At 37.8% G+C, this 124305-nt stretch overlaps 1 protein-coding gene and 1 pseudogene across 4 annotated transcripts; one reads left to right on the top strand and one right to left on the bottom strand.

The window, feature by feature from the left end:
• Positions 1 to 15755: 15755 nt before the first annotated feature.
• RBM46 (RNA binding motif protein 46) lies at positions 15756 to 67393 on the top strand. Of its 4 annotated transcripts, XM_043487041.1 has the most exons (7): positions 16415 to 16429; positions 19113 to 19291; positions 28466 to 28627; positions 29528 to 29995; positions 30491 to 31273; positions 54370 to 54429; positions 66435 to 66570. In XM_043487041.1, the coding sequence occupies exons 2-6, from the start codon at positions 19258 to 19260 to the stop codon at positions 54423 to 54425; spliced, it is 1503 nt and encodes a 500-aa protein (XP_043342976.1). In that variant the 5' UTR covers positions 16415 to 16429; positions 19113 to 19257; the 3' UTR covers positions 54426 to 54429; positions 66435 to 66570. The 4 variants fall into 4 exon arrangements, with proteins under 4 accessions (XP_043342905.1, XP_043342847.1, XP_043342976.1 ...); XM_043486838.1 differs by lacking the exon at positions 54370 to 54429 and having other exon boundaries at positions 66435 to 67393; XM_043486970.1 differs by lacking the exons at positions 16415 to 16429; positions 19113 to 19291; positions 54370 to 54429 and adding an exon at positions 15756 to 15891 and having other exon boundaries at positions 66435 to 67393.
• Positions 67394 to 96845: 29452 nt separating this feature from the next.
• LOC122452917 lies at positions 96846 to 98635 on the bottom strand (annotated as a pseudogene).
• Positions 98636 to 124305: the final 25670 nt, after the last annotated feature.

Raw genomic sequence — 124305 nt, 5'->3', positions numbered from 1 at the left:
CATTGAAAGATCATCTGCGTGTGGAGCGACTTCTACAGAACAACTTCTGAAAGCTGGTGGAGGACCTGAGATACCCAGAAACGCAAACCAATCTCTTCAAAATGAGGGCGGACAAAAGATAAAGACTAAAAGAGAGACAAAGGATTTCAGGTCAGAGACCCATCCTGGGGAGGGAGTCGTGAAGGAGGAAAAGTTTCCACACAATAGGAAACCCTCTCACAGGTGGGGTCAGTGGGGAGCTTTGGAATCTCAGAGGGCAGCATAACTGAAAAAAAAAAAAATTCACCACAGAATAGGTGCTGAATGGCAATTACCAAGGAGAAGCAGCTCATGTGCTTGTGTTTGCCTGCAGTGAGCAGGGGCTGGGTGTGTAGGCACGGGCTGTGTTGTAAATCTCTAGGGTAACGTCTAGGGCTAAATGCCCTGAGGACGCTCTGAGGGGACTAATGTGACATAGCAACCCAAGCCTTGGGAATGCCAGAGAGACAGAGAAAAACACAGGACCTTTCCTGCAAGAATGTTCTAACGCCGCACTGGTACCCCTGTGGTGTGTGTGCTACCCTGGCGAATACCAAAGGAAAGCAAGCCAGCTGCAGTCTAGAGCCTCCCTCCTTGGAGGTAGAGAGGCAGGTGTGTGACAGCCAGAGTCAGAAGGCAAGGGCCGCTTCAGTCTCTGCCCCAGAGACCTGCACCTTCCACCGAGCTCTGAGCAGGCGGCCAGCTGCTAACCACGTCTTCCTGGGATCTTGGGCGGTTCACATCTGCCAGGGGTGTCACAGCTTAAGTTCAGCCCCCTAGGGGAGGCACACGGCACGCCTGGGACTGTGACCTCGTTGCACACACAGGAAGCTGAGTGGCCGGGACCAGGGACGGACGTGAACACATGGCCACCTGGACCGTGAGCTTGGAAAGCACAGGTCACCAAGGGGCTTGACCTGAGAAAGGCGCAGAGTGCACAGCCATCGGGGTCTGTGCCCTCACAGAGCACCTGAGCGTCTTACACCTGGGGAGTGCAGGAAACACAGGGTCCACATGGAAGAGTGCCCTTGCAGAGGACCCTGGACATGAGCAGTGTGGGTCCGGGGAGTACAGGCCACCGTGGGCTGTGGCAAACCCAGTGCCATCCATCTGCTGTGAGCACTGCCCTCACATGCCAGGGGTATTTGCAGCGTCCCTCCCTCCCCACAGCACAACTGAACAAGTCAGCCTAAGTAAGTGGCCACCTTCGCCCCCTTGTGCCAGACAGGAGATTAGACATGGAAGGTGCTTGCAAACCAGGGAAGCCACAATAAACAAAGAAGAGACAACTGCTCTGGAAGTGACAGCTGCAACGGATTAAAACCCCGAGGTGAAGGCAGAGACTGTGCATTTGAGGGGCAACTATAGACCTTTAGGACAACTACAAGCTGGAACAAGGGACTACCTGGCACTGAATTGACCCAACACTGCCCACAAAAGCTCCAGAGAAGGTCCTAGATATATTTTTACTATTATCACTTTTAAGTTTTAAAAATATTTTATTTTTTATTACTCCTTTAACTTTCATTTTTATAGCCTACTATAACTTTCAAAAAAACTCATATTTTTAAAAAGAAATTCCATATATATATATATATTTTAAATTTTTGTGATCAATTTTGTTCTGCATTTTTTATTGTATTTTTGAGAGCTTAACCTCTTTTCTAGGTTTTTAATCTTTGCTTTTTGCCATCAATTTTGTACCTTTAAGAATCTAATCTTCAGTATCCATTTTCACTTAGGGATTTGATTATCGTCATGGTTAGTCTCCCCCTTTTGACTCTCCCTTTTTACCTCCAGGTCACCTCTGTCTCCTTCCTCCCTCTTCTCTTCCCTTCTCTATGTAACTCTGTGAGTCTCTCCAGGTGTTCTGGGCTGTGGAGAGCACTTAGGGATGTGATTACTGTCATGGTTATTCTCCTCCTTTTTACCTCCAGGTCACCTCTGTCTCCTTCCTCCCTCTTCTCTTCTCTTCTCTATGTAACTCTGTGAGTCTCTCCAGGTGTTCTGGGCTGTGGAGAGCACTTAGGGATGTGATTACTGTCTTGACTGCTCTCTCCCCTCCTCTCCTCTCCCCTCCCCCTTGCCCTCCCCTCCCCTCCCCCTCCCCCTTGCCCTCCCCTCCCCTCCCCCTCCCCTTTGCCCTCCCCTCCCCTCTTTTCTTCTCTTCCCTTCTCTATGTAACTCTGTGAGTCTCTCCAGGTGTTCTGGGCTGTGGAGAGCACTTAGGGATGCGATTACTGTCTTGACTGCTCTCTCCCCTTCTTACTCTCCCTTTTGTCCTCCTGGTCACATCTATTTTCCTCCTCCCCCTTCTCTTCCCTATATGACTCTGTGAATCTCTTTGGTGTTCCTGGCTGCAGAGAATTGTTTCACCATTAATGTAGGGATTTTATCATCTATGCTGTATGGATGGAGAAGTCTTGAGACTACTGTAAGAGAAGGACTGAAACCCAGAGGCAGGAGGCATAACTCCAGAACTTTAGAACATCAGAGAGCTCCTGACTCCAAGGAACATTAATAGACAAGAGCTCAATACCAAATCTCCATATCTACATAGAAACCAAGCTCACTCAACAGCCAACAAGTTCCAGTGCAAGACAAACCATGCTAATTCTCCAGAAAAATAGTAACACAAACCTGAGCATTAAAAGACAGGCTGTCAAAGCCATGCCAAACCCATAGACATTGCCAAACTCACTGCTGGACACTTCACTGCACATTAGAGAGAAGAGATCCAGCTCCACCCACCAAAACACAGGCACAAGTTCCTCCAACCAGGCAACCTTGACAAGCCACTGCCCCAACCCCACCCACAGGGAGCAGACTCCACAATTAAAGGAACCATGACCTTCCAGCCTGAAGAAAGGGGCATCCAAAACACAGCAACCGAAAAAAAATGAAAAGGCAGAGAAATACTCGGCAGGAGAAGGAACATGATAAAAACCCACCAAATCAAACAAAAGAGGAGATAGGGAGGCTTCCTGAAAAAGAATTCAGAATAATGATAGTAAATATGATCCAAAATCTTGAAAACAATTTTAGTATATGTGCTGCCAAAGCGAGCACCAAAATCTTGAAAACAAAATGGAGTAACTGATAAATGGACTAGAGACAAGGACTGAGAAGATACAAGAAATGTTGGACTAGGAGAAATAAAGAAGAGCCAATCAATAATGACAATGCAATGACGGAGACTAAAAGCACTCAGGAGGGAACCAACAGTAGAATAACTGGGGCAGAAAAGAGGAAAAGTGAGTGGAAGATACACTGGTGGAAATAAATGAAACAGAGCAAAAAAAAAAAAAAAAGGAAATGAGGAAAACCTCAGAGACCTCTGCAACAATGTTAAGCACCTCAACATTTGAGCCATAGGTGTCCCATAAGAAGAAGACAAAAGGAAAGGGTATGAGAAAATATGTGAGGAGATAATATGCAAAAACTTCCCTAAGAAGGGGAAGGAAATAGCCACCCAAGTCCAAGAAACCCAGAGATCCAAAACAGGATAAACCCAAGGCTAAATACCCCAAGACCCATATTAATCAAACTAACAAAAATTAAACACAAAGAGAAAATATTAAAAGCAGCAAGGTTAAAGCAACAAATAACACACAAGGGGATCCCCATAAGGATAACAGCTGATCTTTCAATAGAAACTCTCCAGCCCAGAAGGGCAGGATATACTTACAATGATGAAAGAGAAAAACCAACAACCAAGTTTACTCTACCCAGCAAGGATTTCATTCAGACTCAAAGGAGAAATCGAGAGCTTTACAGACAAGCAAAACCTCATGGAATTTAGCACCACCAAACCAGCTCTTCAACAAATGCTAACGGATCTTCTCTAGACAAGAGACACAGAAATGGTTTATTAAATAGTAACAGGATCATACTTATCAATGATTACCTTAAATGTAAATGGGTTAAATGCTCCAACCAAAAGACAAAGACTGGATAAATGGATACAAAAACAAGACCCCTGTACATGTTGTCTACAAGAGATCCACCTCAAGCCTAGGGACACATAGAGACTGAAGTTGAGGAGCTGGAAAAAGACATTTCATACAAACAGAGACCAAAAGACAGCAGGAGTAGCAATACTCATATCAGATAAAATAGAGTTTGAAATAAAGACTGTGATAAAAGACAAAGAAAGACACTGCATAATGATCAAAGGATCAATCCAAGAAGAAGATATAAAAATTAAAAAAATATATATGCACCCAACATAGAAGCACCTCAATACGTAAGGCAAATGCTAACAAGTATGAAAGGGAGAACTGACATAACACAATAGTGGGGGACTTTAAGAAACCACTCACACATATGATAGATCAATTGTACAGAAAATTAAAAAGGAAACACAAGCTTTAAATGATACAGTGCACCAGTTAAACCTAATTGCTATCTACAGGGCATTTCACCCCAAAACAATGATTTCTCCTTTTTCTCAAGTGCACATGGAACATTCTACAGGATATATCACATCGTGAGCCATAAATTTAGCCTTGGTACATTTTTAAAAATGGAAATCATTTCAAGCATCTTTTCTGATCACAATGTGGTAAGATTAGATGTCAACTTCAGGGAAAAAAAACTATTAAAAATACAAACATATGGAGGCTAAATGACATGTTTCTGCATAACCAACAGATCATGGAAGAAATCCAAAGGGAAATCAAAACACACATAGAAACAAATGAAAATGAAAACACAACAACCTCAAACCTATGGGATTCAGTAAATGCAGCGCTAAGAGGGAGGTTCACAGAAATACAAGCCTACCTCAATAAACGAGGGAAACATCAAATTAACAACCTAACTTTAAACCTAAAGCAAGTAAAAAAGAAGAACAGAAGAACCCTAAAGTTAGTTGAAGGAAAGAAATCATAGAAATCAGAGAAGAAATAAATGAAAAAGAAATGGAGATTATAGCAAAGATCAACAAATCCAAACACTTGTTCTTTGAGAAGATAAATAACATAGACAAACAGCTAGACTCATCAAGAAAAAAAAAGGGAGAATAATCAAATCAATAAAATTAGAAATGAAAATCCAGAAATCACAACAGACAACACAGAAATACAAAAGATTATGAGCCTACTATGAGCAATTATATGACAATAAAATGGACAACTTGGAAGAAATGGACAAATTCTTAGAAAAGTATAACCTTTCAAAACTGAACCAGAAAGAAATAGAAAATCTTAACAGATCTATCACAAGCATGGAAACTGAAACTATAATAATAAAATCTTCCAACAAACAAAAGCCCAGGACCAGATGGCTTCACCAGTGAATGCTACCAAAGCTTTAGACAAGAGTTAACACCTATCCTTCTCAAACTCTTCCAAAAAACTGCAGAGGAAGATAAACTGCCAAACTCATTCTATGAGGCCACCATCACCCTATTACCAAAACCAGACAAAGATGCCACAAGAAAAGAAAACTACAGGACAATATCACTGATGAACATAGACGCAAAATCCTCAGTGAAATGCTAGCAAACAGAATCCAGCGACATATTAAAAAGATCATACATCATGACCAAGTGGGCTTTATCTCAGGGATGCAAGGATTCTTCAATACTCACAAATCAATCAATGTGATACACCATATTAACAAATGGAAAGATAAAACCATATTATTACCTCAATAGATGCAGAGAAAGCCTTTGACAAAATTCAACTCCCATTTATGATAAAAACTCTCCAGAAAGCAGGCATAGAAGTAACATACCTCAATATAATAAAAGCCATATATGACAAACCCACAATGAACATTATCCTTAATGGTGAAAAATTGAAAGCATTTCCTCTAAAATCAGGAACAACACAAGGGTGCCCATTCTCACCAATACTACTCAACATAGTTTTGGAAGTACTAGCTACAGAAATCAAAGAAGAAAAATAAATAAAAGGAATCCAGATTGGAAAAGAAGTAAAATTCTCACTGTATGCAGATGACATGTTCCACAACATACAAAACTATAAAAATACTACCAGAAAATTACTAGAGCTAATCAATAAATATAATAAATTTGCAGGATATAAAATTAATACACAGGAATCCCTTGCATTCCTAACAATTGCACTAACAATGAAAAAAACAAAGACAATTTAAGGAAACAATCTCATTAACCATCGCAATGTAAAAAATAAACTACCTAGGAATAAATTTACCTAAAGAAAAAAAAGACGTATATATAGAAAACTATAAGACACTGATGAAAGAAGTCAAAGATGACATAAATAGATGGAGAAATATACCATGTTCATGGATTGGAAGAATCAATACAGTGAAAATGAATATACTATCCCAAGCAATCTATAGTTTTAATGTAATCCCTATCAAGCTACCATGGGTATTTTTCACAGAAGTGGAACAAATAATTTCACAATTTGTAAGAAAACACAAAAAAACCCTCTAATAGCCAAAGCAATCATGAGAAAAATGAATGGAACTGAAGGGATCAAACTTCCTGATTTCAGACTATATTACAAAGCTACAGTCATCAAGATAGTATGTGCTGGCACAAAGACAGAAATATAGATCAATGGAACAAAATAGAAATCCCAGAGAGAAATCCATGCACCTACAGATACCTTATTTTTGACAAATGAGGCAAAAATATACAATGGAGAAAAGACAATCTCTTTAACAAGTGGTGCTGGGAAAACTGGTCAACTACAAGTAAAAGAATGAAACTAGAACACTTTCTAACACCATACACAAAAATAAACTTAAAATGGATTAAAGATCTAAATGTAAGACCAGAAACTATAAAACTCTTAGAGGAAAATATAGGCAGAACACTCCCTGTCATAAATCATAGCAAGATCCTCTATGACCCACCTCTCAGAATAATAGAAATAAAAACAAAAATAAACAAATGGGACCTAATTAAACTTAAAAGCTTTTGCACAACGAAGGAAAATATAAGCAAGGTGAAAAGGCAGCCTTCAGAATGGGAGAAAATAATAGCAAACAAAATAACTGACAAAGAATTAACCTCCACAATATATAAGCAGTTCATGCAGCTCAATACCAGAAAAACAAACAACCCAATCAAAAAATGGGCCAAAGAACTAAAGAGACATTTCTCCAAAGAAGACATACAGATGGCTAATAAACACATGAAAAGATGCTCAACATCACTCATTATTAGAGAAATGCAAATTAATACCATAATGAGGTATCATCTCACACCAGTCAGAATGGTCACCATCAAAAAGTCTACAAACAGTAAATACTGGAGAGGGTGTGGAGAAAAGGGAACCCTCTTACACTGCTGGTGGGAATGTAAACTGATACATCCACTATGGAAAATAGGGTGAAGATTCCTTAAAAAACTGGAAATAGAACTGCCATATGACCCAGCAATTCCACTGCTGGGCATACACATTGAGGACACCAGAACTGAAAGAGACACGTGCACCCCAATGTTCATCGCAGCACTGTTTACAATAGCCAGGACATGGAAGCAACCTAGATGCCCATCAGCAGACAAATGGATAAGAAAGCTGTGGTACATACACACAATGGAATATTACTCAGCTATAAAAAAGTACACATTTGAGTCAGTTATAATGAGGTGGATGAAACTGGAGCCTATTACACAAAGTGAAGTAAGCCAGAAAGAAAAACACCAATACAGTATATTACTGCATATATATGGACTATAGAAGACAGGGATGACAATCCTATATGCAAGGCAGCAAAAGAGACAAATGTAAAGAATAGACTTTTGGACTCTGTGGGAGAAGGTGAGGTTGGGATGATTTGAGAGAATAGTATTGAAACATGTACATAACCATATGCAAAACCAATCACCAGTGCAACTTCGATGCATGAAGCAGGGCACTCAAAACCAGTGCTCTGGGACAACCATGAGGCATGAGGTGGGGACAGAGGTGGGAGGTGGGTTCAGCGTTGGGGGACACATGTGCACCCATGCTGATTCAAGTTGATGTATGGCAAAAGCCACCACAACATTGTAAAATAATTATCCTCCAATTAAAATAAATAAATTAATTAAAAAAATTACTACCAAAAGGTAGGGAAAAAAACACTGATGAAAGAAATCAAAGGTGACACAAACAGATGGAGAAATATACCATGTTCTTGGTTTGGAAGACTCAATATAGTGAAAATAAATATACTTACCCAAAGCAATCTATAGATTCAATGCAATCCCTATTGATCTCCCAATGGTATTTTTCACAGAACTATAACAAATAATTTCACAATTTATATGGAACCATAAAAGACCCCAAATACCCAAAGCAATTTTGAGAAAGAATGAAATTGGAGGAGTCAACCTTCCTGATTTCAGATTATACTACAAATCTACAGTCATCAAGACAGTATAGCACTGGCACAAAGACAGAAATATAGAACAATGGAACAAAACAGAAAGTCCGGAGATAAATCCATGCACCTAGAGACACTTTATCTTTAACAAATGAGGCAAAAATATACAATGGAGAAAATAACAGTCTTTTCAACAAATGGTGCTGCAAAAACTGGTCAACTACATGTAAAAGAAAGAAACTAGAACACTTCCTAACACAATACACAAAAGTAAAATCAAAATGGATTAAATATCTAAATGTAAGATCAGAAACTATAAAACTCCTAGAGGAAAACATAGGCAGAACATTCTCCAACATACATCATAGTAAGATCCTTTATGACCCACCTCCCAGAGTAATGGAAATAAAAATAAACAAATGGGACCTAATTAAACTTAAAAGCTTTTGCACAATGAAGGAAACTATAAGGAAGGTGAAAAGACAGTCCACAGAATGGGAGAAAATAATAGCAAATGAAACAAATGACAAAGAATTAATCTCCAAAATATATAAGCAGCTCATTCAGCTCAATACCAGAAAAACAAAAAACTCAATCAAAAAGTGGGCAAAAGAACTAAATAGACATCTCTCCAAAAAACAGGCAGATGACAATAAGGCACATGAAAATATGCTCTAGATCAGTAATTATTAGAGAATTGGAAATCAAAACTACGAGGCATAACCTAATGTCAGTCAATATGGCCATCATTAAAAAGTCTAAATATATGCTGGAGAGGCTCTGGTGAAAAGGGAACCCTACGGCACTGTTGGTGGGAATGTAAATTGGTACAGCCCCTATGGAGAACAGCATGAAGATTTCTTAAAAAACCAAAAATAGATCTACCATATGATCTAGCAATCCCATTCCTGGGCATATATCCAGAGAAAATTCTAACTCAAAAAGATGTTAAGATGGTGTGGAAAACATGAAGGAATTTTTGGCCAACCAAATACATGCACCCCAGTGTGTGTGTGTGTGTGTGTGTGAATATTACTCAGCCATAAGAAATAACAAAATAGTGCCATATGCGGCAACATAGATGGGTCTAGAGGTTTTCATGTTAAGGAAAGTCAGTCAGACAGGGCTTCTCAGGTGGCACTAGTGGTAAAGAACCCACATGCCAATGCAGGAAACATTAAGAGACATGGGTTCGATCCCTGGGTTAGGAGGATTCCCTGGGGGAATGCCTGGCAACTCACTCCGATATTCTTGCTTGGAGAATCCCATGGACAGAGGAGACTGACGAGCTACAGTCCATGGGGTTGCAAAGAGTTCGACATGACTGAAGTGACTCAGCACACACACATGAGTCAGAGATATGATATCACTTAAATGTGGAATCTAAAGAATGATACAGTCAACTTATAAAAGAGAAGTAGACTCACAGACATAGAAAACAAATTTATGGTTACCAAAAGGGAAAAAGAGGAAGGAATAAATGAGGAGTTCAAGATTAACATACACACACTACTATAAATAAAATGGATTACCAACAAGGACCTATTGTATAGAACATGGAAGTATTTTCAATATCTTGTAATAACCTATAATGGAAAAGAATCTGAAAAAGAATATACATGCAAACATATGCATTTTTTGTATAAGTGAATCACTTTGTTGTATACCTGAAACTAATACAACATTGTAAATTAACTTACTTCAATTTAAAAAAAACAATAAAGAACCCCCCCCTCAAAAAAAAAAAAAAACCCAAAATATGCAGACTGCATTGTGGATTATAAAGGCATTTTAAACATTTTCCCCTTAGAGTTCCATGGGCTTTGTGGTCCCTGCATATGAGAAAATGCAACCTGTTCTTGGTCCAAAGAACAAGTATCCTTCCGCTTCCTCTGCCGTGACAAATGACAGTTGGACAGTCAGAGCTGGAGTCATCAAGAGAGGGCACCACCCTGGATGGAGCAATAAAAGAGCCCATCGAAACATGTATATTATCTAGGGTGAAACAGATCACCAGCCCAGGCTGGATGCATGAGACAAGTGCTCAGGCCTGGTGCACTGGGAAGACCCAGAGGAATCGGGAGGTGGGAGGGGGGATCGGGATGGGGAATACTTGTAAATCCATGGCTGATTCATGTCAATGTATGACAAAAACCACTACAATATTGTAAAGTAATTAGCCTCCAACTAATAAAAATAAATGGAAAAAAAAAAAAAAAGAGAGAGAGAGAAGTCACACCTGAGGTACTGCTTTGCCTCAGGCAGCCTTCATGCCCAGGGGTACTAATGTCTCTGAACCAAAGCTGACTTCAGCCAAAGTCATTTTCTTCATTGAATATATTTATGATGGCACTTTAAAAAGAATCTGTAAAAGTTCAAAGTCCAATTTAAAAGTTTCTGTGAGAGCCAGCACATAAGACTGCAAGTCAGAGGTGAGCAGCTGGGGATCCAGTACTGCCACTGACTGGCTCTGGGACGTGGGGCCAGCGCTCCGGCCGCTTCCTACTGGCCTGATGACTCTTAAGGTGTCTGTAAGCTCCAGTACCACTGTACCTCATTATTCAACCACACGAGTGAGTTAACACGAGAGTTTATCATGCTCTTTCCCCAACCAAGTGCTCACATTTCTAAACTTCTCCATCAGAAAAATATTTTTCCATATGTCAGTTTCATCATGTCATGAGTTAAGTCAGAGGGGGAAAATGGTTTTTTTCTGTATTGCCTAATACTATTTCTAATATTGTAGTTGATTAAAAAATTAATTGGATAACTAGATTTTTTTTAACTGAAAATGGGAAACCAAGGGTCAGATGATCAGCATAGCACTATTGTTATTGACAGATGATGTTACAGAAAGACAAGTTATTAGCATTGCATAGTCTGATGTTTATTACAGTTTTTCTATACTAGGAAGGTTACATCAAATTAATTTGGTGACTCTGGCATAATATTTCCTCCATTCTTTTTTTAAATTATTTTAATTTTTAAAATTGAGGTACAATTGACATAACACTATGCTAGTTTCAAGTGTACAACATAATGACTCAATATTTGCATATAATGCAACATGATCACCACAATATGTCTAATTAATATCTACCACTATTTATAGTTACAACTTTTTCTTTGTGATGAGCACTTTTACTATCTGCTTATAGCAACTTTTAAATATTCGATACAGTATTATTGACTAGGTGTCATGTTGTACATTACATAATACACTTGCTTGAATTCATTATTTTATAATTGGAAGTTTGTACCTTTTGACCTCCTTTACCCTTTGGCCCTCATTTCACTTTCTGCCTCTGGGAACCACTAATCTGTTCTCTGTATCTGTGAGCTTCTTTTCCTTTCTTTCTCTCATTTCTTCTTTCTTCCATTTCCCATCCCTACATTCCTCTCTCCCTCTCTTTCTTCTTTCTTTCCATATATAAGTGAGATCATCAGATATTTGCCCTTTATGCTTGACTTACTCAGCCTAATGCCCTAAGATTCCAACCATGTTGTCACAAATGGGAATATTTCATTCTTTTCTTATGCTCGAGTAATATTCCATTGTATGAATGCATGTGCATTTATGTATGTATGTATATATTTGCCACATTTTCTTTATCCATTCATCCACTGATGTGTGTGTCTCCAGGCCTTAGCTATGGGTTTATTCTCCATGTAGAGCATTAATCTATGTAGGAAGATCCAAAAGATCTGCTGCCTTGAAAAGACAAGTTGTTAATCATGGGAGGTACACTGACTGGATTTAAAGATGGTGTGGTATAACCTATCACCCAAACTAAAGAACACACTATTCTACTTTATAATCGTCCTGGTACTGACATTCACATCCCAGAGTCATGAAAAATTCAAATTAAACTGTCAGGCACAAAGGAGCAAATCTGGGTGAGAAAGTAAGGGTCAGAGAATTGAATGAAACGCATTTACTCTAAGTATTGGAAAAGCTCCTATACTTCTGAAAGGGTTTTGAGAGATCATATAGATTGGAGGGTCACCAAATTAAAGGAGGTTCTCTAGCTCCCATGCTGTGTTCATTAATTCCATAAATATGCAAGTAGTTGCCTTTTTTTTGGTGGATCTGTGCCATCACTGCCAGGTATGGTTAAAGGAGGCTCCAACAAACGGAAAACAAAGCAGACCACTGCCCAATGCTCTTTCATATACAACTGTTCACTTCTTTCCTTCTTTTCCTTCTTTATTAGGACCAAGTTGGATTTTAAACATTTATAAGGACTTCTCATGCCTTTTTCTTTCCCTTTTGAGGTTTTGTATTTTATAGAAGGTATATGAAGATAATTTAATCCAAAAAGCTTGCATTTAATATGGGGAAAAACACATTTACATAGTAATCCAGATCACTTTATCTAATTGTATTTTGTATACCCCTTCCAATTTTTTATTCTAACTTTTCCTTTGCATCTTCCACAATATTATTTATCTTTTTGGCATTTACTGAGCTCCCTTTCTACTTTCTCCCTCACCAATAAGTATCTTTCAACTTCGGCTTCTTTTCACTCAAAAACACCTATACACAGTTTATCTTCCTATTTATTTGGATCACATTTCCCATAAATTTGCAAATAAACTTCTAACAAAGCCTAACTTGGGATCTATTTCTGAAAAATAATTCAAGTTGGCGTAAGTGTTTTAGATTCTCTTTTCTAGGAGCCTTGAGAAACAAAGCTAAAGGCCATTCCTTCAATTTTACTTGAAGAGAATACAGTTTTAATAGCTTTTGATAAATATATAGGCTATGGGTAATAAAAGATTTGGGCTTCCCCAATGGTTCAGCACATCCCCTGGAGAAGGAAATGTCAACCCACTCCAGTATTCTTGACTGAGAAATCTCACAGACAGAGGAGCCTGGCAGGCTACAGTCCACAGGGTCTCAAGAGTCTGACATGACTTAGAGACTACACCACCACCACCACCACTGATAACTCAGCAGATGAAGAATCTGCCTGCAAGGCAGGAGTTGCAGGAGACATGGGTTCAGTGCCTGGGTTGGGAAGATCCCCTGGAAGAGGGCATGGCAACCCACTCCAGTATTCTTGCTGAGAAAATCCCATGGACAGAAGGGTCTGGCCTCATGGGGTTGTGAAGAGTCGGACATGAACTGAAGTGATTGAGTACACTGAGCAATAAAAGATTCAGAAGAAATCTGACCAAAAGGACATGTAATGTTAGCATCAGAGGGGTCTTAAAATAACACTGTCTTATCTAAAGCAAGCATCTTTGGCCTGACTCTAATGCCTATTGAGGAACTTTTCCTTATTTGGTTTCCTTTATATTTGTAGGAAAAAAAAAGGAAAAAAGAAAACTGGAAATGTAAAACAATTCTTCAGTCTACTTCCAAGAATGTCTTGTGCAGCTCACAAGATAACATCTCCACTTTAGTGACAGTGAAGGATCCTTCAGCAACTCCTTTAAAAATGATTAAACTTGTCAGACTAATATGTCTAACACAATTTTAGTTTAACTTTGAAAATATGTATTTAGAATGTGTATTACAATGAATTGCTTGGGATTGAGGAGGCACCAACATGAAAATTAAGAATGTGAGTAATCTTTTTTTCAGAGAGATAAATGAGTAGCTACAAATAGTAATCAATATAAGAGAATAATTATCATCCTTGTGGTTCCCAAAGTAGAGAAATGCATTAGAAAAAAAAAACCTTAAGTATCAATAGGAATGGTCTATCAGTCTAGGTTTTCTGTACTTTGAATGCATGCAGCCTTCATAAATGAGACTGGTGTTCACTGCCTGAAGGGTAGGGAGTTTAGGGAAGAGTATTTGTTGAGCATCTAGTATGCACTGGGTATTATGGCACTTGTTTCTGCACACATTTTGAGACAGTAAAACATACTGGCTTTGTCTGCAGGTTTCAAACTGGGGCCACTTACTTGCTAAACGACCGTAAACTACTTAAGCTCTGTGTGTCTCATTTTCTCCATCTGAAACAGAGGGCTGCAGGGAGCTAGCATGTTTGCCAAAGTTACTTGGAGAAATAAATGAACTAACATATGAAAATCCCTTAAAGTTGTTTCTGGCACACAGTAAGTGCTCATTATTTGTTAACATAATCATTTAGACACCCTATCCCATTTTAAACTGGGGCTCAGAGAAGTTACTCATCCAAGGTATCATAATCATAAAATGATGACACAGGGAGTTGAGCCCGAATCTGTATGATTCTAAAGTTCTTGCTCATTCTTTACTGTTGGAATATGTTAATACATATATTAAATGTACATATCTGTTTACATATACATATGCACACACTTAACAACTAAGAAAACTTAAGACATTCGTTAGGCCTCCAACATATGGAGATGATAAACAAACTGAAATCACTAGTTAGTGTAGAAGAAGCATCATGTGTTTGGAAATTAGGGGGCTGTGTTACTGTGTAACTCAGTAGATTATTCTGGGCACCAGTTTTCCTTTGTTAAAGGATAAACTACACGATCTAGGATCTTTCTGGTTCTAATATTCTTTGAATCTCTTTGGGAGTTGGTTCCTAAAGCCATCTTTTTCTTTTTTTGTCTGCCATATAAACCCAAGCTCTATCTTTAAAGGAGGCAAAATTCAGTATAATGTGTGCAGAACGCCACACAACTGTATCCGTGAAAAGCTGGTTTTACACAAGCATACAACCTGGCGCATCAGCTCGGCCACCGTCAAATCACTTTCCAAACTGATCAGCGGTAGGTTACTAGGTCTCCGATTCAGCCCATTTTCTTGTGCACTTAAACCATTCAAACTTTGTGAGTCTATTGCAAATCTGCCTTATATTTCCCCAACCCGTCCCCAAGTCCTTATTTAAAGAGGTCCATGGACAGAGGTTCCTCGTGGGTCACAAAGAGTCCGACACGACTGAAGTGACTTAGTGCGTACGTTCACATACACAACACACACACACACACACACTATATATATATATATATATATATATATATATATATATATATATATATATATACACGTGTTGGGTCAGACTAGCAGCTAAAGACTTGAAAACTCATAAAACTTTTCCAATACATCCACATTCTTCCCAAGTGAAAGTTGTAAGGACGTTCAGGTCACAGCCCTTGCTTTATAAACATCTCAACAAAACACGCACTACTTTTTTTTTTTTTTTGGTATCAATCTCTGCCCACCTGCCGGGATGGCTGGCTCTTCTCGCTCTAATTGGCTAAAGGGTCAGTCACTCCAAGCATTACCCTCCCCCCCCCCCCCTCCGGCCCGAGAACTTCCTTCCGAGGACCTTAAACCTCGGTCCAGGAACCCCGCCCTCCTTCCCGGGGCTGGTCGCTGATTGGTCGAGACGTCCCTCCACGTGCGCTGCCTAGGCCACCGCGCAGCGCCCGTCGGGAGCCCAGTTTGGGCTCGAGGACCGCGCGAGCTGCTCCTCGTGGACTGCCCTCCCACTTGCGGCGAGCCCCGCCCTCCACCCTCGCTCCGACCCACTGGTCCCCGAAACGGTGGCGGCGGTTTGTGGTCGTTGGTTCCACGGATTTAGGACCAATATTTGAAGACTTGAAGGGGTGAGGAGAGGATGGGGGCCGCGGGGTCACTGCCAAACCGCCTGTAACGGCCGGAGACCGTGCCTCCTGGCCGCAGAAAGCCCCGTCCAGCTCCCCGTCTCGGCAGCCGCGCCGCTGGGACCCGCGCTCGGCTGCAGGCGGCGTCTGCGGGCTGCGCCGTCCCCCGTCCCCGTCTCGTGGAGCGGCAGGGACGGGGAGCGGCAGGAGGACAGGTGCCCTCGGCCGGGCTCCCAGCCCCAGGGCGTCTTCTGCGCTGCTGCATCCGCGGTTGCCGCCGGCGCCCACTGCCCGTCGGGGCGTCGGCGCCCCTCGGCGGCGCCTTCCGCCCGCGGCGCCCGGCCCTCTCCCCGCCTTATTTCCGCTCTATGCCGCCCCCTTCCGGCCGTCCCCACCTGCTGCCCTCCATGTTCTCCTAACACTCTCTTTCCGTCGACCGCCGCGGGTCCACGCCGCCTGCCGCGTCCGTGCGGCCGTTGTCGGGCCCGCGCGTCCCCTCTGGAGGCTCTGGGACAGCGCCCCGGGTGTCCGACTCTGCTGGGTGAGATTTGGCAATGACGTCGTCCTTCACTTCGTTGAAACGGGGATGAGCCTCGAGCTCTCCCTCTGCCCTGGGCTCCCTTCCCGTACCTGCCCGAGGGCTCGCGTGTGTCGGGTGTTGACAGCGGAGGGCTGTGGGTGGAGGGGACCGTAATTGACCCCTCTCCCCGAGACTCGCAGTGTGCGGCCATGGACGGAGTGCGGGCGGGAGTACACGCAGGGTACCATCTTGTTTCCTGATGCCAAATGGTTTTCCTTACTAAGTTTAAAAATAGTTTCTTTGGGGTACTGAAAAGACCTCTGAATCTGGAGTCGGGAGAATTTAGATTTCATCCCGGCATTGATATTGAGTCTGAAATCCTTGTGAAACTGCTTTGTTTATCTGGACACTCTTGCCTCATATGTGAATTTAGTTTATCTAATGTTGACGTTTCTTTAAGCTCTCTCTTTACACTCTAAAGCTTTTATCGTGTATGGCGATTCTAACACGGGCCAATATCAGACGGGACATCAGCAGGTGCTTTTCAAAAGACGTGGTTTCTTTTACGGATCTGCCGCTTTGTGTTTGAGGATTGCTGTAGAACCAGGAAGCAGCATACATTGCGTGTATAGGTGGGCTAACGTAAATAGCATTCGCATGTTGATAGAATTTTGTTTCTTTAAGGATGTAATTTTCTTTCAAGAATCTTCAGGAGTTGGACAGACTTCCATTTAGAGCCTCTCAGGATTAAACTTCACCATGGGCTCTAATGATAGACTTCTTTCCAGAGTACACATTTAAAACATTGTTTGAAAATTAGCTTGTTTGCAATTACGTACCATTATAGACATAAAGGGACTAAGCTGGTGCCTCAGACAGTAAAGAATCCGCCTGCCGTGCGGGAGACCTGGGTTCGATCCTTGGGTTGGGAAGATCCCCTGGAGAAGGGAAAGGTTACCCACTCCAGTATTCTGGCCTGGAGAATTCCATGGACTGGATAGTGTACGAGGTCAGGAAGCGTCGGACAGGACTGAACGACTTTCACTTGCATAGACATAAAGATTACTACTGGTGCTGTAATTATTAAATGTAAGCAGTGCTGTAATTAGCACTGTTTTGATTGCTAATTTTGACTTAAGATTGAGTATTCAACTTGAACATTATTGTCTAAGATTATAATACTTGAAATATGAATGTGAAATGTGAAGTATGAGTTTTATTGAAATATAAGATGTAGCCTTACTGAATATATGATGAGGTAAAAATTGTCAGGCATACAAGCGTATGCCCAATTTGTGGACCGAAATTAAGGTTTATATTTTTAGTGGTGTCATGTTTGTTGTTAGGAAACTTAGACATGCTGATTTAAGGAGGATTTGGTGTAAAATCTGACCAGATATGCATATTAATGCCGTGGTTTTTATTTTGTTTTATTACCTCATGGTTGGTGAGGAAAGATGACCAAAATCTGTTCAAATTATGACAGGTTTCACATGACATTGATTATAGAAGACCTTATATAAGTAATGGTAATGCATAATTTTGTAGCAGCACACAAGAATTTTGGTTCTATTGTAGATAGCTTTATCCTGAGTTCAAAGAGCATATAACACTTCCTATTCAAAGCACTATTTTAGACATTTATTATTATTAGTTCCAGTTATTTTTAAAGTAGTTCATTTAAAAAAAAAGTAGTTCAATTTTTAAGTGTTTTCTGAATTTAAATCTGCAGTCCACAGTATTACTAGAAGTTGTGAAACACCTAGTACTAAAACTTTTTATACATAGATATATTTAAGTTAGGAGTAAAATGTAGGAATAAAAATACAGAAATAAAAATGTGCTCTCATCTTTAAAAAAAGTGATTTAAAGTGGAAGGTAATGGGTCCATAACACACTTTTATTTCGAAATAACCTTAGACTTACACATCCATACATTTTCGATTATCCTTCTCATTTTTCCAACCTTATTGCTGTAGTGCAGTCTGTCGCTAAAATGAGTTGTCACTAAAAAATCTGTTGACCTGCTAGCCATGTACCACAGTCAATAACAACTGAACTAACAAGTCAGAAATTTAATGTCATGTAATTTAAGGGATACCTTAAAGCGCTAATATGCTTTTTATAAGTTCATTTTGATACTTTTAAAATTAATATTTTTTCACTGTTAAATTTAGGTTTTAAAAATCAAAATAAAATTTATAAAATGTTCATTTTCACAACTTCATAAATTTCTACGTAATTGATAAGTTGAAGTTTCAATTTAAGTATAGCTTGAACACAACTGACCTTCTTTTAGATGATTTTCACTTATATTTTGTTAAAATAGTGCTTCTTATTTTTCATTAATATATTTTCTATTTTGAAAGTAGGAGTTTGAAACTTGAAATTTTTGTCATTAAGATGCTTAACACTAATGAAGATATAGTTAACCGTTTCAGACTAAAGACTTGATTCAGATTGCTGCTTGAATATCTATCCTGTGATTGGCTAACTATCTTGGTCCTTCTACTATAGTGGATTTTTTTTTCCTTTTTTTCTTCTTTTACTTTAAAATAGAGATGGAGAGAAATCTTTGAAAGTCCAAAATTTGGGAAAGAAGACTTATCTATGCCAGCTAGAGTCCACATAGGGTGCAACAGCTTTTAATCTGCCCTTCCCACTTTTCATTTTTATAAACACTGTGTTCCATTCTCCTGTTCAGGACCCTCTTCCTTTCCTCGATTATCTGGGTCAACAGGGGAAGGAGAACCCTTGTGAAATACGTAGCACTGTGGATCCACAGCTGAGAGTGCCAGAGGACTGACTGAGTCTTGGAAGCTTCAATTGATAAAATCAGCTTTGTCATAATGTATAGGACTGCTGTGCCTCTTTGGAGTTTTGGTAATTCTCAGATTCTGGAACATTTTGAAATGAGTATAAAAATACTGTATGCCTGCTTTAGATTTGATTTATGATTCCCTGGTTGAGGGTCTTGAATTCTGGCTCTTTTGTAAACATATTTTGGCTAAATAAAGTATGGTCTTCATGTTAGATATTTTTCAGCTTTCTTAAATGTGAATTAGATATATGCGTATGTTACTTTTGTTTGGGAGACTTTAAGAAAACATACTCTTTTTTAAAAAAGAATGGGATTGGTGACTCTCCAGTATATCTTATACTTCTGCAATTTCAAGTTTTTGTATTTTGATTGCGATTCCTTAAAATGTACCAAATATAGCATACATTTTTACTATCTCTTTAGAAAAAACATCTTTAATGTGGGGTCTGGCCTATTATTTAAGCATGGGACTCTAGATAATATCTTTAAAAATACAGCTTCAGTGACATGGGCTAACTCAAGATATATATCTATAAAGTAATTGGGAGGGTAGCGTGGGTTGCAGAAGTCAGTCATTTGGAGCAGGCTGTGCATTACAGTTAAAAAAAAAAAGTCCAGAACTGTTTTGGATAAAATGGAAGCAGAATCTATATTTATCTGTTGTGCTTGTAGGCAGTAAATTTCATGTGTAAGGTAACGTATTAAACTAGAGTCTCTCTTTCCTCATCCTTTTTCTTGCAGCATGTTTAAAACATGGAAATCTCACACTTTCCTTTTCTCTACATTGTGTCAACATGATGTCATTAGTGTAGTGGGCCAGTATGATGTCTTGTGGAATGTTTAGTCTGTTAAGGCCCCTCAAGAATAAATGATGGGCTTCCCTGGTGGCTCTGACGGTAAAGCACCCCCCTGCAATGTGGGAGACCTGGGTTCAATCCCTGGGTTGGGAAGATCCCCTGGATGAAGGCATGGAGAACCAACCAATTCTCTGGTATTCTTGATTGGAGAATTCCATGGACAGAGGAGCCTGGCAGGCTGTAGTCCATGGGGTCGCAAAGAGTCAGACAGGACTGAGCAACTAAGTACAGAGAATAAATGATGGAAGAGAGCCAGAGTTTGTTAATCTCTTAGCGTTTGAGGGTTTGGGTCCCAGGACTTTTTAGTTCTAGTTTTATGATCTTAAGCAAGTTTCTTCACCTTATTTACTCTTAATTTTCCAGTGTGTAAAATTTGAGGGATTTAAGGTCCACTTGCAATTCTGATATTTTCTTACTGCAAAGTCTGCAGTGATGGTATAATGGCAAAACCTAGAATAAAAGTCTTAAATGGAGAAATGTAGCTATATCATTTAAAATGCTCTTAATTTTAAAGGAATGATAGTAGAAAAAATTGTGTTTATTCAAAGACAAAAGGCTAGTTAGCAAATCTTTAATGATTCTGATTGTCAAAGAGTAGCATCTCTTTTCTAAGAATCTGTTAATAATAGTTTATTGGATTTTATATCACATTAATAAAATATATTCCTAAAGTATAGTGTAAGATACACAGCTGGATGTACAGACTTAAGACTTTTCCTTGGATAAGGCTTTTTTTCTAATTCTGCCAGTTAATATATGAGGCCAGTAAATTAGAAGAATCTGAAAATCATATAAAGAGAAATGAGACATTACCAGCCATGGTGAAATGAACATGGAAGGAGGAATTGAAGAAAAGCTGAACAGCTTTTTACCTTTTCTGGAAATGGGCCTTTGCATAGTGGCTGTATTATTTAAAACAAGAATTTTTTAGGCTATCAATTATACCTGTTCTTCAAGTGTAAATACATTTTTAAAATGAATTGTCAGTACCTAAATAATATTAATGAGTAGATACTCTATTTTATTATAAAGATGACAAAATGTTTTATTCTGAATCAAAGATGAACAAGGATGACTACTTAAACCAGTATTGAATTCTGTTACTATCACTAGTCAGACTTGGGCAGATTTAAGTTGTTTTTTGATTATATTTGGAAAGATAACTGTTAATTAAACTTGAAAATATGTGAAAGTTGTGTCCTGGAAGAGGAGAATAAGTTAAGTCATTTCATGGATGGGGCACAAGTTGATAAAAGGTTAGAGAGGAGGGTTGGAGGAACTGGTGAGTTGAACCTAAGAAGACGAAATTCATCATGAGTCTAAAATTGGTTACTTGTTAGAGGCTAAAGCAGATGTAAGTTTTTTGTTTTTTTGGCAGTTTGCTTAATTTGAACTGTCAGTATTATGCAGTTGTGTCAGACACTGATGTCTTTCTTTGTACTGGTGGCCTTTTCAGTTTCAAAGGAAAGAGGTTAGTGAGGAAGCATGAAACTATCATAGAAGAAGCAGTTCATACACTCATTTTCCAAATGGCTCTATAGAAAGCTGATTACCAAGGAAAGTTAGGATATCATATTGAAATGTTTGGGAAACACAGAGTTAAAGCAGAAAGATTTGTTTTTAATTAAAATTTTCTTGGCCTTAAATATGCTGCTGTTCATTGTGATGCTCCTAAGAGGGAGTTATAGTGATTCCCAGGTGTATTTAGGCATAAAACACATTTTTGAGGCCTGGAATGATCATTTTAGGAATATCATTTTAGAAAATGTTGGATTAAAGAAACTGAATCCGCCTGTGATGTAGAAGACGCGGGTTCAATCCCTGGGTCGGGAAGATCCCTTGGAGAAGGGCATGGTAACCCACTTCAGCATGTCTGGAGAAGTCCATGGACAGAGGAGCCTGGTGGGCTATAGTCCATGGGGTCACAAAGAGTAGGACATGACTGAAGCAGTTTAGCATGCATGCACAATGATGTTTAGCCTGGAGAAGGAGAGAATCGTTTTTCAAATGCAGTTATATGAAAGGGGCATGTTCAGTTTGGCCAGAAGGATAAAGTCAGAACCTGTAGCTGAAAGTTACAAGGAAAAAGATAATGATTCATTAAAAAGACCTTTATTAAAGAATTAGCCTAAGTTATGTTGTTGTAAGGATTCAAAAATAAGTTGGGTGACTGCTTTGCAGCAAAATTGGTTGAATTAAATTATTTTAAGATCTCTAATTAAAGTTTGAAGTTATTTTATTAGGAGTTTTCCAAAAAGTTTCCATTGATGGATTTTTTCCCCCTCTAAGTTTATATAGTATTTTTTAAAAATCATGCTGTAGTTTTAATTGATTTGTTATTGTAAACATTTAAAAAAAAACTGTTATTGTGAAAAAAAAGTCTGGATTCAGGTTATATGATCTCAGGTAAATTATGTTACTTTCTGTACATCTCAGATTTTTAAGTAAGTAAAATGAGGGTAATATAAACTACGGGTTTAGGAGTCTCATATTTAGGCAGACAGGTCTCTAATTTGCATATCTACCCTACCAGGCACTATCAATTTAAAGGCACTATGACTTGTACCTCTCTTATTCTCAGCCTATTTATTTTTAAAATGGAAAATAATATCTTAGAGGGTAAGTACTAAATGAGATAATGTGTGTAACATGCCTGTCGTCATGCAGAATATAAATGTGCTAAATAAATGAATGCAGAAATAAGTGTACAGTGGAATTTCAGAAATTAGTAAAGGTAAAAGTGTAAAGTGATCTGTCAAAGATCTGTTGACTGAGAACTAGAACCTTCGCCCCTTATGTTTACTTAAACCACAGTGTATCTTCCTTCCTGTCTCTTCCTTTGAGCAGCAAGCTAGTGAATGTGCCAGGGAATGTACACTGTGGTGGGGATTTGGGAATAAAAGACCAGACCCTGCTTAAGATCTGTCAGGGGTTGGGGGATGAGGGGGCAGCAGGGACTGACAGTCCAGCACTGGGAGATGGTAGCAGTACAAAAGGATACAGTATCTAATTTAGCATTGGGAAAGGAGGGTAGAAGATGGTTTGTTTGTGTTTGTTTGTTTGGAAAATATTAAGCATGGGAAAGACAGAGAAAGCAAGGGGGACTGTGGAGCAGCCTATGCAAAGGCCCGTGTATGAGAACATGGTACATTTACGAAATTGCAACTGGATAAATTTTGTTGTTGACATACAAGAAGTGAAGTTTGAGAGAGAGGCTGGGCAGGTTAGGAAAGGACCTTTATGACTCTTTTAAAAGAGAGTTTAGATTTTATCTTTAAAGAACAGTGGAAAATCCCTGAAATGACCTTTTGCTTTTAGTAAAAGTAGCATATGCTCTTGATAGTCATAGAAAAGTGACAAGTTAAGGTCCCTTAACTCTTAGTTCCTACTTACCAATGATAACTACTGTTAAAGTTCCTTGTAAATTTTTCCAAATTGTATGTCTTTAATTTTTGTATTCACAAGCATCTGTGAGTGTATACATATATATCTTTAAACAAAACACGTGGTTGATACATAGTCAATGCGTTGTTTTCCAGCTTATTCTCATGTGATATTTCTTGAATATTTTGCCATATCAGCACACACAAATCTTAAGAAATTCTTTAATAGCTGCTTAACATTCCTTTATGTAGTTATACCATAATTTTAAAATCAGTCCTCTATTGGTAGACAACTAAATATTTTTTAGACTTTTTATTTTGAACACAGTGTTTCAGTGAACATGCTTGTGTGTATATCTTTATACACTTGTACAACTATATCTGTAGGTTAATTTCTTAGTAATTACTGAGTATATATACATTTTAGAATTTAATAAGATTACCATATTTTCCTAAAAAAATCATTCTAATTTAATGCCAGAGTATATGAAGTCATGTTAAGGATTTTTTTTTTTTTACTTTTCTGTTAGCATCTTCATCCAACAAATAATTACTAAGTACCTACTGTGTACCAAGCACTGTGTTGGATAATAGGGAAAGTGTTCAAGGCAGATAGGAATGTCTGCTTTTATGCATCTCAGAGTTTAAGCCACAGATTATCTGCAGGTATTTTGTTTGGTTTCTATAGTTTTTGTTATTATTTTTATAATTGAATTAATTTCCAGGGTTTTCTTTTCTTTTTTTATTTTTGACCCTGCAGCATTTTGTTTTCAAGGAACCATGAACCTCTTGTAGAGATAATGATCTCCAAAATGCAGACTTAAAACATAGAAGGAAGCTGACTGCATGATGATGCTATTACTCTTTCCTGGATTGTAGGTCCTTTTAAAAAGGCAGAGTCTATGCTTGAACTCCCTTTGTATTAAATTTTGGAAGGATTATGAAAAGTCACCTAGTCCCGCAATGCCCCCTTTGGTTGAATCTCCAGCATGTCCAGCCTGTGTTTGAATACTTGAGTTAGGCAGGAAGACACCTTCTGGTCAGCCCTTTCTCACTGTGCAGTTCTCTCTGCTCGGCAGAAAGTCACACTGAGTTACTCTGTCTTCTGCTGTCCACCTGAGTGGTGGTCCTGCCCCTCAGGGTCATCCACATGACTAAAAATCCAGAAAAATGACTTAGTCATAGAAAACATTCAGTAAATGTGTAGAAACTTGAACTGAATTGTGGGAGTTTGACTCATTAATTTTTTGAGTTGGAATTTGGATAACATATACCCTAGATTAAGTTTGAACATAATATTCTACCAGATTACATTTTCATCATGCCATTCTTATGCTGTATTTGTACATGTAAATGGATGACATTTATGTAGTTTTTATAGTTTTAATATAATAATGCAGCTCCTTGACTCAAATTTTAAGAATTCAGAGATTTTACATATGAAATCTGCATATTTCTGGCTTCTCCTGAAACCTTGGAAAATTTAGTGTAACTGGGCAAACTGGGGATTTCCTCACAGTAACAGTTTGCTGGAATTGAGTATCCACTGCCTTTTTCCAGTATCTTCCTTGTTAAACACAGTCCATGGCACTTGCCAGAATCCTGTGGTTTTGCCTTTTGTTTTCACTCATATAACATTCCTTGCCATGGCCTTATGGGCATTTAAGTTGGTCATTTAGTGGATATTCAAACTTAACAGGCCCAGAACTGAACTCTGCTCTTACCCCTAAGTATAAGTTCTAAGTTCTATCTCAGCCTTCTTTACTTCCTTGCTTCTTGTTGCTCAGGTCAAAACTTTGGTGTTATCCTTGACATCTCTGTTTATCTCATTCATATCCGATCTGTCAGAAAACTATTGGATGTACTTTCAAATTATATCTCACATCGGAGACTCCCCTCCACCTCTACCTTTCTGGTCCATGGCACCATCATCTCTCACCTGAATTTTAGTCTTGGTGTTTGTTGGTCTCGTTGCTTCCACCTTTGCCCTTCTACAGACTTCACAATATAACAGGCAAATAATCCTTTTAAAATGAAGGATCGTATTACCCTTGTGCTCAGAATCTCCAGTGGCTCCACCGCTGAGGACCTTTAGCACCTGACTTAGAAGATTGGTGTGATGTGGCAGCTTGTTACCTTGCTGACTTCATCTCCTGCTGTTCTCTTCTTGGCTTTACCATACTGGTCCCCTTGCTGACCTCATATGTGCCATGCACACTTCTCTTCTTGGGCTTCTGTCCTCATTTTTCCTTTTGTGGTGTTCTTCCCAACACGGCCAGGTTCCCCAGTTCTTTGCTCAAATGTTATCTTCTCAGAAAACTCTGAATACTAGTTATCTGATTAAAATTGTACACTGTCTTCTGCACACCTCTTCCCCATCCATGTACCCTGTACCCATTCATTTTCCTCCTCCTGTTATCTTTTAACATATATTATTACATATTACTTGTATTATCATTTGTTTTTCTTCTTGGAGTATAAGCTGTGCAAGGGAGCAGTTTTGGTTTTTACCTTACTGATGTATCCCAGACTTAATGAATAGTGTCTGGCAAACAGTTTGTCCTTAATAAACATTCATTGAATAAATGAATGAGTGAATTCATGTTTGCAGTCCCTGGTCAGCAGTTTTTTTTTTTTTTTTTTTAGCAGTTTTTTTTTGTTGTTTTATTAATTTATTATATGATAATATTATTTTCCTAAAAGTTAACATTAAGTATATATATTATTGTATTAATTAGATAGTAAATTTATAGTGCTTATATGCAAAATACTATTTTAAGCCCTTTATGCTTATTCCTGACAGCAACCTTATGAAATAGAAAGTGTTATTTTCTACTTTTAGAGACAAACTGAGGTCAAACTTGTCCAAAGTCATAGCTAAAAAGGGGAGGAACCAGACTTCACATTTAAGCCGTCGTTTAGGTACCTGAGTTTGCTCTTTAATATGATACCATGCTGCTCTTTCTGTTTTAAGAAAATTAGGTTTTTATTATGTTGTGTTGCAGACCATTTCCCCCCGTTTGTAATTTTCTGCCTTCAAAATAGTTAATACTTATTTAGTAAAAATGAAGTGAAAGTTGCTTAGTCGTGCGATCCCATGGACTCTCCAGGCCAGAATTCTGGATGGGTAGCCTTTCCCTTCTCCAGGAGATCTTCCCAACCCAGGGTTCAAACGCAGGTCTCCCACATTGCAGGCGGATTCTTTACTGTTGGAACCACCAGGGTAGTAAAAGTAATTTAGTACTATTTTTCTTTGAGGGTTTTTTATTTCTTAGAAGAGCCTTCTTGATTCTAAGATAAAGTAAATTCACTCATTTCCCCCTTAATTTTGATTTGTAGAAGCTTAAAGTAGTCAGGTACATATTTTTATATCATCTTGACAGCACTGAGATTTTGTCTGAAAGGGACAAAAATCTCTAGAACAATGGTTAGGAACCTAGCATAGTCATTTCTCTCAATCCATGGTTCCACAACTGCAAATTCAACCAACCTTTGATCAAAAATATTTGAAAAATAGTTCCAGAAAGTTCCTCAGACTTGAATTTGCCACCCATACTGGCATATATAGCATTTGCATTGTATTTCCAACTCTTTACATTGTGTTTATATTTTATTATAAGTAATCTATAGAGATGGTTTAAGTATATAGGAAGATATGCATAAGTTATAGGGAAACGACTATGCTATTTTATGTGAGGTTTGAGCGTAAGTGGTTTTGGTGTCCTTAGGAGTTCTAGAACCAACCCCTGTGGATCCTGAGTGATGAAAAATGACTATGCTGATTCAAGTAAGATATAATTGAGAATAGGCTGTGGGGATATACAGGAAAAGATTGATTTCAAGAAATATTTGGAAGGGAAAATATGCAGGTTTTTGTGGTTGATTAGCTGTGAGTCAGAGGAAGGCCTCAAGATTAAGTCCCGGAGTTTCTGATTGTGACGGTTTGGAAAAGGAGTAATAAATAATCCTTGTGGTGCCATTGTCAGTTGGCCAGATGAATTTGATGGAGATAAGGTAAAATAGGAAGGAACAGGTTTGGAGGATAAAATGACATTCAGTTTTAAATCTGTTGAATTCAAGATGCCAGTTAAAAATCTCATTCTTAGTGTTTGCTAGGCAAACTCAGTAGGCAGTTTGATAATGACTGGTAGCTTAATGAAGAGCCTTAGACTGCTACATTTAGCTGTGTGGGTGCATGGGCTACTTCCCTGCTCTGTTGTCTTCAGAAATGTATCATTGATGCAACTGGGTAGCTTGGGAGGAACTGTAAAAAGACTTTGTGCGTGTGGTGTATATGATAATGGATGTTCGCAGCTATATTTCTCATCACTCAGAAGAAAACTCAGATATTTTAGAACTCAGAAGGACTTTCTCAGGTCACCTAATATTAGCTATATCATTTTAGCATTTCTGAATACTTTGTCACTACTTCCACTGGCTGTTTTCTCCTCTAACTCCCTTTCACTTACTCTTGTTTTCCCACTTTGCTTTTGTTGTTCCTTTGTCTTTTTCACTTTTGCATCCCTTTCTTTGTAGCTTATGCCTTATAAAGGTGCTGCTTAACTGATTAGAGACATTAAAAGGTTTCCAGTTCCCTTGTAGGGAAGAACTTTGGGCTGAGGCTTCAGTGATCTCTGAATAGAGCAGCACAACTATTCTTGGGGGGCCAATGCTTCAGTGATCTCTGAATAGAGCAGCCACAACTATTGTTGGGGGGCCAAGGCTTCAGTGATCTCTGAATAGAGCAGCACAACTATTGTTGGGGGGCCAAGGCTTCAGTGATCTCTGAATAGAGCAGCACAACTATTCTTGGGGGGCCAAGGCTTCAGTGATCTCTGAATAGAGCAGCACAACTATTCTTGGGGGGCCAAGGCTTCAGTGATCTCTGAATAGAGCAGCCACAACAACTATTCTTGGTTTTTGCACTCAGTGAAATGCTTCATAGGTTCCTCCTGGAGCTCCATGTCATAAACACTTCTCTTAAATTTTGCTTTAGGAACTGCAGCCATGAATGAAGAAACTATAGATGGAACAAATGGATGCAACAAAGTGCGGACTGGTACTCAGAATGAAGCAGCATTACTTGCTTTGATGGAAAAGACTGGATACAACATGGTTCAAGAAAATGGGCAAAGGAAGTTTGGTGGCCCACCTCCAGGTGTGGATTTCTTTATGTTCAAAAAATTGCATGTTTAATGCTGTCATTTACATTAGATATATATCTCCACAAGTATCCCAAACAAATAACTCTTTCCTTGAAACCACTTTAAGACCTCAGCAGTCATTTTTACTGTTGTGAAGGAAAAGAGGTAGATTACATTTGTCATGCGTGTCTTTCCCTAAACATTCTACTGTTGGTTTAAGTAGCAGTTAAGAAACAAGTCAGGATTAGGTCAGTGGGGAAAGTGGACTCTAGCTGTGAAAGGGGAGGGCATTTGGGGAAGAATCAGAAAGAGGAACAAGTAAAGGAGTGATGTTTATACTAGACGCAAGCAGATTATTAGATACCATGTTTTGCCTTTCTACCAGTAGCCAGTACAGTTTCCTTGCTCAAAACCCTCCAGTTAACTTTCTGTGAAACCCAAACGAGAGCCATGGCCTCTCACTGCAGTGACGGCTGCTTTGCCTGTCATTTACTCCTCTCCCAAGTATGCGTTTCCCGTACAGACCTGCTTGCTGTGTGTTGTTCTAAGATGACTAATATAAAAAACACTTGTTTTTTTCTTTTTTCTGATACATTCCCAAGGCTGAGTCCTTCATTTCAGTCAGGTCTCTGCTTAAACCTCATGTGCTTAGAAAAGATGTACCTGATTACCAAAAATATCAACCTTTCTGTGGCTTTATTTTTCTTCATAGCACTCGCTATTCATTGTCTTCTTTTTCTATTGAATATAAGCTTCATGAGGGAAGGCGGCTTCTAGTTTGTTCATTGTTGTATCCCTAATATGTATAATAGTGCATGGCATATAGAAGGCTCACAGTAAATCTGTGGAATGAATTATTGAATAGGAAACATAAATACCTTATTAGAATTTGTCTATTTATTTTTGTTTTTCAGGTTGGGAAGGTCCACCCCCACCTCGAGGCTGTGAAGTTTTTGTAGGAAAAATACCTCGTGATATGTATGAAGATGAGTTAGTTCCTGTATTTGAAAGAGCTGGGAAAATATATGAATTTCGACTTATGATGGAATTTAGTGGTGAAAATCGAGGTTATGCTTTTGTGATGTATACTACAAAAGAAGAAGCCCAGTTAGCCATTAGAATTCTTAATAATTATGAAATTCGACCAGGGAAATTTATTGGCGTGTGTGTAAGCTTGGATAATTGCAGATTATTTATTGGAGCTATTCCGAAAGAAAAGAAGAAAGAAGAAATCTTGGATGAAATGAAGAAAGTTACAGAAGGAGTTGTAGATGTCATTGTCTACCCAAGTGCAACTGATAAGACCAAAAATCGTGGTTTTGCATTTGTGGAATATGAATCTCACAGAGCTGCTGCTATGGCTAGGAGAAAACTAATTCCAGGTAAATTTATCCTTTTTCAAAGGTTATTTTTCTGTTAACCTTACCATACATTTGAAAAAACAGTAGTACCTCATAGATCAATTTATGAAAATATGTAGTGCCCTTGAAGAGGAATAGAAATTAAGAAAGTAAAACAAATGATTCTAAAAGAATATGATCCTATAAAATGAGTCATTATTTATAACAGTTTACTGATTTACTGAATGTATTCAGTTTTATTTAGCTGTTAGTTGTTTGATAAAAATAAAAAGGACAGTACCTAATCCTTCTAATAAAGGTCTGTTTTGAAGTGTATTTGTTTTTTTGACTCTCAAAATTAATTTCACTGTTAAGTCCTGTCTGGGTTCACCTTAGTAAAAACTTGTGTGAATAGGAAATTAATACTTTTACCAAATATATTATATGTATTTGAGTTTCTTCTTTGGAGAAACAGTTTTACTTATTTTTGACTTTGATTTATTTTAATTGTCTTCAAATTAATTTATTTTTTTATAGGAACCTTCCAACTGTGGGGCCATACCATTCAGGTAGATTGGGCTGACCCAGAGAAAGAGGTTGATGAGGAAACCATGCAGAGAGTTAAAGTTCTCTATGTACGAAATTTAATGATCTCAACTACTGAGGAAACAATTAAATCAGAATTCAATAAATTCAAACCTGGTACAGTTGAGCGAGTAAAGAAACTTAGAGATTATGCTTTTGTTCACTTTTTCAACCGAGAAGATGCAGTGGCTGCCATGTCCGTAATGAATGGAAAATGCATTGATGGAGCAAGTATTGAGGTAACACTGGCAAAACCTGTGAATAAAGAAAACACTTGGAGACAGCATCTTAATGGTCAGATTAGCCCCAATTCTGAAAACCTGATTGTGTTTGCTAACAAAGAAGAGAGTCACCCCAAAATTCTAGGCAAACCGCCAACTCTTCCAGCTCGTCTTAATGGCCAGCATAGCCCAAGTCCCCCTGAAATTGAAAGATGCACTTACCCTTTTTTTCCTGGAACAAAGCTTACTCCAATTAGTATGTATTCTTTAAAATCCAATCATTTCAATTCTGCAGTAATGCATTTGGATTATTACTGCAACAAAAATAATTGGGCACCACCAGAATATTATTTATATTCAACAACAAGTCAAGATGGGAAAGTACTCTTGGTATATAAAATCGTTATTCCTGCTATTGCAAATGGATCCCAGAGTTATTTCATGCCAGACAAACTCTGTACTACATTAGAAGATGCAAAGGAGCTGGCAGCCCAGTTTACATTACTTCATTTGGGTAAGTTTATAAGTACTTTAAACAATATAGTAGAATATGAAATTAGAAAGTATTATTATAGAGTATTTATAAATTTATTTTGTTTGAACTCAGTGGTGAGTATTTAACATAAATTTTACCTCAGTTTCGTGAACTTATGCTAAATTGTGTTGATACTTCTGTTTGATCTTCCTGTATTTAGCTTTTTATTTATTACTTACTAAGGCGGGGAGGACATTTGGTTTTGATTTACTGAGAGTTCATTATCTTGTTTTATCAATTTACTGTTTTCGTAGTGATTAATCCTCATGTGAAATAATTTCTATATAAGTTGCATTATTTATTACTTAAACCAGTTTATAAGAGTGTTTCTACATCCTTGGTGAAGTCTACACGATAATCTTTTTTTGAGGGCAGGCTTAGGCTTAAAATCAGAAGCATTTCAGATGGGTCATGTGTAGAGACACCTTATGCTCACCAATCTGGAAATCTGTCATTATTACTCATGAAAAACAAGAAGCATCATTAAGAGATGTTTATTACCATTCTCTTTATTTTCATGCTTTTAAAAAAGTTTCTCTGAAGCATTTGAGTGATAATTAAAACACACTTTGGGCCATATGCTAACTAAATATTTGGCATTGTGAAGAAAGAGATGTAACATCACTCTGGTATTTTCCTTCTGCTGTTTTTTACTGTTCTGGGTTAGTGTCTTGCCCTTGTACTAGTTTGTTTCATTTTTTAATGCAGCTGTAGATTTCAGTTGGTTATTACTTTGTGTTTAAAATAATATTTATTAGAAAATACTGGCTTATTGAAAGTTACAATAGAATGGAAAGGTCTCCTACTAAGGATTATAATTGTTCTTGATTATAATTGTTAGTCATAGCTTAAAATTTATTTGTTATATAGTTGCAGTATCATATTACTGAAGATTGCATCTATTTAAAGTTGATATTCTCAAATTTGTTAAGGAAAGGAAATCAAAAAGGAAAATCATTGTCAAAGGGAGAGTAATTTTTGTACCTCATTATAGACTTGCTTATTTATCATGGCCACTCTCATGCTATTATGAATATTTTTAGGAGATTCTGATTTGGAGGTGGAGTCAGAATTTTAGGGCTGAAGGGAGGTTCCCTACAAGAAACTTTAGAGCAGTGTTCTCAATTATTAGTTTAGAATTTGGAAATTTTACAATCATCTAAGTTAATAAAGTCTTAGATGTGATTTCTGTTAATGTGCAAAATATTGGGTTGGTCAGAAAGTTTGAGTTTTTCTGTATGATGATACATACATGCATGCTAAAGTCACTTCAGTCATGTCTGACTCTTTGCAACCCCATGGACTGTAGCGCGCAAGGCTCCTCTGTCCATGGGATTCTCCAGGCAAGAGTACTAGAGTGGGTTGCCATGTCCTCCTCCAGGGGATCTTCTCAACCCAGGGATTGAATCTGTGTCTCTTATATTTCCTGCATTGGCAGGCGGGTTCTTTTACCACTAGTGCCACCTGGGAAGCCTGTATGATGATAGAGAATAACTGAAACGAACTTTTTGGCCAACTCAATAGAATCCTTCAGTTTTTCTTTTAATAAAGACAGTCTGAGTTTATAAGATAATATTAGGTGGATAGCAAATGACTAACAGTGTTCTTAGAGAAAATGGATCAAATTATTCTTTCAAGGTGGAATGTTTGGCATTCAGTTGCTTAGCAAGGTACTTGTGCTTGAAACATTTTATTTCTATATGCGTTCATTTCCTTTACAAATTTAAATTTGCAAGATTCTTAAAACATTTTTTTTTAGTTTGTCAGATTTTCTGTTTAGACATAGTTTACCCATTTACTTTTAAATTCCATTATTAAGATGTTTTTCACTTGAGTCCTAGGGCCATAGTTAATGCCTATTCACCTGTAGTTCCCAAAGACAACCCCTGTTCATTTATAGTATTTCCAACTTGATTATGTTCATTAGGGATACAGTTAGTTTCAAGGAATGAAGTTCTTAGAGGGCACAGACAGTTTGTTTTAGTCTTCTATTACAGATTTTATCAATGTATATCAAAACTGCTTATAAAAAGTTGAACAGTTTCATTTTATTTTTTTTTCAGTTTCAGTTCATCATCAGAGACAAAAGCCAAGATCCAAATACAAGCCAAAATTTGAATTTCATCCACAAGGCCAGAGCCCTTGTCTATAGATAGTAGCGCACAAACTGTGATTGACTAGAAATACGAGTGAAGGCTGAGTTAAGAGGCAGCTAAGCAGGAAAAGAGAAATCAAAGAAGTTGAAGAATCAGAAATCAGAAGTCTAGAAATCTTTAATAAGAAAACAAATATCAGACCTTCAGAGGTCTCTAACGTAGGCAGCCGGAAAGCGACATATTGCCACAGGGCAGGCTAGGGGTAAATTGAATACTGTTGGCAGTGCTCTGGCGTGCTTGTTCCTTCTGTTAGCATTGGATCCTTTGGGCTGTAATGAACTGTGCCTTTTTATGTACGGTTTCCTTTAAATAAAGATTGCAGAGTTTCACTGGGTGACTCAGGGTTGAGATCAGTTGGTGATAGTGGTGTGTTTTTAGAGGGGGAGAGGTGCTGTGTTATTGATGTTCTGCACGTTTCAAGCATTGGATTGTTCTGAGATCTTGAGAGGTTGCTACTGGTTCCTGGAATTCCTCAAATGTGAGTGAAAGTTGCTCAGTCATGTCAGACTCTGTGACTCCATGGACTATACAGTCCATGGAATTCTCTAGGCCAGACTACTGTAGTGGGTAGCCTTTCCCTTCTATAGGGGATCTTTCCAACCCAGGGATTGAACCCAGGTCTCCCGCATTGCAGGCAGATTCTTCACCAGCTGAACTATCAGGGAAGCCCCCTCAAATGTTCATTAAGTATGAAATCATATTTTGGTTCTATTTTCTTGAAGAATTTGAATCTAATTTCCTAGATAGTAAATTTAACTGCTATTAATATTTTAAGATGTTTTCTTTAGGTGTTGCATTTTGTTTGCTTTGACACTCTTCTCTTTCAGTTTTGATGCTATTTTGATGCTATTAAATCTTACCTTAATGATCTTTGGCTGTCCTATCCTATATAAACAGTCATTTGCCTTTTTGTCTCAGAGCTCTTTAAGAATGTGCTTTCACTATCCACATTTGTTTTAGCTTCACTATGCCTGTTTTTCAAGTCTGAAAATAAAAAAGAAAAAAGAGATTTAATTTAGTTAAATGATGATTATTGGTGTTGAGGGACATAGAAGTTATTTCAAGGGAGAGCAGGCATCTTATATAAGTACCAAAATCAGAGTACTTCTGGCGACCATTTAGTGCTCTTACTAGAGTCCAAAATATTCTTGTTGCATAGTAACGTAAAATGAATTTTTAAAATATATTGGGTTTTTTGTTTCCATTTATAGTAAGCTTTATTTTAAGCAAAATAATTTAAGAAAAGCTGGAAGCTGGGGTTCTTGCCAAAATTGAACCCTTATTATTATTATTTTTTACTTCAAAGATAGAGACCATCTTCATCTTCCAAATGTCATAGAGCAACCTCCCTGGAAACTCAGTACCCAACCAACAAGATAAGAAATTACCTATCACTTGGTTATTCAGTGTTAGGAAGCTGTAATAAATGGGATACTCAGTAGGTTTAACGGCTTCCCTGGTGGCTCAGCAGTAAGGAGTCTGCCTGCAGTGCAGATGTGGGTTCCGTCCCTAGGTTGGGAAGATCCCCTGGGGAAGGAAATGGCAACCCACTCCAGTATTTTTGCCTGGAAAATCCCAGGGACAGAAGAGCCTGGCAGGCTACAGCCCATTGGGTTGCAAAGAATTGTGCATGACTTAGCAACTAGACCACCACACCACCATCAGTAGGTTTAATGGGTAGAATACAGACTTGGGGGATAGGAGATAGGCTCTATACTAAATATTTGGTGTATGGAAACATCTCGGGTCATTCCGTATCACATCTTTTTACGTAAGCCTTTTCTATCTCATAATTTTTATCTGTTTAATAATTGATCAGACTATCAGTGTGAATAATCCTGCTTTTCCTAAAACTTTCTTTGCCTCTGTCTTGAATCTGGGCCTTCCAGTATTGCCATGGCTTTCTTCAGGAGGAGTCTTCACTATTTAGGAAACAGATATCAAGGTGATAAAGGAAAGTCCTAGTTTTGTAAGTAGAAAAGTCCTGGAGAATACTTACTGAAAGGAGGGAGGTAGTCTTAGTGTGTGATGATAATTGATTCTGTTAAATAATTTAACAAATAACTGTAGGCAAGACATTTCTCATTTCTATGTTTGTTCATTCCTGATGCAAATGGTAGTTTTTTTTACTTGAATGACCACCTAAAACACTTTAAAAACAGGAGTGAAGAACAAGCTGGTTTGTGACATTGATTTAATTTCGTCTGAAATCTTGCACTATTGCTATGACTGATGAGATTTAATTAAAGAACAAATCTTTTTTGAATGCCTCTTTTGTGTGAATTGTACTTTACTAAGCAGTCTGGACCTAAAGGTAAATAAAACATTGTTTTGGCTCTTAAGGAGTCATATCTGCTGAAGAAGGCAGAGGTGTGAACTCTTTGCATAGTTACTTTGGGAACACAGAGATGTGCTTTGGTGATTTCAGTCAGATATTTAGAATTAGAAATAGAAAATATGTGGACTTTAGTTAATCACAATTTCATCGGTTCTACTTTTTGAAACTTTGTGGATATTTTCTTTCTTTTTTAGTACAGCTGTGTTGACTATGCTTGATTTTTCTCTGTGCAAGTAATGTTTTTCTTAGATGAATCCGTTTTGATTTGTGTGGACCAGTTTATGTGTGAATATTCATCTTTTTTACATGTTCTGTACTTTTTTCAGCATTTTTTGGTTGACCTGCATGTTGCTTCTCATATTTGACTTTGTAATGACATACATCATCAGAATCTTTTTTTTTTTTCTGGTCATTGAGTGCTAAAATATTAAATATATATATTCTAAGCACATGACCGTTATGTTTGCTATCCCTTTAATATCATTAAAAGATTAGAGGATTAGGTTTTTCTGTTGTCACTTGTAACTTGGTTGAAAGTTATGAAATAGAAGACACAGTAAGATGAAGAAATACTATTCTGAGAAGTTTTCATCTGAAAAATAATTGGTGCTGTTTTCTTATCATTATTTGCTATCATTATTGCTATTATCATTATATTGCTATTGCTATATTGCTATTATCATTATTGCTATCATATTTCCAGATTGATGGGCAGAAATTAAAAAAATTTTAAGTTTAAAAATTTGCCAATAAATTGCTTTGAAACAAAGAGAAACTTGTCTAGTTCCTTATATTTAAGAAATTTTAGGAGACACTTAAGCTAAATATAATGGTTATAGTGAAATTTTAAATTGTAAATAATTAGAAAAATTAACACTTTTAGAAAGTTAATCTTTTCTTTCCAGTTTTAATTATGAATCTAACTTTTATACTATTTTAAGCTTATATTTTAAAGAAAAAAAGTAATTTTCTTAATTTGCTTTAAAATTCACCTAGTTAAGTGGGATGAGCACCAACATTTTATACATTAATTTGTTTTCATATGACCAAGTGGTGAGGTGAAAATTCCATTAACTCAACTATGTGTCTTTGGACCTCTGAGAGGGCCCCGTGTTTGTGAAAATGTGTTTTTATTCCTCTTGAAACTTACAGTTTTTTTTTTTCCCAGAAGATCATCGTTTGGTATTACTCATAATTTTTATCTTACTAACACTTGTTTTAACGGACCATAATTTTTATGAAGTTGTTGCTGTCAGAGAAGCTTAATAAAGAGTACTCAAGTAAAAGAAGCTGTAGTCTCAGCTGCCAACAGAATGTGGCCGTGAGATGGGCCACCTCTGTGGGCCATGGCGCCGCCATCTCTGAAACACCAGGGTTTTACTTGGTGACTGCTAAGGAGGTCACTTCCCCCAAATCTATGGTTTTGTTTAAAGTATGATAAAAACTCTGTAAAGAACCAAAAAACAACACTTGAGTTTTTCTTATGCATGCTGAGATAGAATTCAGATAGTTTAAATCAAGAGCTGCTTTTGTCAGAATTAACCCTTTTCTCAGTTTAATGCTCCTTCTTTCATATAATTCAAAACTTGTTTGTCTGCTTCACAGCAAAAACAACTAGATTAAGAAAATGAGTTAGCCTATTTCATTTTCATGATAACAAGTAATTATTTTTTCTTTCCATGCATTTGTCAATTGGTTACAATCAAAACCAAGATTTTATAAAGCAACCTAATTACTTAGCAATTTGGAAATTAGTTTTTGTACCAGAGAATCTAGGAAATTAATGATGTATATTAAAACATATATGACCAGTATTTATTCCAGTTATAGTATTAGCTGACAAATGTGATCAGTGATTTCATTTACTTTATACATTCATTTAGTCATCCTTAATCTTCCATCCTACAGTTTCTTAGTATCTTTGGTTAATACATTTCTAAAATTCTTTTTCTAATACACTAGTTTTAATAGTAGCTACTGATTTTTAATTTATAAACAATGTATGATATTTAATATTTAAAAAACCCATGCTTTGTAAATTTTCCTCTAGTGTAATAGGCCACAGTAAATTTTGCATATGTGCATTCTTAGATATCAGGAGCAACTCAAAATTTTGCCGCATGGTATCCCCTAAATATATTTTTCAATGTGGCTTTAAAAGGAATTTCAGTATTGATTTTTTTCTCTCCTCTAAAGCTTACTTATTTTGGAGGGTTTAGAATAGTGAAAATCTGTAGAAGCTGCACTATTATGCCTTTATTTCTGCTTCCTACTTAATATTTAGTAGACAGTAATTGCTGATGCTGTAAAATGAATGGACTAGTGAATGGGGATGGAAGCTGTTTGGAAAAATGATTTTACTGTGATGAATTTATTCAAGTGATCATTTGTGCTTTTAACCACTTTAAAATTACTCAATGTCAGTTGCTTCCAAGCCTTTTGGTGAGGATTAAATGTAGTACCTGATCTTATTAGTTAATTTCAGATATAGTATCTGTATTAGAGCAAGTCATGCTCTGTCATAGAGTGATACATATTCTATCCAAGACCTGATAGTGCATTACCTCTAAGAAGAGTGTACTTGCCTCTGGAGAGTCAAAAAAAATAAAAAAAAACTCTAGTTTCCCCAGGTTATTAGAATCTCTCAATCGCCAAAATATTAATAACAACTTGGATTTTCTTGCCCTTAAGTTTGGAATATTTGGTTAAAGGTCATTAGTTATATGTGGGCCTTTGCTTACCACAAGTGACATGTGAGTTATAAAATTTATTTACAATAATTCATATTTTAAGAGAATCATTTATTTGGCTAAATGTATATCTTTCTGCATTGCCTTTAGCAAATACAGTCTTACACACCACTGTTAATGATTTCTACTATAAATGTACTTATAACTTCCAGTTAAGAAGCGTATCAGAGTGCAATCATTAGAAAACATCAGTCTGTTCAATTGTTTTGCCTGACAATTTGATAAGTGTACTCTAAACTTCCTCGAATTCTTTTTTTAACTTACCACTTTGCATGCAAACTGAAAAGTATGCCCAGTTCTTGACTGAAAGCTTTGAGAATTACCACAGAGGGAGCACCTCAGTGTAACCACTGCTGTGTGCTCAGCGGTTTCAGCCGTGTCCGACTCTGCAGCGCCATGGGCTGTAGCCTCCCAGGCTTCTCTGTCCATGGGATTTTCCAGGCAAGAGTACTGAAGTGTGTTGCCATTTTCTCCTCCAGGGGCTCAACTTGTGTCTCTTAAGTCTCCTGCTGGCCAGCAGGTTTTTTACCACTAGTGCCACCAAGGAAGCTGTAATCACTAGGGGAAGACCAAATATCAATACCCTAGAATGGTACTGTACTCCTACTCAGATATCTCTGTTCCCAAAGGAAACTCATCTTCCGACTACTTCTGTTTTAGAAATTTGTACAGAATTTTGTATATTTTTGTCTGGCTTATTTTGACATTATGTTTATGAAATTGGCCTGCATTGTTATATGTACTGTCATCTGTGTAAGGATTCCATCAAAATCATACAGTTTGCTATTTCTGTTAGAAATTTGAGTGCTTCATATTTGAGCTGTTTGAATAACGATGCTATGAATATTCTTGTACATGGTGGGTTTTTCTGGTGTACATTTGAATGTGTTTCTGTTGAATACACAGGCATAAAAGTGGTAGGTACTATTTTTAAAACTTGAGTGCATATGTGCTCAGTCACTTCGGTCATATCCTATTCTGTGTGACACTATAGACTGTAGCCTGCCAGGCTTCTCTATCCATGGAATTCTCCAGGCGAGAATGCTGGAGTAGGTTGCCATGCCCTCCTCCAGGGGATCTTCTGCACCCAGGGATTGAACCTGAGTCTCTTAGGTCTCCTGCCTTGGCAGGCAGGTTCCCTACCACTAGTGCCACCTGGGGAGCCTTTAAAAGTTGAGCAGATAAGGCCAAACAGTTTTCCAAAGTGATTATATCAATTTATACTTTACTAGCAGTACATGGGTTTCAGTTGTTCCATATCCCTGCCACCACTTTGAATATTATTATTAGTCTCTTGATATTGAATATTCTGGCTAGATATATATTGCTGTCTCACTGGGATTATAACTTTTGTATCACTGTTGAGTAATGGATAGTGAGCATCTTTTAATAAGATTATAGGGCATTAAGATGATCCCTTTGATGAAATGTCTCCTTTTAAATCTTTTGTCTCTTTCTTATATTGGGTTTTTTTTTTTTTTTTTAAAGGTACAAGCCCGTTGTTGGATATATACTTTACAAATACCTTCTTCCACTAGTGGCTTACCTTTCTACTCTCTACATGATATACTTTGAAAAGGACAGAAGTTCTTAATTTTAGTGTGGTTTACTTTATCAGTCTTTAAAAGTTAGTACTGTTTGTGCCCTGCTTAAGAAATCTTTGCTTACCTCAAGGTGATAAAATATTCTCCCGTATTATCTTTTAGAAACTTTTATCTTTCAAATTTAGTGAGGTTGTGAAGTATGTATTGTATGTATATGTATGTATACATTTACATATATATTGGTATAAGTCTTACTCTAGATTCTGTATTTTCTTCCATTGATCGATTTTATTACAGCATCTTAATTATGAAAATCTTGATATTTAGTAGAGAATTATCTTCCCATACTTTTTTCGTTTCTTCACAATTACCTTGACTCATCTTAGCCTTTATAGTTCCATATAAATTTTAGAATCAATTGTAAATTTTCACCAAAAAATATCCTACTAGGGATTTGGTTGGAATCTGTAGCTCCATTTGTGATGAAATGACATTTTTATACTATTGGGCTTTCTGATCCATGAAACTTATAGATCTATACATTTATTTAGACTTTCTTTAATTTTTGTAAACACTCAATAGTTTATAAATGTTTTTATTAGATTTATTCCTGAGTCTTAGTAGTTTTTCACTGCCATTGTAAATGCTGCCTTTTATTTCTATTTCTAATTGTTTCTGTTTGTATAAATGCAATTTACATATTATGTATTGTGTAATACTATTTATTTGAGTATAATGGTTTGACTCTATATTATTTAAAAATTTCCTACTTACACAGTCATATCACCACCAAAAAGTGGGATTTTTTTCCTCCTTTTCTGTCCTTTCACTTTTCTTTTTTTCTCTTGCTTTATTGCACTGGCTAGAACCACTTATCCAGCCTTGAATACAAATAATCATAGAAGGCATTCTTAAATCCTTTCAGTATTTCTCGGTTAAGCTATGGTGTTTACTGTGGTTCTTATAGAAGCTCTTTATCATGGCCCTTCTATTCATAGTTTGCTCAGAGGTTTTATCACAAATGGGTGATGAAGTTTTTCTGCATCTTTATGGATAATTATATAATTTTATCTATTATTCTTTTAATGTTAACTGCATTGATTGATATTTGAATGTGACACTAGTCTTGCATTTCTGAAATAAACCCAGTTGGTTCATGATATATATTATTCTTTTTAATGTATTATTAAATTTCATTTTTATATTTTCTTTAGGATTCTTATATCTGTGTTCATTAATGGGATTGGCCTATACTTTTCCTCATAAAAACATTTACTAAATTTTTTCTCTTTTAATGTTCTATGGAAGAGTTTGGTTTGCGTTATATGTATATTTTTGGATATGTGGAATATCATTTAAGAAGTCATCTTAGAGTTTTCAGCCTTTCTTTTATTACACTGTACATTTCAAGGCTACAAATTGCCCTTTTAAGTGTGGTTGTAGCTTTGTCACATATGTCTTGATGTTGTTGATTTTTATCTTTATTTATTTGAAAATACTTCATTTTGAAGTATTTCACATGAGTATAAATTTTAAACATATGAAGATTTCCATAGTTATATTTTTGTTTTTTATTTTGCTGTGATCAAAATGTATATTATGGATCATTTCTGTACTTTGTCTTTTGTTTTTTAATGATTAATTAGATTAAATAATTCATGCCTGATTAAAAAGAATGTATTTCCAGTTGTTAATTGCAGTGTATTTAGTTTGCTAGGGTTGCTGTGGCAAAGTATAGCATTCTGTTTGACTTGAGCAACAGAAATTTATTTTTCCATAGTTTTGGAGTCTAGAAATAAAAAATCAAGGTGTTTGGTTCCCTCTAAAGTTGGTAGGGGAGAGTCTCCTTGCACCTGTTAGCGTCAAGTATTTGCCAGCAGCCCTTTGGTTCGTTGGCTTCTAGGCATGACTGCAGCCTCTGCCTCTGCTGAGTGAGGGTGTCTTCTCCCTGCATCTTTCTGTGTCTTCATGAGGCATCTTCTCTGTGCCTCTCTGTTTCTGTCAGGGTGTCCAGCATGCTAGATTAAGAGTCCCTGCTGTGGGCTTCCCCAATGGCTCAGCAGGCAAAGGGTCTGCCTGCAGTGCAGGAGACACAGGGGATGCAGGTTTGGTCCCTGGCTTGGGAAGGCCCCCTGGAGGGGGAAAATGGCAATGCACTCCAGTATTCTTGCCTGGAGAATTCCATGGACAGAGGAACCTGGCAGACTATAGTCCATGGGGTCACCAAGAGTTGGACACTGTTGACCAACTGAGCACATACTACTCCAGGGTGACCTCATCTTAACTAATCACATTTGTAATTAACCTGTTTCCAGTTGAGGTCACATTACGAGGTGCTAGGGATTAGAACTTCAGCATACCATTTTTGGGCACATGATTCAACTCATAAATTAGACTAGGTTTACTAATCATATGTAAAATCCTTTATCTTTCATGTGTTTTGGGTGCTTATTCTATTACTGTGAGAGGGTTGTGAAAATTACCCATTGTGACTACAAATTTGGCTTTTCCTCCTTTTGGTTCTGTCAGTTTTTGCTTTATATAATTTTAGGTTGTATATTATTAGGTGCATAGTAATCTAGAATTGCTATGTTTTTCTGGTGAAGCATACATTTTATTATTATACTGTCATTCTATCTCTATTATGCATTGTTGTTGTTTTGTTCAGTGGCTAAATTGTGTATGACTCTGCAACCCCGTAGACTGCAGCACACCAGACTTCCCTGTCCTTCACTATCTCCTGAAGTTTGCTCAAACTCAGGTCCATTGAGTTGGTGATGCCATCCAATCGTCTCATCCTCTTTTGCCCCCTTCTCCTCCTGCCCTTATCTTTCCCATCATCAGGGTATTTTCCAATGAGTTGGCTCTTCTCATCAGGTATTGGAGCTTCACCTTCAGCATCAATCCTTCTAATGAGTAGTCAGGGTTGATTTTCTTTAGGATGGACTGGTTTAATCTCCTTGTAGTCCAAAGGACTCTCAGGAGTCTTCCCTGGCACCACAATAAAGAAGCATCAATTTCAGCCTTCTTGATGGTCTAACTCTCACATCTGTACATGACTACTGGAAAAACCATAGCTTTAACTATACGGATGAAAAGTGATGTCTCTGCTTTTTAATACACTATTTAGGTTTGTCGTAGCTTTTCTTACAAGGGGCAAGTGTCTTTTAATTTTGTGGCTGCAGTCACCTTCTGCAGTGATTTTGAAGTTAAGAAAATAAATTCTGCTGCGGTTTCTACTTTTTCCCCATCTATTTGCCATGGAATGATGGGACTGGATGCCATGATCTTAGTTTTTTGAAGTTGACTTTTAAGCCAGCTTTTTCACTCTCCTCTTTCACCCTCATCAGGAGGCTCTTTAGTTCTTCATTTTGTGACGTGAGAGTGGTATCATCTGTATATCTGAGGTTATTGATATTTCTCTTGACAATCTTGACTCCTGTCATTCTTTCCTGCCTTAAAGAATACTTTTGATATTAACATAGGTTACCAGGCTTTCTTTTGATTAGGGTTTCACACATGTGTTTTATTCCATTTTTGAGCTTTTACTTTCCCTGCATTTTAGTTTTAAGATGACCCCAATGTAGAGTTCGTGTTGTTTGTGTTGCTGATACTTGGTTTTGTTGAAAGTCTGTGTTTTAACTGTTGGATCAGCTTGCATTTAATATACTTGCACGAATGTTAAGAATTAAGTTTCTTGTCTTGCCCTGTGCCTTCGATTCCTTGTTCTGAGTCCTTGTGTACTCACCCCCTTTCTCCTTTCTTGCTTTCCTTTAATGGATTGTTCAGTTGTTTTTTTCTGTCTTCCTCTTTTAGCTATGTTAGTCCTAGAGTCTTTATTACACTAGTTTTAACCTTGCAGCCTCCAGTATGTATGCTTTTTGGGGGGTTGCACTGCCTGGCGTACAGGATCTTCATTCCCTGACCTGGGATTGAACTCTCAGTCCCTGTGGTAGAAGTTCAGAGTCTTAACCATTGAACTACCAGGGGAGCCTCCAACATGTATTCTTAAGTTACTGAAATGTAATATTAATTAGTGCTTTTATTCCATTTCAGACAATGCAAGGACCTTAATACACTCTTAACTTATTAAATGTTCTCTTCCAATTTTTTGTAATGTCTTGATACCTCTGTATGTCTTAGGACTGTTTTAACACCCAAATACCTAATTATAGTAGTTTTTAGTTAACATAGATTTGCACTGTTTATATATCATTTCCTTTCCTCTTTATTTTCTGATGTTGCCAAGCATCAACTATGATTAATGACCCCTTCTTTATTCTGCTCAAAGAATATTCATTTGTGTTTTCTTTGGTATGAATATGCCAGTGACAGGTTATGTCCGTTTGTTTGCCTGACTATGTCTTTAATGCATCTGCCTTTTGAAAGGGTATTTTTACTGTACCAACTGTTACTTTCCATTAATTCCTTGAGGTTATTAATTCCATTCAGTCTTCAGGCTTCTGTTGTTTCTGTTGAGAAGTCAGATGAAATTTGCTTATTACTCCTTTTTTTATTAATTTATTTAATTGGAGGCTCATTACTTTACAGTATTGTGGTGGTTTTTGCCATACATTGCCATGAATCAGCAATGGTTATACATATGTCCCCCTGTCCCCAACCCCTCCTCCCACCTCCCTCCCCATCCCCTCCCATCCCCCTGGGTTGTCCCAGAGCACCGGCTTTGAGAACCCTGTCTCATGCATTGAACTTGGACTGGTCCTCCATTTCACATGTGGTAACATACATGTTTCAGTGCTATTCTCTCACATCATCCCACCCTCGCCTTCTCCCACAGAGTCCAGAAGTCTGTTCTTTACATCTGTGTCTCTTTTGCTGTCTCACATACAGGGTCATCATTGCCATCTTTCTAAATTCTATATATATGCAATAATACACTGTATTGGTGTTTTTCTTTCTGACTGACTTCACTCTGTATAATGAATAGGCTCTAGTTTCATCTACCTCATGAGAACTGATTCGAATGTGTTCTTTTTAATAGCTGAGTAATATTCCATGGTGTATATGTACCACAGTTTTCTTATCCGTTTGTCTGCCAGTGGACATCTAGTTTGCTTCCATGTCCTGGCTATTGTAAACAGTGCTGCGATGAACATTGGGGTACACATGTCTCTTTCAGATCTGGTTTCCTGAGTGTGTATGCCCAGAAGTGGGATTGCTGGGTCATATGGCGGTTCTGTTTTCAGTTTTTTAAGGAATCTCCCCATGTTCTCCATAGCGGCTGTACTAGTTTGTGTTCCCACCAACAGTGTAAGAGGGTTCCCTTTTCTCCACACCCTCTCCAGCATTTATTGTGTGTAGACTTTTTGATAGCAGCCATTCTGTTGTGAGATAGTACCTCATATGTTGAGCATCTTTTCATGTATTTGCTAGCCATCTGTATGTCGTCTTTGGAGAAATGTCTATTTAGTTCTTTGGCCCATTTTTTGATTAGGTCATTTATTTTTCTGGTATTGAGCTGCATGAGCTGTTTGTATATTTTTGAGATTAATTCTTTGTCAGTTGCTTCACTTGTTATTACTTTCTCCTGCTCTGAAGGCTGCCTTTTCACCTTGCTTATAGTTTCCTTAGTTGTGCAAAAGCTTTTAAGTTCACTTAGGTCCCATTTGTTTATTTTTGCTTTTATTTCCATTACTCTAGGAGGTGGGTCATAGAGGATCTTGCTGTGATTTATGTCAGAGTGTGTTATGCCTGTGTTTTCCACTAGGAGTTTTATAGTTTCTGGTCTTACATTTAGATTTTTAATCCATTTGAGTTTATTTTTATGTATGGTGTTAGAAAGTGTTCCAGTTTCATTCTTTTACACGTAGTTAACCAGTTTTCCCAGCACCACTTACTTGTTAAAGAGATTGTCTTTTCTCCATTGTATATTTTTGCCTCCTTTGTCAAAGATAAGGTGTCCATAGGTGTGTGGATTTATCTCTGGGCTATTTTGTTCCATTGATCTATATATCTGTCTTTGTGCCAGTATCATACTGCCTTGATGACTGTAGCTTTGTAGTATAGTCAGAAATCAGGAAGGTTGATTCCTCCAGTTACATTCTTCTCTCTAAAGATTGCTTTGGCTATTTAAGGTTTTTTATATTTCCATTCAAATTATGAAATTATTTGTTCTAGTTCTCTGAAAAGTGCTATTTGCAGCTTCATAGAGATTGAATTGAATCTATAGATTACTTTGGGTAGTATACTCATTTTTACTATATTGACTCTTCTGATCCATGAACATGGTATATTTCTTTATTTATGTCATCTTTGATGTCTTCCATCCATATTTTATAGTTTTATATATATACATTTTTTGTTTATTTAGGTAGATGTATTCCTAACTATTTTCTTCTTTTCATTACAATGGTGAATGGGATGGTTTCCTTAATTTCTCTTTCAGTTTTCTCATTGTTAGTGTATAGGAATGCAATGGATTTCTGTGTATTAATTTTATATCCTTCAACTTTCCCATATTTATTGATTAGCTCTAGTAATTTTTTGGTGGTGTCTCTAGGGTTTTCTATGTAGAGGATCATGTCATCTGCAAACAGTGAGAGTGTGACTTCTTCTTTTCCAATCTGGATTCCTTTTATTTCTTTTTCTTCTCTGATTGCTGTGGCTAAAACTTCCAAAATTGTGTTGAATAGTAGTGGTGACTACTTGTCTTATTCCTGACTTTAGGGGAAATGCTTTCAATTTTTCACCATTGTGGATAATGTTTGCTGTGTAATAAACATATATGGCTTTTATTATGTTGAGGTATGTTCTTTCTATGCCTGCTTTCTGGAGAGTTTTTTTTTTTATCATAAATGGGTGTTGAATTTTGTCAAAGGCTTTCTCTGCATCTATTGAAATAATCATATGGTTTTTATCCTTCAATTTTTTAATGTGTATTACATTGACTTGGAGAAGGAAATGGCAACCCACTCCAGTGTTCTTGCCTGGAGAATCCCAGGGACGGGGGAGCTTGGTGGGCTGCCATCTCTGGGGTCGCACATAGTCGGACACGACTGAGGCGACTTAACAGCATTACATTGATTGACTTATGAATATTGAATAATCCTTGAATCCCTGGGATAAAGCCCACTTGGTCATGATGTGTGATCTTTTTAATATGTTGTTGGACTTTTTGCTAGCATTATGGTGAGGATTTTTGCATCTGTTCATCAGTGATATTGGCCTGTAGTTTTCTTTTTTTGTGGTGTCTTTCTCTGGTTTTGGCATTAGTGTGATGGTAGCCTTAGAGAATGACTTTGGGAGTTTACCTTCCTCTGCAATTTTCTGGAAGAGTTTGAGTAGGATAGGTGTTAGCTCTTCTCTAAATTTTTGGTAGAATTCACCAGTGAAGCCATCTGGTCCTGGGCTTTTGTTTGTTGGAAGATTTTTGATTACAGTTTCTATTTCCATGCTTGTGATGGGTCTGTTAAGATTTTTAGCTTCTTCCTGGTTCAAATTTTGGTTTATACTTTTCTAAGAATTTGTCTGTTTCTTCCAAGTCATCCATTTTATTGGCATATAGTTACTGATAGTAGTCTCTTATGGTCCTTTGTATGTCTGTGTTGTCTTGTGATTTCTCCATTTTCATCTGTAGTTTTGTTAATTTGAGTCTCCCTTTTTTTCTTGATAAGTCTGGCTAATGGTTTGTCTATTTTATCTTCACAAAGAACCAGCATTTTTGCTGTAGCCTCCTTTGTTTCTTTTTCATTTATTTCTGCCCTAATTTTTGTGATTTCTTTCCTTCTACTAACCCTGGGGTTCTTCATTCATCTTTTTCTAGTTGCTTTAGGTGTAAAGTTAAGTTATTTAATTGACTTTTCGCTTGTTTCTTGAGGTAAGCTTGTAATGATATGAACCTTCTCAGCACTGCTTTCACTGAATCCGATAGGTTTTGGGTTGTCGTGTTTTCATTTGTTTCTATGTATATGTTGAATTCCTTTTTGATTTCTTCCATGATTAGTTGGTTACTCAGAAGCATGTTACTTAGCCTCCATGTGTTTGTATTTTCAATAGTTTTTTTTCCCTGTAGTTGACATCTAATCTTACCATATTGTGGTCAGAAAAGATGCTTGAAATGTTTTCAGTATTTTTGAGTTTACTAAGGCTAGATTTATGGCCCAGGATGTGATCGGTCCTAGAGAATGTTCTGTGTGCACTTGAGAAAAAGATGAAATTCATTTTTTTAGGGTGAAATGTCCTATAGATATCAATTAAGTCTGACTGGTCCATTATACTATTTAAAGTTTGTGTTTCCTTGCTAATTTTCTCTTGGATTGATCTATCCATAGTTGTGAGTGGGGTATTAAAGTCTCCCACTATTATTGTGTTACTGTTAATTTCCCCTTTCGTATTTGTTAGCATTTGTCTTACATATTGCGGTGCTCCTATGTTGGGTGCATATATATTTATAATTGTTATATCTTCTTCCTGGATTGATCCTTTGATCATTATGTAGTGGCCTTCTTTGTCTCTCTTCACTGCCTTTATTTTAAAGTCTATTTTATCTGATACGAGTATTGCTACTCCTGCTTTCTTTTGGTCTCTATTGCGTGAGTTATTTTTTTCCGGCCCTTCATTTTCAGTCTGTATGTGTCCCTTGTTTTGAGGTGGGTCTCTTGTAGACAGCATATATAGGTGTCTTGTTTTTGTATCCATTCAGCCAGTCTTTGTCTTTTGGTTGGGGCCTTCAACACATTTACATTAAGGTAGTTATTGATACGTATGGTCCCGTAGCCATTTGCTTTGGTTGTTTTGGGTTCGCGTTTATACACCCTTTCTGTGTTTCCTGTTTCCTGTCTAGAGAAGATCCTTTAGCATTTGTTGAAGAGCTGGTTTGGTGGTGCTGAATTCTCTCAGCTTTTGCTTGTCTGTAAAGCTTTTGAATTCTCCTTCATATCTGAATGAGATCCTTGCTGGGTACATTAATCTGGGTTGTAGGTTTTTCTCTTTCATTACTTTAAGTATGTCCTGCCATTCCCTTCTGGCCTGAAGAGTTTCTGTTGAAAGATCAGCTGTTATCCTTATGGGAATCCCCTTGTGTGTTATATGTTGCTTTTCCCTTGCTGCTTTTAATATTTGCTCTTTGTGTTTGATCTTTGTTAGTTTGATTAATATGCGTCTTAGGGTGTTTCGCCTTGGGTTCATACTATTTGGGACTCTCTGGGTTTCTTGGATTTGGGTGATTATTTCCTTCCCCATTTTAGGGAAGTTTTCAGCTATTATCTCCTCGAGTATTTTCTCATGCCCTTTATTTTTGTCTTCTTCTTCTGGGACACCTACGATTCAAATGTTGATGGGTTTAACATTGTCCCAGAGATCTCTGAGGTTGTCCTCATTTCTTTTTATTCTTTTTTCCTCTCTGCTTCATTTATTTCCACCATCCTGTCTTTCACCTCACTTGTCCTGTCTTCTGCCTCAGTTATTCTACTGTTGGTTCCCTCCAGAGTGCTTTTGATCTCAATTATTGCATTATTCATTATTGATTGACTCTTCTTTATTTCTTCTAGATCCTTGTTAAACATTTCTTGTGTCTTCTCAAGCCTTGTCTCTCATCTATTTATCTGTAATTTCATTTTGTTTTCAAGATTTTGAATCATCTTTACTATCATTATTCTGAATTCTTTTTCTGGTAGACTCCCTATCTCCTCCTCTTTTGTTTGGTTTGGTGGGCATTTATTGTGTTCCTCACCTGCTGAATATTTCTCTGCCTTTTCATTTTGTTTAGATTGCTGTGCTTAGGGTTCCCTTTCTGTAGGTTGTAAGTTTTTGGTTCCTCTGTATTGTGGAGGTTCCTCCTTGTGGGTGGGTTTGGACGAGTGGCTTGTCAAGGTTTCCTGGTTAGGGGAGCTTGGATCTGTGTTCTGGTGGGTGGAGCTGGATCTCTTCTCTCTGGAGTGCAGTGAAGTGTCCAGTAGTGAGTTTTGGGGTGTCAGTGGGTTTGGTATGGGTTTGGGCAGCCTGTCTTTTAGTGCTCATGGCTGTGTTCCTGCTTTGCTGGAGAATTAGCTTGGTATGTCTTGCTCTGGTACTTGCTGGCTCTTAGATGGAGTTTGGTTTCAGTGTAGGTATGGAGGCTTTTGGATGAGCTGTCTACTAGTGTTCCCTGGAATCAGGAGTTCTCTGATGTTCTCAAGTTTTGGAGTTAAGCCTCCTGCCTCTGGCTTTCAGTCTTATTCTTACAGTAGCCTCAAGACTTCTCCATCCATACAGCACAGATGATAAAACATCTAGGTTAATGATGAAAAGTTTCTCCACAGTGAGGGACACCCAGAGAGGTACACACAGTTACATGGAGAAGAGAAGAGGGAAGAGGGAGATAGAGGTGACCAGGAGGAGAAGAGGGAGAATCAAAAGGGGAGAGAGCTAGCTAGCCAGTAATCAATTCCATATGTGCTTTCCACAGTCTGAAACACCCAGAGATTCACAGAGTTACATAGAGAAGAGAAGAGGGAGGAGGGAGATAGAGGTGACCAGGAGGAGAAGAGGGGGAGTCAAAAGGGAAGAGACCCATCTAGCCAGAAATCAGTTCCCTAAGTGTTCTCGATACTCCAGAACACCCAGAGATTCACAGAGTTATGTAGAGAAGAGAAGAGAAGGGGGAGGGAGGAGATAGAGGTGACCTGGGGGAGAAAAGGGAAACTCAAAAGGGGAGAGAGCAATCAAGCCAGTAGTCACACCCCTGCGTGGAAATGGATACTGAAGATTAGATTCTTAAAGGTACAAAATTGGTAACAAATACTCAAAAGCAAAGATCAAAAATCTAGAGTAGAGGTTAGACGCTCAAAAATACAATATTAAAAATACGAAACAAAATCAATCACAAAAATGAAAAAAATATGTATATATGAAATTTGCTTTAAAAATGGGGTCTTTTTTGCAAGGTTATATGAAAATTAAAGGAGTAATAAAGAACTAATTTTTTTAAAAAAATTAAAAAGTGATAATAGTAAAAATATATCTAGGAATTTCTCTGGAGCTGTTGTGGGCAGTGTAGGGTCAGTTCAGTTTTAGATAGTTCCTTGTTCCAGCTTGTACTTGTTCTCAAGGTCTATAGGTACCCTCTAATGCTTAGTCAGTGTTAACTACAGGATTTTAATATATTGCACCTGTCACTTCCAGAGCAGTTCTCTCTTATTTGTTCATTTTGCCTTTCTCTGTTTGCAAGTCTCTTCTCATTTCTGCCCTGACACAAGGGGGCAAATTGGTCACTTATTGAGGCTGACTTGCTCAGTTCTGTTGTGGGGAGGGAGAAACACTGCAGACAAATATTGCTGGCATGTGTGGGGGGTGCCCGCAGGGTATGGACCACACTGGATTTGCCCCCGCTCACAGAGGCGTGTGCTTTCTGGGTCTACACTGCTCAGGCTCCAGTGTGCCCTGCAGGGCACTATCCAAAGCAGGCCCTGCCTCTCGTGCACTTCCCAGGGCCAAGCCACTCAGGTTCTCGGGAAGTCCACAAGGGCACAGACTTGATTGGGTATCCGTTTTGTGCCCTTCAGGTCTGAGCAGGTCAGGCGACCAGGTGCTTGGCTAGCGCGCTGTCACAGGTGGGCTGTGCATCCTGTCACCTCCCTGGTCCAGCCGCTCGGGTTCCCTGCTGTGCCACAGGAGCGCCATCTCAGCTGTGCATCTCCTCTGGGGAGTGATCTCAGGCTGCGACCTCCTGGCAGGTGTCAGCCGTGCAGGATCCCAGGTAGACGTGGTGAGCAGCTGGGGGCCTGCTCGCGGGCTGGTGGAGGGTGCCGTCTCTGGGGCCGAGATTGGAGCAGCCCCCAACCTTCTGGCTGTGGCTCTCGCATGCCTGTCTCTCTGCCCTGGCGGGGGAGCGGCAGGGGTGGGGAGGGCTGTATGCAGCTGGCTCTCTCCTTTGGTATTCTCAGTCCTTTGTTGTGTGAGCGGGCCAGGCTGCGTGTTAGAGCCTTCCATGGGAAAGTTCTCTCTCTTTTTTACTATTCCTCTCTAGAGATCCCACAGTTTGGGTTGCTGTCTCACATTAGCTTCCTCAGATTGTCCTCAGGGCATTCAGGTCTGGTCCTTACCCTAAGGACCGATGATGCTGCCCCGGCCTCCCTGTCCAGCCCCCCCACTTGCTAGTGGTAGATACGAGCGTCTGGGCTGCTTCTCCGTTGGCAGTTGCGGTTAGGCACCTATTCTGTGCGGGTTTTTTTTTTTACGCCGTCTGGGTTATGTTGCCCTCTGAGATTCCAAAACTCCCCACAGACCCGCCTGTGAGAGGGTTTTCTACTGCTTGGAAACTTCTCCTTCACGACTCCCTCTCCAGGTCGGGTCTCCGTCCCTAACTCTTTTGTCTCTTTTTATCTTTTATATTTTGTCCTACCTCCTTTCAAAGAGAATGGGCTGCCTTTCTGAGTGCCTGGTGTCCTCCACCAGCGTTCAGAAGTTGTTTTGTGGAAGTTGCTCAGCATTCAAATGATCTTTTGATGAATTTGTAGGAAAGACAGTGGTCTTCCCGTCCTATTCTTTGGCCATCTTGCGACTGCCTCCATTACTCCTTTATTATAAACTCCTCTGGCTGCTTTTAATATTTTCTGTTTCTCCTGTGATTTTCAGAAGTAGTACTATGGTAGATTTAGGTGTAATTTTCTCAGTTTTTGTCTTAATTGGAATTTTCACCACTTCTAATCTGGATCAATGTTTTTCACTTGTTTTAGAAAGTTTTAAGTTATTCTGTTTTCTTATACTACTTTTGTCCCATTTTCTCTATTTTTCTATATGGTACTTCAGTTATGAATTGTTGGACCATTTTACTGTATCCCATTTATCTACTGTATTCTTTCTATACTTTTTCATTCTTTTGTATACTAATTTCCTATATATTTTCTTCAGGCTTGTCTTTTGGCTCATGAATTCCTTTTTCATCTATGTCTAACATGATAAAGTAATTATTTGAATTTCTAAGTTCTGAAATTTCATTTGATGTTTTGTTGTGATTTATATTTTTCTTCCAAAATTTTCAGTCTTGTTTTTTATTTCCTTGAGGATAGCAGTCATAATTATTCTGATGTCTATTTCTGAAAAGTTTGTCTACATTTCCTATAGCTCTGTTACTGTTGACTTCTGTTTCTTGTGATTTTAGGTCACATTATTTTATCTTTTTATATGATTGGTTCTTTTAAATTGAATGCCAGGTGTTATATATGAAAAACATGGTGGTGATCTGAAAGGTAATATGCTTGTTTTAAAAAGGTGACCATAGGACTGGCAACCCCAGATTGTCTTAATCTTGTCAGCTATTGAGGAAATTTTAATTTAGTCATCTAAATTAAGTTAAAATTGGTCTACTTCTAGTTCAGTTTTATTCAGGGTTTTAGACGTGCTCCTCAATTCCAGTTTCTGCCCTCATATCCTCAGAAACTTGTCTGTATCTTGCCATCTTCCTTTGTCTTTCAGATCCCTCTTTAGAACCTGCCAGTCTTTGTAGGCAAAAGACACCTCTGGAAGATGTGTATACCACTTTGAGTTTCTTCTTGTCTAAAATCACAGTCCCACAGTTCTTCAGTCTTGACCATTCTCAGTGCTTTCAGATAGTTAGCTTTTCTTTTAATAAATGTCTGGGTATTTAGTTCTCACTGGGAAGGGTTGACTAAATACCTAATTTATTACATAAAAATCAGAAAATATGGTGAATTTTTCTGCTGAGTTATGTGTAAGATCAATATTTAAAAGTCTATAGTTTTATGTGGATCAAACAGTTTTTACTTGTTCATACTTAAATATGGAGATGCACCAAAAGGGATGGACATTCAAAGTTATACTGTATATAGCTAAGTTAGGCTTCAAGTAGATCAAGTTTAGCTGTTAATAAGTCAAATATTTTTTAAGGTTAGTATTATTTTGGCTACTTATTTCTTTTTAACACAGAGGGAAAGGATATTGATATTTTTCAAATTCACTTCGGTTCTTTGGCTATCCACTTATCAAAAATCGGGCAGTCTCATTTGTTTTTAAAATATTTTTCTTATTTTATTGGTAGAGTAGTACTTCTTGGAAAAACCAGCTGATAAGGTCTTAATTTGTATAGAAAGATATGTTAATTCTGTTAATGTATTAAATCACAATTTTCATTCCAAAAGCAAAATACTGCTCTTTGTTCATCTTTGCAGAACTTCAGAAATAACTATCACTTGTTTCTTTTCCTCTAAATTTATTTTCATATTTACTGATCAGATAATTTTAACTGAAGTTATCAAGGATTCTATCACTTCCAAGATAGGGATAACATCAATCTAAAGACTCAATTCTTTTCTGTCTTCACTGCTTACAGACAGGGAACACAGTCTCTTCAGCCTGGACCTATGTAGAAGAATTTGGAGAAAATAAGCAGGTAAGAAAAAGCCTCTTAGGAATATTAAGTGATATATTTAGTTTTCAGAAAGCTAGTTATAAATTATTCTTCTTACAGTTTTAAGAAGAATTATTTAAAACTGTCCAGTGAAACCTTGTGACAATTTTTGATGATTATAGCTTTGTTGATTATAGACACATTACAGAAAGTTTTAAAAAGTTGACCTGGTTTCCATATTTTAGGACTTCTCAACACTTTAAACAGGCTAGTGTGTACATTGTAAAGCACTAAGATGACAAACAGTATTTTAACGTAGATGTAGTTGAAACAAGCATATCATAAGTAGATTACCCCAGATTTCTCAAACTAACTTGACAATGGAAGTCTGATTTTTTCAGATTTATTAAACCAAAATTATTATTGATACAGTTTAGAATAAAAGTTATATTTATTAGGATTCACTTAGTTTTTTTCAGTGTGGTACTGAGGAGGATAAGTTTAGTTGGAAATTAAAGGTAGTTTAGAGTTTGAGTAAAGATTGTTAGTATCTAAATTCATTTTTACATATAGAGGCAAAAAAAATGTTGTAGTTCACTGGGAAGTAATCCATATGTTCTTGAGTAAGTTTTTTACCTTTCTGTACCTCAATTTCCTCCATGTTAAAGAGAAAATTAGTAGTACTTACCTTGTAAGGCTACTGTAAGGATTAAATACTGCTGATCTTGTGTAGTTACTTTTGTACTTAGTAAATGCTCAATAAACATTAACTATAACTCATACTTCAGCTACTGTTCATGGGGTTCTTGCGGCAAGAATACTGGAGTGGTATGCCGTCTGTTCCCCTACTAGACTGCATTTTGCAGAATTCTTCACTATGATCCAATCAACTGGAGTGGCCCTGCATGGCATGGCTCATAGCTTCATTAAGTTATACAAGCTCCTTTGCCATGACAAGGCCATGATCCATGAAAGAATCACACTTTTGCATTGGAATGCAAAAGTAGGAAGTCAAGCAATACCTGGAATAGCAAGGCAAATTTAGCCTTGGAGTACAAAATGAAGCAGGGCAAAGGCTTGACAGTTTTGACCAGATGGTCAATACCAAAGTCAAATTGATTATATTCTTTGCAGCTGAAAATGGAGATGCACTATACAGTCAGCAAAAACAAGATCTGGAGCTGACTGTGGCTCAGATCATGAGTTCCTTATTGCAAAATAACAGACGTAAATTGAAGAAAGTAGGGAAAACCACTAAATCATTCAGGTATGACTTAAGTCATATCCATTATGATTAATACAGTGGAAGTGACAAAAAGAGTCAAGGGATTAGATCTGGTAGACCGAGTGCCTGAAGAACTATGGACGGAAGTTTAAAACATTGTACAGGAGGCGGTTACCAAAGTCATCTCAGAAAAAAAGAAATGCAAGAAGGCAAAGTGATTGAGGAGGCTTTACAAATAGCTGAAGAAAGAAGAGAAGCAAAAGGCAAGGGAGAACGGGAAAGATATACCCAATTTTAATATAGAGTTCCAGAAAACAGGAAGGATAGATAAAAAGGCCTTCTTAAATGACCAATGCAAAGAGATAGAGGAAAACAATAGAAAAATCTCTTTAAGAAAATTGGAAGTATTAAGGGAACATTTTATGCAAGGATGGCCACGATAAAGGAAAGAAAAAGTAAGGACCTGATAGAAGCAGAAAAGATTCAGAATAGGTATCAAGAATATACAGACAAACTATACAAGAAAGGTCTTAATGACCCAGAAACCGTGATACTATAGTCATTCACCCAGAGCCAGACATCCTGGAGTGTGAATTCAAGTGGGCTTTATGAAGCATTACTATGAGCAAAGCTAGTGGAGATGATGGAATTCCAGATGAGCTATTTCAAATCCTAAAAGATGATGTTGTTAAAGTACTGCACTTAATATGCCAGCAAATTTGGAAAACTTAGCAGTGGCCACAGAAGTGGAAAAGATCAGTTTTCATTCCAATCCCAAAGAAGGACAATGCCAAAGAATGTTCAGACTACCATATGATTGCACTCATTTCACATACTAGCAAGATAATGCTCAAAATTCTTCAGGCTAGACTTCAGTAGTATGTGAATTGAAAACTTCTAGATGTACAGACCAGATGTGCAACTTCCAGATGCCATTTAGAAAAGGCAGAGGAACCAGAGATTTAATTGCCAGCATTCATTGTATTGTAGAAAAAGCAAAGGAGTTCCAGAAAAACATGTGCTTCTGCTTCATTGACTATGTCTAAAGCTTTTCACTGTATGGATCACAACAAACTGAAAGGTTCTTCAGGAGATGGGAATACCAGACCACTTCACCTGTCTCCTGAGAAATGAGAAGCCTGTGTGCAGGTCATGAAATAACAGTTAGACCCAAATGTGGTACAACTGACTGGTTCAAAATTGGAAAAGGAGTATGGGAGTGCTGTATATTGTCACCTTGCTTATTTAACTTTTATGCAGAGTATGCCATGTGAAATTCCAGGCTGGATGAATCACAAGCTGGAATCAAGATTGCCAGGAGAAATATTAAGAACCTCAGATATTTGAATGATACCACTTTCATGACAGAAAGTGAAGAGAATCTAAAGAGCCTCTTGATAAGGATGATAGAGGAGAATGAAAAAGCCGGCTTAACTCAACATTAAAAAAACTAAGGTCACAACATCTGATCCCATCACTTCATGGGAAATAGTTGGTGAAAAAGTGGAAGCAGTTGCAGATTTTCTTTTCTTGGGCTCCAAAATTATCTGTGGACAGTGACTGCAGCCTTGAAGTTAAAAGATGCTTGCTCCTTGGGAGGAAAGCTATGAGAAACCTAAGTGAAGGTGAAAGCTGCTCAATCATGTCCAACTCCTTGTGACCCCATAGACTGTGCACATCCACGACATTCTCCAGTCCAGAATATTGGAGTCAGTAGTGTTTCCCTTATCCAGAGGATCTTCTGACCCAGGGAAGATCCCAGGTCTCCCTCAAGCAAGTGAATTCGTTACTAGCTGAACCACAAGGGAAGCCCAAGAACACTGGATTGGGTAGCCTGCCCCTTCTCTAGCAGATCTTCCCAACCCAGGAATCGAACTGGGGTCTCTTGCATTGCAGGCGGATTCTTTACCAACTGAGCTATCAGGGAAGCCTCTAGACGGTGTATTAAAAAGAAGACATCACTTTGCCAACAAGGTCTGTATGGTCAGAGCTACTGTTTCTCCAGTAGTCACCTATGGATATGAGAGTTGGACTGTAAAGAAGGTTGCGCGCTAAGAATTGATGCTTTTGAATTATGATGCAGGAGAAGACTCTTGAGAGTCCCTTGGACAGCAAGGAGATCCAACCAGTCCATCCTAAAATCAACCCTGATCATTCAGTGGAAGGACTGATGCTAGTGCTAAAGCTGTAATACTTTGACCCCCTGGTGCAAAGATCTGACTCACTGGAAAAGAGCTTGATTCTGGGAAAGATTGAAGGCAGAAGGAGAAGGGGGAAAAAGGAGAAGGGTGCAGCAGAGGATGAGATATTTAGATAGGCTCACCGACTAAATAGACATGAGTTTGAGCAAACTCTGAGAGAAAGTGAAGGACAGAGGAACCCAGTGTGCTACAGTCCATGGGGGTAGGGCATGATTTAGCAACTGAATAGAACAACATACTTCAGATACAAGCAATATATTTAAGTTTGAAACTTAAAACTTTTATTTGTACAGATCTTAATCTTAGTTAAAATTTCTAAATATGAGATGCTGTTCTCAGAACTGCCTTCCCTACAATTTTTTTTGTTCAAATTTTAAATTATAAGGACTAAATTTACTGATGGAAATGAAACTTGAGAAGAGTTGCTGTCTTTCCTAGAGCTGTATCTTTACCTTGGCTCAGACGGTTTTTGTAGCCAGCTACAAATTTTAAGCTACACTGAAGCCTAGTTTTGTATGTGTGGTGTCGCTTCAGTCATGTCTGACTCTGTGACCTTATGGACTGTAGCCTGCCAGGCTCCTCTGGACCTTGGATTCAGACAGGAATACTGGGGTGTTACCCTGCCCTCCTCCAGGGGGTCTTCCTGACCTAGGGATCAAACTCTTGTCTTAAGTCTTCTGCATTGACAAGTGAGTTCTTTACCACTAGCGCCACCTAGGAACCCTGTTTGCTATTACTCAAATCATAATTTTCCCTTTCATAGGCTGCTCTTTTATTCTTTTTCCAAGTGGTGTATAAACTAGCATTAAAAGGAATTTGACATAATTAAATCTCTTAATACAAAGGTAGCATACTAGAAGTTCTAGAAAGAATTTGTTTGGTCTCTTCAGTTTTTTGACGGGAAAGCAGCTAGGTTTCACTTGAGTACAAATAGCTGGACACCTCTTACTTTACATTTGGTCCTTTTTGAGCTCTTTTGTTTGTTACATCTTGGCCTCTGAAGACATTTGAGTTTATAATAGCTGTATTTAACATATTTTAAGAATTTTTCTGATTTGTTTTTAATGTTTTCCCATTATATAGTAATCTTATTAAAGGTTCTTCCTATACTGATTTGCACAGTTGTTCAGTGAAAAAGCTGTTTCTGTGGTCAAGTTTGGGAAGAACCATGAACTATATATATTCCCCTTGGAAGTTGTAATGCGTTGCAATTAGCATCCTGAATAACTACAGTACAATTTGTTTAGCTGTTAGATCCATCTTTCCTAAAATTTTCCTAAGATGTTTTCTGGCCTAAGGGATTCTTGTTTCAACAAGAATTGTGTGGGATGTAGTTTGGGAAACTTTTAAACTAACCCAGAGAAATGTTTGGGATTTCTTTATAACTTTTTTGAGGTATAATTAAAATACAATAAAATGCTCATATTTAAAGTGTACGCTTTGGTCAGTTTTGCTTTATAAATCTGTGAAATCAAGAAAATGAAGATTTCCGTCACCTTTGCTATAATTCATTTCTTCTTCTGGGTCCTCTTTCCCAGGCAGGTACTGAAACTGATTGCTTTCACTGTAGTGATATTAGTTTGCATTTTTGAGGATTTCAAACCTTTGTTTTGGGGTTTTGATTTAGAATGAAACAGCTGTGATTTCTTAATGATAATACAGATAATTGACAAAATGTTTATGATATATGATATCAGAGTTTTTAGACTAAGGATTTTAAACCCAAATCTTCAAAATTATATGGGAATTACAATAATTTTAAAAAATAATTAAAAACAGCAGTAAATAATTTTCCCTCAAAATTGCATCTGAGAAATGTAATCATCTAGTAAAATCAGAGAACTAATTAACTAGAAGCTTATAAGGAAACAGTTATAGACAGTAACTTTCTTACCCAGCCACCTGTTTCTAAGACTATCATCTTCAAACCCTCCTATAAACCATGTTAAAACAGAAATACTGACCTCAGTTACCCTGTGGGCCTAGTCTTAGAGAAACACACTGGTCATTGCATGTATACTCTTCACCTGATAGGAAAAATTAAGTAGGAAGTAAAAATACTTTTAAAGAATTTACTTGAAGTAGGGAAAGTAAATGAGGTAAAAATACCAGTAAATTTGATACTCCTAATGTAGTCCAGTCAAAAACATCACATAAAAATTTAGTTAATGAGTTTTAAGTATTTCATAGGTTATAGTTGCTTAATAATTACCAATTCTGGAAATGCTCTCCTCTGCTCTACAGTTAGCTGTTGGTCTTCTGTACTAGGATAGAAATACAGCGTAATGAATGATAAGTGTTAATGGTTTTCTAACATACGTGATTTTAATGTCTATGTTTGAACCCAGCCTTTTAAAAATATTCTAGATATGTATAGTATTGTTACAAAAAACTATTTTAAAGATGAAATTCAGTGGTTCAGTAAAAGAAAGTTATTGATTTACTATAGTTATGGCTATTAGAATATTAGAAATTGAAATAAAAATGGTAAAATGAAATTTTTTCAAAATTTTGACAGAGATCTCATAGAAATCTGAAGAAATGCTTGAAATACATGTTAAAGGTGGAAATGTTTTTCATAGGTCAAAACATTGGGTGCTTCACATTGCTGTTGGGAGTGTTAAAATGGTATATAGTTTCTTGGAAATCATTGGCAATACCTCAGAAAGTTAAACATAGAGTTTACCATATGACCCAGTAATTCCATTCTTAGTTATTCACTCTAGAGAATTGAAGACATATGTTCACACAAAATTTTGTGCACTTATTCTTTAACAGCATTATTCCTAACAACCAAAAGGTGAATGTCCATTGATAAACAAATTGATAAACAATTTGGATAAACAAAATGCATTATCTCTATACAATGGCTATAAAAAGTTCTGATACATACTACATGGATGAACCTTAAAATCATGCTAAGTCAGTTAAGAAAGACCACCTTAATTATGTAATTTCATTTATATGAAAAATCTATAATAGGCAAATCTGTAGAAACAGAAAAGTGAGTGGTTGCTGGGGCTGGAGGAGATGGAATGGGGAGTGACTGTTAATAGGTACATACAGAGTTTCTGTTGAGGGTCTTGAAAATGTTCTGGATAGTGGTGTTTGGTTGCATAACTTTGTGCATGTACAAAAAATCACTGAATCATACACTTTAAAAAGGTACATCAAAAAGAGGAGGTGGATATCAAGGTAGAATTCACAGAGCTAACAAGGAGAAGGAAAAAAACCATTTATGAGGAATTTACTTTCTAATGGAAAATTAATTTAAAGGGTGTCTGGTTAGAAACTAAAAGAAAAAGATTAATATGAGAGGATACGTTCTTGGAACTCACTTTAAAGTCTCTATTAAGGCTTTCTCCTTTGTATGAAACAAAACCAGCTAGCGTTCTGTGATGTTCCGTCAGGACGTGTAAGAGAGTTAGAAAAGCAAGACACAAATAGAATAAACCAGTATACCTATGTCTCAGTTTTCACTGAGAAACGCATTGGTGGCATTTGTCTCTCATGCTGGACAGAGAAAGGTAGGAGACCACATTATGCTCACTGCAGAGGTGGGCCTGGCAAGCAGGCTCTGCACTCGCTCCCTGGCCACATGTGGCACTGTGGCTATTACCATCCTGCCCACTCCAGACACAGCCTCAGAATCTTCTGGAATTAAGAGCCCACTTAAAGTTAAGCCTATAAGTCACATTTATTCTGTAAAAATGTTTTCATTCAGCATATAAATATGGAATTTTAGAGGATTTGATTAAAATGGTATCTCTAATAAAGCATTATATTAGAGCAAGTTACTCACACATTTTTTTGTACAAAAGGGCCTTTTCCTTAAATATTGCATAAAAGTTTAGCATTTAAAGCAAGGGAATGCAGAGCTGTGTGTTGAAGTACAAAATGAGGGTGGGGGTAGGTGCAAGCAGAAGCCAGGTAGCTTAGTGTTAGCCACTCAGTCATGTCTGACTCTTTGTGACCCCATGCCTATAGTCCACTAGGTTCCTCTGGTCAGTGAAATTCTCCATGCAAGAATACTGGAGTCGGTGGCCATTCGCTCCATGAGGGAATCTTCTCACCTCACCCAGGATCAAACCTGGGTCCTGCCACATTGCGGGCAGATTCTACCACATGAGCCACCAGGGGAGCTTCAGCACTCCCTTTCTCTCACCCTGCCCCCAACCCCCTTTTGAAACACTTTCTCTCAACCCAGTTTTGAGGAAATTGTCGGAGTAAAAGAGCTTGATCAGGTGGAAATAGTACTTTCCTAGGAGTTAGAAGCCCTGACTTTTAACTTGTCTTTTCTCTGTTTAACTGGGTGGAATATGAAAAAGTCACTCAAATCAACCATCTTTTGTAATATTCTTCAGTGAAAGAGGTGGTTTAAAGTAGAGACTTCTGAGGACTGAAGCTATTCCTATTTAATATTTTGATTTAGAGAATTTAATTAGTAAAAAAAACTTTATTAATATCAACAGTAAGAAGAAAGAACCAGTAAGTGACCATTTTAGTAAAATATCTAGTTCAAGCATTTGGGTTCATTTTTATTGCAAGTCACTGGGGTCAGAACCAAGACCTATCCAGGACCCTCATAAATCATAACAAAGAATCTTTTCAGATGCTACATGCCATGAAATATGCCTGTAGCCAGCCTTTGCATCTCAGGAGCTCTTTGCAACTTGACTTTTGCAATTTAAACAGCTTGGTTGTGTTCCACCAGTCTCTTGGATGCCATAACAAGTAGGAATGTAGCCCCCATTCAGCAGGCTGTGAGGTTTTCTGTAACCCTGATTATCTGGAGATCTGTAAATTTTATGATGAAATTTTGTGAAAGTAAAATGTTAGTCTCTCAGTCGTGTGTGACTCTTTGCGACCCCGTGGACTATAACACACCAGGCTCCTCTGTCCATGGGGATTCTCCAGGCAAGAAGACTAGAGCGGGTTGCCATTTTGTTCTTCAGGGGATCTTCCCAACCCAGGGATCAAACCTGGGTCTCCTGAATTGCAGGCAGATTCTTTACCATCTGAGCCACCTTATTAGACATAAGGGAAATACAAATTAAAACCAAAATGAGATATCACTTCACATCACTGGAATAGCGGTGATTAAAAGCTCTGGCAAATAACATGTTAGGTGTGGAGCAACTGGAGCTCTCATATTTTATTGATGTGAGTGTACTGTTGTAAATGCACTATTTAGCAGTGTCTGTCTCTACCCTATCACCTAGCAATTCTACTCTTATTTACCCCAAAGAAATGAAAATATGTATTCACAAAAGAACTTGTATAAGAATGTATATAACAGCTTAATCATAATAGTCAAAGTTAGAAACAACTCAAATTTTTATCAAATGGATAAAGAAATTGTGGTGTATTCATACAGTGGAACACTACTCAACAATAAGAATGAACAAACTACTGATATAACATGAATGTATCTAGACATAAAAAGTACCTTAAGAATTCATTTTATATAAAGTTCAAGAACAGGCAAAACTAAGCTAATAATGCTAGAAATCAGGAAGTGGTTGCCTCCAATAGAAGGGCTCTGAAATGGATAATGGGATCTTCTAGATTGAAGGATATGTTTTATATCTTGCTTTAAGTGTTGTTTACATAGGTTTTTATAGTTAGCAATACTCATTGTAATGAACACATAAGATGTATACATTTTATTATATGTAAATTGTGAAAGTGAAAGTCACTCAGTCGTGTCCGACTGCTTTGTGACCGCATGGACTAAACAGTCCATGGAATTCTCCAGGCCAGAATACTGGAGTGGTTAGCCTTTACCTTCTCCAGGGGATCTTCCCAACCCAGGATCGAACCAAGGTCTCCCGCATTGCAGGTGGATTCTTTACCAGCTGAGCTATCAGAGAAGCCTGATGTAAATTGTACCTGAATTTAAATGTAAAACGTATATTGTACTTCAATTTAAAAAGTGTTAAGACAGTTGAATAATCCTCAATGTAAAACAGATTCTGAAATTGGTTCTATATCATTCCCTTAAGAAGAAGGGGAGAGGGGAGTCCATATCCCAGTCTGAGGGAGAAACAGTGGGATTGAAGAACTAAGGATGTTCATTGGGAAGAAAAAGCAGGGGTGGGAAAGTAAATATATGTTAGGAATTTTAATTCATTTGTTAATTTGTTGTTTCCTAGAAATCAGTGATGTTTCTGAGTTCTGTTGTCTGTGATACATAAATTATATGTTAGAGGAAATACAGTTCATCTATATTTATCTCACAGGTATTATCTCAAGTTTGGTATGTATTATATTTTCTAGACACCCAGATGTTTTCTGAATATATCTAGAGTTTTAGATTGCAAAATAATTTTTTTGAAATGCTTGTAAACATCTGAAGCTTTTTATTTCCAAATCTTTGTAATATTAGGGAGAAATTTTTTTCCTTTATTTATCCTCTATGAATAAAGCCGTCAAAGTGCCCTTTTAATTTTTTATTTTAGTCTCCTTCAGAGTGTAAGACTACAGTGGTCATTAGTGTGTTTTTAAATTGAAAGTTTACAGTAGAGGTATATAAAAAATGCAGTTTTTCAGACCTAATGAACACTCTTGTTAGTAGCCAGTTGTCTTTGTGAAATCTTCTGAAAATCTCTCTTAGCCATATTCCATGAACAGGCTGCAACCCAAACTGAAAGTGATTTCTCTGCAAACTGTGTTTCCCCACATACAAAGTATAACTATTTAAAGATCTGTTCTTTTAAATCATGTTGTCTATGATGACATTGTTAAAATTTGAAAGCATGAACTATATGTGCATGGCTAATAAGGAATTGGCCACCTCATGTGAAGAGTTGACTCATTGGAAAAGACCCTGATGCTGGGAGGGATTAGGGGCAGGAGGAGAAGGGGACGACAGAGGATGAGATGGCTGGATGGCATCACCGACTCGATGGGCATGGGTTTGGGTAGACTCTGGGAGCTGGTGATGGACAGGGAGGCCTGGTGTGCTGCGATTCATGGGGTTGCAAAGAGTCGGACACGACTGAGTGACCAAACTGAACTGAACTGAATAAGGAATTGATTGTATTTGTGTGATAATCTTTAGAATGAGAGAAGAGAATCAGAACTTTTTAAAAAACAATCAGAATTATCAGAAACACTAAGGTTTCTATTTATACTCAATATTGTAACGCTTCAGGCAAAGAGGATCCTTTAAAAGAAGAAAAAAAATTTCTATAATACCTGGATTTATGCTAGTTTATTCTATAATACCTAGATATTAGGAAAGCAAATGGTATCAAAGTAATTCCTTATCCAGTTTCAAAATAGTGAAAATATTTTTAACTGGATGCTTGGTATTTGTCTTTTTTAAATTTTTTCTTATTTTATTCTTTTTCATTTATTTTTATTAGTTGGAGGCTAAACTTTACAATATTGTAGTGGTTTTTGCCATACATTGACATGTAGCAAACTGCTTTCATTGATCTTATGGTACCATTAAAAGTTTATAAAAATTATTCTAACTAGAGTTTTTACAGTGTTAGAAAATAAACTTATATTTAACTGATTTTTATTTTTTCCATTTTTTTCTTAACTAGGTTCTTTCTGATGTTTCTTGAGCTTATTCCCCTGCAGTTGATCTCATTCCTGTTGGCTTACTATTAAGTTCCATGACAATACTAGGTTAATGTTCATTTTTAGGCCTCATTTATAGTACCAGGAAAATGTAGAAAAAACTTGACCTATGTATTAGATGACCTAATTTCTTCCATCCCTAGAAGTACCATACCTTTTATAAATCATTTTATAGTCATTTTCACACTCTTTGACTTACTCTACACTAAAGAACATAGTTGAGTTTTTGGAAAGTACAGGATTTACAGATTTGGTCTTTAATGGTCACACACATCTCTAAACATTATAATTAATGAAGCAGGAAATCACAGCTACATAAGATGAATGTTTATTTTGGAACAGCAATATTTCAAATACTGGTTTTCAAAAAATAATTTGGTTTAATTTTTGGATTTCTCAATACTGTAAGTTGATAATGGTTTCTTGATGTTTATTTTATGAAGATGATTCATTTTACTGTTTGATGGTACTGGTAGGATTCTGATACTAAGTTGGTTTGTTGAGTTGTATAATTGTTTATATTAATATTTAAGTGATGAAATATTAGATAATTTTTGCAATCCAGCGGTAAATGTTTCTGCTGGTTTGATACCTAACACAATTTTAAAAAAGAAGCAAATAATGAATTCAGTGTTTCATATCTTTTCTTCATGGATGACCGACCCGTTAGTGTCAGTATCAGATTTAAAAGGAGCTTCATTGTGAATAGAGTAAGAGAAATCAGAGGTTCTCTTTTTCATTGATCATAAAGACACAAAACAATTAATAGATATCCAAGAATGCATTCTAGTAAGATCTCTGAAGCATTGTGTCAGTGAAAGTTTACATAATACTGACTGATGAAACTGTCAGGATTTGCAATGCAGTGAATGCTGAAATAGTCTTTACCAGCAATATAAGATTATCAGGATTTTGAAAGTTTCAGAACATTATGTTAAACTGTGATTATAGTTATAATGCTTTGTCTCTTTGAGTTAAATTTGTAACCATTAAGATTTGCAGCATAATTGTTATGTATTTGTTTACAGACTACAGTTTCCGTCGCAGCTCGATAAATAGTCTTTCCCCTGTTAGTGCTACCCTCTCTTCTGGGACTCCCAGCGTGCTTCCTTATACTTCAAGGCCTTACTCTTATCCAAGCTATTCCTTGTCACCAACGATACCTCTTGCTAATGCCAGCCATGTTGGACAGCGACTATATATCTCCAATCAGGCCTCATTCTTCTGAAGAAAATACTGTAAACAGGAGTATGAAGTTTCTTTGTAAAGCATGCACATTAAAATACTGTTTTATTTTAGAATCGGGTTTGTACATTTGGTTTTAAAATGAAAATTATATATTCAACATAGTAAACATCAGTCATAGTAAACATCAATAACCTACAGTTGTAAAACTTGTAAAAATGCTATGGTTAAAAAGTTACTCAGTGATTTCTCTTGATAAAGGTATAACAAACTACTGTTCGTTTTAAACTTTTGGGATTTTAAATAACTTCTGATTCTTGAGTGGTCAATAGAACCTGGAAGTTTACATTAAATTTTTTCATTGTAACTTTACTAAATAGAGTTTCACACGTATTAAAGCACTTGCAGACAATGGTTACACTAGATTTGATTACCAAGGATCACTATGTGTATCAGAGATTAGAACAATTATATAACCAGAAGCATCTAACTATTATGTAAAAAGAAATGAAGGGCAAAAAGATTAAGATGCAAATTTTATGCAGTATGAAAGAAAAAGCAGTCTACCATTGTGGTCCTTGAAAATAACTATAAATATTTTAGTTAATAATTATTTGTTGTAGAAATAAATTATAACTTTGCTGTTAATGTATTCAAGGTTTTTATAGTTATACTTCTGTTTTTTTGATATTCAATGTATAGTTGAGTAAGAAGTGTTAGTTTTTTAACGTTGAAATCATGTGTTGTTTAATTTTTGTACTTGAATTCAAATTCTTTGACATTAAATATACAGTGTTTCTAATATGTGTGTGTCTCACTTGTTTATTAAGTATGTGGAAAAAGTTTAGTTCTCGTGATTGTCTTGACCTGACCTCCTAGAAGCCAGTTTCCCTGCTTGGTATGCATAGGCTCACTGTCTTCACTGGGATCAAAGCAAAGGGTTATGCAGGCAGAAAATACTAACAAAGTCTTTCTTAGGGGCTGGTAGAAATATTTTGTTGATTAACCCAGTGATGTTTTCCCCTCTTTCTTATGAATAATTAACAAACTCAGGTCATTTGGGCTGTTTAATAGTTTAGTAGCATACATCTGTAATCAGTTTCTAATGATGGTTTCCATAGGAGGCAAAAATCTTTGCACTGTTTAGATCCCAGATAGTAGCTTTGGTAATCATCTCATTGTATGGAACATAGGGTTTTGATAAGTAGAATATTAAATAGCTGCGTATGTCTTCTACTGAAGTTTTTCTTTAGCAGAAGTTATTGGAGATAATAAATTTGCCTTGTTTTCATCCTCTAAAGAAGGTTCATTCCATCAGACCATACTTAATACTTTCTCTAGGTTGTTGCCTTAGATTTTCTAATTTAAATGAGCATAGACATTATCCTTAAGTAGTGTTAATTTTTTTCTGACATCTGATTTTACAATTTAACTTCTGTGATTCACAGCTTCATAATCACTCCTTCAGCAAACATACAGTGAGCATTTTGTCAGCTGCTATGGAAATGCCCTTGAGATACAAAGGTGACTCTGATTCAAACCAGAAGATAGACAAATTAGTTCAGTTTTTCATAGAAATGTTTGGAATGGCCCAAATATAATTATAAGTTCCCACATAACTTTTTCACTTAAAATATTATACAGTTGACCCTTGAACAGTAAAATGCGTGTGTTTACTTATATGTGAATTTTTTCCAATAAATATGTACTGCTATAGTACATCATCTGTGGTTGGCTGAATCTGCCAGTATGGAACCATGGATACTGGAACATGGATACTACTAACCCCCTGTGTTCTTGAAGGATCAACTGTACATCACAATTCAGAGTTTACCAATCACACAGTGCATTTGGAGATCCATAGTTATATGGTGGGAAAACGTACAAACTTTGGCCTTTGATTACCAGTTCTGCCATAGCTGCCATACCCGTATGGCAGGTATGTACAAGCCTCAGGTTTGATTACCAGTTCTGCCACAGCCAAGTAATGACTCTGAGCTTGTACATGATTTTTAATCTCTCGAAGCTATAATTTCAAATCTGTATAATCTTGATAAGTTGACAACGTTAAAGGTAAAGCACTTCCAAGGAGAAAGCACTCAAGCAGGAGCCTGTATTGTTTAGGTGTAATTATATAATATATAGTAGTCATTTAATGTACTGGTTTCTCCTTCTCTCTGTTCCCTTTAACCAGAAACATATAAATCATGCATTCTTACCAAGCACTGTCTCTGTGATGTAATGTTTGGGCTTGTAGTGATTGATGTAATGGTCAATTTTGTCCATACTGCATATGAAATTTCACTTGTGAACGCAGCTACTGATTACTTGCTGCTTTGATTCTTATAGTACAGGCTCTATAATAAGCTATTAACCACAAGCCATTATTAATTGGAAACTTTCTTAGCTATGTCATGCAGCTCATTGGACAGGGAAACACTTCTAAAGACAGCTATTTATCAAATTCTTTGTGCAACTTTGTGCAAGGAGCTATGGCTGAAATATGAAGTACTAAGTAGCTATGATCCTTGGTTTGCATAAAAACCCTGGTAAGAAGAAAGATTGGAAAAGTTATGCAGAGTAACCTTACCTCTCTTCTCTGGTTTTCCTTTTACAATATTAGAGTGGGGAAGTTTTCAGTAGCTATGACTCACAATCTAAAGGCCATTATAGAAGAAGGTGAAAGTCCAATTTAAAAAGAAAAGCCTGTGTGGCAAGAAAATGCCAAAATATGTCAAAAGACAAATGATAAAACTTGAAAAGTAATTGTGAATTGATTCACAAAGTGCTAATCTCTAATATTTATAAATATCAGTGAAAAGAACTTCCACTCAAGAGGAAAATGGGCAAAATGTATGAAGACAGAAGATTGTTGATCCTGAAACATATGAGAAAGTGCTTTTCCTCATAAGAAAAAAATGCAATCTGAAAAGTTAGATTTATAGGAATTCAAAAGGTTGATAAACCTTTGGAAGCATTGAATAAAATGAGCATTCTCATACATTGCAGGTGAGATTATAAGTTAGTGTAATTCATGTAGAGAGCAATTATTTAGCTATCATCCAAAATTACAAATACTTAACTCTTTTGATCTAGAAGTCCTATTTCTGGAATATACTTGCACATGTGTGTGAAATAGTATGTGTAAAACTATTCATTGAAACATTTTGTAACTGAAATACCCATCACTAGGGAAAGTTGCTCAGTCCTGTCTGACTCTTTGTGACCCCATGGACTCTATAGTCCATGGAATTCTTCAGGCCAGAATACTGGAGTGCATAGCTTTTCCCTTCTCCAGGGGATCTTCCCAACCCATAGGTTGAACCCAGGTCTCCCACATTGCAGGTGGATCTTTACCAGCTGAGTCACTAGGAAAGCCCAAGAATACTTGAGTGGGTAGCCTATCCCTTCTCTAGCAAATCTTCCCGGCCCGGGAACTGAACCGGGGTCTCCTGCACTGCAGGCGGATTCTTTACCGACTGAGTTAACGAAGCCGTCATTAGGGAACTGATTAAATAATACCTTTATTGGTGCATAGTATGAGTTGGACTATAAAGAGGGCTGAGTGTGGAAGAATTGATGCTTTTGAACTGTGGTGTTGGAGAAGACTCTTGAGAGTCCCTTGGACTGCAAGGAGATCCAACCAGTCCATCCTAAGGGAAGTTGGTCCTGGGTGTTCATTGGAAGGACTGATGTTGAAGCTGAAACTGCATATTTTGGCTACCTGATGTGAAGAGCTGACTCATTTGAAAAGACACTGATGTTGGGAAAGATTGAAGGCAGGAGAAGAAAGGGACAACAGAAGATGAGATGGTTAGATGGCATCACTGACTCGATGGACATGAGTTTGGGTAAACTCCAAGAGTTGGTGATGGACAGGGAGGCCTGGTATGCTGCAGTTCATGGGGTTGCAAAGAGTCGGACATGACTGAGTGAGTGAACTGAACTGAACTGAAAAGTTATACAAAATAATATTTATTCCTAATATAGAAGGCAATGTGAAGAAGTAAGGTTTAGAAATACTGTGTATAAGATACTATGATGTACTTTGGGTAAAGAGGGAGAAAACATTTGTATGTGTTTATATTAGACTGTGAAAGGATTACAAAATAAATGATTATGAGGAAAGCATAGTTCCCTTCACGCCAGATACAGTACAATGATAAATTGGGTCTATCTGTCTCTTCTATATTTTATCTAAATTTCTTTTAAGTAAAAAGATATATTACTTCTAAGAAACAAAATGAAGATCTTTAGTGAACCATAATCCAAACAAACACGTTAGGAAAAACTGCACTGGTGTATTTACTCTGTGATCAGAAGTTAATGGGTCTTGAATAGGGAACTCAGGCAAAATAAACAGCATGGTAAAAGCAGCAATGTAATCAGTTATGCACTTCACCAATTTTGACTCAGTGGGTCCAGTGTACTTGAAATGTGTCTATCTCTGATAGGGAAAACAGTGAAAAAAGACCTCCAAGATTTGAAACAAAGTTGCATTTTCTTAGGCAAATAAGTCTCTTCCTGAAAAACAGCTCTTAGCTTGTGATTAGGTTTAATAGAGATTCAGTTCAGTTCAGTTCAGTTCAGTTCAGTTGCTCAGTAGTGTCTGACTCTTTGCTACCCCATGAACATGGAGCATGTCAGGCCTGCCTGTCCATCACCAACTCCTGGAGTCCACCCAAACCCATATCCATTGAGTCAGTGATGCCATCCAACCATCTCATCCTCTGTCGTCCCCTTCTCCTCCTGCCCTCAATCTTTCCCGGCATCAGGGTCTTTTCAAATGAGTCAGCTCTTCGCATGAGGTGGCCAAAGTATTGGAGTTTCAGCTTCAGCAGCAGTCCTTCCAATGAACACCCAGGACTGATCTCCTTTAGGATGGACTGGTTGGATCTCCTTGCAGTCCAAGGGACTCTCAAGAGTCTTCTCCAACACCACAGTTCAAAAGCATCAATTCTTCTGTGCTCAGCTTTCTTTATAGTCCAACTCTCACATCCATACATGACCACTGGAAAAACCATAGTCTTGAGTAGACAGACCTTTGTTGACAAAGTAATGTCTCTGCTTTTTAATATGCTGTCTAGGTTGGTCATAACTTTCCTTCCAAAGAGTAAATTTTAATTTCATGGCTGCAATCACCATCCACAGTGATTTTGGAGCCCAGAAAAATAAAGTCATCCACTATTTCCCCATCTATTTGCAATGAAGTGATGGGATGGGATGCCATGATCTTAGTTTTCGAATGCTGAGTTTTAAGCCAACTTTTTTACTCTCCTCTTTCACCTTCTTCAAGAGGCTTTTTAGTTCCTCTTCACTTTCTGCCATAACGGTGGTGTCATCTGCATATCTGAGGTTATTGATATTTCTCCCAGCAATCTTGATTCCAGTTTGTGCTTCCTCCAGCCCAGCATTTCTCATGATGTACTCTGCATAGAAGTTAAATAAGCAGGGTGACAGTATACAGCCTTGATGTACTCCTTTTCCTATTTGGAACCAATCTGTTGTTCCACGTCCAGTTCTAACTGTTGCTTCCTGACCTGCGTACAGGTTTCTCAGGAGGCAGGTCAGGTGGCCTGCTCAGGATTTCCCACAGTTCGTTGTGATGTACACTGTCACAGGCTTTGATAGAGACTGACCCTCATGAATTGGGTGTTGCTTTGTCACCAGGTGTGTGCCCGGCAGCCCTGCTCTCAGCTGGAAGTGACATGTCATAGTCTAAAGGACTGTTGTTGCTATACTCCCATCCTTTGCTCAGTCTCCTGTGTTATGGGGTTGACTAAAGTCAGTTGACTAAGGGGAAAAAAAATTGGAATCTGGTGTCCTAAAGATAGTGGAATGCACCAAAACCCGGAGCTCTTTTACACATTTTCTGGAAACTATATGGAATAATCTAAAGCAAGGCCATGGATGATCCATACCTTTAGCACAACTAGAGAACACTACAATGTGCAAACTACCTGTAAGTAAAAATAAATACGGATGACAAATGCAGAAGAGTTTTCATTATTATTGAGATGTATTTCACATATAACACTATACTATTTTCAGGTATATAACAGTGATTCAGTATTTGTATATATAAATAAATCTTAACACCCATCACCACACATAAGTAGACATTTTTTTTTCTGATTACAATGAGAACTTTTAAGATCTATTTTTTAGTGATTTTCAAATGTACAGTATTACTATAGCCACCATGCTTTACATTATATCCCATTACTAATTTCTTTTATAGCTAGAAGTTTGTATTTTTTTACCCCCTTTACCTATTTTGCCAACTCCCAGACCCTTGAATCTGAACTCTGTACCTGTGAGTTCAGTTTTTTTTTTTTTTTTTGTTGCTTTTAGATCCGCATATGAGATCATACAGTATTCGTCTCTCTCTGTGTAACTTACTCCACTTTGGTATAATGCCTTCGAATTCCATCTGTGGTGTTGCAAATGGCAAAGTTTCCTTCTTTATGGCTGAATAATTTTCCATCATATATACATACACATTTTCTTATTGATTCATCCATCATTGTATACTTAGTATATTTTCCTGTCCTGGCTTTTGAGCTAATGCTACAGTGAACATGGGGTGCAGATATCTTTTTCAGATAGTCAGATATCTTTTTCAGATATCTTTTTCAAATAGTCATTTTTTTTTCTTTCAGATAAATATCCAGAAGAATTGCTGCATCATGTGGTAGTTATTATATTTTGAACTTTTTGAGAAACACTCATACTATTTTGCATAGTGGCTGCATCAATCTACACTCCCACCAACACTGCACAAATGTGTCCTTTTCTCCACATCCTTACCAATACTTATTTCTTGTCTTTTTGATGATAACCACTTTTAACAGGATTGAGGTGATACTTCATTGTGGTTTTGATTTGGTCTTCCCTGATGATTTGCTATGTTGAACATCTTTTCATGTGCTTATTGACCTTATGTATGTGTTCTTTAGGAAAAATGAGTATTTTCCCCATTTATAATTGGAATTTTTCCAATTGAGTTATGTGAATTCTTTATTGGATACTAACCCCTTATCATATATATGATCTGCAAATATTTTCTCCCATTTTGTAGGTTGCTTTTTCATTTTGTTAATGATTTCCTTTTCTGTGCAGAAACTTTTTAGTTTGATGTAACCCTGCTGTTTGTTTGTGCCTTTTTTGCCTTTGGCTTTGGTGTCAAATATAAAAAATTCATCACCAAGATTGATATCAAGGAGCTTACTACCTATAATTCCTTTTAGGGTTTTAGAGTATCAGACCTTACATTAATGTCTTTAATTCATTTTGATTTAATTTTTGCGTATGGTGTAAGTTGGGTCCAGTTTCCTTCTTTTTCATGTAGCTATTCAGTTCCCCAACAACACTTATTGAAGACTCTGTGTTTTTCCCACTGTATATTCTAGGCTCCTTTGTTGTAAATTGATTGTCCATATATGTGTGTGTTTATTTCTCAGTTCTTTATTCTGCTGCATTAGTCTATATGTCTATTTTATGCCAGTGCCATACTGTTTTGATCATTATGGTTTTGTAATATAGCTTGAAGCCTGAAGCCTCTAGCTTTGTTCTTCCACTGGTTATTTTTTGAGTTTTTGATGCAGACTTTTGTGGAGGACAAAGGATGTGTTAAAGGGTCTAGAAAATGGTAAAAAGGGATCTGGAAGTATAAAGCTTAAGGGTGAGCTAACAGTACACTTAAACTGTGAAAATACTGAAAAAATCCTGGTCTATACAAGCAGTCTCTTCTGGAAGAAGAAAGTCAAAAGGAACTGGGACATGTCCTTTGAATTGTGAATAGTAAAAGGGGAAAAAAATTCAAGAGGTGAAATTCAGGATCCTATAAGACAAATAACCATAGAAGAAAAGGGAGCACACAATTGTCACCCACAAAAAATCCATTAAAGAAATTGTACTTTACTACACTGAGAGCAGAGAGCATTCTTAAACCTGGAATCTTATAAATCATTCAAAATTGCCAAGCTTGTCTGTGAAGTAAATAGATCAAAGCAGTTTACTTCTTCATAAAGCCACCATAAAAAGAAGACAGAAATGAGTATACAACTCAGCTGATGAAAATTTCCTGAAAAATAAAAACAAATACTAAGTAGCAGAAAATAATTACACAATATATTAAACTGAAAAATCCTCAAACATTTGGCAGTATGAGAAAAACAAAAGCCACTTTAGGCACTCATAGAATATCCTCCTGAGGCTTCCTAAGGAATCTACTAGAGGATATGACTAGGGAAACTTTAGGAAAAGAAATGATTGTGAGCATTTCATTAATTGAACCAAATCAAACCAATACTAAAAGGTGGGGCTAAGGGTGGGAATACAATACACAAGTGTTGTAACAAAGTAGAAATGATGCAACTGAAAATAAGAGAAGGGAGAGGAAGGTGAAGTAAACTCTTTTTTGTAAATGGCCACTAGCACTCAGAGAATTCCCATAATGACTGACAAATCAGACTGTAAAATGTCAAGAAAACAGACTAAAAGCTTTATAAAAAAATGCATGTAAAAAGGCTACCACCAAGGGATTGGCCATGATAGCAGGGTGGAAAAACCCTGAGCTCAGCTCCCTTCACAAGCACACCAAAATCACAACTATTTTTCTAATTAATTTATTTTAATCAGAGGCTAATTATAACATTGTGGTGGTTTTTGCCATATATTGACATGAATCAACCATGGGTGTACATATGTCCCCCTGTCCCAAACCCCCCACACACCTGCCTCCCTATCCCATCCCTTTGGATTATCTCAGTGCACTGGCTTTGAGTGCCCTGTTCCCTGCATCGAACTTGGACTGGAGATCTATTTCACATAGGGTAATATACATGTTTCAATGCTATTCTCTCAAATCAGGACACCCTCGCCTTCTTCCACAGAGTCCAAAAGTCTGTTCTTTACATCTGTGTCTCTTTTGCTGTCTTGCATGTAGGGTTGCTGTTACCATCTTTCTGAATTCCATATATATGCATTAATATACTGTATTGCTGTTTTTCTTTCTGACATACTTCACTCTGCATAATGGGCTCCAGTTTCATCCACCTCATTAGGACTGACTCAAATGTGTCCTTTTTTATAGCTGAGTAATACTCCATTGTGTATATGCAAAATCACAACTCTTTGCAGGACAATCATAGATGAAAAAGACTGGAACCTAACAGAAACGATCTACAACTAAAGACATAAAGAAGGAACCAAAATGAGACCTGTAGGCAGGGCAGACTCAATATAGTCAAATCTCATAACCCTGGGTGGGTCACCCACAAACTGGAAAACAAATATATTGCAGAGATTCTCCTACAGAAGTGAGAGTTCTAAATCCCACATTGGGCTTTCCAGTCTGGGGATCCTGCACAGAGATGAGTCCTCATACATTTGGCTTTGAAGACCAGTGGGGCTTAATTTCAGGAATCTCAGAGGATTGGAGGAAAACAGACTTCATTCATAAAAGACACACCTAAAATCTCACATGCTCTAGGACCCAGGTCAAAAGCAGAAATTTGGTAGGAAACTGGGCTAGACCTACTTGCTAGTCTTGGAGAATCTCTAAGAGAGGCAAGGGGTGACTGTGGCACCCCAAGGATATAGAAACGGTCAGCAGCCATTCATGGGAGTTACTTCTGCTGTGTGACAGTGGTGTGGCTGGGTGCCATTGCAGAATCTTCCCTTTAGCTCATTAACTCCAAGACTTGGCCCTGCCCTATAGCCTGTCGGTAGTAGTGCTGGGATGCTTCAGTTCAGCTCAGTGCAGTTTCTCAGTCATGTCCAACTCATTGCGACCCCATGGACTGCAGCATGCCAGGCTTCCCTGTCCATCACCAACTCCTGGAGCTTGCTCAAACTCATGTCTATTGAGTCGGTGATGCAATCGAACCGTCTCATCTTCTGTCATCCCCTTCTCCTCCAGCCTTCAGTCTTTCCCAGCATCAGGGTCTTTTCCAATGAGTCATTTCTTCACATCAGGTGGCCAAAGTATTGGAGCTTCAGCTTCAGCATCAGCTGTTCCAATGAATATTCAGGACTGATTTCCTTTAGGATTGACTGGCTTGATTGTCTTGCAGTCCAAGGGACTTTCAAGAGTCTTCTCCAATACCACAGTTAAAAAGTATCAGTTCTTTGGCACTCAGCTTTCATTATGGTCAACTCTCACATCCATACATGACTACTGGAAAAACTGTAGGTTTGACTAGATGGGCCTTTGTTGGCAAAGTAATGTCTCTGCTGTTTAATATGCTGTCTAGTTTTGCCATAGCTTTTTTTCCCAAGAAGCAAGCATCTTTTAATTTCATAGCTACAGTCAACATCCTCAGTGATTTTGGAGCCCAAGAAAATAAAGTCTGTCACTGTTTCCATTGTTTCCCCGTCTATTTGCCATGAAGTGATGTGACTGGATGCCATGATGTTTGTTTTTTGAATACTGAGTTTTATGCCAGCTATTTCAGTCTCCTATTTCACTTTATTCATGAGGCAAGAGCAAGTTCCTCTTCGCTTTCTGCCACAAGGGTGGTGTTATCTGCATATCTGAGTTTACTGATATTTCTCCCAGAAATCTTGATTATAGCTTGTGCTTCATCCAGTCCAGCATTTCATGTGATGTACTCTGCATATAAGTTAAATAAGAAAAGTGACTATATACAGCCTTGACATACTCCTTTCCCAATTTGGAACCAGTCTGTTGTTCCATGTCCAGTTCTAACTGTTGCTTCTTGGCCTGCATACAGATTTCTCAGGAGGTAGGTAAGGTGATTTGGTATTTCCATGTCTAAGACTTTTCCACAATTGGTTGTGACCCACACAGTCAAAGATTTTATCATAGTCAGTGAAAGAATAGTAGATGTTTTTCGCTTGTTTTTTCTATGATCCAATAGATGTTGGCAATCCGATCTCTGGTTTCTCTGCCTTTTCTAAATCCATCTTGAAGATCTGGAAGTTATTGACTCACATATTGTTGAAGCCTGGCTTGGAGAATTTTGAGCATTACTTTGTTAGCGTGTAGATGAGTACAATTGTATGGTAGTTTGTACATTCTTTGGCATTGCCTTTCTTTGGGATTGGAATGAAAAACTGACATTTTCCAGCACTGTGGCCACTGCTGAGTTTTCCAAATTTGCTGGCATATTGAGTACAGCACTTTCACAGCATCATCTTTTAGGATTTGAAATAGCTCAACTGGAATTCCATCACATCCACTAGCTTTGTTCGTAGTGATGCTTCCTAAGGCCCACTTGATTTCACACTCCAGGATGTCAGGCTTTAGGTGAGTGATCAAACCTTTGTGGTTATCCAGGTCATTAATATCTTTTTTATATTGTTTTTCTGTGTTTTCTTGCCACCTCTTCTTAATATCTTCTGCTTCTGTTAGGTCCATACCATTTCTGTCCTTTATAAAGTGCCCATCTTTGCTTGAAATATTCCCTTGGTATCTTTAATTTTCTTAAGAAATCTCTACCCTTTCCCATTCCATTGTTTTCCTCTATTTCATTGCAGTGATCATTTAGGAAGACTTTATCTCTCCTTGCTATTCTTTGGAATTCTGCATTCAGATGTATATATCTTTCCTTCTCTCCTTTGCATTTTGCTTCTCTTCTTTTCCCAGCTCTTTATAAGATCTTCTCAGACAACCATTTTGCCTTTCTTCTTCTAAGGGATGGTTTTGATAACCCCCTCTGTACAATGTTATGAACTTGAGAAATGCCTCAGGCCAAGAAGCTAACTGGGTTAGTTAGTTAATAAATCCCCACCCATTTATCCACAGGCTGTCTTAAGACCACTGGAGCCCACAGCCACTATGGGACATGGTCCTACCAATGAGAGAGCCCAGGACATAGCTCCATCCATCAGGCTACAGACGACAGATGCAAGGAGACCAAAATCCCACAGTGTATGTACCCAGTGTGCTGCAGCAGGGTAGACCCTCCCCTGGGGTCAACTGGGGCCTGGCCATGCCCAATAGCAGGCCAACCCAAGCTTCAGGATACCCTGGACCCTGGACCCAACTGTGTCAGGAATGTCCCCGTAACCAACCAGTGATCCAAAACCAGCTGTAGGATTCCTATGCTCTGCATCCAGGCTCCATGACCCCGTTCTGCCTGCCAGTAGTCCAGCATTAGTCACAGGGTCCACTGAGTTTTGCATCTGCAACCTTGTGACCTGGCCCTGCCAGCCAGCACCTGGCAGCTTCTGCACAAAGCAGGACCTGGCAGTCAAGCAGACCAGGGGCAAGAAAGTCTCCAAGATTGTCCACACAATCAGACCAACACAACAGAAGGACATGCACAGCCCTCATGGGGAAGCTTCTCAAGCATATAGTTTGGGTGACAAGAGGGAAGTATGCTGCTTGGATGCACAGGACATCTTGTATAGAAGACCACTTCTCTAAGGTTGGGAAACATTAACTAACCTACCAGATACATAAAAATACAAACAGAAACTTAGGCAAAATGAAGCAACAGAGGAACATGTTCCAGAAGAAGAACCAAGTGATGATAGGCAGTCTATCTGAGTAGAGCTCAGAGTAGTGATCATAAAGATGGTCAAAAGGACTTGTGAAAGAATGGATGCACAGAGCAGGAAGTTAGTACTTTATAACAAAGAATTAGAAACTATAAAGAATAATCAAATAGAGAAGAAGAATACAACTAATGAAAAATACACAAGATGGCATCAACAGTAGAGTATAGATCTTTATAGAGGAATGGAACAGCGAACTGGAAGACTGGGCAGTGAAAATCACTGATGCTGAATGGAAAAAGAATGAAAAGAAATGAAAACAGCTTAAGATACCTCTGGGACATCAAGTTCACTAATATTTGTATTTTAGAGGGCCTGGGAGAAGAGAGAGGGAAAGGGCCTGAGGAAACATTTGAAGACAAAATAGGTGAAAACTTTCCTTACCTGGGAAGGAAATAGTCATCCAAGTCCAGGAAGTGTAGAGTCCCATACTGGAATAGCCCAAAGAATACACCAGGGCACACTGTAGTCAAAATGACAAAAGTTAAAGAGAGAATATGAAAAGCAGCAAGGGGAAAGCAACAAATAATAATCAAAGGACATCCCATAAGGCTATCAGCTAGCTTTTCATCATAAGTTCTGCAGGCCAAAAGGAGTGCCACAATATATTTAAAGTGATGAAAGAGGAAAGCCTACCAAAAGCCTGAGTAGAAAATACTCTGCTCTACAAGGCTCTCATTCAGATTGCAGAAATCAAAATCTTTACAGACAACCAAAAGCTAAAAGAAGTCAGCACCACCAAATCAGCTTTATAAGAAATATTAAAGGATCTTCTCTAAGAAGAAAAGAAAAGGCCACAACTGGAAACATGAAAATTATACAGGAAAGGCAAGAAATCATCTATACACAAAGCTGGTAGGAAGTTTAAAAGATGAAAGTATGAAATGGTCTACAAGCACAATAAGAAGTTAAAAGGTATGCAAAACAATTTGGTGTAAAATATGACATCAACAATAATTGTGAGGAAAGAGTAAAAATTCAGGATTGTTACAATACATTTGAAGTTAAGAGATCAGCAACTTAAAACAATCACATGCATGTGATTGGAACAGAAAAGCTTCATGGTATAACCACAAAGCAAAAATCTCTTACAAATAAGCACACACTAAAAAGAAAAAGAAATCCAAATAAAATGCCAAAGATAGTCATTAAATCACAAGAGAAAAGAATATAAGAACAGAGGAAAAATAGACCTAAGACAACAATCCCCAAACAATGAACAAAATGGTATTCAAGACATTGTTGTTATTTTGTCGCTAAGTAATATCCAACTCTTTTATGACCCCACTCCTCTGTCCATGGGATTTCCCAGGCAAGAATACTGGAGTGGGTGGTCATTTTCTTCTCCAGGGGATCTTTCCAACCCAGGGATCAAACCCACATCTCCTGGATTGGCAGGCCAATTCTCAATTCTGCATTGAGCCACCAGGGAAGGCCATTAAGTACATAAATATCAGTAATTGTCTTAAAATAAGTGCACTAAATGCTCCAACCAAAAGACATAGAATGGCTGAATGGATAAAAACATGAGATCCATATATTTGCTACGTGAAGGAGACTTGCTTCATATCTAAAGACATACACAGATTGAAATTGAGGTGATGGATTAAAGTATTCCATGTAAATAGAAACCAAAAGAAAGCTGGAATAACAATACTTATAGCAGACAAAACAGGCTTTAAATTAGAGGCTATTACAAGAGACAAGGGCTTCCCTGGTGGCTCAGAGGTTAAAGCGTCTGCCTGCAATGTGGGAGACCTGGGTTCGATCCCTGGGTTGGGAAGATCCCCTGGAGAAAGAAATAGCAACCCACTCCAGTATTCTTGCCTGGAGAATCCCATGGATGGATAAGCCTGGTGGGCTACAGTCCATGGGGTTGCAAAGAGTCGGACATGACTGAGCGACTTCACTTCACTTCACTTCACAAGAGACAAAGAAGAACACTACATAATGATCAAGGGGTCGATCCAAGAAGATACAATAATTATAAGTATATATACACCCAATACAAGAGCACCAAAATACATAAAGCAAATACTAATAGATATAAAATGATAAATAGAAATTAATACAATAATAGTATGAAACTTTAACACCCCACTTATATCAATGGACAGATCATCCAGAGAGAAAATAAACACTGACCTTCAATGGCACATTAGGTCACATGGACTTAATTGATATTTATAGAGCATTCCATCTGAAAGCAGCAGAATACACATTCTATTCAAGTGCATATGGAACATTTTCCAGGTGAGGTCACACAGTGGGCCACAAAATAAGCCTCAGTCAATTTAAGAAATCTGAACTCGTATCAAGCGTCTTATCTGACCACAACATCACAGTGCTAGAAATTAACTACAAAAAAATGCAAAAAAACAGAAACACCTGAAGGCTAAAAAATATGTTACTAAACAACCAATGGATAACTGTGGAGACAGAAAAAAACACCTAGAGACAAATGAAAACAAAAACACAATGATCTAAAACCTATGAGATACAGCAAAAGCAGGTCTAACAGGGAAGTTTATAGCAATACAATCTTACCTCAGGAAACAAGAAGAATCACAAATAAACAACCGGACTTTACACATAAAACAATTGGAGGAAGAAGAACAAACAAAGCACAAAGCTAGTAGGAAAAAAAGAAATCATAAAAAATTAGAGCAGAAATAAAAGAGAGACTAAAAAAAAGAAACAATCAATTAAACTAAAGGATGGTTCTTTGAAAAGATAGTATTAATAAAGCTTTAGCCAGATTCATCAAAAAAATGGGGAGAGAGAGGGCCCAATTCAAAAATGAAAAAGAAGTTACAACCACCACCACAAAATAGGAAAGATCATAAGACAACTCCAAACAACTACAGGCCAATAAAATGGACTCCCTCTTAAAAATGGACAGGTTATTAGAAGTTTACATTCTTCCAAAACTGAACTGGGAAGAAATAGAAAATATGAAGAGACCAATTAACATTACTGGAACTGATTAATCTGTGATTTAAAAACCTCCAAAAAACCAAAGTTCAGGGCTAGATACCTTTACAGATGAAATCCCTCAAATACTTATATAAGAATTAACACATATATTTCTGAAACTATTCTGAAGAGAGTGCAGATAAAGGAATCCTTCCAAACCCATTCTGTGAAGCCACCATCACCCTGCTATCAAAACCAGCAAGGATTTCACAAAAAAGAAAATTATATACAAATTGTCAAATCATATGTTCTAGTTTTGTGAAAAATACCATTGGTAGTTTGAAAGGGATTGCATTGAACTATAGATTACTTTGGGTAGTATCCTCATTTTCATGATACTGATTCTTTGAATCCTGGAACATGTATATTTCTCCATCTATTTGTGTCATCTTTGATGTCTTTCATCAGTGTCTTACAGTTTTCTGTATACAGGTCTTTGCTTCTTTAGGTAGATTCATTCCTAAGTATTTTATTCTTTTTGTTGCAATGGTGAATTGGATTGTTTCTTTAGTTTCTCTTTCTTCTTTAAAAAAATGATTTATTTTAACTGGAAGATAATTGCTTTACAATATTGTGATTTTTTTTTTTTTTTGCCATAATCAACATAAATTGGCTACAGGTATACATACCCCCCCCTCACCTTCCTGAAACCCCCTCCCACCTCTCTCCCCACCCTATTCCTCTGGGTTGTCCCAGAGCACTGGCTTTGCGTGACCTGCTTCATGCATCAAGCCTGCTCTGGTCATCTCTTTTAAATATGGTAATGTAAGTGTTTCAATGTTATTCTCTCAAAACATCCCTAACTTCTCCCACTGAGTCCAAAAGTCTGTTCTTTAGGTCTGTGTCTCTTTTGCTGCCTAGCATGTAGGATTGTCAGTATTGTCTTTCTAAATCCCATATATATGTGTTAATATACAGTATTTGTCATTATCTTTCTAACTTTATTCACTCTGTATAATAGGTTCCAGGTTCATCCACCTCATTAGAACTGACTCAAATGCACTCCTTTTCATAGCTGAGTAATATTCCATTGTGTATATGTACCACAACTTTCTTAATTTGTTGATGGACATCTAGGTTGCTTCCATGTTCTAGCTATTGTAAATAGTGCTGCAATGAACTTTAGGGTACGTGTGTCTTTCAATTCTGGTTTCCTCTGGGTATATGCCCAGCAATGGGATTGCTGGGTTGTATGGCAGTTCTATTCCTACTTGTTTAAGGAATTTCCACACTGTTCTCCATAGCGCCTGTATCAGTTTGCATTCCCACTAACAGTGTAAGAGGGTTCCCTTTTCTCCACTCCCACTCCAGCATTTATTGTGTATAGGATTTTTGATGCTGGCCATTCTGACCAGTGTGAGGTGATATCTCACTGTAGATATGATTTGCATTTCTCTGATAATGAGTGATGCTGAGCATCTTTTCATGTGTTTATTAGCTGTCAGTGTGTCTTCTTTGGAGAAATGTCTGTTAAGGTCTTTTGCCCAATTTTTTTTTTTTTTTTTTGAATTGTTCATTTTTCTGGTATTGAGCTGCATGAGCTGTTTGTATATTTTGGAGATTAACTCTTTGACAGTTTTTTCATTTGCTATTATTTTCTCCCATTCTAAGGGGTGTCTTTTCACTTTACTTATAGTTTTTCTCGTTGTGCAAAAGCTTTTAAGTTTAATTAGATCCCATTTGTTTATTTTCACCTCCCATTATTTACACCCCCCATTACCCTGGGAGGTGAGTCATAGAGGATCTTGCTGTGATTTATGTTGGAGAGTGTTCTGCCTATCTTTTCTTCTAGAATTTTTATATTTTCTGGTTTTACATTTAGGTCTTTAATCCATTTTGAATTTATTTTTGTGTATGGTGTTAGAAAGTGTTAAAATTTCATTCTTTTACATAAAGTTGACCAGTTTCCCCAGAACCAGTTGTTGAAAAGACTGTCTTTTCCCACTGTATTTATTTTTGCCTCCTTTGTTAAACATGAGCTGTCCATAGATGTGTGGATTTATCTCTGGGCTTTCTATTTTGTTCCATTGATCTATATTTCTGTCTTTGTGCCAGTAGCATGTGGTCTTGATGACTGTAGCTTTGTAGTATAGTCTGAAGTCATGAAGGTTGATTCCTCCAGTTACATTCTTCTTTCTCAAGATCGCTTCAGCTATTCGGGGTATTTTGTATTTCCATACAAATTGTGAAATTATTTGTTCTAGTTCTGTGAAAAATACCATTGGTAGTTTGATAAGGATTGCATTGAATCTCTAGATTGTTTTAGGTAGTATACTCATTTTCAGTATATTGATTCTTCTAATCCAAGAATAGTATATTTCTCCATCTATTTGTGTCATCTTTGAGGTCTTTCATCAGTGTTTTACAGTTTTCTGAATACTGGTCTTTTGTTTCTTTAGATGAATTTATTCCTAAGTATTTTATTTTTTTAGTTGCAATGGTGAATGGGATTGTTTCCTTAATTTCTCTTTTTGATCTTTCACTAGCATATAGGAATGCAAGGAATTTCTGTGTATTAAGTTTGTATCCTGCAACTTTACTATATTCATTGATTAGCTCTAGTAATTTTCTGGTGGCGTCTTTAGGGTTTTCTATGTAGAAGATAATGTCATCTGCAAGCAGTGAGAGTTTTATTCTTCTTTTCCAATTTGAATTGCTTTTATTTCTTTTTCTTCTCTGATTGCTGTTGCTAGGACTTCCAAAACTACGTTGAGTAGTATTGGTGGGAATGGGCACTCTAGTGTTGTTCCTGATTTTAGAGTAAATGCTTTCAATCTTTTGCCATTGAGGATAATGTTTGCTGTGGGTTTGTCATATATGGCTTTTATGTTGAATTATGTTTGACATAATATGGCATACAAAAAGTATGCCTACTTTCTGGAGACTTTTTATCTTAATAGGTGTTGAATTTTGTCAAAGGCTTTCTCTGCATCTATTGAAATAACTATATGGTTTTTATCTTTCCGTTTGTTAACATGTTATATCACATTGATTGATTTGTGAATATTGAAGGATCCCTGCATCCCTGGAATAAAGCCTACTTGATCATGATTTATGATCTTTTTATTATGTTGTTGGATTTTATTTGCTAGTATTTTGTTGAGGATTTGATGAACATAGATGCAAAAATCCTCAACAAAATTCCTCAGCAACACATTAAAATCATCATATACCATGATCAAGTAGGATTTATCTCAGGGATGCAAGCATTTTCCAATATCTGAAAATCAATGTGATATGCTACAGTGACAAATCAAAAAAATGAAAAATGAAAAAAATGATCATAGAGTTTTCAGTGTCAATAGACGCTGAAAAATCTTTTGATAAAATTCAACATCTATTTATGATTTAAAAAATATTCCCCAGAGAAAGGGCATAGAGGAAACATATGTCAGCATAATAAAGGCCAATATATTCGAAACCCACAGCTAACATCACACTCATTGGCATAAAGCTGAAAGCCTTTTCTCTAAGATAAGGAGCAAGAAAAGAATGCCCACTCTTTCTACTTTTATTCAACAAAGTATTTGTAGTCCTAGTGATAAGAATCAGACAAAAGAATAAAGAAAAGAAGGAAGGAATATAGAAGAAGAAATGAAAGAAAAAGAATCCAAATTGGTAAGGAAGAAGTAAAACTGTTACTCTTTTTGGGTGATATGATACTATATGTAGAGAATCCTAAAGATGCTACAAGAAAACTACTAGAACTTATCAATCAATTTAGTAAAGTAGTAGGATGCAAAACTAATATGCAGAAATCATTTGCATTTTTATACACCAACAACAAACTTTCAGAAATAGAGAATACAATATCTAGAAATAAATCTACCTGAGGAGGTAAAAGATCTGGACTCAGAAAAATATGAGACACTGTGAAGGTAACTGAAGAGGATTTCAACATGGAAAAATATATCATATTCTTGGACTGGAAGAATTAATAATGTTTAAAATGACCATATAACCCAAGGCAATCTACAGATTCAGGGCAATCTCTATGAGTCAAACTACCAATGGCATTTTTCATAGAACTAGAACCATCAATTTAAAATTTTTTATATAAATACACACAAAATATCTCTCTCTTTTTTTTTTTTTTTAATTTTAGGGCTTCCCTGGTGGCTTAGACTGTAAAGAGTCTGCGTGCAATGCAGAAGACCCAGAATTCAACCCCTGTGTCAGGAAGATCCCCTGGGGGAAGGAAATGGCAGTCCACTCCAGTATTCTTGCCTGGAAAATTCCATGGATGGAGGAGCCGGTCAGGCTACAGTCCATGGGGTCGCAAAGAGGTGGAAATGTAAGTGGCTAACTCACACACATAAACACAAAGGACTCTGAATAGTCAAAATAGTTTTGAGAAAGAACAGAGCTGGAGAAATCACACTCCCTGACTTCAGACTTTATTACTAAGCTACAATAATCAAAGCAGTATAGTACTGCACAAAAGCAGACACCTACCTTAATGGAACGAAATAGAGAGGCCAAAAATAAATGGTCACTTAATCTATGACAAAAAAGAGGGAAAAATATACAATTGAGAAAAGACAGTCTTTTTAGTAAGTGGTGCTTTGAAAATTGTACAACTGTGTGTCAAAACTGCAGTTATTTATTCTGTAACATCATTTACAGAAATAAACAATCCATTAAAGACCAACGTGTGATACAGGATTTCATAAAACTCCTAGAAGAAACTACAGGCAAAACACTCTTTGACATAAATCATAGCAATATTTTTGACTTATCTCCTAGAGCAAAGAAAATAAAAATAAACAAATGGAACCTAGCTAAACTTAAAAGCTTTTGCACAGTAAAAGAAACCATCAACAAATCAAAAAGACGACCTACTGAATGCAGAAAATATTTGCAAATGATATAACTGATAAGGGGTTAATATTCAACATATAGAAATAGCTCATGCAACTCAACATCAAATAAACAAACAATCCAATTAAAAAACAGAAAAGGTTTGAATAGAGGTTTCTCCAAAGAGGACATACAGTTGACACACAGGCACAGGAAAAGATGCTCAACATTGGTAATCATTAGGGTAAGACAAAAATAAAACCAGAATGAGATATCATCTCATGGCTGTCAGAATGGCTATCATCAAAAAGAACATAACAAATATCAGCAATAACATGGTGAAAGGGAACACTTGAACACTGTTGGTAGAATGAAAATTGGTGCCACCAGTTTACCATTGTTGAAAACAATATGCAGTTTTCTCAAAAAACTAAAATAGAACTACCATTTAACCTAGCAATTTCACTCCTGGATATATATATCCAAAAATCTCCACTAGTTAGAAAAGATATTATGCACTCAAATGTTCATAGCAACATTATTTACAATTGTCAAAATATAGTAGCAACCTAAGTGTCCACCAATAGATGAATGGATAAAAAGATGTGATTCATATATACACAATGGAATATTACTTAGCCATAAAATATGAAATTTTGCCATTTGCAGCAACATGGATAGAATTGGAGGATATTATGCTAAGTGAAATAAGTCAGACAGAAAGACTAATGCTGTATGATATCATGTGGGATTTAAAAGATACAACAAACTAGTGAATATAACAAAAATCCAGCAGATTCACAGATACAGAGATCAAATTAAAAGGTACCAGGGGTGAGAAGGAAAAGGGGAATGGCCAGAGGGAGACGATTAAGAGGTACAAACTAGGATGTATAAAGTAAATTACAAGGACATATGTACAACACAGGGAATATAGCCAGTGTTTTCTAATATCTATAAATGGAATATAACCTTTAAAAATTGTGAATCACTATATTACACACCTCTAACTTATATAATATTGTACATCAACTACACTTCAATAAAAAATGTAGCTGCCAGAGCACAAATACAAGCCTTCTGAAATATTAAAAGGATAGAAAAAGAAGGAAAGTCATCCTGAAGAAAAAAAACAAATATAATGTAATACACATAGTAATTATGCCCTAAAATAATAAAGTAATTGTGAATTGCATGTGTGCATGTGTGTGTGCTATGTCACTTCTGTCGTGTTTGACTCTTTGCAACCCTATGAACTGTAGCCCATCAGTCTCCTCTGTCCATGGGATTCTCCTGGCAAGAATACTGGAGAGGGTGGCCTTGCTCTCATCCAGAGGATCTTCCTGACTCGGATTGAACCTGCATCTCCTGCATTGCAGGCAGATGCTTTACTGCTGAGCCACCAGGGAAGCCCAGTTGTGAATTGGATCACAAAACAGTTTTCAACTCTGTGATCTATATGAAACAGAGATAAAACAAAGCAAATTATGAATGCAAAATGCAAAGGGATGACAAATGTATACCAAGCAGATGGAAATAAAAGTACACATGAACATCTCTATTCATTGCAGCACAATTTGTGCAAAATGTGGCAAACAACTTAAATATTCACAATGAGAAGTTGGTTGGATAGATTGGCACTTCCACACCATGGAGTACTATGCAACTGTAAAGAAAAAAATCTATAAACTGATGCAAGTCATTTTTTATTACTAATAAAGTAGTAAAGTAAATATTTCATTTCTTCAAAGAAAAGGGCAATGTTCAGAGACTTTGGAGAGAAGAACACAAACCAAATTATCGTCCACTGACAGCTTTTTGAATTTTGAACTGTCTTGAGTTGCCCAATTCCACTTGAGTTGCTGCCCTCTGATCTTTTAAATTCCCCAATATAATCACTGAAATAGTACATAATGATTAATGACCTTGGGTGCCACACAAATAATTCTGGATAATATGTTGTGTGAACTAGGGAAAATTGTTCTCTAAGCAGACAAGAGGGCACAGTTTTCCAGGGAGAAAAATAGTATATGCAAAGATGCATTGTGAGATAGCTTTACGTGAGTTGAGAATTTCCTGTGTTAAATTACTTTTTACTTGAAATATCTAGAATGGTTTCTGTATCCTGCACTGGCAGGATGGGAAGTATATCCCTTGCTGACTCTGGTATGGAGCACCCATCTTCACTAAGTTGCTGGCTACCTTAATCACTTCATATCTGAAATTTTAATTTTTGTAGAGAAGTAAACAGTAAGATTGAAACTTGCATAGGTCTATGTAGATGGAATGTCAAATATATCTAGGGAAAATGCTTAAACTTTTGGAAAAGAAGTGTCATTAGATTTTTACCTCACATGATCCATTAAAATGAAACACTCAGTGGATAAACAAATTAAATGTTAAAAGTTTAATACATAGATAGGTGCACCCTGATAGGGGAGAATAACCGCAGGCATAAAATGTACCTCAGATCATCATGGCATCATATGAATCAGTCATAAGCTACCTCACCTTTTCTGCCATCACCTTAGATAGATAGCCTTGCTCCATAACAGAGAATCCATGGCTATTCTAAGGGCCCACCAGAAGGGGATGCTACATTCCCTGTTTTTTGAGGTGTATGGGAAGGAGAAAGCAAATGAGCATGTCCTCGTCTCCCTAGTTTGTCAAAATGTATGCAAAAGAATGTGCTTCAGTGGCTGTTTCCTCCAAACTGCCTTTTCTCAGAAGCTCTTTGTGTTTTCTGCCCAACCCAAAGAATGACTTTTCCAGATGTATCTCCCTCCTGTAACAGTTTGTGAACTTACCTGAGTTTTCCTGCAGGGGGAAACATCAGCCAGTTTTTAAGGAAAAAAAAATTAAAACCTATAACAACAGCAAATTGGTTTTAGCAAAGATTGTAAGTGCTTTTTTAAAATAAAAGTTACAAATATGTTTGCTTGATTCTTGTTGTTTTCCCTGGGTGAAGGAATGTGTACTATCTTAAATAAATATTAGCTAACCATTGAATAATATTTATTGCATATACAATTCTTGGATGTCCACATAATCTAAAAGCGTACCTGACCACCTATTCTATTTAGCTTATTTGCAAAGCTAGAAAAGGCTACCAGATCACAGGTGAAAGCTAAAGGAACAAGAGAGATATTCAGGAATGAATAAAATGGGGACTGCCATTCCCTCAGTTTACTGACTGCCTCTCATGGGTGAGACACTGTGCTATGTGCTAGGGATACAAAAGTGAAAGCATTTATGTTTCCGAGTTTGAGTTCAAAGAAAAAAGTCATAAGTTTGGAAATAAAGTATTTGAAGACTGTTTTCAGTCTGATTTTGAAGATGTTTGTTTCTCAGGGAGATGAACTGAGGCACGTTGTTGTCATCTTGCTTTATCTTTGGCCTAGAGAGAAGCTGCTTTTACACTCTCTGTTTTTTACCTTATCCTCAACCACCTAATGCTTCCCTGAAGGCTCAGCACGTGAAGAATCTGCTGGCAATGCAGGAAACATAGGGGACTCAGGTTCTATCCCTGGGTCAGGAAGATCCCCTAGAGAAGGAAACGGCAACCCACTCCAGTATTCTTTTTTTTTCCTTTTGACATTATCATTAAATTTATTTTGAAAGCATCAAGGTCTCTAAATTAATCTAGGTTCTGCCCTCAAGAGTAATGTCTAGAAACAAGGGCACAGAAAATTCTTTTGTTCCTCCAATTTCCTGGAGCCCTGACAGTACTCAGTATAGGTTACCACAAAGTAAAGTCAGTGAAGTGCATTTTTTATAACATTAACAGAGCTGGGGTGGCCCACTTCAGGACTCTTGACTACAAAAATAATAGTTTCTGGTTCTGGCTAAAGGGCAGGAGACTCACTGGGGGTGAGGGGAGGAATAGGCTGGTAGCTTGGAGGTCAGCACATATCTGAAATAGCACTGGCTATAGTATTCAAAATCATTCATTCAGTTCAAGATCTGTGTCTCATAGGAAGCTCTTCCTGGTCCTCAGACCTCAGATAAGTTGCATCTCTCAGTGATTTAATAGAAGTTTGAGCCTGAACCTCTGGTAACAACTTACTTGTACCAGTTACTTCCCTAAGGTTGGTCTCTCAATTATGAGGATGACCATCACCAGGTGGGGGCAGCCAGAAGGCTTGAATGAACTAAGGTGGTAAGGTGCTCTGCACAGTGCCCTGGGAGCCTGTGGTTAAGTCTAAAAGATGGAGCTACTGCGGTCACTCTGCCATGACCCCTCACAGTCTGGGTCACTGATTTTGGCATTTCATCATACGCTGTCTCATACCGCTGTCACTGTCTCCAGTGTGTACCTGTTTTCCCTAGAGCCTTTAACAGTGACAAGGCACAGCTTATGTCTGACACATCCACATCAGCTTCTGTGGAGCTTCTTTGGCACAGGCTGGGCAAGGCAAAGGACAAGTGAGCAGAGTGATTAGCCATCAGGGGGCTCAGAGACTGAGTGAAGGGACATTGGATGAAGGGGGGAGAGGTGCCAATGGGCTAGGATCTAGACTAATAGGTCTCTTTTCCAGGGAATAGAAGCTTCATTGTTTCCTTATTCCATCTTACATAACAACCATATATCCATACACAGTGTTCTGTGGGACTGAATAAAAGAAAGACATTCAGACAAACACCACTCGAGAGGCAATCATCTCCAGTCTCTTAATGCAGTTTTTCCAGTACTAATACTTTTTCCAAAGATGCTAAAAAGCTATCGTAGATATAATTTGCCAAATAACTTCCAGAGTGAAACACTCTTCTTAGAGAACTTCGAGAGAGGCTTCAGTGATGGTTCCTCTTCTCTGGATGTGCATTTAGTTCATTGTTGTTATTGTTTAGTCTCTAAGTCATGTCAGACTATTTGCAACCCCATGGACTGTAGCCCACCAGGCTCATCTTCCCATGAGATTTTCCAGGCAAGAATACTTGAGTGGGTTGCCATTACCTTCTCCACACTCTAGTATTCTTGCCTGGGAATTTCCATGGACCCAGGAGCCTGGTGGGCTACAGTCCAGGGGGTCACAGAGTCAGATATGACTGAGCATGCACACACACGTCACCACCTAATGGCAGCACTCAGATAAATGAGTGTTGGCTTGATGGTGCTGCTATGATGATGTTCCCAGAGCCCACTCTGGTTGCATCATCCTTGTCCCACCACTTCCGTGGTGCACTCAGGTCTAAACACTGCTGTCACTGTCTGGCTTACACCTACTTTTCCAGTTGTCTTTTATAGGGCTCCTTTGCTTGCAAGACACTTAAATTTGAGAAAACAAGCTTAAATAAAAAGAGGACATTTATTTTTGAAAAATACAGGGATATGCCTCTAACAGAATGCAAGGGCATATAATACACTCTGGTCTCATGAGAGATTATAGCTAGAGGTAAATAAATTCATCCAAAACCAAGTGCTATCTCTGGTTCTCATGGTCTGTCATCTATGCTTTTCTTTGGTGTCTGATTCCTTTTTCTTTTTTTCTTTCTCTGTGGATGAGTTTTCATGAATTAATAAATTCAGTAAATTCTTATAGAGTGATACTACATGTATCCTGGGTACTGTTCTACACTATTCTAGATACAGGCAAAGGACAAACATCTCAGTCCTCCTGGAGCTTATGTTCTAGTTGGGGAGAGGGATTACAAGTCACAATGCAAATGTACTGCCTGGTAAGTGCTATAAAGGAAAAAAAAGATAAGAGAAAGTGACTGGTGGGCTTTTGTTTTTGCCAAGAGGCTTGGGACCTTAGGTCCCCCACTGGGCCCTGAAAAGGCAGTGAAAGGACAGAGTCTTAACCACTGGACCACTAAGGAGTTCCCCAGATGGGCCTTTTTATATGGGAAGGAGAGTGACGTTTGATAAGACAGTGGACACTGGACCCGGGCTACCTTGACTTGCCCCTCTCCTCCCCATGCTCGGCCCCAGACTCCAAGTTCTCAGCTCTGCCCCCTTGTACCTCACCAGGAATCCCTCCACTCCCCCAGTTTATCTTTTGGTCTGTGCAAATTCTGGGTCATCATGGCTATTATCACTTTGGTTTATTTTTTTTTAATTTAAAAATTTTATTTATATCTTAATTGAAGGATAATTGCTTTACAGAATTTTGTTGTTTTCTGTCAAACCTCAACATGAATCAGCCATAGGGATACATATAACCTCTCCCTTTCGAACTTCTCTCCCATCTCCCTCCCCATCCCACCCCCCTAGTTTGATACAGAGCCCCTGTTTGAGTTTCCTGAACCATACAGCAAATTCCTGTTGGTTATCTATTTTGCATATGGCAATATGAGTTTCCATGTTACTCTTTCCATACATCTCACCCTCTCCTCCCCTCTCCACATGTCCATAGGTCTGTTCTCTATGTCTGTTTCTCCATTGCTGCCCTGTAAATAAATTCTTCAGAACCATTTTTCTAGATTCCATATATATGCATTAGAATATGATACTTATCTTTCTCTTTCTGACTTGCTTCACTCTGTATGAAAAGTTCTAGGTTCATCCACCTCAAATAGAACTGACTCAAATGTGTTCCTTTTTATGGCTGAATACTATTCCATTGTGTATATGTACCACAACTACTTTATCCATTCATCTGTCGATGGATATCTAGGTTGCTTACATATTCTAGCTATTGTAAACAGTGCTGCAATGAACAATGGGATACACATGTCTTTTTCACTTTTAGTTTTCTCATGGTATAGGCCTAGGAGTGGGATTGCTGGGTCATATGGTGGTTTCATGCCTAGTTTTTTAAGGAATCTCCATACAGTCTTCCATAGTGGCTGTATCAATTTACATTCCCACCAACAGTGCAAGAGTGTTCCCTTTTCTCCACACCTTCTCCAGCATTTATTGTTTGTAGATTTTTTGATGATGGCTATTCTGACCAGTGTGAGATGATATCTCACTGTAGTTTTGATTTCCATTTCTCTCATAATGAGTGATGTTGAGCAGCTTTTCATCTGTTTGCTAGCCATCTGTATGTCTTCTTTGGAGAAAGGTCTGTTTAGGTCTTTCCCCCACTTTTTGATTGGGTTGTTTGCTTTTTCTGGTATTGAGTTGTATGAGCTGCTGTATATTTTGGAAATTAATCCTTTGTCTGTTGTTTCCATTGCTATTATTTTCTCCCATTCTGAAGGTTGTCTTTTCACCTTGCTTATAGTTTCCTTTGCTGTGCAAAAGCTTATAAGTTTAATCAGGCCCCACTTGTTTACTTTTGTTTATATTTCTGTTACTCTAGGAGGTGGGTCATAGAGGATGTTGCTTTGATTTATGTCATCAAGTGTTCTGCCTATGTTTTCCTCTAAGAGTTTAGTTTCTGGTCTTACATTTGTCTTTAATCCATTTTGAGTTTATCTTTGTGTATGGTGTTAGGAAGTGTTCTAATTTCATTTTTTACATGTAGCTGTCCAGTTTTCCCAGCACTACTTATTGATAAGTCTTTGCCCTATTGTATATTCTTGCTTCCTTTGTCAAAAATAAGGTACCCATAGGTGCATGGGTTTATTCATGGGCTTTCTATCTTGTTCCATTGGTCCATATTTCTGTCTTTGTGCCAGTACCATACTGTCTTGATGACTGTAGCTTTGTAGTATAATCTGAAGTCAGGAAGGTTGATTCCTCCAGCTCCATTCTTCTTTCTCAAGACAGCTTTGGCTATTCAGGGTCTTTTGTGTTTCCACATGAATTGTGAAGCTTTTTGTTCTAGTTCTGTGAAAAAATGCCATTGGTAATTTGATAGGGATTGCATTGAATCTGTAGATTGCGTTTGGTAGTATAGTCATTTTCACAAGATTGGTTCTTCCTACTCAGGAACATCCCTCCATCTGTTTATGTTGTCTTTGATTTCTATCATTAGTGCCTTATACTTTTCTGTGTACAGTTCCTTTGTCTCCTTAGGTAAGTTGCTTCCTAGATATTTAATTCTTTTTGTTGCAATGGTGAATGGGATTGATTCCTTAATTTCTCTTTCTGATTTTTCATTGTTAGTATATAGAAATGCAAGTGATTTCTGTGTATTGATTTTGTATCCTGCAACTTTGCTAAATGTACTGATTAGCTGTAATAATTTTCTGATACTATCTTTAGGGTTTTCTATGTACAGTATCATGTCATCTGCAGACAGTGAAAGCTTTACTTCTTCTTTTCTGATCTGTATTCCTTTTATTTCTTTTTATTCTCTTATTCCTATAGCTAAGATCTTTAAAACTATCCTGAATAATAGTGGTGAGAGTGGACATCCTTGTCTTGTTCCCGTTCTTAGGGGGAATGCTTGCAGTTTTTCACCATTTAGAATAATGTTTGCTGTGGGCTTATCATATATGGCCTTTACTATGATGAGGTAGGTTCCTTCTATGCTCATTTTTTGAAGAGTTTTAATCAAAAATGGGTGCTGAATTTTGTCAGGCTTTTTCTGCATCTATTGAGATGATCATATGGTTTTTATCTTTCAATTTGTTAATGTGGTGTATCACATTGATTGAGTTGCATATATTGAAGAGTCCTTGCATCCCTGGAATAAACCCAACTTGATCACGGTGTATGAGCTTTTTAATGTGTTGTTGAATTCTGTTTGCTAGAATTTTGTTGAGGATTTTTGCATCTATGTTCATCAGTGATATTGGCTTGTAGTTTTCTTTTTTTGTGTTGTCTGTCTGCTTTTGGTATCAGGGTGATTATGGTCTCATAGAATGAGTTTGGAAATATTCCTTCCTCTGCAATTTTTTGAAATAGTTTTAGAAGGATAGGCATTAGCCCATCTCTAGGTGTTTGATAGAATTCACCCGTGAAGCCATCTGGGCCTGGGCTTTTGTTTTTGGGGGAGATTTTTTATCACAGTTTTGATTTCAGTGCTTGTAATTGGGTTGTTCATAATTTCTATTTCTTCCTGGTTCAGTCTTGGAAGATTGAACTTTTCTAGGAATCTGTCCATTTCCTCCAGGTTATCCATTCTATTGCCATATAGTTGTTCATAATTGTCTCTTACAACCCTTTTTATTTCTGCATTATCTGTTGTAACCTCTCCTTTTTCATTTCTTCTCTCTCTTTTTTAACATGTTTATTATAACCAATACAATTCACATCTGACTAGCTTTGCTTCCTCTTCCCTCCCACAACCAAGTTCATTGGGCCATTTCCTTATATTTGAGCAATCAATGTACTTTCAGCACACATGCCCAGCAGTACTTTAAGCCCATTCTTACAGGGTCCAAATGGAGGGTTATGCTCAATCACTGCAATTTTAAGCTACTGTACACAGGATGAAAAGATTATAGAAAAATGCCATAGCAACAGTGCCTTAAGAAAGGAGAAAAAGGGGAGTCTTAAAAAATGGATAACATCAGATCATGGATTTTAGCGGGAAATGGAACACACAGGAAATGAAAAACATTTCTCTTCAAAACAAATGGAGAAGCACTGCTCTTGATCAGGTGCAAATGTGGAAACAGTTGTTTCATGATATTTTGTGCATTGCCCATATGGTTCAAAATCACATCCTTAGACACAGATCGCCTGGTGCTTGCACTGAATTTTTGAAAATGCAAGATTTCTGAATGATAAATTAACCCCCTCCCCCAAATTTTTCTTTAAAAAAACAAATTTTGCAGACAGGTTTACATGTAAAAGGCCAGGTATTCAGCCACCACAGCATTGATTAGTTTTGGATGTCTAAGCTCTGTTACACATGGCTTCCCATGGCTTCACTCTACAAAACATATCTACAACATGAAGAATACATCTACAAGAAATCTACATTTCAGGGGTTTTAAAAATCCATCTTGTATATTTCCCCTGAATTGAATCTCACAGACCCTGACCCCTTGTCATTTCCTTTGCCCAGCTTAATGGTCCAAAGTCTACTTAAATGCAGCTCAAAAATGTTAAGACTGGGTGACAGATTTACAGTTGCTATTCTCAACACAATGTGCAATTATTCACATCTTCATATCATGAAAGAATTCTGATTTTTTAGCTTTTTGAGTTCCTTAATTCGTTTTCTCAAAAATAATATCCTTTGCTCTCACAAAGTTGCTTGAATTTCACATATTTGGAGTAAAGATCTTAAATTTTTTTAATTCAGTACAAATTTCTGACATATGAACACTTCCCATGTTATGGGCTTCTTCTCACAATCTTGATGCCTGCTTCTCTGCATGATCTGCAGACCATCCTTGAATGAGCTTGATGAGATTTTCATTGAAATGTGCTGCAAGTGTTGGTGTTAGTGGACACAGAGTTTGGGCAGAGGAGTTCTGTAGTACAACTGCTGTATTTGATGCATTACTACTAGACGTGTGATTTGGATCAGGTGAAGGACTTCTCTGGCTATTTGAGCACTGAAGATTTTGAGGACTGACAGGTTCATGACCTTGCTGCCTGTCAGCAGTTACAGGCTGCTCTGTGGCTGATTGTGAAACTGGTCCTTGCTTAACTACTGGATTACTAGCCTTTGGCTGTGATGAAACAGGAGTACTGGTCAAAGGTTTGATGGGGACTGTGTTTGTCGGGGGTGTGCTTATCCTTGGAGACATACAATCATGGAGATGATGTCAGACGTTAAAGATATGGAGACTGATTGGATGCTTGGGCTTGTGTGGAGAGCTGAGCAGCTTGAGAGATCAGAGAAGTTATGTTGAAAGCAGATGGTCCAGCAGTAAGAAAGTTATGAATTATAGATGGCAGAGGCTCTGTCACAGCTGCTGTAAGAACTTCATTTATTTTGGATGTGTCCACATTAGAATTATTAAGTTGCAGAGTGGCTTGCAAAGCAGGAAGCAACTATCTAAGCAGATTTGGGTCCTGAAGTAATGGAAGTATTGGTGACTGTGGAACAGAAGAGACAGGAATTGCCGAAGCGGGTGCTGGAGGTGCAGATGTGGAGTCCAGAGGCTGAAGATGTGGAGGTTGTGCAAGAGTGTGATGCAGACTTTTCTCCAGATGTAGATTCTTTTCTTTCTTTTCTTTGAGCAAGGACAGAAGATGTTGGTGTAGGCAGTTTTAATAAAGTAGATGCTCCATTACCATCAAATGATTTCTTTGGCGGGTGATCAGACTGTAGAGTAAATGGACTAGAAGGAACAGTGCGTGGGGTAGCAGTTGGATGAACCACTGCTTTGATGGTGTGCTGTACTGGCTCAGAACTACTGTGAGTCTCTGCTCTTGGCAGTCAGTAGTCTCCGTCAATTTGTGTGTGCTCTGAGACAAAATATTCTGTGGGAGCAAACTTCTAGCATCACTGGAATGCTTGTCTTCCATTCCACTGGCAAACCCACTAGTGGCTGTTGCTTGCATCACCTCTCTTCTGTAATCTCTCTCTTTTGGGAAGCTATTAACTGCCATCTTGCTTGTTTCTTTTTGTCTCTCTTCTCTTTCAAGCCACTCTTTTGGTTTTTCCCATTGTGAAACTTCTGTTTGACAACTGTTGTAGTATTGTTTCCCAGAGGAGCTAATATGCTCAGACCAGTCATCTGCAGAATCATTAGGTGCATCTGAAGTTTTGCTTGGATTAGAAGAATGTGAATTTGAACTATAAAGAGCACTGGGGTTGTGTGAATTTTCTTGGGGAGAGTAACTGATCCCACCATCCCTCTCTCTGACTCTGTGAATATGCACATTTTTGGCCTTACTATGACCTGTGCTGTAACTGTATTTGTTTTCAAGACTATCAGATCTCCACAACATTTTGTTCGGTGGTGAAAGATCTGCGGCATCTCGCATTTTTATCATTGTAATCACCACTCCTGGGGCGACACGTTGATGAATACTTAAGTGCCCATCGCTGAGCCTCTGCTGTTTCCTCACATACAGTTGCCAACAATGCCCGAGCTGTGAGAGTGTGTCGGGGAGAGGGGAGCAGCCGCAGGAGACAGCAGGCAGGACGGGGAGCAGGCGGGCGGGGCAGGCTCGGTGCGCCCTCCTTCGCAGCACTCAGCACCTCCCAGTCACTGGCGCCAATGCTCCCGATGCTCCCGGGCCATCGCCTCTGTCCGCACCGCGCTCACACTCAGCTCAGGCCAGCAACAGCAAACAGGGGAGCGGGCCAACAAGACGCGTCCTGCTCGCCCCACGGAAAGCGCAGCTGCCTCCTCAGCCTGCTCCTCCTATGGTTCTGCCCATTCCTCCCCTCCTCTCCCCGCCTCCGCCGCCGCTGGGTCCTGCGCCTCCTTCTCCAGCTGCCACCGCTTCACCAACTTCTTTTTCATTTCTAGTTTTGTTGATTTGATTCTTCTCTCCTTTTTTTCTTGGTGAGTCTAGCTAAAGGTTTGTCAATTTTGTTTATCTTCTCAAAGAACCAGCTTTTAGCTTTATTAATCTTTACTATTGTTTCCTTCATTTCTTTTTCAATTATCTCTGTTCTGACATTTATTATTTCTTTCCTTCTGCTAATTTGGGGGGGGGGGCGTGTTCTCCTTTTTCCATTTGTTTTAGGTGTAAAGTTAGCTTGTCTATTCAAGGTATTTCTTGTTTCTTGAGGTTTTGCTATAAACTTCCCTCTTAGAACTGCTTTTGCTCCTTTCCATAAGATTTGAGTTGTCGTGTTTTCATTCTTATTTGGTTCTAGGAATTTTTAAATTTCCTATTGATTTCGTCAGTAATCTGTTCATATTTAGAAATGCATTGTTTAACCCCCATGTGTTTGTGTTTTTTACAGTTTTGTTCTTGTAACTGATGTCTAATCTCACAGGTCAGAAAAGATGCTTGATATGATTTCAATTTTCTTAAATTCACTGAGGTCTGATTTGTGACCCAAGATGTGGTCTATCCTGAGAATATTCCACGTGCTCTTGAGAAAAGGTATATTCTTCTGCATTTGGATAGAATGTCCTAAGATGTCAATAAGAGCCATCTTGTCTAATGTATCATTTAAGACTTGTGTTTCCTTATTAATTTTCTGTTTTGATGACCTGTCCATTGGTGTAAGTGGGGCGTTAAAATCTCCTACTATCATTGTGTTACTGTCAGTTTCTCCTTTTATGTCTGTTAGTGTTTGTCTTATGTATTGAGGTGCTCCTGTGTTGGGTGCATAGATATTTACAATTGTTGTGTCTTCCTCTTGGACTGATCCCTAGATCATTATGTAGTGTCCTTCCTTATCTCTTGTAATAGTCTTTCCTTTAAGGTCTACGTTATCTGATATGAGGATTATTACTCCAGCTTTCTTTGCTTTCCATTTGCATGAAATATATTTTTCCATCCTCTCACTATCAGTCTATATGTTTCTTTAGGTTGGAAGTGGGTTTCTTGTAGACAGCATATATATGGGTCTTGTTTTTGTATCCTTTCAGCCAGGTTGTGTCTTTTGGTTGGAGCATTTAACCCGTTTACATTTGAAGTAATTTTTGATATATATGTTCCTATTGCCATTTTCTTAATTGTTTGGAGTTTGTTTTTGTAGATTTTTTTCTTCTCCTGAGTATATACGTGCCTTTACCATTTGCTGTAAAGTATAGTATATTTACTATATATATATAGTATATATATACTATATATATATATAGTATTTCCTGACTATATACGTGCCTTTACCATTTGCTGTAAAGCTGGTTTTGTGGTACTGCGTTCTCTTAACTTTTGTTTGTCTGTAAAACTTTTGATTTCTCCATCAATTTTGAATGAGATCCTTGCCAGGTAGAGCAATCTTAGCTGTAGATTTTCCCCTTTTAGTGCTTTAAATATATCCTGCCATCCCCTTCTGGTCTGCAGAGTTTCTGTTGAAAGATCAGCTGTTAAACCTATGGGGTTTCCCTTACATGTTACTTGCTGCTTTTCCCTTTCTACTTTTAATATTCTTTGTTTTCAGTCATTGTTAGTTTGAACAGTATGTCTCTTGGCTTGTTTCTCTTTCGGTTTATCCTGCATGGGACTCTTTGCACCTCTTGGACTTCATTGACTATTTCCTTTTCCATGTTGGGGAAATTTTCAACTCTAATCTCTTCAAAAATTTTCTCATACCCTTTCCTTTTCTCTTCTTCTTCTGGGACCCCTGTAATTTCGAATGTTGGTGCATTTAATATTGCCCCAGAGGTCTCTGAGGCTATTCTCAGTTGTTTTCATTCCTCTTACTTTACTCTGCTCTTCAGAAGATATTTCCACCATTTTATCTTCTAGCTCACTGATCTGTTCTTCTGCTTCAGATATTCTGCTATTAATTCCTTCTCAGGTATTTTTAATTTCAGTAATTATGTTGTTAGTCTCTGTGTATCTATTCTTTAAATCTTCCAGATCTTTGTTCATTGATTCTTGCATTTTCTCCATACTGTTTTCAAGGTTTTGATCCTCTTTACTGTCGTTATTCTGAATTCCTTTTCAGGTAGTTTGCCTATTTCTTCTTCATTTATTTGGACTTGTGTGTTTCTAGTTTGTTCCTTCATTTGTGCAGTATTCCCCTGCCTTTTCATTACTTTTTTAAACTTATTATGTTTGTGGTCTCCTTTTCCCAGACTTCAAGGTTGAATTCTTTCTTCCTTTAGGTCTCTACCCTTACAAGTTTGGTTCGGCAGTTTGTGTAAGCTTCATGTAGGGTGAGATTTGTGCTGAGTTTTCCCATTGATGGGGGGCTGAGTGAGGAGGCAATTCTGTCTGCTGATGATTGGGTTTGGATTTTTGTCTGTTTGCTGTTTGGATGAGGCGCCCTACACAGGGTGCTACTGGTGGTTGAGTGATGCCAGGTCTTGTGCACAAGTGGTTGCCTTTGTGGGAGTTCTCGCTCTTTGAAACTCCCAAGGGTTAGGAGTTCTCTGGTAGTCTAGGGTCTTAGAGTCAGCACTCCCACTCCACAGGCTCAGGGCTTGATCTCTGGCCAGGAATGGAGATTCCACGGGTGGTTTGTTATGGTATTAAGTGGGGTTCAAACAAATACCCCCAAAGGTGAAACCAAAGATGAACACCAGACAAATGGTAGTTACAAAATCATGCACATAATAATTAAAATAATGGAATATATGCACATACATATGCACCCATAAGCAAAATCAAAATAGTCCAACAACAATAAAGTACAATAGATAGACCCGGCAAACAAAGGAAACCAAAAATGATATCCACCAGTTAAGAACAAAACTAACTAAAACACAAACCAGAAAACAAAACTCAAGCAATGTGCCACCTTTGGAATAAAACAATGAAACCAAAACTAACAAATATGGCGAGGAAAAGAAAGAAAGGATAGAAATGCAAGGTTAAATAGAGGTAGACAAAGAAGACTTGTATATATTAAAGATTAGCTGCAAGGGGGGAAGAAAAGTAGGAAAAGCAAACAAAGGAATTAATGTAGAAAAAATAATAATGGGTTTAAAAATTAAAAAATTATAATTTAAAATAAAAACAAAAGGAAAACTCCAGGGAACTGCAAAACACCAATGTAGAGACAGAGGTTTATAATAGCAATCAAAAATGTGATTAAAAAAAAACTCAAAAGCTTAATTAGATTTCATAGTGCTAATAAAAGTGACAGCTACAACAGAGGGAGAAGAAAAAAGAAAAAAAAAAAATCCTAAAGAAACTATAGAACAAGTAAATATATAAGAATAGTACATGGTTTTCCTGAGTCTGCTGTCAGCGTCCTTTCCCTCCCTGGGAGTCACAGTCCACCTTGCCTCCCTAGAATGCCCTCCAACACTGTACTAGCCTCTGGACCTGCTGTGGGGGCAGTTCAGACTCAAACTCCTGTGTGTTCTTGCCTCCAATGTCCACAGCTGTCAGAGCTAGTGCGTTTTCTTTTGTGGGGGCTCTCAATTACTTTTATATATTCCATAGACTCAGAATCTGCCTAGTTGATCTTGTGGATTTAATTGGCTGCTTGTACAGCTGGTGGGAAGGTTTTGGGTCTTCTTCCTTAGCCACCCTGACCCTAGGTTTCATTGTGGTTTTATTTCCACACCTGCTTGTGGGTCGTCCACTGGGGTTTGCTCCTGAGGCTGCCCTGGAGACCTTGGGTCTTCCCCAGTGAGAGCCAGATGTGGAGGTGGTGCAGCTACCTGGGTCATAGGGGTTCTGGTCATAGGTACTCGTGGGAGTTGGTGGCTAGGGAAGCAGGAAATATAGTGCTCTAGAAGGGTGTGGCAACCCACTCCAGTATTCTTGCCTGGAGAACACCACTGACAGAGATGCCTGGCCAGCCACAGTCGACAGGGTCACAGAGAGTTGAACATGATGAAGCAGCCCTGTTTTGCATTAATGCAAGACTTTTTTTTCCTGTAGCAGCCCTGCTTCAGGAAGGTTGACAGTGACGGTGGCACAGCTGCTGGGGTCGTGGGGACCCTGATGCTGCCAAGTGTGCAGGGACATGGGCTGCCTCAGCCACAGGAGTTATGGCCCTATCAGAGTCTTTTTTTGAGCCTCTGGTAGCTGGTGATCAGAAGGCTCTTTGGCTAGTTTTCCTCTGCAGCTCTGCTCGTTCAAGCACTTAGAGGGCTCCCTTGCTTGGGGTCCTTCTCTGTTCTGTGCATCAGGCACTTAAAGGGGCACCTTGAGTGGGGTCTTTCTCTGTTGCTCCATGCATCAGGCCCTTGATGGGCCAGACTGTCCACCGCTGAGCTGCGAATGCTGGCATGTGGGGAGATAGAGGCTGTGGTGATGGCTCCATACCCCCATATGGTATGACTCAGCAGTATCACCTGGCTTCCATGGCTGCCTGGCTTTCCTCCACAGGCATTTCCCACCACAGTCTTCCTCCCTCACATCCCGTCAGTCCATCTCTTCACAGTCAACAGCAGCCCTCACCCTGGGATTGCTCCACAATCCCTACACTCCAGTTCCCAGCCACTGTGCCTTCTAGGGGACCTGCATCCCTGTCTGGGGTATGTATGGCTGCGGCAAGGACTGTCTGACTCTCATTCCATTTATGTTGCCACAGATCAGCTGTTTTACTCTCAGCCTCAAATGTTTCTCCTCTGACCCAGACAGTTGCCCTGACTTGGAGATCCGACCCCTGCTTCAGTTCCCCCACCTGCCAAGGGCAGGTCCAGTCCTACTAATACTCCTGTTCCCCCCCACCCCCCAGTTCCTTGTCCTACCAAGTTTTGCATGGTTCTACATATTCTTTTCTGGTGGTCAGGTACACCTGTCCACTCTCAGCTGGTGTTCTTCAAGCACTTCTGTGTCTGAAGGTGTATTCCTGATGTATCCATGGAAAGAGATGTACTCCATGTCCGCCTACTGTGCTGCTGTCTTATCCATCACAATTGCATGTTAATCTGTAATTGCTGAGTTCAGTCACTCAGTTGTGTCTAACCCTTTGGCCCATGGACTGTAACCCACCAGGGTCCTCTGACCGTGGGATTAACCCAGCAAGAATAGTGGAGTGGGTTGCCATTTCTTTTTCTGGGTAATCTTTCTGACCCAGGGATTGAGCCCATGTCTTCTGCAACTCTGGCATTGGCATGTGAATTCTTTACCACAGAACCACCTGGGAAGCCCTAATCTATAATTACCTCAATTTTAAAAAGGTTGAAAGTGAAAAAGTGAAAGTGAAAGTTGCTTGGTCATGTCTGACTCTTTACAACCCCATGGACTATACAGTCCATGGAATTCTCCATGCCAGAGTACTGGAGTGGGTAGCCTTTTACTTCTCCAGGGGATCTTCACAACCCAGCTCTCCCACATTGCAGGCAGATTCTTTACCAGCTGAGCCACAGTTTGGTTTAAAAAATAAAAGCTTATCATTGTAAATCATTATACTAAAAGTTTTAGTGAATAATGCCACTCAAAGATGAATGTGATTCAGTTCTTAATTTCAAGCAGTTTATAATGTATTACCTATGGTGAGTAAGAAGGGAGCTAGCCTTCATTCTACATGAATGAATTTTTAGCATTGCATGAGAGTTCTCCTTATGTGATTCCAAAATACCTTCCTATCCTCTTCTATTCCCAAGTTTCCCAATGCCTCCTACCTTCCAGTCTTTTCCATTTCCCAAATATTCCAAGCATTCTTAAAACCCCATGCATATGCTCTTGTGGTTCTATTGAGAAGAAACACGTTTTTTTCCCTTTCTCTATTAAAATAGTTTCATCCTTTATTGCCTTTTTAAATGCCACAGCTCATTTGAAGATCTCACTGATAGTCTGAATCACCAAGTCTTTATTCTACATTCTCATAATAGTTCATCTTTTTGCTTTGTATCTCATTTTATACATTATTTAAGATTTGATCAAGCAGCTTCCATCCCTGGATCAGGAAGATCCCCTGGAGGAGAGCATGGCAACCTACTCCAGTATTCTTGCCTGGAGGATCCCATGGACAGAGGAGCCTGGCTAGCTACAGTCTATGTGGTCACAAAGAGTCAAGAACTTATCATGCATATATTCAATATTTGATTAAACAGCCTAAATTCCCTCTCTCTTACCACATGCAACTATTACAAACCCCTTGAAAAAATAACTGAATCATATTCATTTCTGAGAGTTACTATCCTCTATGGTTCCTAATACAGTACTTTGCATGAATTTTAATATTCAATGAAATTTATTTCTTGCTTGCCATTGCCAAACATTGTTCTTAATGCTTTCCATACATCAAATAACTTAATTCATAACAAGGAAGTTCTTATTATCTCTATTTTACAAGTAATGGGACTGAGGCACAGAAAGTTTAAGTCTTTGTCCGAGGTCACAGGTTCCATATGTAGTGTGATTGAGTTTGTACTCTTCAGCCTCTTGTAACATTGCCTCTAGTATTGCCTTCAGTTGCCTTCAATGATTGACAGTCTAATACAACTTATGGAAAACTCTCTGAAAATAGATTATTTCAGCTTGTTTCCTAGAAAACTAATATTATTGATTGCTAGTTATGTATCAGGCACAGTGACAGATGCTTTCACACAAATTAGCTTGTGGAATACCGGTGTCCCCATTTTATAAAAGTCACAAGTAAAACCTAGAGATATTAAAGAATTTAACCCATATTGTCCAGTGGGTAAGTATTAGAGGTTTTCTTCTGTTTGCTTTCATTAAGTCAAGCTACAAGTTGGAATTACACAATTGTTTATGAAATATGACAGAACAAATTAAATGAGCTCTTTTTGATAAAGCAATTGAGCCCAGAGTAACAATGGCATCTTGGAAACCTGCCCTCCATTTGCATCTAGAAATTCTGTTATCTGAATCTGTTATTTGACCTAGCTCTGTCTTACACAAAATTTTCTTTCTGAATACTTTCAAGTTCTTGGTGTTCATATGAGTTGCTGTGAGGTATCTTGTTATGAGTTTTGGGGTTTATAAAATGTTTAGAAAAATAATTACACAATGAAGCTGATTTCCTCTGTCAATGAATTTGCTTAAGATGTTAAATGGATTTTAATTCAATTTTCACTTGATGCAGAATCCCTTCCCCTCCTATTCCCTCCTGCCTTCGCCTATCATGTGCCTAGGACTTGTTAGACATTTGAAAAATCCAAAGAACTGTTCACTGGGTTTCTATTCTTGAGGATTTTTTAATTCCATTGATTGAACCTTATTTCAACCATTAAACAAATAAGTATTTCACAGTTGAATTTTCTAATTTTTATTTCTAATAGTTGTCTTTTCTAATGTAATTCAATGTATATAATTTGTGTAATATATATGTATAATTATAAACATTATATATGAACATATAAAATAAATAAATATATATATATAATATATGTATTCATCTCAAGGTTCCTCAAGTTTTTTTAAATGTGTGAAAACTATTAAATTAAAATGGAGCTATACAACTTCAGGCTCACTATACAAAATTGTTCTCTTTTCCTATAAGAATTTCAGTAACAAGCATAGCTTTAATAGCAATATACTCTATAAGTATAATTTTTATTACAAGTTAAAGATAATGAATTAGTAGATTAAAACTGGCAAACGACAGATATAAAATTTCCCTCCTTTGATCTTTAATCCACATATTCAGTAACTGCTGTTTTTTCTATCACTTTTGGCCTTTACTTTGTAATTTTGCTTCTATTAAAGTTCAAAATCTCCCAAGCTAAACAAGAGAACAAAAGAACAATGATTAAAAAAAAAAAAAAGCACAAGATGAAAGGGTAGAGATCTTGAGAGCAAAGCAGCAGCACTGCTTTCTCATTTGCAAAGGAATGATGTCCAGTCATGATTGGCAGCATCACCAACTGGGATCCACTTGATGTAGATTTTGTTCCTTAATTAATTTGTATTTAAATCACATAATGAACACACAGAAATAAGTGTATAATCAAAAGCTTTTTCATGTGTGCCACACGTAAATGTGTTATTTGTCCATTGAAATGACAGGAAAGATCAAAAGAGTCAGCCAAGGCTTCATGAGAATGTGGAATTTTGAGCTGGGCCATGAGATGAAAAGATGAAATATTCTGTGAAATGTATAGATGAGATGAACAGTATCTCAGTGGGAAACAATACTTATGAGAAGGGTTTGGAGAGAAGAAGTTACCCTAGAATGTGTTTGGTACTGAACTGATTCAGCCAGTATAGCCATTAACAATTACCAGAATTTTATATGGAAATAAGTAACCATCAATAGGTAACATCTATTAGACATTAGTAAGGTCCTCATGAGCCTCTCCACAATCTATCAATTTCCAGTAAAAATAACTGTCAGGCAGAATGTATCTACACCTCCAAACCACCATGAGCAAGCAGACAAATAAATCAATAGAAATCTGTTTTTGAGGTTGAGTCCCAGTTCTGTCTTTTTAGGTGCTCTGAACTTAACAGACATGAAAGGTTCACTGGAGTCAAAACCTATAATATTCCAAAGGCGGGGTCAGCGGACCTTGTGTTTAGCATTAGGCACCTGGACCTTTCTGAATAGAAGTTGCCCAGAAGCAATGTTTTGGAATCAAGCCATAGCCACCATACTACAGGGCACAGACTACTGGCCAATTGGACTTTCATACTCCATATTTCTGGTTAATCCACATGTCTTCAACATAATTTCACCAGCAAAAACTAATTTCTAACCTTCATTTTGCTAATTAACCAAGCATCTACTGTTGATTAGAGATAAAAATAGTTTAAAAGCCCATAGGAACTCTCTCCTTTAAGAGGGCCCCTTTTATTAAATGCCGAAGCAACATCCTTGGGGTGTGTATTCCCCCCTTGGGCAACTCACCAGTGCCAGTGTGAATCAAAGCTAATTAACACACTTTTTCATACCATACTGTCTCAGATGAGGGGTTTAAAAAGCAAATCAGCATTGACATAGCAGATGGAAACAGCAATAAGTCCTTCAGCGAAAGAAGCAATTTGCAGTTAGCAAAAGTCTGTCCCTCTGTCCACCCAAGTAACCTTCACACCATTCTCCCTGCACATTCAACACCCTTCTCCCAAGGAAAACTATTCAAAGTTCCATCCAGTTACTGCAGCCAGTTCAAATTCAGGACCCCTGAGTGATGAGCAGCTTCTCCATCTAGTCCATAGTGACTCCTCAAGCCTAGAAAATGCAACACCTAGAAAGAAGTTAGATATGTATCTACATCATTCCCAGGGGACATACAATACACAATGAGGACAAAATTCTGGCCTGAGCACATCACTTCCTTATAACACTATGCAAACAGGTGGACAGTGCTGACAAAACATGGTCCATTGGAGAAGCGAACGGCAAACCACTTCAGTATTCTTGCCTTGAGAACCCCGTGAACAGTATCAAAAGACAAAAAGACAGGACACTGAAAGATGAACTCCCCAAATTGGTAGGTGCCCAATATGCTACTGGAGATCAGTGGAGAAATAACTCCAGAAAGAATGAACGGATGGAGTCAAGGCAAAAACAAGATCCAGTTGTGAATGTGACTAGTGATGGAAGGAAAGTCCAATGCTGTAAAGAGTAATATTGCATAGGAACCTGGAATGCCAGGTCCACGAATCAAGGCAAATTGAAAGTGGTCAAACAGGAGGGGGCAAGAATAAACATCAACATTTTAGGAATCAGTGAACTAAAGTGGACGGGAATGGGTGAATTTAATTCAGATGACCATTATATCTACTACTGTGGGTAAGAATCCTTTAGAAGAAATGGAGTAGCCATCATAGTCAGAGAGAGTCCAAAATGCAATACTTGGATGCAGTCTCAAAAACGACAGAAAGATGAATGTTCATTTCCAAGAAAAACCATTCAATATCACAGTAATCCAAGTCTATACCCTGACCAGTAATGCTGAACAAGCTGAAGTTCAATGGTTCTTTGAAGATCTACAAGACCTCCTAGAACTAACACCCAAAAAGAGATGTCCTTTTTATTATAGGGGACTGGAATGCAAAAGTAGAAAGTCAAGAAACATCTGTAGTAACAGGCAAATTTGGCCTTGGAGTACAGAATGAAGCAGGGCAAAGGCTAATAGAGTTTTGCAAAGAGAACACACTGGTCATAGCAAACACCCTCTTCCAACAACACAAGAGAAGAATCTACACCTGAACATCACCAGATGGTCAATACCAAAATCAGACTGATTATATTCTCTGCAGCCAAAGGTGGACAAGTTCTATATAGTCAGAAAAAACAAGACTGAGACCTGACTATAGCACAGACCATGAACTCCTTATTGCTACATTCAGACTGAAATTGAAGAAAGTGGGGAAAACCATTAGGCCATTCAGGTATGACCTAAATCAACTCCCTTATGATTATACAGTGGAAGTGACAAATAAACTCAAGGGATTAGATCTGATAGACAGAGTGCTTAAAGAACTATGGATGGAGGTTTGTGACACTGTACAGGAGGCAGGGATCAAGAACATCCCCAAGGAAAAGAAATGCGAAAGGGAAAAATGGTTGTCTGAGGAGGCATTACAAGTAGCTGTGAGTAGAAGAGAAGTGAAAGGCAAAGGAGAAAAGAAAGGAAATACTCTGAATGCAGAGTTCCAATGAATAGCAAGGCGAGGTAAGAAAGCCTTCTTCAGCGATCAGTGAAAAGAAATAGAGGAAAACAATAGTATGGGGAAGGCTAGAGATCTCTTAAAAAAAATTAGAGATACCAAAAGAACATTTCATGCAAAGATGGGCACAATAAAGGACAGAAATTATATGGACCTAACAGAAGCAGAAGATATTAAGAAAAGGTGGCAAAAATACACAGAAAAACTATACAAAAAGATCTTCACAACCCAGATAATCAGGATGGTGTGATCACTCACCTAGAGCCAGACATCCTGGAATGTGAAGTCAAGTGGGCCTTACTAAGAACAAAACAAGTGGAGGTGATGGAATTCCAGTTGAGCTATTTCAAATCCTGAAAGATGATGCTGTGAAAGTGCTGCACTCAAAATGCCAGCAAATTTGGATAACTCAGCAGTGGCCACAGGACTTGAAAAAGTCAGTTTTCATTCCAATCCTGAAGAAAGGCAATGCCAAAGAATGCTCAAACTACCACACAATAACACTCATCTCACACACTGGAAAAGTAATACTCAAAATTCTCCAAGCCAGGCTTCAGCAGTACATGAACCATGAACTTGCAGATGTTCAAGCTGGATTTAGAAAAGGGAGAGGAATCAGAGATCAAATTGCCAATGTCTGTTGGATCATCGAAAAAGCAAGAGAGTTCCAGAAAAGCATCTGCTTCTGCTTTACTGACTATACTAAAGCCTTTGACTGTAGACCACAACAAACTCTAGAAAATTCTTAAAGACATGGGGATACAGACCATTTGACCTGCATCTTGAGAAATCTATATGCAGGTCAGGAAGCAATAGTTAGAACTCGACATGGAACAACAAATAGGGAAAGGAGTACATGAAGGCTGTATATTGTCACACTGCTTATTTAAATAAACTTTTATGCAGAGTACATCATGAGAAATGCTGGGCTGGATGAAGCATAAGCTGGAATCAAAATTGCCTGGAGAACTATCAATAATCTCATGTATGCAGATGACACCACCCTTATGGCTGAAAGCGAAGAAGAACTAAAAAGCCCCTTGATGAAATTAAAGAGGAGAGTGAAAAAGTTGGCCTGAAACTCAACATTCAGAAAACTAAGATCATGGCATCTGGTCCCATCACTTCATGGCCAATAGACGGAGAAACAGTGGAAACAGTGACACACTTTATTTTGGGGGGCTCCAAAATCACTGCAGATGGTGACTGCAGCCATGAAATTAAAAGACACTTGCTCCTTGGAAGAAAAGCTATGACCCACCTAGACAGTATTTTAAAAGTCAGAGACATTACTTTGTCAACAAAGGTCCGTCTAGTTAAGGCTATGGTTTTTCCAGTAGTCATGTGTGGTTGTGAGAGTTGGACCATACAGAAAGCTGAGCACCAAAGAATTGATGCTTTTGAACTGTGGTGTTGGAGAAGACTCCTGAGAGTCCCTTGGACTGCATGAAGATCCAACCAGTCCATCCTAAAGGAAAGCAATCCTGAATATTCATTGGAAGGACTGATGCTATAGCTGAAACTCCAATACTTTGGCCACCTGATGCAAAGAACTGACTCATTTGAAAAGACCCTGATTCTGGGAAAGTTTGAAGGCAGGAGGAGAAGGGGATGACAGAGGATGAGATGGTAGGATGACATCACCGACTCGATGGACATGAGTTTGAGTAAATTCTAGGAGTTGGTGATGGACAGGGAGGCCTGGGATGCTGAATTTCCATGGGGTTGCAAAGAGTCAGACATGACTGAGCGACTGAACTGAAATGAGCTGAACAGTGTCAGAAGCTCATAGGAAAGCATATCTTCAAATTAAGAAGTTGGGGTACTCTAGGTCTTTGAGATCACTACAAGTGGCTACCTGAGCTGAGGGAGTGTAAACTGCCTACATGTAAACTCTGGAGCATTGCTTGGTAAGATCAGGAATGGCGCGTTCTTGTCTCTTCAGCCCCTTAGTCATTCTGTTAGTTGTGGAAACTTCTAATTGCCTGCATTAAGATGTTTTATTTCTCCAAAGAAGACATACAGATGGCTAATAAACACATGAAAAGATGCTCAACATCACTCATTATTAGAGAAATGCAAATCAAAACCACACTGAGGTACCATTACACGCCAGTCAGGATGGCTGCTATCCAAAAGTCTACAAGCAATAAATGCTGGAGAGGGTGTGGAGAAAAGGGAACCCTCTTACACTGTTGGTGGGAATGCAAGCTAGTACAGCCACTATGGAAAACAGTGTGGAGATTTCTTAAAAAACTGGAAATAGAACTGCCATATGACCCAGCAATCCCACTTCTGGGCATACACACCAAGGAAACCAGATCTGAAAGAGACACATGCACCCCAATGTTCATTGCAGCACTGTTTATAATAGCCAGGACATGGAAGCAACCTAGATGCCCATCAGCAGACGAATGGATAAGGAAGCTGTGGTACATATACACCATGGAATATTACTCAGCCATTAAAAAGAATTCATTTGAATCAGTTCTAATGAGATGGATGAAACTGGAGCCCATTATACAGAGTGAAGTAAGCCAGAAAGATAAAGAACGTTACAGCATACTAACACATATATATGGAATTTAGAAAGATGGTAATGATAACCCTATATGCAAAACAGAAAAAGAGACACAGATGTACAGAACAGACTTTTGGACTCTGTGGGAGAAGGCGAAGGTGGGATGTTTCAAGAGAACAGCATCGAAACATGTATATTATCTATGGTGAAACAGGTCACCAGCCCAGGTTGGATGCATGAGACAAGTGCTCTGGCCTGGTGCACTGGGAAGACCCAGAGGGATCGGGTGGAGAGGGAGCTGGGAGGGGGGATCGGGATGGGGAATACATGTAACTCCATGGCTGATTCATGTCAATGTATGACAAAACCCACTACAATATTGTAAATAATTAGCCTCCAACTAAAAAGAAAAAAGAAAAAAAAATGTTTTATTCTTGGAATTTTGAGTTTTATTTTCCTAACCAAACCCAAAGTGTTCCATCATATTTCATCAAACCTAAGTCATCATCAAATATAAGACCCACCATCAATTTTTTCAACACAGAAAAAGGAAGACTATGTTTTCAACACACACAAAAAAGATAAACTATGATATGTCATTGTCAAAACATTCTGATTTCAGAGATATTTGAATGTTAAAATGTGCCTGTTAGAATCATATGGAAAGAGTTAATTCATTTGAAATTGTTTGTTGTGCATGAGGTGAAGTAGGATAACGTTTCATATTTTTCCACATGAATACTACTGTCTGAGCACCATTTATTATGTGGGTTTCCCTGGTGGCTTAGCTGGTAAAGAATCCACCTGCAGTGTGGGAGAGCTGGGTTCAATCCATGGGTTGGGACGATCCCCTGGAGAAAGGATCGGCTACCCACTCCAGTATTCTGGCCTGGAGAATCCCATGGACTGTATAATCCATGAGATCACAAAGAGTCATACACAACTGAGTGACTTTCACTTTCATTTATTTCCAATTATAAATAGTAATAAATTTCATCTCCCCTGACCAGTAGTACTACCTCTTTCAAATATCAAGTACTTGTATGTTGTGAATATGATCCTGGGCTCTCTAGTTTGTTCCACTGGCTGTCTCTTTCCACACCAACATCAAGCTGTCTTAGTTACTATATTGCCCCCCCCCCCAAAAGTTTGATATCTAGTAAGCAAATCTTCCCAACTTGCTCCTCCTTAGGGTGAGTTTGGCCTATTGCAGGCTGTATACATTTTAGACTCAGCTTGCCAAGTTACATGCAAAGCATTAAGGGGATCTTGATTTCAATGGCATTGAGTCTCTAAATGAATTGGCCTGGGCAGTGTTTAGCCTTCCAATTTGTGAATATCATGCATATCTATCCATTTTTATAGTATCCTTCCAATAAAAATATTTTACAATTATTTAAATAATCTTAGAAGCCTGCTACATATTTTGTTGGATTTATTTCAAAGTATATTTTTGACAGTTTGTGAATGATATCTTTGTACAATTCAATTCATGTGTATTGTATTTGCAAACTCTTTTAAAACTTTCTGTGAATAATGGCAGTTGTGTTTCTTCCTTTTAATAATTATACTTTTTATTTCTTTTTCTCATCTTATTGAACTCACTGGAATGTTGAGTTAAGTTTTAGGTGGAAGTGGTAATAGCAAACATGCTTGTCCTTTTCTTGATCACAAAGGGAAAGAACTTAATACCTCACCATTAAGTGTGATGTTCAGTTCAGTTCAATTCAGTTCAGTTCAGAGATGGACTCCATGAATCGCAGCAGCCAGGCCTCCCTGTCCATCATCAACTCCCGGAGTTTACTCAAACTCATGTCCATCAAGTCAGTGATGCCATCTAGCCATCTCATCCTCTGTCATCCCCTTCTCCTCCTGCCTCCAATCCCTCCCAGCATCAGAGTCTTTTCCAATGAGTCATCTCCTCACATAAGGTGGCCAAAGGATTGGAGTTTCAGCTTCAGCATCAATCCTTCCAATGAACACCCTGGACTGATCTCCTTTAGGATGGACTGGTTGGATCTTCTTGCAGTCCAAGGGACTCAAGAGTCTTCTCCAACACCACAGTTCAAAAGCATCGATTTTTCTGTGCTCAGCTTTCTTCACAGTCCAACTCTCACATCCATACATGACCACTGGAAAAACCATAGCCTTGACTAGACAGACCTTTGTTGGCAAAGTAATGTCTCTGCTTTTTAATATGCTATCTAGGTTGGTCATAACTTTCCTTCCAAGGAGTAAGCATCTTTTAATTTCTTGGCTGCAGTCACCATCTGCAGTGATTTTGGAGCCCAAAAAAATCAAGTCTGACACTGTTTCCACTGTTTATAGATATAGTTATTTTGGAGAATAAGAATGCTACGTTCTCGTCTATTCCTAGTTTACAAAGAGATTTTTGTCAAAGAGACAATTTTACCAAATGTTTTATTATGTGATGACAAATCTCCAAGGGCCTTTCAGCCTGCAATATCTTTCTCATCACCAGCCACTGATACAACACATCATCATTTTTTGTTATGACAAAACACCATTTCTAGGTACCTATTTTTGAATTTGTTAAGGTAAAGGCTAAATTCTTTTAACAAAGATATCCCTGGATACACAGTTGAAATGAAATGGCTTTTTTCTTTCTTACATAGCAGTCTGTGAGTCCACTCTCACAGGGATGCTCCGTTCTATGTCATTGTTCACTTGGAGGCACTAGTAGTAAAGAATCTGCCTCTCAATACAGGAGACACAAGAGATGTGGGTTTGATCCCTGGGTCTGAAAGAACCCATGAAGAAGGAAATGGTAACCACTCCAGTATTCTTGTCTGGAAAATTCCATGGAACGAAGATCCTGGCAGGCCACAGTCATGGGTCACAAAGAGTTGGACACGAGTGAACACACACACACAATATTTTACTTCCTAAGGAAGAGAAAAAGTGTAGTAGTGCTTTGAGTAATTCCAACACACACAAAAAAACACTGCTTAAAATGTTCATACAGAATGTGCTAGACTGCACTGCCTGTCCCTTCAAAGACTCTTCTTCCTTGTTCCCTCACACATGGCTACCCAGCTAAAGATGACAGTTCTGAACCTCCTTTGCAGCCAGGTATGACCATGTGACTCAACAGGTCAATGGGAAGTGAGAAAGGAAAGTGGACAACTTCCAGATATCTCCTTTTGATAGACAAGTTGCCTTTCCAGGACTTAATTCTTTCCTGCAAACTGGAAGGCAGACATGCTAGCAATCCAATTTTGAGCCAGCAGATGGATATGATGACTGAGAATGGCAGGGCAACTGGCAGAAACTTGATCTATTCTTTTTTTTTTTTTACTGAAGTATATATAGTTGACTTACATGTTGTTTTAATTTCTGCTGAGCAGCAAAGTGATTCAATTACACACACACACACACACACACACCCGTTCTTTTTTGTATTCTTTTCCATTATGGTTTATCACAGGATATTGAATATAGCTCTCTGTGATATACAGTAGGACCTTGTTGTTTATCCACACTATACATAAACTAGTTTGCATCTGCCAACCCCAAACTCTCACTCTATCCCCACCCCTTCCCCACTGTTCTCTATGTCTGAGTCTGTTTCTGTTTCAGAGATAAGTTCATTTATGTCATATTTTATATTTCATATATAAGTGATATCATATCTACTCCTTTAGCATAAATACCTTTTGGAAAAGATATTTCATTATCATTCAATAAAATGAGTTAAAAAATTAATTGTGAAATTTCCTATTTCAGTATCTCCATTAGAATAAATTGTTCAAGTATCTAGGGAAAGATAGCTGGAAATAGATCTTTAAAAAAAACAAACCAACTATTTAAGCATTTTCTTATTTTACATTCTCAACCACTAAATTCAAGCCTAACATTTACTGAGGGCCTATAGCTTGTATTAGCTATTGTAAGGGATCCTAGGAATAATACCTTGTAACAGACAATGACTCCATAACAGTAATGAACAAGAGAGACACTGAGACATATTTTTCTCTCTATGTCTCTCTCTACTTTCTCCCCTGTCTCTGATCTCTGGCTATGAAAGCAGGTAACCACTAAAGAATATATTTGAAAGTATTTGGCAGATATAGAACATAAATCAGCTTCAAACTAAATCAGATCTCAAGCTGATTTCACAGATATCACATAGTTACTGCTGTAGCAGAAAGGAAAATGATCACTGTGGTAGGTTGTTCTGAATAAACTCAAACATCAGAGAACAAACTACACTGTAAAAATGGTAGTCTGCTGATTATTATTTTAAGAAGTAGCTAATAATAAACCTTAGTAATATTTGGAGCTCACAGTCCAAGCAACAATTTTGCCTAAAACTATGAAGTACTAATTATGTGCTAAGGACCTTACATATAAGTGATTCAGTCCTCCCACAAAACCTCTATAGGTAGATATTACTAATGTCTTCATTTTACAGATAAGGAAACAAAAACTTAGACGAATTGAGTAACTTGCTCAGCTATTACAGTATTCAAGTTTCCTAGATCTAGATTATTAGTGTATTATCCTTGTTTGTCACTGCTTGATCTTATTTGGCTTCCAGATAACCTTCTCTTCTCTTTGCCTCATTTTCTCATTTATTTAAAATGTCTTTCAAGAGTGCATGGTCTGTATAAATAAGGGCTATCAATAACTTCTTTACAACTAAGAAAGATGTGGAAAAGTTGTCACTCAAATTCTATATCTTTATGTGATGTGAAGTATTTAATGTTTAATTTATGTTTAATTTTCAGAATAACTGTATTTAAATGGCTTTAGGTACTATAAAATACAGTAATATTTTAGGAATATATTCGATAATCCAGTGTATACAATTATCAATGAGCGATAAATATTTTTCATGTTAGGAATAATGCAGAATAGAATTTGTTAGAACTCTTGGGTTTTTAGGGCACAATCCTGAGGTGGTCTGCAAGTCATGAATGCAATTCTGTGTGTGAAGTCACATATTTTGTGCATCCCAACTATCATCTTAAAAAACAATAATCAAACAAGCTAAAATAAAAATTGAATGACCTTTAAGATACCTCGATAAAATGATATTAAATTGTCATATGAGTAGGCAATGAGAGATTATACTGTCAGAAATATAGGGAAAATGTCCTACAGATATGTATCAGGTAGTTCATTAATTAAAATATAACTATTTTCCTGGATTTTGTTAGGGTGTTCATCATCTTTTAAATTTGTACTTTATTGTGATTTCTTTCTTAATTCCAAATAAATATTCTTTCTCATACAGTTTTATGTTCTTTTTCTTATTAAGCATCCCACAAATTACATTAACTTTGGTTTTCATCATAAAACCTGAATTCTTCTATCTTTGGACATTTACTTGATTGTGATGAGGATAATGCAATAGGAATTATGCAAAATAGGATAATGCACTTTAAAGAACTTGGAACAGTAAACTTTACATTGTACTGAAAACTTTTGGTGTTTTATTGCTTTGACTATGACTCATTTCCTCCTAAATTTTCAACATGTGGTAGAAAGACTTCCAGTAAATGGGTTTTAATTTTCAGCTCAAAATGGAATGTGCTTTTTTTTTTTTTTTTTGTATAATATTCAGTTGTGGGGCTGAGCTATATGACATCTCAGAAACTGGAGATAAGTTCTCTGCACTGAAGAAGTTTAGGAATTCCTGAGAATTTCTTCAGATGCAAAGTTATTCACTTGTTGAGAATCTACTGTAAGCCAGACAATATGTTATACAGCAAGAGAAGTCAGAAAGAGCCAGCCTTCAAGGTTGTCTCAGTGATGGCATTAATCCACAGAGAATGCAAGCAATTTCCGAAAAATCCAAAAGTCATTTGAAAGTACTGGAATGCACAAATTGAACAAATTTGAATGTTTGTTTGAGGCTAAAATGAGGAGTGACTAAAATAATGATATTAATTTAAATGACACATCCCCTTCAGTAGATCTGAATACAACTTTCAAAATATTTGTTTACAATAATCACTCATGACTTTATTGTCACATTTTGACAATGTGATTTGAGACCCGCTTATACACACACCTTCAGTAAAGAGAAAGTCAATGCAGCTATATATTTATAAGTTAAATGTTTTGAAGAGTGAATTCAACAAAACAGATTTTATTTACAAAACAGACCATAAAGTCAATTTTTGAAATTATGTGTGCACAAAGATGGGCTGGTGAGAGCATTACTTTCATTGAAGCTAAGCATCTACTTGAATTAACATTATTAATACCATTAGGTAACTAAAGCTTCACTCATGACTGAAAGAAATGGTTGGTTTGCAATTTCAGATAAACTCTCAGGATTTCATCAGCTTTCTTGAAGAAAAAAATTCAACTTAAGAAGATATATATATATATAAATTTTATATGCCTACAGGAGCCCAATAATATCAGTAAAATTTTTATATGCCTACAGGAGCCCAATAATATCAGTAAATTTGTATGCAAACTTGTGACTTCATGGATTGTAGCCCACCAGGCTCCTCTCTCCATGGAATTCTCTAGGTAAGAATACTGGAGTGGATAGACTTCCATTCTCCAGGGATCACACCATCGTGATTATCTGGGTCATGTAGATCTTTTTTGTAGTTCTTCTGTGTATTCTTGCCACCACTTCTTAATCTCTTCTGCTTCTGTTAGGTCCATACCATTTCTGTCCTTTGTTGAGCTGATCTTTGCATGAAATGTTCCCTTGGTATCTCTAATTTTCTTGAAGAGATCTCTAGTCTTTCCCATTCTGTTGTTTTCCTCTATTTCTTTGCACCAATCACTGAGGAAGGTTTCCTTATCTCTCCTTGCTATTCTTTGGAACTCTGCATTCAAATAGGTATATCTTTCCTTTTCTCCTTTGCTTTTCATTTCTCTTCTTTTCAGAGCTATTTGTAAGGCCTCCTCCGAGAGCCATTTTGCCTCTTTGCATTTCTTTTCCATGGGGATGGTCTTGATCCCTGTCTCCTGTACAATGTCATGAACCTCCATTCATAGTTCATCAGGCACACTATATATCAGATCTAATCCCTTAAATCTATTTCTCACTTCCACTGTATAATCATAAGGGATTTGACTTAGGTCATACATGAATGGTCTAGTGGTTTTCCCTACTTTCTTCAATTTCAGTCTGAATTTGGCAATAAGGAGTTCACGGTCTGAGCCACAGTCAGCTCCCAGTCTTGGTTTTGCTGACTGTATAGAGCTTCTCCATCTTTGGCTGAAAAGAATATAATCAATCTGAATTCAGTGTTGACCGTCTGGTGATGTCCATGTGTAGAGTCTTCTCTTGTGTTGTTGGAAGAGGGTGTTTGCTATGACCAGCATGTTCTCTTGACAAAACTCTATTAGCCTTTGCCCTGCTTCATTCTGTACTCCAAGGCCAAATTTGCCTGTTACTCCAGGGGTTTCTTGACTTCCTACTTTTGCATTCCAGTCCCCTATAAGGAAAAGGACATCTTTTTTGGGTGTTAGTTCCAAAAGGTTTAGTAGGTCTTCATAGAACTGTTCAACTTCAGTTTCTTCAGCATTACTGGTAGGGGCATAGACTTGGATTACTGTGATATTGAATGGTTTGTTTTGGAAACAAACAGAGATCATTCTGTCATTTTTGAGATTGCATACACGTACTGCATTTCAGACTCTTTTGTTGACTTTGATGGTTACTCCATTACTTCTAAGGGATTCCTGCCCACAGTAGTATATATAATGGTCATCTGAGTTAAACTCACCCATTCCAGTCCATTTTAGTTTTCTGATTCCTAGAATGTCGGTGTTCACTTTTTTTAGGTGGCTTTGCATACCTACAATAATTTTTTTGTCTCTGAAAAAAGGTGTGAAAATGAGATGGTCTTAGTGGGGATTCAGTATGAAGATTATGTAAAAAAAAATAATATACATGAAACCTCTTAATACAGAGAGTGAAAGATGAAGGGGAGCAGTAGACAGTAATTTCTCTTCCACTTATTTTGTAATCATTGTTTTTTTTCCACAGGCCATTACTTAAAAAAAATATGTTCCAGTGTTCTGCAGGTTAACTGTGTTTCTCTGATAGTTCAGATGGTAAAGAACTTTCCTGCAATACAGAGACCCAAGTTAACTATTGCTCTTAACTAATAATATCAAATGAATAATTATTATTTATTTAAATATATATGCTAATTGCTCTGACTTCCAAAGATACACTTAAAATTAATTTCATTGTAAGAAGAGTCTTAATAAATCACTGAATCAGCAACTTTAGGGATTATGGTGGGGGAAAAGAACAATTTTTTTTTAACTGAAGTAGCTTAACTCTGATAATAATATATTATGGTAAACAGACTCAACAGATTCAGTCTCAGAGTGATAAAATTAAGTCCCACAGGTCATAGAATATCTACTGTTTAGGAACAAAAGGCTTCTTCTTGATGGTTTGATTCTTCATGTAGGGATTAGATACAGACATTCAAAATGCTTTTAGATCTTTGCAGTTAAAAATATATCTAACTCCATCTTCATGTATATCTTTTTCTCTAGCTCCACTTTACCTCCTTGACCATCTCTATGTCTAGATCTTCCTATTATGTACATCTCTCATATATGTGTGCATGCCTGCTAAGTTGCTTCAATCATGTCCAACTCCTTGTTATCCCACAGACTGTAGCTCACCAGGCTCCTCTGTCCTTGGGGATTCTCTAAGCAAGGATACTGGAGTGGGTTTCCATGCCCTCCTCCAGGGACTCTTCCTGACCCAGAAGTGGAATTTATGTCTCTTATGTCTCCTGCATTGGCAAGTGGGTTCTTGACCACTAGCACCATATGGGAAGCCCTCTCTCATATATATGTGTCATTAACAGTATACTGCTATGTAATACAAAAAATATGACACAGTACATTTCAATAAATGGAAATGTTAGCAGATAATTATATTAAGAACCAGTCTGAGCTAACATTAACCTTTTCAGAATGATATGTACTTTTTTGGTGAAAAATAAAACAAGAAAAATGACCACATTACTAAAATTTAATTTAATAAAAAAAAAAACACATAGGAAAAAACTAAGGTCATAGTCAACTTAATGGTTCTTTTCCATTAGAATATGTTCACTTGAAAAAAGTTTAAATGGACTGCTTTAGTTTAATCTGAAAGAAATACATGGGACCAAATCTATGTTTTGACATTTTCATGTAAAATTATTCTATTAAGTTGTACTCTGATGGGTATTCGAAAGAATTAGGATTTGTTTAGCATTCGGAAATTCACTGAAAATATTTTCTTAATATCTTTCAACATTTCTACTTCAGTCTTGAAAGCAATAGCTATGTGCTTTTTCTCTGAATACTTACCTTAATGACTCTCTAGACACCCACCCTTGAATGTACAGTCTCTCTAGCATTCTTGTTTCTTTATTTTGATTTCATTCTGATGGTTAATGATATAACACATGGTTTGATTATAGGCCTAAACAGTTAGTATCAAGGGGTGATAATTGACTGGCTTTTAAAGGCCCATGAAATCAAGCATTTACAGTAAAGGCACCTCTGGAAACACTGCATGTTTTTGTCTATGTGAACATTTTAAGGCCCCCTTTTCCATCTCAGGTTGTAGTTGTAGGTTTAGGGAAAATCAATCAACCCACTGTCTTAATGGAACTAGCCTTCCTGGGGAGCAATTTAAGACAGATGCTAACCAATCCTTTTGAGTCCTGTAGTGGCTATTTAATGTTCCTCTGCATTTGGTTCTGAATCCTGACACTGCAGACAGAGAAACAGAGAAAGGACAAATCGGGTGAAGTTATTTGCAAAATCTAAAACCAATGATGAAATAATATTTAGAATAAATAAGAAACTTCTTCAAATCACTGAGAACAAGAGAACAGAAGACTTTTAATAGGAAATTAACAGAAGGTGAACCTCAAAAGAGAGATTCTCACAAAAAGTCCATAAAAGAACATTTAAACATAGCAGCATTTATGAAGGAAGGGAGCTTGAGGCAATCCAGTATCTACTGGGAGAAAAAGTAGATGGGTAATTAAAACAGTGGGGGTACCTTTTCAAGACTACTATATAGCAGTTCAAAACTAGATACTATAAGGAATATGAATTATAAAAAATTATGCAAGAATCACTATGTAAAGTGTATTTCACCTCATTTATGAAAACTTAAAAACAAGTCCTCAGATAACAAGAAAACATATTTTGCAAGAAGTGGGACAGGAAGGGAAATGGTAGCCTAATCAAATAGAGTAACCCTGAAGCCTTAATAAAACAAGGTACAAAATGGTGAACTCATTCTATTCCTCTTCTGGATGGACAAGTAGAATTTGGGGCAATGGGAACACAATTTGCTTACCAGCTAAACTAGAAAATAAAATAATTGTTCAGTTCAGTTGCTCACCCATGCCCTAATCTTTGCAACCCCATGGACGGTATCACCATTCAACTTCAATTTCTTCAGTGTTACTGGTTGGGGCATAGGCTTGGATTACCATGATATTGAATGGTTTGCCTTGGAAACGAACAGAGATCATTCTCTCATTTTTGAGACTGCATCCAAGTACTACATTTCAGACTCTTTTGTTGACCATGATGGCTACTCCATTTCTTCTAAAGGATTCCTGCCCACAGTAGTAGATATAATGGTCATCTGAATTAAATTCACCCATTCCAGTACATTTTAGCTCTCTGATTCCTAGAATGTTGACGTTCAGTCTTGTCATCTCCTGTTTGACCACTTCCAATTGGCCTTGGAAATTAAGATCATGGCATCTGGTCCCATCACTTCATGGGAAATAGATGGAAAACAGTGGAAGCAGTGTCAGACTTTTTTTTTTTTTTTTTTTTTTTTGGGCTCCAAAATCACTGCAGATGGTGATTGCAGCCACGAAATTAAAAGACACTTACTTCTTGGAAGGAAAGTTATGACCAAACTAGATGGCATATTAAAAAGCAGACATTATGTTGCCAACAAAAGTCCGTCTAGTCAAGGCTACGGTTTTTCCAGCGGTCATGTATGGGTGTGAGAGTTGGACTGTGAGGAAAGCTGAGCGCCAAAGGGTTGATGCTTTTGAACTGTGGTGTTGGAGAAGACTCTTGAGAGTCCCTTGGACTGCAAGGAGATCCAACCAGTCCATCCTAAGGCAGATCAGTCCTGGGTGCTCATTGGAAGGACTGATGCTGAAGCTGAAACTCCAATACTTTGGCCACCTCATGCGAAGAGTTGACTCATTGGAAAAGACCCTGATGCTGGGAGGGATTGGGGGCAGGAGGAGGAGATGACAAAGGATGAGATGGCTGCATGGCATCACCAACTCAATGTACATGAGTGTGAGTAAACTCCAGGAGTTGGTGATGGACAGGGAAGCCTGGCATGCTGCGATTCATGGGGTCACAAAGAGTTGGACATGACTGAGTGACTGAACTGAACTGAACTGAATTTGCTTTGATTCAGGGACCTAACATCCCAGGTTCCTATGCAATATTGCTCTTTACAGCATCGGACCTTGCTTCTATCCCCAGTCATATCCACAACTGGCTATTGTTTTTGCTTTGGCTCCATCCCTTCATTCTTTCTGGAGTTATTTCTCCACCAATCTTCAGTAGCATATTGGGCACCTAGTGACTTGGGGAGTTCCTCTTTCAGTATCCTATCATTTTGCCTTTTCATACTGTTCATGGGGTTCTCAAGGCAAGAATACTGAAGTGGTTTGCCATTCTCTTCTCCAGTGGACCATATTCTGTCAGACCTCTCCACCAAGACCCAACCGTCTTGGGTGGCCCCACATGGCATGGCTCAGTTTCATTGAGTTAGACAAGCTGTGGTCCTGTGATCAGATTCTCTAGTTTTCTGTGATTGTGGTTTCAGTCTGTCTGCCCTCTGATGACCTCTCTCAACACCTACCATCTTACTTAGGTTTCTCTTACCTTGGACGTGGGGTATCTCTTCACGGCTGCTCCAGCAAAGCACAGCCCCTGCTCCTTACCTTGGATGAGGGGTATCTCCTCACGGCTGCCCCTCCTGACCTTGAATGTGGAGTACCTCCTCTCAGCACTCAAAAAC

This window comes from Cervus canadensis, chromosome 1, assembly GCF_019320065.1.
Source record: "Cervus canadensis isolate Bull #8, Minnesota chromosome 1, ASM1932006v1, whole genome shotgun sequence".
NCBI classification, from domain to species: Eukaryota; Metazoa; Chordata; class Mammalia; order Artiodactyla; family Cervidae; genus Cervus; species Cervus canadensis.
Note: the sequence above shows the minus strand (reverse complement) of the source record. Positions and strands in the feature narration are given on the sequence as shown.

What these genes read in the sequence shown, in the direction of transcription:
- RBM46 (XM_043486838.1), top strand. Translation starts at nt 19,258, where the DNA reads ATGTATAGGACTGCTGTGCCTCTTTGGAGTTTTG. An exon ending in GTTTGGTGGCCCACCTCCAG is followed by an intron (nt 28,628 to 29,527) that starts GTGTGGATTTCT and finishes TTTGTTTTTCAG; the next exon opens with GTTGGGAAGGTCCACCCCCA. An exon ending in TAGGAGAAAACTAATTCCAG is followed by an intron (nt 29,996 to 30,490) that starts GTAAATTTATCC and finishes ATTTTTTTATAG; the next exon opens with GAACCTTCCAACTGTGGGGC.